At 45.8% G+C, this 138,926-nt stretch overlaps 9 protein-coding genes across 19 annotated transcripts in view; 5 read left to right on the forward strand and 4 right to left on the reverse strand.

Annotated features, from left to right (window-relative positions):
- NUF2 (NUF2 component of NDC80 kinetochore complex) overlaps positions 1-8,400 on the reverse strand; it is a gene marked incomplete at its 5' end in the record, with an annotated part of 16,956 nt that extends 8,556 nt beyond the window's left edge. Inside the window, 7 exons of the mRNA XM_080623473.1 lie at positions 238-334; positions 2,636-2,709; positions 3,308-3,405; positions 4,320-4,381; positions 5,046-5,122; positions 6,444-6,518; positions 8,278-8,400. Of these exons, the coding sequence (XP_080479599.1) occupies positions 238-334; positions 2,636-2,709; positions 3,308-3,405; positions 4,320-4,381; positions 5,046-5,122; positions 6,444-6,518; positions 8,278-8,400 (606 nt within the window). The remainder of the gene's footprint in view (positions 1-237; positions 335-2,635; positions 2,710-3,307; positions 3,406-4,319; positions 4,382-5,045; positions 5,123-6,443; positions 6,519-8,277) is intronic.
- A 1,003-nt stretch (positions 8,401-9,403) lies between these two features.
- LRRC52 (leucine rich repeat containing 52) lies at positions 9,404-13,376 on the forward strand (the record flags this gene model as incomplete). The annotated part of the gene is made up of 2 exons (XM_080623414.1): positions 9,404-10,028; positions 13,126-13,376. The coding sequence occupies 2 exons, from the start codon at positions 9,404-9,406 to the stop codon at positions 13,374-13,376; spliced, it is 876 nt and encodes a 291-aa protein (XP_080479540.1).
- A 1,279-nt stretch (positions 13,377-14,655) lies between these two features.
- MGST3 (microsomal glutathione S-transferase 3) lies at positions 14,656-21,119 on the forward strand. Of its 2 annotated transcripts, none has more exons than XM_080623736.1 (6): positions 14,656-14,747; positions 17,425-17,548; positions 18,617-18,690; positions 19,303-19,360; positions 20,459-20,531; positions 20,893-21,119. In XM_080623736.1, exons 2-6 carry the CDS (start codon positions 17,432-17,434, stop codon positions 21,000-21,002), a joined length of 432 nt encoding a protein of 143 aa, XP_080479862.1. In that variant the 5' UTR covers positions 14,656-14,747; positions 17,425-17,431; the 3' UTR covers positions 21,003-21,119. The 2 variants fall into 2 exon arrangements, with proteins under 2 accessions (XP_080479862.1, XP_080479863.1); XM_080623737.1 differs by lacking the exon at positions 14,656-14,747 and adding an exon at positions 14,758-14,821.
- A 259-nt stretch (positions 21,120-21,378) lies between these two features.
- Positions 21,379-31,470, reverse strand: ALDH9A1 (aldehyde dehydrogenase 9 family member A1). 3 transcript variants are annotated; one of them, XM_080622953.1, is made up of 11 exons: positions 31,033-31,470; positions 30,185-30,330; positions 28,984-29,113; positions 28,532-28,666; positions 27,832-28,028; positions 26,075-26,215; positions 25,185-25,373; positions 23,472-23,559; positions 22,974-23,115; positions 22,304-22,416; positions 21,379-22,192 (listed from the first exon to the last, which is right to left on the reverse strand). In XM_080622953.1, the coding sequence occupies exons 1-11, from the start codon at positions 31,145-31,147 to the stop codon at positions 22,098-22,100; spliced, it is 1,491 nt and encodes a 496-aa protein (XP_080479079.1). In that variant the 5' UTR covers positions 31,148-31,470; the 3' UTR covers positions 21,379-22,097. The 3 variants fall into 3 exon arrangements, with proteins under 3 accessions (XP_080479079.1, XP_080479081.1, XP_080479080.1); XM_080622955.1 differs by lacking the exon at positions 30,185-30,330; XM_080622954.1 differs by lacking the exon at positions 26,075-26,215.
- On the reverse strand, positions 31,471-53,626 carry TMCO1 (transmembrane and coiled-coil domains 1). 3 transcript variants are annotated; one of them, XR_013957391.1, is made up of 8 exons: positions 53,488-53,626; positions 51,951-52,028; positions 48,512-48,571; positions 42,397-42,443; positions 41,749-41,816; positions 37,931-38,075; positions 32,616-32,772; positions 31,471-31,513 (listed from the first exon to the last, which is right to left on the reverse strand). XR_013957391.1 is itself a non-coding variant. In XM_080622956.1 (7 exons), exons 1-7 carry the CDS (start codon positions 53,555-53,557, stop codon positions 32,674-32,676), a joined length of 567 nt encoding a protein of 188 aa, XP_080479082.1. In that variant the 5' UTR covers positions 53,558-53,626; the 3' UTR covers positions 32,299-32,673. The 3 variants fall into 3 exon arrangements, 2 of the variants coding, with proteins under 2 accessions (XP_080479082.1, XP_080479083.1); XM_080622956.1 differs by lacking the exon at positions 31,471-31,513 and having other exon boundaries at positions 32,299-32,772; XM_080622957.1 differs by lacking the exon at positions 31,471-31,513 and having other exon boundaries at positions 32,299-32,772; positions 48,512-48,654; positions 53,488-53,499.
- A 4,685-nt stretch (positions 53,627-58,311) lies between these two features.
- Positions 58,312-79,052, forward strand: UCK2 (uridine-cytidine kinase 2; the record flags this gene model as incomplete). The annotated part of the gene is made up of 7 exons (XM_080623184.1): positions 58,312-58,410; positions 68,648-68,807; positions 69,748-69,844; positions 70,709-70,851; positions 76,096-76,193; positions 78,213-78,261; positions 78,775-79,052. 7 exons carry the CDS (start codon positions 58,312-58,314, stop codon positions 78,912-78,914), a joined length of 786 nt encoding a protein of 261 aa, XP_080479310.1. The 3' UTR covers positions 78,915-79,052.
- An 11,919-nt stretch (positions 79,053-90,971) lies between these two features.
- KLHL20 (kelch like family member 20) lies at positions 90,972-115,404 on the forward strand. Its single transcript, XM_080622288.1, has 11 exons — positions 90,972-91,926; positions 99,938-100,511; positions 104,832-104,990; positions 106,157-106,251; positions 106,860-106,975; positions 107,349-107,532; positions 108,709-108,852; positions 109,049-109,182; positions 109,577-109,785; positions 111,677-111,783; positions 113,773-115,404. Exons 1-11 carry the CDS (start codon positions 91,904-91,906, stop codon positions 113,855-113,857), a joined length of 1,830 nt encoding a protein of 609 aa, XP_080478414.1. The 5' UTR covers positions 90,972-91,903; the 3' UTR covers positions 113,858-115,404.
- Positions 115,402-121,960, reverse strand: CENPL (centromere protein L). The gene is made up of 4 exons (XM_080622285.1): positions 121,731-121,960; positions 121,187-121,438; positions 119,887-120,429; positions 115,402-118,520 (listed from the first exon to the last, which is right to left on the reverse strand). Exons 1-4 carry the CDS (start codon positions 121,851-121,853, stop codon positions 118,449-118,451), a joined length of 990 nt encoding a protein of 329 aa, XP_080478411.1. The 5' UTR covers positions 121,854-121,960; the 3' UTR covers positions 115,402-118,448.
- DARS2 (aspartyl-tRNA synthetase 2, mitochondrial) overlaps positions 121,881-138,926 on the forward strand; it is a 29,298-nt gene continuing 12,252 nt past the window's right edge. For 5 of the 6 annotated variants that reach the window (XR_013957279.1, XR_013957280.1, XM_080622282.1 and 2 more), the window contains exons 1-17: positions 121,881-122,025; positions 122,284-122,420; positions 123,398-123,497; positions 126,476-126,542; positions 126,837-126,938; positions 128,089-128,184; positions 129,192-129,315; positions 129,955-130,001; positions 130,722-130,828; positions 131,656-131,725; positions 132,322-132,501; positions 133,290-133,397; positions 134,618-134,680; positions 134,857-135,009; positions 135,908-136,126; positions 136,567-136,677; positions 136,890-136,965. Coding sequence is in view for 4 of the 6 variants with exons in the window: in XM_080622282.1 (XP_080478408.1) it covers positions 122,297-122,420; positions 123,398-123,497; positions 126,476-126,542; positions 126,837-126,938; positions 128,089-128,184; positions 129,192-129,315; positions 129,955-130,001; positions 130,722-130,828; positions 131,656-131,725; positions 132,322-132,501; positions 133,290-133,397; positions 134,618-134,680; positions 134,857-135,009; positions 135,908-136,126; positions 136,567-136,677; positions 136,890-136,965 (1,747 nt within the window). In the remaining 2 variants the exon portion in view is untranslated. The remainder of the gene's footprint in view (positions 122,026-122,283; positions 122,421-123,397; positions 123,498-126,475; positions 126,543-126,836; positions 126,939-128,088; positions 128,185-129,191; positions 129,316-129,954; positions 130,002-130,721; positions 130,829-131,655; positions 131,726-132,321; positions 132,502-133,289; positions 133,398-134,617; positions 134,681-134,856; positions 135,010-135,907; positions 136,127-136,566; positions 136,678-136,889; positions 136,966-138,926) is intronic. The other variant, XM_080622283.1, reaches the window with a different exon arrangement.

Raw genomic sequence — 138,926 nt, forward strand, 5'->3', positions numbered from 1 at the left:
TATTCAGCTCTAACTCCAATTTTCAGTAAGTTTCACATTCCTTAAAACAAAATGAAGGGCTGGTGCTAGGTGTTAGAAAAGACATTGAGTTGCAATGACATTTGTTTTAAATCAGAAAAGTCCTCTTTATTCTTTGTAAGAGTAAAGGGCAGGAAACAAAAAAATCAACAGAAATAAGGAACACCCATGATCAGAAGCCATAGCAGCACTTGAGAGAAATGTATAACAAGATCATACTTGTTTTCGACGATAGTCTTGCCTTAGTAGTTGTTCCAGTTCTCGAATGTTATCTGTCAGTTGCTTGACCTCTGCTTGATGTTCAACTGGAACAGTGCTACGCAAAAAAGGAAGATATTGGACAGTTTCAGCATAATTATAGTCAGGTCAACAGAGCACAGTAGATAAAACGATCACTCTCTCCAAATAGTTTACAACCAGTAACTTTAGTAAACAGGTCAAGACAGTCTCCAAGTAACACATTTTATTCTCCTTTACTTGTAAGATTTTGTAGTTCAAGCATAATCTAAAGAGCTATTTTGGCAAGAAGTGGTACATACTGTCCTGGGTTCAGCAGTAGCAGTTATTTTTCTCTTTCTTAGTAGCTGGTGCAGTGCTGTATTTTCAACTTCAGTTTGGGAACAACGCTGATAACACACCGATGTTTTTAGTTGTTGCTAAGTAATGTTTACTCTAATCAAGGACATTTTCAGTTTCATGCTCTGCCAGCAAGAAGGGAGCTGTGAGAAGCAGAGACAGGACACCTGACCCAAACTAGCCAAAGGGATATTCCATACCACAGCACGTCATGCCTAGTATATAAACTGAGGGGAATTACCCAGAAGGGCCAGATCACTGCTCGTGTCAGGCTGGGTATCAGTCGGCAGGTGGCGAGCAATTGTATTGTGCATCACTTGTGTGTATTTTTTTCCTTTTCTCCTTTTAGTTTTATTCTCTCCCCTTGTTATTTCCCTTATCATTATTATTGGTAGTAGTAGTAGTAGTTTTGTATTATACCTTAGTTACTGGACTGTTCTTATCTCAACCACTGGGATTTACATTCTTTCAATTCTCCTCCCCATCACTCTGAGAGCTGAGTGGAAGAAAGTGGGGAGTGAATGAGCAGCTGTGTGGTTCTGAGTTACCAGCTGGGCTTAAACCACAAAAAAGTGTAACAGAAAACTAAGTTTAAAGATCATGTTTAGCAAAGCACAAGAACACAAAGCACTTTGACCAATTTCATGGTGATTTTCATTTATAAAATTTGCATATTACTTGCCATTGAAACAGCTTGTATTAGAGTAGACCTACAGCTAGCTAGAGAACCTCCTGTTTAGCACGTACCAAGAACAGCTATAAGAGGAAAAAACTCATTTTTTTGAAAGTTATCTTGGACACTAGCCATCTCTTCATCCTATTATCCACAAGCAAAACCAAAATTTAATGCAAATACACAGGCAGAAGAACTAAATGGCCTGAAATGAAAAATGGGGCAAACATGTCAAATAACTAAGGAAGACAACTTCATGCATCTATTAGAGATGGGCTTCCTACAGCTATTGCAGATAGACATCTCACCAAAAACTAACTATAACAGCAAAAGGCTTCACCGTAGTCCCCCAAAAACAGTAACCTCTTAAAGAAACCATATACTCCCAAAGTCATATTTTTATTCTCTGCCAGCAACTCATCTAGCCTAACGCCAGTAGAGCTACTTCCGTTAACCCTGAAACTAACCCAAGAGCAACACCTCTATATTTTCTAGCTTATTTCCCAGGCAGGCTAACCACCACCAGAGTCAGACAAGGGCCAACAGAGAAATCAAGGTTGCTCAAACTAAACATTCCTACAGTAGTTATCAAACAATTCTGTCAAATCACACAGCTTAACTACTCAGTTGCTTTTTAGGCACCCCATATAGAATCATTTAGGTTGGAAGAGATAGAATCCAACTGTAAACCTAGCACTGCCAAGTCCACCACTAAGCCACATCCCTAAACCCCACATCTACACATCTTTTAAAAACTCCTAATCTAAACCTCCCCTGGCGCAACTCAAGGCCATTTCCCCCACCTTGCTATAGTCTCCTTTCAGGTAGCTGTGGAGAGCAATAAGGTCTCCCCTAGCCTCCTTTTCTTCAGGCTAAACAAACCCAGCTCCCTCAGCTGCTCCTCATAAGACTTGTTCTCTAGATATTTCATCAGCTTTGTTGCCTTTCTCTGGACCCGCTCCAGTACAAGACAGCACCTCAATGTCTGTCTTGCACTTGAGGGGCCCAAAACTGAACACAGTATTCAGAGTGCACCCTCACCAGTGTCGAGTACGGGGAGACAATCACTTCCCTAGTCCTGTTGGCCACACTGTTTCTGATACACGTAGAGATGCTACTGGCTTTCTTGGCTAGCGGAACAGACTGCCAGCTGTCGACCAACACCCCCAGGTCCTTTTCCACCAGCCACTCTTCCCCAAGCCTATAGCATTGCACGGGGTTGCTAGGACCCAAGTGCAAGCATCAGCACTTAGCCTTATTGAACCTCATACAATTGGTCTGAGCCCATCTACCCAGCATGTCCAGATTGTGTGAACTGAACAAGAAAGTCACATAGTGCATCTCACAGTGCTTACTCCTCCTACTCACTTCAGTTTCTCCAGCTTTGCTGCTGCCTCTCGATTTGCAGTCTCCAGTTGTTGGTGTTTCTCCATAGCTGCTTTCTGCAAATTAAATATTCAGAGATATTTTTTTATTTCAGAGGAATATAGTTTCTCTCTGGACTTCTATTAGAGCCCTGCTCATCATTATTTCACATGAAATGCACCATCTATGAACTTCTGAGATATTCAGAAGAGGAGGCACCGGCAACTCAGTCCACTAACTGTACATCTATCTTTTCTCAAAATAACGCAGGGTGTAAGACCTTTGCTTATCAGACTAAGCTATCAAATAAGTTACTGGAAAAAAAAACCAAACCAGGTAATAGCTCAAGAAATAACTTAGCCATGGTCACAAAGAAATCTTTACAACATTGACAAGCTCATCCACTCTTCTAAACTGACAAGTTTCCTTAGGAGCTTTGCAAAGGCTCTTCTTTAACCATTTACAATAGCTGCATATGCTCATAACATGCAATATAGTTGTACAAATTTCACATAACATTAAACTGGTGCCTTCCTGTATTACTTGGCTATATTTAAGATTCCAATGTGTTACATAAACATGCAGTTAAAAAGCACAGCCTTTATGCTCCCAGTTCTAGGTTAACATTAATTATCCTTAAGTAGGTATCTAGAGCAACATGGCACCCAATCTTACATAGTTCTGTTGTAACTCCAAGTAGACCTCACGTCGGGATTCTCTGAAATGCATGAAGTTGAGAATACCACTCAAGAAGCGAACTGTCCTCTTTGTTTCTGAAATAGAAATTGCAAGCCATCACTATGCTGGTTTTCACATGCACTGCAACTGCTCAGGAAAAGTTGGAAAAACTTAATTCACAGAGGCAAAAATGATAAAACAATAAAATCCAAATTAGTTCTTCTCCTGCTCACCTTGCAAAGGTTTCACAAACTACACAAAACCTAGCACCAAATTACGAACTTACAGTGTCCTAGCAATTCTATGCAATTTAACAAATAGAAATGGCACCTTAGAAACTACCTATTAAAGTACAGCCCCCCACTGAAACAGAAGTCAGGGAGAAAGACTGCCAATCTTCAACTACAACTCTGAAGACAGAACCTCACTGTAATCTCAGGCTAACCGAAGACAGCAGTTTGAATTGCAGGAACTCTTTGGCTCTATTCCAAGCAAACTTTGTAGAATATTATTACAAAGGCCTAGGATGTCTTAAACAAGACAGAGCCAAAAGTTCCTCAGGATAGCCTTTTCTATTTCATTTGCATTGTACCTGAATTACCACAGCTGGTTATTGAAAAGGGCGAAACAAAAATTCAATCGCTTCTTACACAAGCATCAGCATAATAAATCCTATGGCATTCCATAGCTGCAAGGGTAATTTTAATTACCATCTATTCTTACAGGATTTCAAGTATGTCACAGTCCACTCTCTAGGCCAGCAGTTCAACAGACTTCTAGCATTCAAAACTCCCCTCAATTACTTAACTGGATTAGCATACATAAGGAGGAGAACTGCTCATTAGAACCAGCTTGTCCACAAGGGCCACAGCAACCATCAGAAGATAGAAGCCATGGACAGTTCCCCATACTAGATGCCCATCTGGCTATACCATACAGATAAAGCACCTGGATATCAAGCAACACCTAACACAACAGGAAACACAAGGATTACAGTGTTCTTGCTTACTTGGGTTTAACACATCAGCAATTTGAAAATCATTAATCTGGCACACTGGAAGTAACCGCTCCCTGCAAGGAAAACAAAATACAACTTTATCTGCAATAACCATTATTTTGCTTTTGTGCTATATCCATTTACTACAAAATGGATCTTGTCCCTCTAACCCCAGAGAATACATACAGGAAGCACAGACCACATTAAGTCTCACAAGAATGGCACAGTAGGACTCCACACATTGATCAGCATTAAAAATTTGTATATCATCTCACAAAGTTTTCTATAGACAAAATACTTACCTCTAGAACTTCTTACCTTAATCAGGAATTCCTACACTTAACTGTTAGTCAATTCTCCCTTTACAACTGAAACTAAGCTTCAAGTCTAACGTTCACCTCATTCCAACAAAGAATCTACACAGGATTCAGGCAGCAAGTTTAAACAACAGGTACTTAAGATCCCTCTTCTAGGCGTAATGATGACCTTCTAGCCAAAGTATATCCATCTTGGCAAGGCTGGATTATTTGGTTAACACATTCATTTTCACAAGATAGCTGCCTGCTGAGAATTTTAGTCTATTAAATACTGCTATCCCCTTTTCATCTGCAAATTTCACATTGCTCAGAACCAACAGTGGAACCAGCATCAGCAAAAAGGCATAAAGCCCCACTACTTTTGGTAAATTGGACCTTTACAAGGAATTGCAACTGAACAGATGCAGCATCTTCTACTTACATGTGAATATACAAGTTACAAACGGGTAGAAAGCCTTCAAATATCTGTGGATACATTACACCCGTGTTGAGTGGCATCTAAAAAATGAAGAGTCAATGTATAAGTATAGAATATTTAAACAAGAGCTACACAGGTCTGTTTCCAAAACATAAGATAATTCAAAGAGGTTAAACACCAAGGATGGTCTCCCCATCTCCATATGGAACACATGTTAGAGGCTTAAGACTGCCACCAAGTTAATTAGCAGACTATTTTAAGTGTCAATTTTGGCTGGTCAAATTGTAAGATGACAATAGTAACTAAGGCAGCCACATTACGAACTCTGGAATTCAACTGAAACCCTCCATTTTATTTTGTTCAAAACTGGCGCAGGAGGACAATCTCAGCATTACACACCTAACACTAAAAAGCTCTTCCCTTACACATCCTGAAATTCACACATTCAACTGTTTTATTAAGAAATCAGAAGGCAGCAGGAGTGGTATACTGGCACCCATTTCTGATATTTTAAGCCTCATACTGTATTAGTATCCCAGTTAATAACTTGATTCTTTAGAGGCAATGACATCTTGTGCATATATTATCTTCTCTTTCAGTTTATTCAAAAATGGCATAAGACATTACTATTTATCCTCACTTAGGAATCAGTTCTTGTTTAACACAGACAGAAGATAAATTGTTAATCAACAAGGTAAGTTAATGTCCAGATGCACTTCTCCTTATTTTCCTCTCAGTTAATGGAAAAGTGGAGATGGTAAAACATTAAAAGCAATATTTACTTTCCTTGTATACCTAACACCTAAGCAGAGATCTCCCTCCAGCCAGAACCAAAGGCAGATGCCTAAGGAGCAAGTATATGTTTTCAAGGCCAGAGATGGTGTTCCTTCATAAGCTTGTCCAATCCCTCCTGGACCTTACAGACATTTCCAGCACCCACTTCGCAGCTTAACTGCAGAAGGAGAGGGGTCCCCACAAAGCCTGTCCTTACAGCCTACAGTGTAAGTGAGCTCCTTTACATGCCCACTAGTCTCTCTAGTGGAAAAGGGAGTCTCCTCTCCATGAATAATAAATAAACAAACAAACAACCCAGAGGCAGCACACCCACAAAACCACTATTTCTACAAGTATGTTGAGCTGAAGCCAACTTCTACACCATGAAAATGATCAAAGCAACTTCTCAGACATGATCAGTAAGGCCCCAGCAACAGCCCACAAGTGATGCTCCCAGGTTTGTTTACCTCTGATAAACGACCTGTGCCAAGATCCCACTCATGCAATGACAATATACAGAACAGTAAGCTACTTCCAATTTGATAGTGAGAAGATGAAACCAACATTTAATTTATTATGTGCAATTATTTCTTTCACATGTCATTACACCTTCCACTACAGACATACCATGTAAAAATGCTCCAGGCGGATTCCACATACTTTCTGCAGGACTCTCATGTAAATCATGTGTAAAACTTCAAGCTGCAAGAAGACAAGACATGAATCAGTATTCCATATGATTGATTATTTAGGGCTTCCAGACCAGGCCATGAAGACTGACAAGTCTTCATGACAACAGCCAGCAAGACTAACAAGTTTTACCTTCCAATAGGTTGCAGTTCAAGCATAACTATCTCATAATACAGTTATAAGAGACAGCAAGCAGCCTGGACAACTACAGCCCTACCTACCACAGCTGTGCATTGTTTTTCATTACATTGCTGCCCACTGAGCAATTTTCAAAACAGGTGACACCAAAATGTGAAAAAGGTCACAGCACATATAAATCCCATAGCAAGGGCACCCTTCATCATGTTATTAAAATGGAGTGGCAGAAAATACCTAGAAGCCAGTTATTCATTTACAGCACTAAACCATGATCAGTTCAAATCAATCTTACTTCTTAAAAACAATCATCCTATCATTCCCTAACCAAGCAGGGCCAGCCTTCTCCTCCAGCAGGCACAAGCGCTCACCTAACAGCAGAAGGAATCACACAGTGAATCAATTCAACTTTAAAGTCACTTCGCTTTTGCCGAGGACACTACAAGTCTGTTCTAACACAGTCAGACAGGTAAAAGAAAAAAAAAAAAAAAGTGGGTGGAGCAGGAAGGGGCTGCAGTTTTGGTTTGTTTTTTTTGTTGTTTTTTTTACAGCATTGGTTTAAAAGCACTAGGTGATCAACTAAGCTGTTGAAACTATGACACTGTACTAAACAATGGCTATTTCAACCTAGTTCCCACAGAACCGAGAAAGACAGGCTATTTACTTCCATGTATGTCCATGTTCAAACCCTCACTCCCTTCCTGCTGAGACTTGAGCAGGCTTCTCTCAAGCTGAAGAGAGAGGCTGTAGGTTTAACCCTGTAACTCCTACAAGATTAACCTGCCGCATCAGAAAAACAAATCACCTCACTTAAAAAGCATTGCTGCACGCCAAAAATCATGCAAGCTGGGGAAACACCTGATACCAAATTGAACAAGTATTTCATTGCATATAGGCTGTATGGGCAAGGCTGTAAGGACTCTCAAAATAAGGAGGTCATGGAACAAGAGGACCAGATGTTTTCTTTCGAATCAATGTGGGTGTTTCTCCTTTTGATAAGGCCTGAGAAATAGATAAAAAGCTGCCAAAGAAAACAGCTAAAGGAGCCTCACAGGGTGGTAAAAACACCCAAACAAGAACATGTAGTTAACTGGCAAAACTAAACAAACATTCCAATGTTCTTAACTAACAGGTTTCCATAATAAAGATAAAATGAGTGGGGATATTTCTCCCCAGTCGACTACCATAATCCTCAGAGACCACTCCTCAAATTCACAGCACCTGCACCATGGCCTTATCTACCCAAACTACCATATGCAATGAGTAACAAGAATTGGATGGGCATTTCATGGAATTATGATTAACACGTGAGTAATACAGGTACATAAACTGTAATCTGTCCCTTCTTGGTGTGCATGACAGGCAGAGCAAACCTCCATGCACCCGGTACCGTAACAAAGTAATCTCAGCTTTCTAGCCTATCATCCAGGTTAGAGCGTTTATTTAGAATCATAGAATAGTTTGTGTTGGAAAGGACCCTGACGATCATCTAGTTCCAACCCCCCTGCCACAGGCAGAAACACCTTCCACTAGACCAGGTTGCTCCAAAGCCTCGTCCAACCTGACCCTGAACACTGCCAAGGATGGGCTCCCCCTGCCACTCCCGCCCCATCACCGCAGGCCGCAGCCTCCGCACCTTGGGGTTGCCGAACACGTCGCCCTTGACCAGGTTCCGGGCCTCGGCGCCGGTTAGGATGAGGCCGCGGAGGTAAGTGATGATATCATCGGGGCTGTATTGAGGGAAGGTGAGCACCTCCATCCCGGAGCAGGGCAATCACCACAGCGCCAACGGTCCCTCAGCTTGAATCTGGCGGGCAAGTCCCCCGCCACAGCGCCGCGTCACGCGCAACACGCCGATGGCCAATCCGCGACCGCGCCGGCGGGAGGGGGCGGGCCTTGGTTAGGCCCCGGCGCGCGGCGGCCGTTGGCGGCTTGGGGTGGGGCCGTCTGAGATGGTTGGTGGGAGCGGAGCTGCTGGGTTCCTGCAGCTGCAGAGCCGCTGTCATGGCTGTGGCAGCCGAGGGAGCGGCGGTGGGCTCTCACCTCTCTGGCTGTGGGATTTGGAAGGCCGCCAGCAGCCGGCTTGCGGCGCTAAGCGCTGCAGGGGCACCTACCTCCGGCTGCCTTCTCTCAGGGGCAGGGCAGGTCCTCCTGCGTAAGGGTGGGCAGGCGGAGGAGCAGCATGGCCAGTCAGAGGGAACTGAAGCACCTGTGGAAAACTTGTTCTTGGTAAAAATGCGTCTGGAAAAACCTTAGTTGCCTTCTCCCGACTCCTGAGAGGAGCCAAGGCCAATCCAGTGCAGTATTGCACAGGGCTCTCGCTTAATTAGTACCAGTCATCACCTCTTGCAGTTTGACACAATTTGTGACAAAATTTGCACTGTTCATGCTTGTTTTGTGCAGTTTTTGATGCTCTCATCCAATGCACGTGTCCTCTGCACCTGCTGAAAGCAGCACCCACTCAGCCAGCAAGGTCACAGCACTGCTTCTGAAGCTAGGCAGCTTTTGCAAGCCGTTGATACAGAGGTGTCATCTGGCACCAAGTGTGATACGGAGAAGCTCCAGCCACTGTTCTGCACCAGAAACCCGGCTCAGTTTCCAGCTGGGCGCTCTGCCAAGGAGTCAGGTGAGACACGGACACAAAGTGCTTCCTGACAGCCTTGCAGCCAGACACCTCCTTGGCATGGCTGTGACAGTAACGCAGCTTCCATAGGGCTCCTCGCAGTCCCCGAAAGGCTGAGCAGTCTGCCAGGTCTTAGACCATGTCTCCTTCAGGTAGACCATGGCCTCTGAGCCTCACGTTTCTTTTAGGGATGGGGATGGCATCAGAGAGGATCAACTGCCCGAGAAGTTGTAGCTGTCAGTACCTGGAAGTGAACTGCACAGGGAAGCAGTTGCAGGAGTTCCCTGAGGCCATACCGCTGGATACCAGGCAGCTGATTCTGGCAGCAAACAACGTCTCATACCTGCCGGCAGTGGAATTGAGCTTCCTGGCTGATTTGGTCTATCTGGATTGCAAGAAGAACCTCTTAGGGCATGACCTGGATTTCACTTTCATTGGTGTGGCCAAACTTGTCTATCTGGACCTCAGCTTCAACAGTCTCACACAGGTCACTTTCAGCACCTTCTCACACCTCCTCAGCCTGGTGGTACTGAAGATCTCAGACAATCCCAGCCTTGTGGCCATTGAGAAGGATGCTTTTGCCAACAACACCTGGCTGAGGCACCTGGATGTGAGCCGGACAGGCTTAACATTCCTAGACACCAGCACTGTCCAAGACCTGCCCAACCTGAGGTTTCTGGGGCTCAGTAACAACCTGTGGCACTGCAACTGTTCCTTTCTGGACTTCGTCACTTGGATGACAGAGAGCAACATTTATTTTCCAGGTGAGGGCTCTGTGAACAGGACCTCTCTTCTCCCTATTGCAGATCTGTGTGGAACGGAGAGGGCGCTCTGTTCTCTTTCTCAAAACTTCAGCTCAGGTGTGTGCCACTGCATCTCCCATCCTCTGGTGTTGCACAAAACACAAATAAGAGCAGCTGGGTTACATGTGCTCCACCCACAGAGTCACACTTGCTCACACCCTCAGGGCAGACGGGAAAGTGTACCCTTTAGCTAGAACATTGTTGTTGCTCTAAAATGGCTGGTTTCAGCTTCAGAAGGTGCCTGCAAGTCACAGCACCTTGTGATTGCAGTGCCAAGAATGAGAAACCCAACACTGCTCTGGGGAATAAACACTGGGAAAACTGTTGCTGAATTTTCTGCCTCATCTCCTGCTCTGATCGCTTAGTGCTGCCACAGTACCAGTGTGCATATAACGATCAGTTAAGCCCCCTCCCTCTGTGGAAATGTTGCCTCTGTTCTGACCTACTAAGGGCAGCCTCTCCAGCCCTGAGCTCTCACCATCCACCAGTGTTCCTTATACCTTGAACACCTTCTGCTAGCCTCTTCCCACACAATGTCCCTGGCAGGCAGACCTCATCCACACAACCTCTACAAGCAGCAATTCCACTCAATGCTGAAAACAAAGCCAGGCTGAAAGCCAGTCAGCAATTCTGCTGTCATCTTTCACTGACATAATCTCTGGGAAAAGTTTGGGTAGTGTGGCAGCCAGTGAGAATTTTGCTGCTGACTTCTTACAGTGCTGCAATCACACCTTGATCCCTGATGGCCCTTTACCGTACATGAAGAGTGTACACGATGCACTTGCCTTAATAGCATAGCAGCTGTTATGCTAAGACAGATAAAAATTACAAATACTGCAACCTCCAGCTGTGAATGTGCTCCTCAGCCCTCAGAGCAGGTACATTTGACTGATTCTCTGTACCAAATGTGACCCAATGCTCAGAAGTCAGAGAAGGACATTTTGCTGTTCCCATGGGAGCTCTGGTTTGGGTCCCAGCTGACATTCCATGGTCAGAGCGAAAAAGAACACAAATTGTGCTCAGAAAAACGTCTGTATCCTTATGGCTGGGAGGCTCCATATGGTTTCCACTACTCCTCCAGGACCTCAAAGGAAATTTGCACTCTTTTATCTTTTCCAAAATAAGAAATGTATGCATAATGCAGGTAAGCATTGAGTCCCATGAGCTGCAGCAGCACAGTGCAGTTTGCTGCTGAATAAAAGCCATTTCTTGAAAAGAGTCTCCAAGTCTTCTCTGCATCACCTGGGATCCCAAAATCAGCTGTTTCCCATCATACTGAGAGATTCTACAACTGGGCCATAGACACTGAGTGTTCACAAGGCAGGATAATTGCCAGTTCCCTTTTCCAGGAAAACACTGGTCCCAAGGGCAAAGCTTTGTTCTGCAGCTGCAGCACATGAACTCAATTCTTCCAAACCGCCAAGGAACACAGCAAAGCACATACTGATGAAGAAAGCTTGGCTTTCAGTAATGCAGGACACAATAGAGTAGCAAAAGAGAAATTGTTTGAGAAAGTCTGTCCATCAAGTAAGAAAGGGCCACAAAAGAGCCCAAGGAGAAAAAACGAAAGGGCAAATGGAAGCTGATGTTAGGACAGAACCAAATTAAGGACATCTCTGTGTCTTATTAGATGTAGTAAGCTCCCTATAGACAGTAAGGTTTTTTATTTTCCACATGCCAGTTACAGGCAGTTATGGAACAGTATAAAGTACTGTTACTGATCTTAGCAGTAAGATCAGAGATAACACACTGAACTCTCCTCCTCTCCACTCCTCCCTTTCCCTCAGGCCCATCTACCCCATGCATCAAGCAGTGACCAGCCTGTGTCTGCTCTGGGGAACATAAAACCTGCCCAGCAAGGAGAGAGCTACAGCCGAGAGCACCCTGTGCTTCCACAGGCACCAGAAGGAGATAGTCGTTTTACCATGCTCAGCCTTAGAATCATAGAATCATAGAACAGTTAGGGTCGGAAAGGACCTTAAGATCATCTAGTTCCAATCCCCCTGCCATGGGCAGGGACACCTCACACCATGTCACCTAAGGCTTTGTCCAACCTGGCCTTGAACACTGCCAGGGATGGAGCATTCGCAACTTCCTTGGGCAACCCATTCCAATGCCTCATCACCCTCTCAGTAACGAACTTCCACCTTATATCCAATCTAAACTTCCCCTGTTTAAGTTTGAACCCGTTACCCCTTGTCCTATCACTACAGTCCCTAATGAAGAGTCTCTCCCCAGCATCCCTATAGCCCCCCTTCAGTTACTGGAAGGCTGCTATGAGGTCTCCACGCAGCCTTCTCTTCTCCAGGCTGAACAGCCCCAACTTTCTCAGCCTGTCTTCATACGGGAGGTGCTCCAGTCCTCTGATCATCCTCGTGGCCCTCCTCTGAACTTGTTCCAACAGTTCCATGTCCTTCTTATGTTGAGGACACCAGAACTGCACACAATACTGCAAGTGAGGTCTCAGGAGAGCAGAGTAGAGGTGCAGGATCACCTCCTTCGACCTGCTGGCCACGCTCTTTTTGATGCTGCCCAGGATACGGCTGGCTTTCTGGGCTGCAAGCACACACTGCTGGCTCATGTTAAGTTTCTCATGCAAACCACTAACCACTAGTTTCTCATGCGCAACTGCAAACCACTATAATCGTCAAATGCACACAAGCCTCGTTATTCCAGCATAATTTAGACTGTATCCCTTCAGAAGGTGTTTGAGATTAAAAAAACCCACACAAGTTCTCTTATATTAAAATAAAAGTGCTTAATCAGCAGAGATGAGCAATGCAGGGATAGCAGTCTGCCACAGTGGCACAATCCAACAGGCACTATTTTCCTATGTATGGAGGCAACACCACAAAAATCATTAAGGCAATCTGGCAGTTGTGGTTGGGCAAGGGTTTGGCAAGGGTCTGCCTGTCTGGTTTTACCTCAGCCATGGAGAGAGAGCGGTGTGAAATCTGTAAACACTTTTCACTCTCCTCCATCCTTTTTCTGGCAGGACTCCTGTTCACTAACACTTAAGACACAGGCAAGAGTCTTGCTTCTGCTTTTCCCTCTGCAGATGCTGACAATGTCACCTGCTATACCCCAGAAAGCTTGCATACCCTGAAAATGCCTGCAGTGGAAGCACAGCTCCATTTCAACTGTCTGACCCAGCTGTACAAGCAAGACTACATCTTTCTGTGTCTCGCTGGCTTCTGCATATTCTTTGCCGGCACCGTGGCAGCCTGGCTGGCTGGCGTCTGTGCTGTCATCTATGAAGTCCACGTTTCAAAGGGAGAGGAGGAGGAGGAAGAAGACACAGTCACTTAGGATCACCCTACAAATCCTTCTGAACTCATGGGAACTGAAGGCAGGCCCTTCCTGCCTCATTTCTCACATGATGTCCCACTTCAGTTGTTTTTTTGGTTTTTTGTGGGTTTTTTCCTGAAGTGAAATAAAACTGCAAGAGAAGAAAGCCTGCCTCAGTTTCACTTACTGTGCTACCTCTATTTGTCTTCTTCTACTCGGACCCAGGACACTGGCAAAATACTCATTTGGGTGGAGTGCTTGAGAGGTGTGGACAGTGCCAGGCATTTACACTTCTGCTTTAACATGAGGCCAAAGAAAAGCAGGGCCATACGATCTGAAACATGGGAAAGGCCCCAGCACTGTGCTCTAGCCATGGGGTTCACCAAGCCCTCCCTGGCCAGAAAGCCCAGCAGAGATTACTGAGACCAGCCTAGATAGCTTACTGGAACCCCAGGGAATCCAAGAACTTTCTGCTGTGGAAAGGCAGGTACGTGAGCAAAGAGGTTAAATCCAGGACTTTTAGGGGCCCAGGATCCCACTGGCTCCTGCTTGCTTCCTCATTACACTGGTGACAGTGACAGCCATCATCTGTCCCCCTGCAGCCACACCCCTTGTACCTCCACCAGTTATGTTGTTATGAACATTGACAGAACTGCAAAGTTCAGCTTCAGTTTTGTATCACGTATCTCAAAAAGTAATGTAAAAAACATGACTAACACTCCAAGTATTCTTGGAAATGGCTTGTGTTTCGATGCCAAAGTCCCATATACAGACCAGAAAAAAAATGGAGAGGTAAATATCTCCTTATATCCTTCATATCTCTTAACGTTGGCAATTGCCAAGAAAAGTATCTATTTACATGACCACATACGTCAACTTAACATGTGAAACACTGCTTCTTCGTCCAGTACTAGCAGGATCTGGTGAAACAGAAAGGAAAAGCTGAAGGTTTCAGGAAGCATGGTATACTCTCTTAGGGACGTTAAACTGTAAACTGCGAATCAAAGCTGCAATCTTTGTCTTAGGTATAATCGGTATGTCAAAAATGGTTAGGAACGGACACAGCAGTGCATTCCATGAAGGAATCTGTGTGCTGGGGACGCATATGCAGAACTAACGGGTAGAACAGATACTCCCCTCAGCAAACTTCATGGCGGCTTTCTGCACGGCAAAACCCTCCCCAGAGCCACGTGAATCCGCGTTAAATTCACCTCAAACTACAATCGAAAGCCCCACGAAGTCGGTGGCACCGCCCCGCGCCGCCTGCAGCGACGGGTCGGGCACTGCGGGGTCCCGCCTGCAGGCGGTGCCGCGGGCAGACCCGGCCCTGAGCGTGATCCCGTTTCCGCCTCCGAACGTGCCTTGCTCGGGTCCTTTGCGTGGCGCTCCAGGGTGAGTGCGGGCCGTCGATCCCCAGCTCGGCCTTCCAGCATCGGGGAACGCGGTGGGGAGGGAGCTCAGGCGGAGTGAGTGCTCCGAATGCATGCTTATTATGTGACTGTCCTGATAGATGGCACAAAAAAATACAGCGGGCGCCGTGACCCTCCTCCCTGACTTCCCCTTCCCCCCGGGAACAGTCTTCGGGGAGAAGCGTCTGCAGGGTGAACAGGGTGCGGCGGGGCCTTGTCTGCACCGCGGCATGGTCAGCTTGCTTAGAGCCTGACCCTAGCCGCGGGGCTTGCAGACTGCCTGTGGAGCTAAGCCTGCGCGCTCGCCTGCTGACAGAGAGGTCGAAAGGCTCTCCTGGGTTGAGAGAAAGCCTGAGCTTTTGTCGGGTAGTCCAGGCAGAACCCAGGCGCTGGTCTGCACGGTGCGACTTGCTGAGGTTTGCTGACTCACAGTAACTGTAGTGTTATGGCAAACTTGATCTCCTTGATCTGCAGTAAAAGCATCCCCTGGAGCAGTTCTGCTACAGCTCCTCGTCAGTGCTGTGTCATGCTCCAGAATATCCTGGTCGTGTGGCCCTGGCCTGAAGCATCCCTGCATGGAAGATACAAATTCAGTCTTGTGCACCATGCAGCAGAGTCCTTGCAGCTGCAGACAAAGGCTGCTGAGATGTTCGAGGGAACAGAATCCAGAAATAGGCACTAGGCATGCAGTCAGAGGGTGAAAGTCCTGTTGACTTTGGAGTGCTTAATGCAGCTTCAAATTACTAGAGCAAAAGTTTCAGGTGTGGTTTTATACCAACAGGGTAAGAGTAGCAACTTTATAATATACCTGGCTTAATGCTTGCTATGGCGTTTGCTGTGAAGATGAAACTTTATACTATAATTTAGAACTGTGAAGATAAAGTGCCTGGTTCTTGCTGGCTGGCAGGTGTTCTCCACCAGCTTTGTAATTTGAAAGGAGAAATGTGACCATCAACTTACTCTATTGAGTGGGAATATGTGCTGTTTCCAGTGTGCCATCTGTCAGGTGCTAACCTCTATTACATGTCGGTTCAGCTGACTTTTCTTCATTACTTTAGGATTTCAATGTTCTTATTGATAATTGTATATCAGACTTCATGTGGACAAAGCTAGCTGTTGTCTTCATCTTGCTCTATTGATAATAATCCCTTTGCAAATGAGAAATAAAACCTGCTGATTCCTAAGATCCCTTGGAGGGGAGGGGGGCCAGTGCTGCTGCACTAGGAAGGCTGTTTGCACCGGTTCCATGAGGTGGCCCATTTTCCCCCGCACTGACAGTTTGTGCTGTTGGGATAGTGCAGGAGACACCAAAACCTCATTATATCATGGAGGTACTGGATGAAGATAGGCATCAGCTGGGTTTGGCTTGGAGAGGGAATCATTTCCATGCTGAAGAGAGGTCTCTGCTGTTTTCTGCTGTGCTCATCATGCAGCACTGTCTTGGGTCACACAGACAAGATCTGAGGTTTGGGATTGTGCAAAAGGACCCATGGCAGATGGGTATGGGGAAGGACCCTTGTGCTCACTTGCAGCCAGGGAGGGTGGCAGGGCGCTTGGTGTTGAGCAGCTCCCAGCAGTGCAGGCTGGACCAGCAGAATGGGCAGCAGGAAGGAGGGGTAAGCATGCAACAAAGCCTTGCTGCAGGGCAGTGTGGCAGGGCTGCTGGATGCACCTTGTGCTTCATGCTTCTGTCTAAGGCTTGCACAAGGAAGTGCAGAACCATTAAAGGAAAACCACATGGGCCCTGGCATCTCCTGGCTGGCAGACTTGCTTGTGCAGATGTGGGTAAATGCTAGCAGCTGCATGTTGTTGCAGGCTGTTCACTGACTTGTGACCCTGAGAGGGTCCCTCGAAGCCATGGGGCTGAGCATCACTCATCTGGCCAGTGCCTCTTTACCAAAAAGGTTTGGTGGATATTGCTATTGTGGTGGGGTTTATTATTGTTTTATTATTGACCTTAGCAGTACAAACTAACTATTCATGTAGCCCAGGTTCTTTCAGCTCAGGGGATTTCTGAGCTAGTGTGTGTTTGTTTGTATTATAATTCCCAACTTACCTCTTATTCCCAGAGCTTGCCTAGTTTCTCCTTGAGTTTATGAAAACTGCCTGCATTGGCAGCATCCCTCAGCAGAGAGTTCCGCAGGTCTGCTTTTCACTGCATGAAACAACACCTCTTTTGGTTTTTTTCAGATCTGTTTCCTGACTTCATTTGGTAGCCCCTAGCCCTGGTGTTGAAGTGGTTATGAACAATCAGTTCCTGTCCACCTCTCCAGAGCATCTGGGCAGGCACAGCACAGTCAGTGTCAGTGAGTTAATAGGACTTAGCCAGCCACAGCCAGAGCTGATAGAACCTACTGTTGGCTGTAGTCATGCTTTGAGCCAGAGGCAAAACTAGGGTGCTCCATACACCACCTCCCACCAACACGCCATTTTAAGGCTTACTTGACAGGAATTGTTCAGAGAGCCCTTGGTTTGTGCTGCTTAATAGCCAGCAGGCACCAAGAAAAAATTCTTCAACTCTGTTTTCCTTCAGCCAGTCTCTGTGCTGGGAGGTCTTGGGTCCATATTCAGCAAGTCATCCACATACATACCTGCATGTGTTGAGCTGACACTTCTCCAGTCACACCCTGAAGTAGTAACAAGCTCTCTTTCTCTGACAGCACCAGCATGGCTGTTCTCTCCAAGGAGTATGGCTACGTCATCCTGACAGGGGCTGCCAGCTTCGTCTTGGTCATGCACCTTGCGGTGAAAGTGGCCAAGGCTCGCAAGAAGTACAACGTGGAGGTGAGTGCTCAGGCTGAGGGAACGGGAAGGTTGGAGCCAGTCTGCAGGAGATGTTGCAGACAAGCTAGGTGACACCTTGCTTATTTTGGGTGATTTGCCAACATTTCCTGCCCCACCACATGGATGTAGAACGAGAGCTGCCATTCTGGCTTTCCAGACTGGAGCAGATGGCATGACAGAGCTTGGGGTTTGAGACATGAGGTGATTGGCACCAAGCTGATACAGCTGGAAGCACAAGGCTTTGAGCTTAGAATCAATGATGAACAAGAAACTGCACATCCCTTTTTCCCCTGCAAAGAAGGCTGATGCAGCATTTGGGCAAAGGGATAATAGTGGAAAAAAAGTGACTGGAGGGTTTCTGAAACTCAGGGGCATGTGAGCCCTATCATAAGAAGACTTCCAAAGTGATCTTCCCTCAGCATCCCTTGAGGAGCCTTTGAGCTTGGCAGGGCTGTGAGATAGGTGGGGGCAGCCAGTCCTGTCCATGAGTCAGGATGATGGCATGCAGAGGCTTCTGCACCACTTGGCTCCAGCACAAATGCTTCTTTATGGGGATTCACAAGCAGGGGTGGGCACAAGGTCAGCCCTGGGCATGAGCTGCAGGCCACGGGACCTCTTGGGGTGACACCTCTCCTACTGCATGAAGTCAGGGTTACAGCAAACATGTCCTCCCAGGGCTGTTCCTGGGTGATGGGCTGTTGCCAGCTCCTCAGCAGAGATGTGGGGGCACGTCTTTGGTAAGGGTGCTTTGTTCTCCTCTCCAGAGATAGGATCTAAACAGGGAGGTCACACAGTGCCTGGCTATCTTCTGTTCAAAGCAGGGGACTGTTATTTTGCTCAGGGAGCTCAAGAGCAGCCTGGGGCAAGCAATTTCAACAAAGCATTTGCGGGATGCAGGGCAGGAGACAGGCTCTAACTTGCCAGTACAAGTCAGTTCTGCAAGCAGTCAGGGGGCACTGGAGTTTCCAGGGGGAGGTGCGGCAGGGCTTGTTCCATTGCTAGAGAACAGGCTTCTGAGCCCAGACTGCATTTGCTCATATTTTGCTGCTACTTTATTCTTGTTGGCAGTATCCAACCATGTACAGCACAGACCCTGAACATGGGCGTATGTTCAACTGCATCCAGCGTGCACACCAGAACACGTAAGTAACATGTATGCATGCAGGCCTTGGAGACAGACCAGATTGTGTAGCAGGCCCTACAGCTAGAGACTCACTGCTGCCAAATGCTTAGGCTCATCCTCAGTGCTTGAGGAAGACACACTGCTGTGTAACACTTAGCAGTAAGGCCATGCTGGCTCTTTACCATGCCTTAAACCATGAGACAGGGCTGTGAAGCAGCCTCCTCTTCCCAGTGTCTGGCTTTTTGCCTCCACAGGTGGATCTAGACACTAAAAATCTTGTTTCTGGAGAGTCCATCTGGGGGCTGCTGAAGGTCTCCCTGGGAGTAGGCTGAAGTCCACCCAGCTATGCTAGACCAGGCTGCAAAAACACATCAGAGGAGTGCTGGAAGTAACAACTCCTAGGTTAGCTGATGGTAAGTAGTATTTAGCAGGGGCTTAGGGCACAGAAAATCTGTGCATGCTCAGATTTCTTCTTTCCTCCATCTGTGGCCGCAGCATCAAGCATGGAGAATTGTAACAGTCAGGCCCAACAAAGACCTTGGCAGGTGATGCTCACAGCTTGTGCATTTCTGGAGTTTGCTCTTTGTAAGCAACTTGAGCACAAACATAACCTCCTTGCTTTTATTTTCAGGTTGGAAGTTTACCCTGTCTTCCTGTTCTTTTTAGCCACCGATGGAGTCTTTCACCCAGTAAGTGACACTGCAGTGCCCATCTGTATGACTTGTTCCCTGACTTGGGAAGGGTGTGATGCAGCAGGCAGCTTCACTAGCCACATCATGCTTCACAGCTGTGCCCCTTTTGAAAATGCAGTTGTAGAGGTCTTGTGCAGAGAAATCACAAGTATTTAATAAACTTGTTCCTGCTACTTCAGGTATTAGACCTCTTTCCTACACCCAAGGCTGCCTTGTTGGACAAAGAGAAGCATTCACAGCCTCCAGTCCGTGAGTGGAAGGGCCCCTCCAATCCTGCCTGTTTTTCCAAGGCCTGCAGGGTCCTGCTGGGCTTACATTAGTGCTACTCAGCAGCTGGTTGTGTGGATGACAAGAATGCTTTTTCCCCTTATCTAAACACACTTTCATGAGGAGTTTTATCTGATAAGAATAGATGGGGAACACTGTGATCTTTCCACTCACTGCCCCCACCAAAGGAGGTGTGTGAAGGCTCAAAAAAAGCCTGGATTATTTTCCACTGAAAGATGTAGACAACTCAGGAGGAGGCAGGCATGTGGGAGAGGCCAAAATCAGTAGCTCTTTCTTTGCCACCAAGAGACAAATCAGGTCCTTCTTGAATTTCTTTTCAAAGAGGGAAAAGTAGCATAGACAAATCTGACAAACTGGAGTCACATTGCAGCAAGCTCCAAGTGGGAACTTGTAACACCCAAACCAGAAAAATGTGTGCATCTCCTATAGGCTCTGAAGCAGGGCTTGGGACAACAGCTGCCTCCAAGATCCTGGCACTTGGTGTTGCTCATTAATTGGACAGTGCTGCTGCCTGTACGACTTACCCATGTCTTGCTTGGGAGGAGCTGTACTGCAAGAGCAAGGCTCAGCAGCACATTGCATGCTCTCTGCCTAAAGGTGTCATGAAAGTGACTCCTCCTATACAAAACTCAGTCTAGCGCACTGTATCAGTCACCCACCTCCCCCTTGCTGACTCTCAGGTGTCCTAGCAAGGTCAGGACCCTTGCTGTAATTGGTGCTTGCTTCTTTGAAGCAGAGCTGCTAGAATACCTAAGCACATGCAGGCAGCATGTCTCCAAAACCTTAATGCTTCTCCTTTCTCTCTAGCGGATTGCCACAGGGCTTGGCCTCACCTGGATCGTTGGAAGACTCCTTTATGCCTACGGTTATTACACAGGAGGTAGGTCTTTAGTCTGCAGCACGCAGCAGATGCTTGGAAACTCAAGTCTCCTGCAGTGGCCTCAGAGGTTTTTACTCCAGCTCACACTAAAGAGGCAGCATAAAGCTTCCAGTCAGGGTATAGAGAAAAGGGTGCAGGTCCACAGGCTGCTAATGCTGCAGTATGCTCTTCCTACTGATGGGAAGAGCACTAGAGTCTAACAATAGTACAGACTGACAGTAGGTACATGGCCTGAGCTGGTGCCTGCTGGTTTGCCTTGTGATTTATCTTGAGTTCCTGCTTCCTCTTTAATTTTCAGTATGGGCTCTTCCTCCAGTGATGGGCTGCTGAACTGACCAAACATGTTGTCTTCTTTTTTCAGAACCGAAAAACCGAAGCAGAGGGGCCATTGGTTCACTTGCACTCGTTGGGATGGTGGGCACAGGTGTGTATTCAGCTTTCGAGCACCTCGGCTGGATCGGCAAGAACTAACTGACATCATAATGGCTACCTGGGAAATTAAAGGGATTTTTAGTTTGTTTTCTTGTAGAACATTTCCTGTTTCTTGTTAGGGTTCTTTTTGCCTTTCCTCATTCAATAAAATGAAGTTGTCAATTCTGTATTTTCATTCTAAAGATACAGAGGGTTTTCTTAAGAAGTTTGCAGAATGCCAGAACAACTCTGGTTTTGTAGACTCATAGAAGTCTGCCTGTCACACAGAGATGTTCTAGCTTTTATGATTTCAGTGACTGAAAAGCCATCTTACAACTTGTTTAACCCATACAGCAACAACCCTATTTCTGGACCTCTCAATTCATGTCACAATACAAGAATATGTTCCAAACAGAGTTAATATTTATTTGATTGCTACAAAAAGAAAAAAAAAGTCTGTTGGCAAGCATTTAAAGTTGTTGCTTGATCATCTTTATAAAGAAGAGTAGGCCTATAGGAAGGAAGTCAAACAGCATTTGTTTAAGAGCAGCAGGACTCTGACCTATGCTGGACCCTGGTTGTGCTCCCTGCTCTGTGGGGATGATTCTCAGGGCCATGCCTGTCCCAGGTGGCATTAGCTTGTTCCACCTTAGACGTGAGGCACGGACAGAAAAAGCAAAACTTGTGTTACGGGAGCTAGAGGAAATGAACAATCCTACCTTTAAGATTTATGTAGTCAAGAGGGCAGATGGAACCTGTAGCTATACAGGGTATCAATGTCCAAGAGTTTATACATGCATTGAGTAGGGACATACCTTTTAAAAAGTTGACTGATGGTGGAAGGTGCATGCTGCACTAGAAAGAGCCTGTGCAAGACCTCTGCTACTGATAAACTTCTGGTAACACCTACTTAGCTGCAATGAGCTGCTGCTGAAAGCCACACTGCTACCTCCTACTCAGAGGATCCCATCCTGAACCAGGCAGGCCCTTATATTGCAGGGGGAGGGTGGATAAATGATGCTCCAGCACTGTCTCCCCTCCCAGGCACTTCACTTACTTACAATTTTAGAGCACTTTATTGCTGTGTACATGATCTGTATCTCTGCCTAACAAGCAAGAACTAGTTGATGCTCCCTTGAGCCAACCCCAGAGGCATTAAAACACTGATTCCACGTCACCCATCTCCACACAGACAGTCTTCAGCTGCGAGTAGTACTCAATGGCTGCCCGTCCGTTCTCTCTGCCAAATCCTGCAGGGACAAGCCAGAAGTGAGAATACAGCTCCATGCAGTACCAGGTACCACTCACACCCCCATCTAACTGGCATGTAGTCATACCAGGGAAGGTCAAACAGAGCTCACCTGATGCCTTGTATCCTCCAAAAGGCAGCTCCACAGGGCTGAGGTTGTAGTTATTAATGAAGCACATCCCAGCCTTGAGAGCAGCCACTACCCTGTGAGCCTTCTGGATATCCCTGCAGGAAAAGGGCAGTTTAGCTGTATCCCTTCCCATTCACCCCCTCCTTCCCTGCCAGCTAACACACCACTAGAGAAAGGTCAGCAGGTCACAGCGGTTTTCAGAGTCTGACCTGCCCTACTCTGTCTTTTCCAGCTCAAAGGACACATCACCTATTCCCAAGTACATTCAAAACTGATCTGAAAAGGCAGGACAAGGACACCAGCAAAGCAGACTACGGCAAACAGCCAACAGCTGTCTTTGCATGCTTTCAGCAGCATAGCAGGCTCCTGCTGCATGTCACCTGGAGGTGCAGGAAGCCAGGCAGCAGGCCAAGCACAGGCTGGAAGGAGTCTAAAGGACAGCTGGCTCCACTTAGCCCTTCAGAAAAAAACAGGAGGAGATGCATAGTCATTTATAAAGTTCCCTTTCACCAATCCCTTGCTCCAGCTTTTCTGGAAGAGGATATCCATTTGTATGCCAGGCACTGCAAGACAAACATCAAGTTGTCACAGTATTTCCCTTCTTCTCCCCTCCCTAGACTGCTTCCACACCAGCCACACTTTCCAGTCATACCTGGTGAAGACTCCACCTGCCAGGCCAAATTTGGTGGTGTTAGCTCTTTCCACAGCCTCCTCCTCAGTGTCAAATGGCAGAATGGACATGACAGGCCCAAAGATCTCTTCCTTAACACATGTCATGTCATCTGTACAATTCCCTGGAAGCATGGCAGAGCACATGTGCTTTAAGAGGAAGTTCTAGTTGCACAGCCTGTGCATTCAGCAACCCACACAGCCTTCAATCTAGCACTCAGCACTGCACAGCCCCCCCTCCCCCTCAGCTTGGCTAGCAAAGGAGCAAGTCCCATCCTGCATGTCAAGGCAGCAAAGGCACAAACTGCACAATTCCTGTTGGACCCTTCAACAGCAGAGACTTCTCTGGATACCCATATGAGTGTCTGCCCCCATTGTGGACATGCACAGAGACAGGTTACACTGAACACAGCTTTCTCTAGAAGAAACTCAGCAACATCCACGTAGAAGACTGCACTGCCGTGAATAGGAAGGATCATACCTAACACACAGGGTCTCATGTAGTAGCCATTCTTCAGCTTCGGGTCATCTGGCACATATAGGTCCCCACCACACAGAACCTCTGCCCCCTGAAAAAGAGCCAAGCAGAGGAGCATCCTGCACAGCTGACATAGCTCAGAGCTCCACCCAACCTGACCTTGAATGTTTCCAAGGACGGGGTATCTACCACCTCTCTGGGAAACCCATTCCAGTGTTTCACCACCCTCATAGTGAATAATTCATTCTATATATGTAGTCTAAATCTACCCTCTTTTGCTTTAAAACCATTATCCCTTGTCCTGTTGCAACGGGCCCTGCTAAAGTTTGTCCCCATTTTTCTTATAGCCCCCTTTAGGTACTGGAAGACTGTAACAAGGTCTCCCTGGAGTCTTTTCTTCTCCAGGCTGAAGAAGCTCAACTCCCTCAGCCTGTCTCCATAGCAGAGGTGCTCCAGCCCTCTGACCCTCTTTGTGGCCTTCCTCCATGCTCACTCCAAAGGTCCACACCCTTCTTAGGCTGGGGAGCCCAGAGCTGAACACAGTACTGCAGGCAGGGTCTCAAGAGAGTGGAGTAGAGGGGCAGAATTCTCTTCCCTCAACCTGCTGGTCACACTTTGACGCAGCCCAGGATACAGTCAGCTTTCTGGGCCTCAAGTGCACACTGTGGGTTCACATCCAACTCTTCATCCACCAGTACCCCCAAGTCCTTCTCCTCAAGGCTGCTCTCAATCCCTTCATCTCCAAGACTGTCCTGATACCAGGGTGTGCCCCAACACATATGGAGCACCTTGCACTTGGCCTTGCTGAGCCTCCTGACGTTCACATGGGCTCACTTCTCAAGTTTGTCCAAGTCCCTCTGGATGACATCCCATCTCTCAGGCATGTAAACTGCACTCCTCAGCTTGGTGTCATCAGCAAACTTACTGAGGGTGCACTCAATCCCACTGCCTGTGTCACTGATGAAGATAACAAACAGTACTAGTCTCATTACAGACCCCTGAGGCACACCCCTATTACCAATCTGCATCTGGTCATTGAGCCATTGACCACTACCCTCTGATGCAACTATCCAATTCCTCATCCGCAAAACAGTCCAACCATCAAATCCATCTCTCTCCAATTTAGAAAGAAGGATGTTGTGGGGGACTGTGTCAAAGGCGTTAGAGAAGTCCAGATACACAACATCCATACTTCTTCCTTTGTCTATTAATGTAGTCACTCCATCATTGAAGGCCATTAGGTTGGTCAGGCAGGACTTGCCTGACTTTGGTGAAGCCATGCCGGCTGTCTTGAATCACTGCTCTGCCCTCCATATGCCTTCACATAGCTTCTAGGAGGATCCGTTCCATGATCTTCCCAGGCACAGAGGTGAGGCTGACAGGTCAGTAGTCCCCAGGGTCCTCCTTTATAACCTTCTTAAAAATGGGTGCAATGTTTCCCTTTTTCCAGTCACTTGACTGCCGTGACTTTTCAGGTATCATGGAGAGTGGTTTGGCAACTACATCAGCCAGTTACCTGAGGATGCTGCAATGCATCTCATCAGGTCCCAGTCTTATTTATCTAGTGGCCCAAGACACTTACCGAGTAATTCAACCGCAACAGAGAAATAAAACCAGCTGAACTGGAAGGCATGGGGCAGGAAAGCAGCTCTGGACTGTTTGTCTAACAAGACAGTGATATTTCAGGGCAGTCACAAGGCAGCATCACAATCTCACCTGTTCCTTCGCCTGCTTGATAAAGCCCTGGACACGATCCAGGTGGGGTCGGTTGATGAGGGCTCCCATCCGCGTGTCTTCCAGAAGCGGGTCTCCAATTTTGATTTTCTGTGTGCGTTTCACCACCTCCTTTGTAAAGACATCCAGTATCTTCCTCTCCACAAATACCCGCGTGCCATTGCAGCACACCTGAGATACAGGACAGGTGGTTCAGTACACGACACACAACAAGCACTCCACAATCCTTCTTTGTTTGGCTCCTGCTACAAAGGTTCTCAGGAAAGCACCTCCACAGCTACTAAATCAGGTAACTTGTCCCTGGAAACAAAGAAGACTATATTACCCTGCTGCTCATGACTGTACTGAACAGTCCACGCTGGACATAATAGTCCTGATGCCACCAGGTGGCAAAACTGCATCAAGTCACAAGCAGAAGAGAACTTTAGCTGACTTTTCAGCTCCCAGAGATGAACCTGGTAAGCCCATTTGCCAGCAGGATTTCAAAAAACCTGCAGTACATGTGGAGATCCCAAATTTGGGACAGAGAGAGTCCCATAGGGCCATGGCTTAGCACACGAGACTGGAACCTGCTGCCCCTCCAGAGGACACCAGCACAGGAACAGCTGCTCTGAGCTGGGTACTGGCTGTTAGAGAAGTTCCACTTCTGGGAAGGACAGGGCATCAGCTAAGACACTCTGCTGGGACAATATATACTACCTTTTGCAAGGACATCCCTTCTGATCCTTTGTGACACTGCACAGGGAAATGCATGACAAGATAGGGGCATCAGGGCATCCCTCAATACAAAAGGCCACAGCCTGGCTCTGCTGCCCCATTCTCAAACCCTCCACCTCACTGGGGAGAATTGTTCCTGCCGCATGGACACACACCTCACCCTGTGTAAGGAAGTTGGCCATGAGGGCTCCACTCACAGCATTCTCCAGAGCACAGTCCGAAAATATGATAAGGGGGGATTTGCCCCCCAGCTCCAAGGTGACTGGCTTGATGCCTTTAGCTGCCATCTCCATAATCTGAGGGAAACAAGGACAGAAGAGACAACTGACCCACTGGCAAAGGGAAGGCTTGTGGAGGGAGGGAAGAGAGACCCAAAAGGTTTAGTTCCTGCAGGGCCCTTCACCAACAGAAGCAGCACAAAGGGCAAGCTGAGTTTCCTAGATGTGTGTAGTTCAAACTAGGGATGGTTTCAGAGGGTTTGATTCTTGTTATTTTCTGAAGATAAAACCAACAAAACCTGAGGACTCATTTACAGGAAGTCTCGTGCTCAGTGTAAGCTAAGGACAGCTGTAACTGCACCTGTGTCACTGCACCCCACAGGTACACACATATAGTGTGTTCAAGGGCAACATTTCACAGAATAGTTTGAGTTGGAAGGGACCTTAAAGATCATTCAGTTCCAACTCCCTACCACAGGCAGGGACACCTTCCACTAGAGCAGGTTGCTCTAAGCGCCATCCAACCTGGCCTTGAACACCGTCGGGGATGGGGCGGCCACAGCTTCTCTGGGCAACCTGTGCCACTGCCTCACCAGCCTCCCAGTAAAGAATTTCTTCCTAGTATCTCATCTAAGTCTACCCTCTTTCAGCTTAAAGCCATTTCCCCTTGTCCTGTCACTATATGCTCTTGTAAAAAAACCCTCTTCAGATTTTTTTGTAAGCCCCCTTTAGGCACTAGAAGCTGTTCTAAAGTCTCCCTGGAGCCTTCTCCAGGCTGAACAAACCAAACTCTCTCAGCACCTCTCCATAGCAGAGGTGCTCCAGCTCTCTGACCATCTCTGTGGCCCTCCTCTAGGCTCATTCCAACAGGTCCACATCCTTCTTATGTTAGGGAGCCCAGAGCAGTACTCCAGATGGGGTCTCACCAGAGTAGAGGGGGAGAATCCCCTCCCTCAACCTGCTGGTCACCTGGTCACGCTCCTTTTGATGCAGCTCAGGATACAGTTGGCTTTCTGGGCTGTGAGCGCACACTGCCGGCTCATGTTGAGCTTCTCATTTAACCAATACCCCCAAGTCCTTCTCAGGGTTGCTCTCAATCCAGTCTCTGCTCATCCTGTAGCTGTGTTTAGGATTGCCCCAACCCATATGCAGGACCTCGCACTTGCACTTGTTAATCTTCACGAGGTTCCCCTCTTTCAAATCAGAATTTATTTCTAGAAGTCTTTCTAGGGACTTTTAATTTTTGAAGAATAAACTGAGCTTAAGAAATTCACAGAAACTAACCTGCTTAAAACCCGCAGACTCTAAGCAGCTAAAGTGAACTATTACTGCCAGAAACATTCATATAATTTCCTAGCACTGCTGTTTTACATACCCTCTTCCCCACATAGATAGCCACTGTAGCAGCTCAGAGACTTCACTGCAACCAGTGTCTACATAAGGGAAGATGACCATGGGGTTCTCTAAAAAGATTTGAGCGCCCAAGCCAGTGCCCAGTGGGCTAATGGGAGCCCCAGAGTAACTCTGTGTCATTTGTACGTGCAAGCTCCTTGCTCAGACTGAAATGTGCTGACTCCCACCCCATCTTTACAAGCCTCATGCACAAAAGCTCAAGAAGGTATTGGCATCTGCAACACACCACAAAGGCCAGCACTACAGACCTCTTGCATCCCTGACTGCAAAGGTGCCCTTACCTTCATGCCAGTTGGCACACTGCCAGTAAAAGAGATTTTGGCCACATCTGGGTGATGACAGAGGAACTGGCCTGTGGCTGCCCCACCCTGCACCACGTTAAAGAGCCCTTTGGGCACACCAGCCTCTGTGAAGATCTCTGCCAACTTCACCACTGAAATGGGGGTGAAGGGAGAAGGCTTGAAGACCATCGCATTGCCTAGGGGAATGCAGACAGAGACAAGGTGGGGTTAACACTTGAACTGCTTTAAAAGGCGGAAAAAAAACCCCAAACGAACAAAAAACCTCACCCCACACAATGAGTTTGTCTCAACATATCCCCAAAGATCCCCCCGAAGAGAATGGGAAACAGTTTCAGATGAACACTGCAACCAGCAAAACAGACTAACTGCACTTTCCTGCTGGGAAAGTCTGGGGAAGATGGTGCTGCTGACCCTGAACTGCAGACATTTCCAGAGACCTTCTTTATATGGTACAAAGCCATGCAATCAGCCTTTCTCCTTATGCACTCCCACCCTATTGGCATCTGCCATGTTTTCACTTCCATTTCTTTTCTCTTCCTGCCAGAGCAGCAGCTTGAATGTTCTGCTAATCCTTTAACACCTCCTTCAAGGTAATCCTAGACTTCATCCCCCAAAACACTCTTTCCCACAGGATGATTTGGCTTCAAGGAGAAGCTTGTGTAGGCAGAGTCTCTATTACCACAAGCCAAGGCCGGGGCAGACTTCCAGCAGGCAATTTGGAAAGGGTAATTCCAGGCTCCAATCCCAACACACACCCCGAGGGGCTCTCTCCGAGTGTACCCAAAGGATCCCCCTGGAAGCTGGATGTGTTCACCTGCAAAGAAAAGAAACAGCCAGAAGTAAAATAAAGCCCCTACCTGTCTCATCAGAGCTTCAAGGGCCAGAACTCACTTTAATTTGGAACAGAGACGCGGCTTTTACCCCAGCAAGTTCACAGAAGGTGTGTAATTTGCAACAGAACACAGCAGCATTAGGTAGAGAGCTCTGAAAATCCCTCCAAGATCTTCAGAAAAAAGCAACAGTCCATCTCTTAGAGAAATCAGCAGCAAAGACGGTTTTGTGCCATGAAGTTACCAGAGAATGTGAGTTGCAGGACAGAGAGTAAAGAGCAAACTCTGCTAACGTTCTCACCAGCTAGAGATCCTGCCAGTCCTGCATAGTACTCCAGGCACTGCCAGGATATGTCGATGTCCACTCTGGCTTCAAAGATGGATTTCCCATTGTTGATGGTTTCCATGGTGGCAATTTCTTCTCTCTGCTCCTGTGAGAGGCATAGAGCAGTGACACATTAGAGAAGCCTGTAGCAGAACTCCACAATGAGATAGCTGCTTCCCAAGCACATAAGTCCCAAACAAGACTCTGCAACCAGTAAGTCAGGCTTTGCTGTGAGAAACTGTCATCTCTGAAATGTACATTCCCAACTGCTATTTATCAATTTCCCTGGGGCAATTGACCATAGGGGAATGTCAGACAAACACTGAGGTTCCCTGCTTGTCCAGTCTTGCTTAACATCCCTGTTTATCTAAAAGATGAGCAAACCTGAACTTAGAAGCCACCTGGCAAACAACAGACTGGGAAGAAGAGCAAACAGCAAGATCAAAATGGAACCAGAGGACTTAGTGAAGGACAAACGAAGCAATACAGCTGTGAATTGTCCTTTAACAGACCATATCCCAGGCAGAAATAGTATCCTGCAGTGGAAGTCTGGCAAAAACAGAAGTTCGGCTAAAAAAAAAAAAAGTTCTCTCATCACATACACATACCAGGGAAAGAAAGTCTGGTTTCTTACAAATCTGTGCCTTAATGTTAACATCTAAGAACATGTTATCTCACAAAGGAGTTTGTGATAAAGCTAGCTTTCTTGTATCCTCTCCCATGTGTGTTATCTGCTATCTAAAAGTCAGCATTCCAATATTTTTAGTGCTAAAACAAGGCCTACTCCAGTCACATGACAGCAGGGTCTTGACAAGCTGAAAAGTTCAACAATGCAACAGTTACACAATTTCAACTTTAAAACTGCATGCAGTGAAGCTTTATTTTTGAAGCTATGAAAAGACGTTAAGAGCCCTGAAAGATGTCAACTGGATGGCTTTAGTTTTGTGTCTTTTAACAGAATTAAACATAGGAGGTACACACTGGTCTTCAATACAGCGACAGACTAAAGCCCTGCCAAAGCCAGCCTACTGTCTTCTGGTCACAGGTGGGTTTTAATTCTTGTGTTCCTTCTGGACCTCAGGAAGTCCTGCTGGAAGCCCCCAGCAGCCACATTAACCCACATGAAAGCTCAGAGACAGAACTTCTCTAAAAGAAGAGGTGAGCTCCCAGAACATACCCGAATAATTCTGGCAGCCTCCAGCAGCACCCTGCTTCTCTCCATGCCAGACATCTGACTCCATATTTTAAAGGCAGCCTTTGCACTCTGCACAGCCAGATCAACTTCCTTCTCCCCAGAGCAGAGCACCTTGCATATCACACGACCTGGGAACATTTTAAACATGCAATAAATATGACAGAAGTCTCAGAAAAAGGGCACTGAAGAATGTAGTTTATCTTGCATCAAAACACAAAGACTTCAGTCATCTCTACCAGGCTACACAACTTCACGCTGTGATTCCACTGGTTTTTAATTGACTATAGAAGAGGCACTGCAATTCAGCTGCTCTGATTTAAACATCAGTAATTCTCCACAGTCGTGTTCTTGTTACTAATTAGCTCCAACTCATTACAAAATTCCTCTGTTCCCCACTGGAGCTTGTTATACTTCTACCACCAGCCTCAGGGCTCTGTTACATATTGCTCTGCATAGTTAAAAAGCTATCTTTCTTGAAATGATTCTGCTGAAACCTACATACCTCCAGTTTAAAAAAAAAAAAAAAAAATTTAGAAATATTTAAATCGTGTTATTTGCCAAGATCAGGCACCACTCGATTATTTGTTTGACAGCAAGTCATAGCTGATTTATGCTGAGAAGTCTGACAATGGACCTGCACTGCAGGAGGCTAAAATGCAGCCATCAGACCACCACGGCGTTACGGACGCCTTCACAGGCAGCATCTGACGGCGGGAGAAGTCGAAAGCGTCTGACCCTTGCAGGCAAATACAAGGAGGCAACTCCGGGCACAGACCCCGCGTCTCAGCGCAGGGTCAAACCCCCCCCAAGCAGACAGAGCAGGGCTGTACCTGTGGCAGGCTCATACACCTCCTCAGCCTGCCCGCCGTCGGCCGGATGAACGCGGGCGCCCGCCCGGTAGTTGAGGGGCTGGTGGATGGTGACGGTGCCGGTAGCGCTGCTCATGGCGAGTCTGGACCGGATCACGAAGAGAGAAGGAATGAAGGGCTACAACCGGGTCCACGCCAGCATCGGCTGGGCCGTCGGGTGAATGCGGTGGGTTGGGGAAACCCCACGGGAGAAGAACCGACAGGCTCCAGAACACCGCTTCCGCTATCGCCGCTTCCGCCGCCACCTTTTACCACTGCGTCCCGGGTTCCACACCACCCCTACCCGCACGACTGCTTGCGCGCCGCGGTGTGGCAGAGCCCGCAGCCCTGCCCAGCGCTCGGGCTCCCTCTGGCGGCTCGGAGGTATTACGGAGTACCGTGTGCAACTAGCTCCCCTCCCCAAGCGACCGTGTGGTGTGGTGTGATGCGATGTGTGCGTACTCTATAAAACAGCGAGAATTAACTCAATATTCACTATTTAACATGGTATTGCACCTGCTGCACGCTGTGTAAGGTGTTTCAGATTTATCCCCTTGCCATGCATCTAGTAAAAAACTTCCCAGTAAGTACCCCATGATAAATCTCTGGTCATCGAAGCAAGAAAATCAATAGCCCCTCAGGTTACAGCCTAACTTGAGTCGCACTAAGATTTATTCACCCTTTTTAAACAAGGTGAGCAGGTTCCAGCCAACAAGATTGATACAGACAGTTAATTGGTGAAGCAGGAGACAGTGTGGAGAGTTTCCTGGCCCAAGAGTGAAGCTTTTTAAGAGATGTACTGATGATCATCAGTCTGTTTAGCAATAAAGTCAAGGAGCACGAGCAAAAACACTGCTGTGATAACCACTCAGGCAATAAAGAGCTGAGTAGCAGTGGATGATACTGACATAATTTAACAGTTTGCTCAAGTCTGCAGGTCAGGTTTGTTTCTGTAATTCAGCAGATTCTGCCTAAGTAAGCAACTTTTACAGAAGCCACCTAACACCACAAAAAACACTGGGGGGCTGTACTCTGCCAGGAAGACACATGCTGACAGTACATGCAGAAACACCTGCAGTCTCCGAGAGCAGCTGGCACTGGGGCAGGTTCTGCTGCCTACAGTCACCTGAGCCAACAAAAAATCTCACCCTCCACGATGGAAGCTTCGTGAAGGGCACACCTACTTGCTCAGGACTATAGCCAGTATGGCTAAGATAAGAGAGTCACTTCACAGCATGATCATTCTGAATTTTCCAAACTGTCTACTTTGCAACCAAGTCACTCTTGCCAACCAAGTTGACTTCCATGCTGTAAACTAAATCAACTGCACTAAATCAATGTATTTCTACTTGTCCTACCACACAATTAGGAGACATCTAAATAAACATGCCCATGCCATTTATTTCTCAGAAACAAAAGGTCATCTTCTGAGAACTTTCTTGGTTTGATAAGCAAACAACTGCTGGTAGAATACTCCAAATGGAAGATGTTTCCAAGACTGTGGCCAATACTGCATAGGCTGGTTTTGGAGCTGTGAAGCCTGGTGCAGGATCCCATCTTGTTACCTCCCAAAGGCAGTCTTGTGCACCGGTCAGACCTTCTATGAAGGTTGTTAACTGTGCTTTAGGAGAACTTTCCTGCCTGAGGTGGTGGGCCAAGGAAGCCCCCTGCTTGCTTGGTGGCAGCCCGGGAAGGAGCAAGACCGAGCATCTTCTGGATGTTCTGCAAAAACAAGAGCAGAAGAACAGGATGGTGTCAGACCGTGACAAAGCAGAAATCCCAACTCTCACAAATACAGCTTGCCACTAGTTTCAAGAGATTCAGGTTCTCACTCACACAGCCTTACCAAGCTGGCTAATATATATTGGACCTCTATCCCTATGTATGCAAAAAAACTTAGCACAGAGTCAGACAGCCATCATCCACAACAGCTACAGTTAGAGCTGGGCCACTCTTCCCCACCTCAACAAGTGCTTTCTGATCATTAAATCCATATTTTGGATGACAGTTCTTTCCTACCTTCAGCTACGCACCACAGTCAGTTGGTAGATACCTTGTTAATGTCTCTGCATATGGGTTGGTTTAAGATGAACCTACAACAGTTATCTTTGCAACTTAACTACAGTGTATACACAGGAACAGGCTCCCAACATCTGCTCACAGACAGAACCAAATCAGCCCTCAGTTTTCACAAGTTCCAGAAAACACTGTTGATAGCAGCCATCAGAGCCTGAGGGTCTGCAAGCTGGTGAGGAAGGCTCTCTCCTAATGCAGCCAGAATGTGGGTCAGCAACATGGCAACCAGAACATGTGCCAAATTCGAGTCAGGAGCTTAGGCACAGAATTAACATGAATGCTAGTGATGCAAACTGAACAATGGTTCAGTGGAGACATGCAGCATAACAAGGCATATGTAGCAAAACCCAAAACCTGACTATTAAGATGACCTCATCTGCATCTGAGCAGGGTGTTTCAGTGGAAAACAACAAGGAAAGAACTAAGCAGCAGACATCAACTAAAAATTCACAAGAGATTTAAATTTGATGTTTTTCTCCCTTTTTGTGAAATTCCTTTTGTAGTTCCACTGTTGCAAAATATAAAGAGCTAGAAGTTTTTTCAGTATCATCCTTAATGTAAATAACTACAGCTCAAGATGCTGCTCATGCAGTGCTAGCAAGATGGGGACATCTCATGAAAGAGAAAGAAGAAAACACCCATGCCCTCCTCATGTCACCAGCTGAGTCCTGGCTAGTGTCATCTCAAAAATAACTGTCAGGATAAGTCAGATAGCAGGGTCATAGAGTCTTGAGCTTTTCAGTCATGGAAGGAGAACAAACTAAATAAACCAAGTAACCAACCAAAACCGGGAATTGTTCCAGGTGGAGACTATGGAAAGGAAGGTTTCAGTCCACACACAAGCATGAAAGTAAAGGAAGGGATGGGAACACTTACAAAAGAATTACATCAGGTCCAGTCCATGGCATACATCAGTCAGCTACTGGTTGATATTCAGCAACTGAATATATATTACAGCATTTAGCTTTGGGAGACTCCTTCGTGTGGTTCCTCTACTTGGTGCTAACTTAGTCAAGAGATGGACAGAAAGGAGAAACCAAAAGCAGCTGACAGAGTCAGCAACACCAGAGGGTGCTGCTGAGTCAGCAGCAGGCAGGACCAGGATCCTATCAGGTCTGTACTGCCTCACTTGTGGAGAACGCTAATGATCCTAGAAGAGCATCCATGGAAGAAAGTAAGCGTGCACTGCCTCCTCCCTGTTCCTTTAAGTATCAAGAGAGAGGAGAACTGCAGTGCTAAAAAGTTTAATACATCTGCTTGAACAGTTCCATGAGGAAGAGAAACGACAGCTTCTCTGTCCACAAGATTCAAGACCACAGTCTCCAGCATCATCCTTCCATACTCGTCTCCCTCCTTGCTGTGGAAGACAGCTAGGCTCCTGCACCAGTTGCAAAGCAAGTTTTACAAGTCAGCAGTCCTGAAGTCTACACAACTGGAAACACCAGGGCTGAGCCAAGGTCCAGCAGAAATCTGTGGGCCATGTTGCACAAGGCAGTTTGTAGAGTCTGTTTTCAACACAAACAAGGCCATCACCTTCAGGAGTAAGGAGGGAAGACTGCAAGACTTAAGGATCCAAATTCCTCATCTAAGTTCTTCTGATCTTTCCTCAAATGACTGCAAGGACAGGAGCTGCTTCTGCTTTTGTTTCAAAACCAATGCAGCAACAGTCTTCCTGCCCCAAGATCAGACCATGTGGGAAAGTGCACTCCTGGCAGTAGGGGTAATTGCTGGCTCCCTTTCCCACTGGCAACACATTCAGAGAGAAGCAGCCTAATCTACAGTTCAGGCATGTGTGAAAAGGAAATGAAGACCAGCAAATGCCTAAGGAATAGCAACATATCCCTCTCCACAAACAGCACAGGTGAAAGCTGGGAGCTCAGAAACAGGAGGAGGGACAGAGGATGTAACCCTGACATTATGCGTCTCACCCAGCCAAGCCACAGCCTTTCCCAGCTGAAACCTAACAGCTCAAGGACCCTTGGAGGACCTCTCCCAGCAACCCTCCTCTCCAAACAGGAAGGCAGGAGGAACTAGGGGACAGGATTTACGTGGCAGGGAGAGCTGGGAACAGCGCAAAGGAAGTTACTCACTGCAAGTTGACTATTTCAGGAGATGCTGGCCAGGTCACAGGCAGCAAGCTTCCCAGTCAGTGTTTGAAGAGTTTATCACTCCCACATGCCTGAGGACTGCATGAAGAGACTGCCTGATGCTGCTACTGTCCATCCCACTAATGTAATTTTAATCACCGTCCAGTTAATCTCTCTACCCTCATGTACGCCCCTGAACTTTCCTCCAGGTCACTTTTTTTCCCCATACACGAGTTCCTCTGCTTCTGAGCGATAAAGGTACATCTCTCTTCTCTGCCCTTAATCTTTTCACAGGCAGCTCCAAGAATTAAGGAAAGCCTGAAGAATATATGGTCTTCTTAGCTTGTTCACAACCTGTTCCCTGACATGTCCACTCCTTCTCTTGTGTCAGCAGCATCCAGCCAGACACTAGCTCCCACATCAGTTCTCCTCCCCTGGGCTAACAGCTGTTTCAAAGCTGAGCACTTGCAATTTCTCCTTTTCCACACAGTGAAACACAAAGGGTCACAAAGCTTTCAACCTTAAGGTCATCAAAAACATCAAAAGCAAGTCTTTGGAACCATTTTAAGCCCTTGATTACTTTCTTCCCCTCTCCCCTGGCCTCTCACACCCCTTTAAAGTCCTCTTCCCAATGCTGTTATCACCCAAGTTTTTTCAAATAGTAATTAAGACAAGAGCAGATGCCAGCTATCACAGCTTCAGTTCTTCCCTTTTGCACAAAGTGTGGCTGGTCTCTGCCGTTCCTCCATGTAGCAGGAAGAAACCCAGTTGCCCTACCAGCTGGAGAAGGGTAGGTTTGTTAGCCATGATCACATAGATAAGGCAGCACTACTAAGACTGCAATCTAACACTTCAGAGCAAAAACACCCTTCTCCAAACCAATAAAGTAACTTCTATCCTCTGCAGGACCAGGCACATGAACTCTAAAGCACAAGGGCAATTTTTTCCTGGAATTTCTCTTGAAAGCTCAACCCACTGCAAACAGCTTGGCATTTCTGCCCAGAGCCAGACTGGATCCCCACTCAGTTCATGCCACCTACAGATTTCACAATAGGAAACATCAAGAAATGCCCAGGACTAGAACTAACCACAGTAATTATATTTTTGGACAAAAAAAAAAAAAAAAAAAAAATCCATGGGGGATTTCAGCAAGGGAGTTCCCCGATCAACCCAGTGGGTGCAGAAAAATCTTGCTGACAGTGCTAGTTTCATATAATAATCTGCAACATTGCAAAAAAGGGTCTTCCCATTAACAAGTAACACAGAGCAGTACCAGACTAGATTGCCTGAAGGAGCAGCATCAGACCACAGCATCCCAGGAATTCAGGAAGATAATCCCATGAGCTAAAAAAGGTCTGATTACTTTCAAAGCAGCAAACGCTGCTCCCTTCACTCCCACTCACACTGGGAAGTGAAACAATATTTGTCTTGCAGCAACCAGATGAGGAAGCTCCTGGCCTTTAGTACTCTGAAGCTGGTCCCTGTTTGGAGTGAGGGGTGAGCCAGATGACCTCTAGGTGACTCTTCCAACATCAACTATTCTATAATTCGTTATCTGCTTTTGCACAGGATCGGGCAGAGATTAATTTCAAAACAACCACCCCATACCAATGTTCACTAGCACACACTCTGTGACTAAAGGAACTCTCTACTATCAAGCTCCTCCATCAAGCTCATCCAAACTTCTCTTCGCAGCCAGCATAACATGTCACTTCCCCCTACGTATCTCCTTTAAGCTTCTCTAAGTCCCTTGGCACCTTCTGAGGAAAAGCAACAAGTCAGTCAATGAGAAAAGCAGCAAGAATTCAGGAAGTGAATCAAAGAAAAAGAAAATATAAATACAGAAAACCAGATAATTTTCAGCTGGTTTCACCAGCATTCTCCAGTCTCCAGAGCCTAGTAGCACTCTGGGGAAGTTTGGAAAACATCTGGTTGCAATGAGAAGATCCACTTGTCCTCACTGGCCATTATGCCACTTAAGCTGCTCAGGAAGGTTCCTGAGCAGGCACCTCCTTTACCTCACTGATGCTGCTCTTTTGAAAAGATAGGACTAACTAGCTTTGCTGGAGAGCTATGTGTAGCCTGCTCTTGGCTTATCATACCAGACTCCCCTTCTGTATCACATCCCTAGTACTGGGAAAGACTTGACACCAAAGGTAAAGTTCTTAAGACTCTGGAGGGAGAAAAAAAAAATAATAAATAGGCAATCAGCAAGAACAGGAAGGACAAACCCAAAACAACAGGTTTAACTTTACTCACTTTCCCAGCAACTTTGTGGATTGATTTAACCTTTACAGAACCTCAAGTCACAAAGGAAGTTTCCCCTAAAGATGCTACACTTCTCTTTTCCCATATTACTGTAAAAGTCATCATTACTAAGAAGCAGTTCTTAGATTGTCTGCTCATGGAGACAATCTCTTGGTATGGCAATCTGCAAAGGTATCTTACAAACACACACAAGGAAGGAACCCATTTCTGCCAACTATATCCTAGCGACCTAGTGTAAACCTCCAGTCAGGTCTTCCACACCAGTCCATGATAGTGGCTGGTTTTGATTCCAACCTAAAATTGCTTTGGATATGAAGCATAAGAATAAACAAACAGAAATCCAAAACAGACCAAAAGTTATAATGCAAAACTGCACAGTAGTAATAGACTCCTCTTTATGGACTGAGGTATGCTTTCCCTGCAAGCAACAGATACAGCAATGTACTCACCTGTCTGATTGACATTGTACAAAGAATGTACAGGAAGATGAAGGAACAGTCAGTGTAATCTTCACCCAGAAGGTTGCGGTGGGAGAGACCTTGGATGTACGAGAGAGGAATAAATGGAAGCTTTGCCACCACTCGGCCATCAAATCTGGAAAAAAAGAGCACTGGATCAAAACTGGGGACAGTAGAAGAGCCTTTGGCTATAGAAAGAGTAAGCTTCTTCAACAGGCCACCAGAGCAGATAAGACCACATGGAAGGCTAAAAAGCCATGCTACCTTCTCCTGAACTCCTTTATATACACCATGAAGAAGTGTATAAATAAGTTAAAAAAGCTTCTCTCGCAAAGCCCCCCACACCCGTTCATCCACAGGCTAAGCAGGCTTCACTCAGTAACAGTTTTGCCATACCCAGTGTTTCAAAGTGATTTAAGTGATCAGCTGGACAAGACTGTTTGTAAACTCTTACTGGGTGTTCTGCAGTTTACTGGTGCATTTTATTATCACTCCAGATCACTTCCCAGAACTTGAATAAAAGATGGATGACTATCACCCTGCTGTATTGCACTTACTGCAAGCCAACAGATTCTTTGCTTTAAGCAAGAGCACTTTTTATACGCAGACTGCAAGACAAAGACACCTTTTCCTTTCCGAGAGCAACTATGCTTCTTAGCACAAGAAGGATGCTTAAGAGAGCCATCAACAGAACGATTTTTAACACCAATAGTTTTCTCTGCATTAGCTCTGAAGATACAGGCAGTGCAGAGGCAGGATGATACTGCATACTCCAAGCGGCCTGTCCTGTTCCTGGAACTCCTCCAGGTCCACATTCCAGGACATAAGACAGAATATGAATTCTGGCCAGTTCCAAAAATTTCTCCCAACCCGGACCCAATCTTTTGAAGTAAATGCGTATGATGCCCCATCAGCATGTGCATATTTGGATGTTATTTCCTCTGCATGTGCTGATTTTCTAACAGGTGTTTCTTGTTTCAAGATATCCTAAATGAGCCTTCTTTCCTGTGGAGACGCAGTCACACAGCTACAGCTCAAACACACACACCAACTTTGTTTACATCTCACAGGCAGTTTGGCAGAAGAGCCAGGAACGGATGTTTATCTCCCTGTAACATCCCCCCAGTGGCTTAAAATTCTGCGTTATTCCTGCTGTGAGCATGACAAGTATTTCAGCAGCAGCACCCAAGGTACCTGCTTTCAATTCCAGCAGGTTTCCACAGTTATGAAATGCACAACTCCTAGAGTAAGACAGAGAATTGACTGCATTAAGAAGTTTCTGACAAGAAAAAACTGAAACACACAGAAGCTAATTTCTTTTCCAGAAGAAATCCTACTTGCTTGGAGGCCACCACCACTACAGCTCTCGCTGCCCTAATATACCTTTTAAGCCACAACAATTATTCAGCTGCTCATCTTCAGTATCCTGCACTTCAGGTTTAAACCAGCCTTTTTGACATTTACATATCCTTCCAGCATGGTCCCCTCTGCTGCCCTATTACTACTGGCACTCTAAGAAAGAGAGGCAGTCATCACAGTAATTTCCATTTTGGCTAAGCTGGCACTTGGCAAAGGTGAGGTGCCTAGCCACAGAGTAGCAGCATCTGCATAGTACTTGTCCAAAGGGCAGCACACCATGCTACTTCCATGTGATTCCAACCCCTTTTGTCCCCCAGAGAAATGAACTCATTCAAGAACAGGAGAGGCAAGCAAATCAGGCTACAGCCACTGCAGGTGTCAGCCACCCTTTTCCTCTTTTTCATACCACACCCACAGCACCTCCGTGGATGACCTGGCAACAGCAGCTTCCTAGAGGGAAGCTAAGAGCCTACTGAATTCATAACTAAAGTACCGTCCTCCTGAGACAAGCAGCTGCTCTTTAAGCTATGTCAAGAGAATGATAGTATGTGAGAATCAGCTCCATGAAACCATTCTATCAGCTTCAGACAGTGCAGGCACAACCCACCAAAGCTGCCATTCAGAAACAAATATACTACCTTGTACTGAGACCAGGAGCAGAAATTTAACTATCTAGCCCCAAAGGCCAGAGAACCACATATTTAGATTTTAATTCAATGCTTCAGCTGTTAGCAAGAGAGCTATTTCAATCTGAACAATCACTGCTGTCTCTGAATACTCCTGCTGCTCATGTTAGGGTTCCCTCTAAACAGACAGTTTAAAGGAAAGATACACCCAAAAGCTTCATCAATTCTGTGTCTACACTCATGTTCTCTGTAGGTAGGAATCCTCAAAAAGAAGAACAAGTCAAGTAAACTTTGTGGACCTAAAGGAGAAGAAACCAATAAACTGATTTTTAGGTTAGTATCTATAGAAGGAGGAGCCACACAGGATTTAACAAAATTCAATTCCGTTCTAAATTAACTGCTCCTCTTAATGAACTTATAACCCTGTCACACTTGTCAGTCGTAGCATACTCTGAACTGCCTCCTTCTGCTCCAAGAAAGTGTGCAGAGTAGGGTGAGGGTTTTTTTAGGGTTTTTTTTTCAGTTTGTTTCAGGGGCAGAAGCAATGTTGGTGTTTGTATTGCACCCAAATAGTGAGGGAAGCACTTGAAGATCTCAGCTGCCGCATTATAAATCCCTGCACCCCCACATGCTATGTTGCTGGGCATATGACTCACAATGCACCTCCATCCCTGCTTATGGGTGCAGTGCAATGAGACATCAATGACTCAAGACTGTACTCAAATGCTGAAGTCCTTTAGTGCTGTGTTCTCTGCTCAGTTTCACAACATTCCAGAGAATGCTAGATGCTGAAGTCTGACTAAGCCAAACAGAGTCCACAGACCTGAATAGAGTCCACTTTTGTTATTATGTTACCCCCTGTTTGCAATTTACCCACCTGCTGATCTGCAGTAAAATAACAATTGACTGTATCCTGTGGACTGCCAGCACAGAGGCCAAAGATTTTGGTGCCCAAGAACATAAATTCCTGTTGGCAGGACAAGTATACTGCCCAGATATTAAATAGCTTTCCAAAGATTATAATTATTATATTCATGCCACCTTCAGATTTATCAGACAATAGGAAGCCTGCATTTCAAGACCGAATCAAGTTTTGAAAGTCAAGCACAGTCTTTCGGTTTTGCATATCTGAAACAAAGCTGTCTATACCTATGCAAACCAGTTTGGGCATTTTTGTCTTTGTTTAGTTATTTTAGGTTTTGTTCTTGTTTTTTTGCTTGGGTTTTGTTTTTTGGGGGGTTTCTGGTTTTTTTGGGTGGTCAGTGTTATTTTTTGTTGTTGTTGTGGGTTTTTGGGGGTTTGTTTTTATACTAGACCCACCCCAGGTCATTTTTAAAGCAAAGGAAGATTAGAGCCCATGCCTGAACATGTTACTATCTTGACTGATCACCTTAAGTAGGACAACAATGAATTCTACAATTATAGCTCATTTCTGAGTGCAAGGGAGCCAACTCAGTTTTGCTAGCAAGAGCATTCTTCAGTTACACTATTACAGCAAAGCCAAAAAAGCTGACGCCTGTAGCTGCCTACCTGACATTTACCAAAGTTGCCCTAAACAAGATGTTCCCACACAGAAAGGACGTTAAGAGTTTTGTCTATATCTAATGCAATTTGTTCAACTTGATTGCATCCAGCATGCAGTGTTCCCTGTTGAACAGAATGTCTCTGTGGGCGACAAAAGAACTGCATCCTCTTATGAAATACTGATCCATTTTATACAGTTTAGTTATGGTTCTTGGATGGACTCTATCAGTATAAGACTTCAGGTGACAGAGGGAAGGTAGGGAATATATTCACTATAAAATCCAGAAAGCTGATACTTACATGGAATTAAACATTCCCATTAAGGCAGTGAAGCAGAAACCAATGGCAAACATGGATTTCATTCGAACCTGCAAGCAGAAAGGTCAGAAATAATCAAAACAGGCCTACACTGAGGGATTGCGAGCTCACACCCTTAGGAATAGGCTTTGTACAGCACCACTGGAATACAGAAAGAAAACATATGACCCAGAAGGCCAGAGTGATTGTAAAAGTAACTGGAGAACTTCCAAGAGAAGTTTGGTCAACAGCTGGGTACAAAGGCAGCCACAGTGGACCACTGATGTGAAGAGCTGCTTCAGGACAAAAAAAAGTGCTCAAGAATTGTCCTGTAACCTTCCACAGGTTGTTTTTTTTCCTTAAGCCTATACAGCCAATCAGCATGGGATTATTATGAAAACAAAACTTAAAAGAGGAAATTAATTCTACTTCGAAAGCATCATGGAGACTTTTAAAGATGAACATGGCTAAGGCTGGGCATGAGATGAAGGAGTAACTGTTGGAGAACTCAGTGGCTCATATGAGCTATTAGAAAGCAATCCAGAAGAACTTTTCAGGACAAGCTGCTATGTCTGCCAACTGAATAAAGTCTTTCTGTTGGAAAGCTCACTGAAATCTTCAATAGTTGAGAACTTGCTTTAATTGTCTTACCATTGACAAGTCCCTGTTGTTATTCTTCAGTTTTTCTTCTTGTCTCTCTAGAAAAAGAAAACCAACAAATACAATCAATTTTACCAACTTCAAAAACAGAGTGTTTTCATTTCCAGGAAGACTTAACCTTTCTGGTTCTCCAAACACCACTTCCAAAACCAACTCCAGCTTTCTATGTCAGACAGTAGAACTGAAGAACTGTACATAGCCAACTGCTTTTCCACCACAGACACATGCAGCAAAGCAGCCACAAAACACGAGGCGGTGGCTAGAATCATACATTCAGCACTTTTGAAAGAAATGCACTGCGGATCAAATTTGCTAACTCAATCAACACAGCAGCATGAACAGTGTTGCCAGAAAACAGAGACAGTGCTTCTATATCACATTTCTGAAAAAGATCAGTCGCAATTCACTGCACACTGGACTCATCATTATAAATACATTATATAAAGTACTTCATTTTGGAAAATGTACACAGAGCTGGAAGCCACGCCTCAGCAACACTAACATCCTCCTGGTCTTAGTAGTGACTTTTCAACCCTTGTCACACCTAGAAGATTATCAAAAAAGATACTTTCTACATAAATTTCAGTAATGTGTGTATTACTGTGTTTTGCAGAGAATACTTTGAAACACTACTTTGGAAATTTAGTCTGTCCTGAAGTCACCAGAAGCTTCAAAGATGCCCAGTTTTCTGAGAGGGCATTTTCCATGTGCCTCGGTGGAGGACTACTCTGGCTTTGCACATTATCTACTCTCTATCACCTTTCTTGTCCCATGTTCCCATCATCCAAGTGCAAGGTCCTACACCTGGGTCGGAGCAATCCCAGGCACAGCTACAGGTTGGGCAGAGAAGAGATTCAGAGCTGCCCTGCGGAGAAGGACTTGGGGGTGTTGGTTGATGAGAAAATGAACATGAGCCGGATGCAGTGTGTGCTCACAGCCCAGAAAGCCAACCGTATCCTGGGCTGCATCAAGAGGAGCGTGACCAGCAGGTCAAAGGAGGTGATCCTGCCCCTCTACTCTGCTCTCCTGAGACCTCACTTGGAGTATTGTGTGCAGTTCTGGTGTTCTCAACATAAAAAGGACATGGAACTGTTGGAACAAGTCCAGAGGAGGGCCACGAGGATGATCAGGGGACTGGAGCACCTCCTGTATGAAGACAGGCTGAGAAAGTTGGGGCTGTTCAGCCTGGAGAAGAGAAGGCTGCGTGGAGACCTCGTAGCAGCCTTCCAGTATCTGAAGGAGGCCTACAAGGATGCTGGGGATGGACTCTTCATTAGGGACTGTAGTGACAGGACAAGGGATAACAGGTTAAAACTTAAACAGGGGAAGTTTAGATTAGATATAAAGAAGAAATTCTTTACTGTTAGGGTGGTGAGGCACTGGAATGGGTTACCCAGGGTAGCTGTGAATGCTCCATCCCTGGTGGTGTTCAAGGCCAGGTTGGACAGAGCCTTGGGTGGCATAGTTTAGTGTGAGGTGTCCCTGCCCATGGCAGGGGGGTTGGAACTATATGATCTCCAGGTCCTCTCCAACCCTGTTCTATGATTCTATGATCCCTTGTCCCTTGTGCTCCTCTCAAACTGAGGATCCAGAGGGACAGCAGGGCTTGGAAGCAATACCTGGATGAAGTAGGCATGTGGACAATGAAGAACAGTGTGAGCAAAGAGAGGGGGAACGCAGAAGGACTGTCAAGGGCTATCCAGCGTGCAAGTTGTACTGCAACTTCAGCAGGGATCCACAGGACAAGAGGCCCACAGCCCAGTTCAGTTACCTTTTAAGCCCCTGCTAAATACATGGACACCTAGTAAGCATTACAAAAAAACCAACAGCAACACCCCTACTCAATTTCTTAGAATCCTCATTGCTATTTTCAATTACTCCTAACTACATACCATCCACTCTGGCAGGAACTTTCCAGACACCTGCTTCCTGATCCAGGTGAAGAGGTTTGTTCTGGGACACTTCAGCAATTGCAGGCCAGCTCTTTAGGAATCACATTCGGCAACAATACTTGTTCCCCCCCATGCCCCACTACATAACTAGCCATCTGTTTAGATGGGTTAAAGGTTACACAGGGATAAAGAATACAGCCGTGGTCTCCCAATATACCTGATATGTTTCTCACCCATTTCTACAAGTTCTAAACAAACAGGCTCCAGGTATCATATCACCCTCCTCCCCAAGTCATACATAAGCAGCCTTTAAGTACTTTGCTATAGCGATGGGTAGAGGCACAGAGAAAGAAGAGGGGGTCAACAAGCAGCACCCTAGAGTCCAAAGCTGCCTTATTCCGCTCATTGGAACACAACCAACCAGGATACAGGGATTCAGCAATAACCTTATTTGCCAGCTTGGGTTTGTTGGTTTGGGGTTTTTTGAGGTTTTTTTTTTTTGGTTGTTGTTTGGTTTTGGGTGGTGGTGGGTTGGATTTTGTTACTTTGTTTTTGTTTTGCTGTCTACCCAGCACTCCTGGACTCCTCGGAATATCACTGTCTCTTCTTCTAGGGGCACATGGATGCAGGAAAGAGTAGCAAAGTTTAAGCTAATAAACACACTCCTTCAGCTGAAATGACAGAAGGCTGCACCATGTCTGGAACAAGGTGTCATGTTCCAGCAGTGTGAAAGGTGATTTGGACACAACCTGACTGAAGTTGGTTCATTTCACACTTAAAAATAAGTTTGATAAGTAGGGAACACCAAATTAAGCCTTCCCATGTAACTTTCACCCTAGCTCCTTGTCCATATGCATGACTCATCCCTTACGTAACCAAGTAATGTCATACACACACCTCCTGCCATAGTCTGTGCACAGAACAGATGGCAAGTGAGGCTGGTCTGTACATGGCTGTGACTTAGCTGTAAAGCCTCAGCTCTTTTTTACTTTTTTTTACCTAGAATGGTAGAATTTAAAGGAACTCCAGCACAAGTAAATTTGTTGTTACAACAATGCTACATCTTACAGGATGATTTGACATCCACTAAATTACTGGGATCAGGTATTTCCAAAACACTTAACAGCTGTAAGAGTCATTTTCTGAATGTCCAGCTTGACATTTAGTGCCTTATTTTTCAGAAACACCACAGATTCAGCTTTGCCTGAAAACAAATGAGACATTGAAGTTATACAGCATTTGCAAAAAAATCAGCCTCAGTATCTCAGGCTTGGCCAGCAGCATCACAGCAAGCAGAATCAGTGGTCATTTCCTAAGTTCTGTTGTCAGTCCCTTTGTGCTTTGTTTTTCATTTGCAAAACAAGATTATTTCAGTGTAGGAAAAAAAAAATAATGGTGGAGTATCTGAATTCCTAAGATTCTGTTTATTAGTTTAGTCCAAGCACAAGTAAAATATTCTCTGCTAGGAACAGAGCTTGGATGGTGCCCTGCAAAAAAAGTCACTGCCACACATTCAAAAGTGACCATACCTAAGAACAGCATATAACATTGTAAAGGTGCATATCCACCAAGTGGTATTCATCTCATGCAGAGATTATTCAAGATTAAGAACTGAAAATGCACAAGAGGAAGAATTTTGGCTCCTGTCCCTTAAGGAGTCTAATGATAACAGGTTTTATACCTAGGAAGAACTGTTTGAAGATATGTTTATAATTATTCCCAAGCTTTGTACAGATCAAATGGCTAATCCAGCTACCTGGTGCTACAGAAGAATGAGAAAACCAACTCCCAGGAGCTCTCAGAAGTGTTCCTACCACAATTTCTGTAATAACTTAACTGAGCTTTGCTGCACGTTTTACTTTAGAGACCTGTAGATTATAGAACTTTCTGAAGCTCACACCCATTAAACATTAGTCTTCACTGGCAAAGGCTCCAACCACACCACCCAAGTCTTGGAAGGCGCACGCAGGGACCGTAAGAATGAAGACCCTAGGCCCACTGTAGGAGAGGATCTGGTTCAAGACCATCTTAAAAACCTGAACATACACAAGTCCATGGGACCTGCTGAAATCCATCCGCAGGTCCTGAAGGAGCTGGTGAATGAAGTTGCTAAGCCACTGTCCATCATATTTGAAAAATCATGGCAGTCAGGTGAAGTTCCCGAAGACTGGAAAAAGGGAAATATAACCCCCATTTTTAAGAAGGGAAAAATGGATGACTCGGGGAATTACAGACCAGTCAGTCTCACCTCTGTGCCTGGCAAAATCTTGGAGCAGATTCTCCTGGAAGGCATGCTAAGGCACATGAAAAACAAGGAGGTGGTTGGTGACAGCCAGCATGGCTTCACTAAGGGGAAATCCTGCCTGACCAATTTGGTGGCCTTCTAAGATGGGGCTGCGGAACTGATGGACAGGGGTAGAGCAGTTGATGTCATCTACCTGGACCTGTGCAAAGCGTTCAACACTGTCCCACACAACATCCTTGTCTCTAAATTGGAGAGACATCAATTTGATGGGTGGACCACTCAATGGATAAAGAACTGGCTGGATGGCCTCACGCAAAGAGTTGTGGTCAATGGCTCGATGTCCAGCTGGAGACCAGTAACGAGTGGTGTCCCTCAGGGATCAGTGTTGAGACCGGTCTTGTTCAACATCTTTGTTGGTGACATGGACAGTGGGATTGAGTGCGCCCTCAGCAAGTTTGCCGATGACACCAAGCTGTGTGGTTCGGTTGATACGCCAGAGGGAAGGGATGCCATCCAGAGGGACCTTGACACGCTTGTGAGGTGGGCTGATGCCAGCCTTATGAAGTTTAACCATGACAAGTGCAAGGTCCTACACCTGGGTCGAAGCAATCCCAGGCACAGATACAGGTTGGGCAGAGAAGAGATTCAGAGCTGCCCTGCAGAGAAGGACTTGGGGGTGTTGGTTGATGAGAAAATGAACATGAGCCGGATGCAGTGTGCGCTCACAGCCCAGAAAGCCAACAGTATCCTGGGCTGCCTCAAGAGGAGCGTGACCAGCAGGTCAAAGGAGGTGATCCTGCCCCTCTACTCTGCTCTCCTGAGACCTCACTTGGAGTATTGTGTGCAGTTCTGGTGTTCTCAACATAAAAAGGACATGGAACTGTTGGAACAAGTCCAGAGGAGGGCCACGAGGATGATCAGGGGACTGGAGCACCTCCTGTATGAAGACAGGCTGAGAAAGTTGGGGCTGTTCAGCCTGGAGAAGAGAAGGCTGCGTGGAGACCTCATAGCAGCCTTCCAGTATCTGAAGGAGGCCTACAAGGATGCTGGGGATGGACTCTTCATTAGGGACTGTAGTGACAGGACAAGGGGTAATGGGTTAAAACTTAAACAGGGGAAGTTTAGATTGGCTATAAGGAAGAAATTCTTTACTGTGAGGGTGGTGAGGCACTGCAATGGGTTGCCCAGGGAGGTTGTGAATGCTCCATCCTTGGCGGTGTTCAAGGCCAGGTTGGATGAGGCCTTGGGTGGCATAGTTTAGTGTGAGGTGTCCCTGCCCATGGCACAAGGGTTGGAACTAGATGATCTTAAGGTCCTTTCCAACCCTAACTATTCTATGATTCTATGATCTACCATGGTATTCTTGTGTAGCTCAGTACTTAAGAGTTACCTTAACCCAAAAAGACTTAGATTTATTTACAATGGGAAAAAAAAAAAACAACAAACCAACAAACAACAACAAAAAAGAAAAATATATCGCTACCTAAAATTAGAGCAAAATTATCAAACTTGCAATAAATCTAGTGCAGTTGCAGGCATCATGCAAACACCTTCAGCTGTGAAGTGCTCAAATGAGAAAAAAAAAAAGATTCAAAAGTCACACTCATACAGTCATGTAGCTGTTGCAAGCTGACAGTGCACTGCAGCAGAGCTCTGACAACAGAAACTAGTAATAATCATGGATATAAGGACTCAAATGGAAGAGAAAGGCAACCAGTTGAGCAAGAAATGCTGCTGCTTTCAGTGATGTTGCCCTTTTCTGCATTTGATTAACACCATCAGGAGTCTAGATGTCTCCTGTCTTGAAAGGGTAAGGCAAAAGTGTTCATATTCCACTCATCAGGCCATGAACTAGCCTCAGTATCACTTTAAATAAACAGTTTTGAAAGGAAGGAAAGGCTAATCACTTCCATCAAGTTTCTCAACTTTCTCCTACTCTTGGGGCACCGCATTCCTCTCCCAGTCTTACCTATTTTCTTTTTCTGCTGTCGGCCTGCTGATTCAGTTATTGTTTCCTTCTTCTTTTCCACTGCCATGTGAGAAGAAAGATACACGGTCATTTCTGTGTAAGGATACCACTCCTCCTTTTCCACACACCAAAGTATTTTATTCCTTTAGAGAACAGTGGCACAAAACAAAGGTGGGCAAGACTAAGAACATATTCATTATCAACAATTTATAAACCTTCAAGGTTGACCCCACAAAACACTTAATAACAACATTTCAAAGTGCTGGATGAGATACCAGAATATTTAAAGGGATAATTATAAACTCTGTCAAGAACCCACTACATTGTTAACTGAGCAGTCTGGAGACAATTTTGGCTCAAATGACCCTTGCTGATTTGTCATTAATACTAGACAGTACTTTTAATTCAGCAAGTCTAATGAAAAGAGCTTTGTGGCAAGCTCTGCTCCCAATTTTCTGCAGTGGGAAGCAGAATACAGACTGTGTTCTCATACATCCCTTCTTCACAAGCAGGCATTCTCAGAGGAAATGCTGTCCAAGTAGTCGGAATCAGCCTCGCCATTCTTCAATTAATTAGTACTGAAGCATTTCCGATATTTTAAAGCAGAAGCTTAAGCTCAAAGTTACTAAAACCCTGAAGCAGACACTCACAAAGCATCAGCGAATGACTACCACTGCAGCAAAAAAGCCTAACATAAAGCCAGCATAGTGGACATATAATACAATAAATGAGCTCCTCAGCTGCAAATGCTCTGCTGACAGCAAGAGCTTTTCCAGGAAATAAGAGACATTGTCATTTAAGAGCTATTGTAAGAGTACTACAAGATGTGACGATGATAAAGCATTACTGTGGTCTAGCAACAGATAACAGCCCTTTTTTATTCTGTGTATATGTACCATATCCATTCTACCAAATAGGCCTGGCTCCTTGTCAGCTCACAGAATCAGCTGAGAGACCTCAGCATTAGGACTCTTCTCCCATATGGAGTACTAGCTCGGCACAGATCTGCTAGACTTTATTTCTAAGCACAGGTAAAATAAGACAGCCTTCCAAGTCACACAAGGATTTGTAGCGCTGCCTTCAGAAATGTCTGAGTCAGTCACAACTGCTAAGAAAACCACAGTAGCCCAGACAAGATACCTAAAATCACCTCTTCTGTGGTAATATAGTAAGACACAATTGGTCTTTCCAAAGAACAAGCATATCTCCAATGGACAGACTAGCACAAGTGGAAAAAAACAGGTAAGTCTGCTCAGAGAGAATGCTGAAGAGAGGTGCCAGATGACACAGCACACCCAGTGCTCACAGAATGCTCTCTCCATAACCTTCCTTTTTCCAGATCCTACTGGGTAATCGTGATCAGTCTGTCCCAACCTTAGTCCACATAAACCCATGGTCTCCAACTCTAAACACAACTGGAGAACACTGACTCTTTTCAGGCCTATCTACTCTCAGCCCTAACGAAAGGGCTCCTCTAGACCACAGCTTCACTTCAGACAACCCCGAGGAATTCTACAGCCTTATTCCCTTATGGTTTGAGCACAACAAGTAACTGTCAGGCAGTCTCACAAACCTGTCCCTGGGAACATACACAACACAGCAGCAATTCTAGAGGTAGCCTTCAGCCTTGAAAATTTACTGCATTTACCCCAAAATGCTTACTATGATCTCTGCAGCAGTTTCAGACAATGCTGTGACTCTCAACAGAAGTGAGGGGACAGGAAGAGGTGAAACTAAGAACTGCGATTAATAACCTCTGCTCCAGCACACTACTTGGCCCATTTGTTTTTGCAATCCTAAAGACTGCGGGGACTCTCATGGGAGAGCTTAAAGATCTCAAATGTGTTTTTTCCTGTTTCAGATGTGTTAGGTAACAGTTGAAAGGTGTGGCTCAAGTAGTCTACTTTGCACTTTGTTTGTGGGCCATCAGGTCAGCCAGCTGTCCTTAGCATAGGAGGGGAAGGAAAAAAACCCCAAAACAAACAACGCATTTTTAGTGACTCCTTATACAGGTTTGCCTTTTTTTTATTGGGGGTGGGAATATCAAAGAAGGATGTTAGAAACTAATTGAGATGCATTAATCCCACATCTTTCCCTTCATAGATTATAGCCTAGACACCAGGAGAGCTATAAAAACAAAGCATTAAACTCTTACAGCAACCATTAAGCCCTAGAGAGCAAGCCCTGTTAACAGCTTTCAGAGTTCCACAGCACAAACACACAAGGACATTAACTCAAAGTTTTCAGCTGGGTTTCAATTACTTCTCTAACTTGCTCTTCGGGGTCCAATTCTAACCTACACATTGTCAGCCAAGTGGGAATAAAGTGAGACAGATATGCAATCCCCATTGACACTGCTGTGATGACAAAAGGCCCTAATTTAGCAGCTGTGATACAAGCTTAACTATACTTCAATTCTTTGGTTTATTTTGCCCAGGGGAAGGCTGGATAAGCTAGACTGGAAAAAGCATGCTTTGATGACATTGTTCTCTCATGCACTAAGCACACCGACACCATGGCAAAATATTTTTAAGGTAACCCCAGCCTAGGTTTGGCCCCAGTTGTGTGATGCAACTTGTGTAGGGTGTGTGCAGTTGAGTTTGAAAGGTCAGCTGAATTTCTTCTCTGTTCCTTGGCTTCTGATACAAGCAGGTCGATTGAAACACTCTACGCTCAGACCCTCCTGTTTACCATTACTCTCAATATCAGAGGCATATCTTCTGATTGCTCACCCTCAACTCACTCTGCCCCTTCCTGCCTTCTTTGTTCAACCTCTTCCAGGCCTCTCAGATCTCTTCTCTATGGAAGCAGCCCGAGACTTTCTTCCCATTGAATTCCACCTGTTTCCAGTTTACACTAGAATAACTTATTTTTATATCAGCCGACAGCCCAAACCTGTCTATCATGGCTTTGTCTTTACTCATTCTCCACCATTAATCATCACTTTAAATCTTTACGTACAATGCTTTCCTCTCATGGTTTTCATTATTCAACCCTGGTTCTTTCTTACCTCAGATCTCAAATTCTCGACTGCCCTTGAAAAGCAGAAACTGCATCTTTGAACTGATTTCAAGCTTCTAAAGGAACCTACATACATATACACTGGCTACTTGTTCAGAAAAGAAGATGCCAGTATTGATCTCTTACTCCCTCCTGTCCTCCATTAAGAGGGGCAATTCAGACAGTACCACAGGTCTTTATACTAACCTTCCCTCCAGCAAAAGACAAGAATTAAGTACAGAAATAAGTCCCCTCAGTAGAGATTTGTGTAACTTGTAGAAATAGGCTGCTATGAAAACCAACCTGAAGAAAGTTCTGTCACTCAACAGAAAAAGCAACAGGTATTTCTCAGAGCACATACTCTATTCAACTTTGTATCTTCTAAAGCAAAATGTAACAGGAGCAACAAGACATTCTCTAGTGCCTGAAGAGTACTTACATTTCTTGCTCTGTTTTTCCACTTCAGCCTTTAATCTCTTGTATTTGTCTGTGCGGTACACCAGCACCCAAGTTATACCTGAAACAAATACTCTGCAAGTTACTAAATAAAGACCTCTTGCAATAATAGGAATAAAAGTTTGCAAATATATATGCAAAAAATGTCATATCTACATGACATCTACAAAACTACATTATAATACAGCAAAGGTAGCACAAAGCACCAGCAAGCTGTATCATCACCTTCTTTCAAATCCCCTTCTCAAGTTCCATGTAGCAATGGTGCCCATAAAATAAATGTCCTTAGATGTTAACAGCTATCTTGCCGAGCAGTGTTGTTCCTTGGGACTCGTTCGGTTTCTTTATGCCCATATTTACCAGCTGTTACCTTAAAATCAGGAGCTGATTAAGGCAATAAACATCTTTCTGTTCTGTGTTTTCATAGCACCTAATTAAGGCCTAAGGATTAATTCCCATTCCTACCAGGACCTGCTTGCTAGCAGTATCACCTTTTGAAAAGGCAAATGGATATTAAGCTAAACAGACCTCAAGAGATTCTCCAGTAAAAATCCCTGCACTCAAACATGATCAAAATAAGTTGTACCACAAGTGCAAAAGCAGTGGTAAAAAAAAAAATGCCAACAGGGCTGTGCTGCTGAGTCCAGGGATCACCAGCTGCAGAGAAGCTTCTAAGACACTTGAGGTGGACACATCTTTATGCTGTGAAAAGCAAAGGATGTGTACACCATCTAACCCAAATGCAATGCAGTAGAGTTCCTAAAAAAGCAAGTATCGTATCTCACCTGGGACTCTCCCTGCCCTTGAATGCTTAAAGAGAGTGTCTTGCAGCTCTGGGACGAAGGAGATATGGTGATATAGCTCAGTGCCTGAGAGAGCAGCCTCTGACTTTGATTACCCCAAAAAGTACCTATGCAACACATCCTTAAAAAGCTGCACCTATTTCAATACCCTACCATTTAAAAAGCCTTTTCAAGCAGACTAAGTCACCATCATTCCAAGTTCAGGCAATTTCACATCCTTCCCACGACAGCTACAGAAAATCACCACTGTCCTCCTTCAGGCACAGTAAGAACTGTTAATTCATCCTCTCCTTGCCTTCCTCCTCCTAGGGGAAACAAACCCAACTCCCACTGCTCTGCATCACAGGTCGGTTTTGTTGAAGTTATTCGCTGTCATCTCCTCGGGTGCCTATGCCGCCCTCCAACCACCAAGCCTCCGGTGGTCGTGAATGACCGAACCTCTTGCACACTCTCACGGCTCTGTTCCTTTCCCGACACACGCTCTCCCTTCCTTTCTGTTCCGTTCCGGCCTTTAAGCCGCTCGCTCCCAGTGCTCAGGAGCGGCGCGACTCAAGCGGGAAGCAGCAGCCTCCTCCCAGTTCCCTCCCGGCTGCCCCAAGCCGCTCGGGCCTCCCGCCCGCAGGGCCCTCCGGTCCACCAGAGCCCAGCCAGGACAGGCCCCATCGGCCTGCTGAGGAAGCGAGGCCACAGCCCGCTGCACGGCGGCCCAGCACTCACCCTCGGCCAGCAGCGCGGTACACACAGAGATGAAAACGATGAGGAGGGTGTCAGCAAACATGGTGCTCATGATGATGCCACCACCCCCCTACCCCAATAACGCCACCGCACTCCAGGAAATAGACCCCACCACCCGGAAGCTGCTGGGACATGTCGCCCAGCAACGGCCGGAAGCTAGTGTTCGCGCTTCCGGGAGCCGCCGCCGGTTGAGCGACGCTGCTTTGGGAGGCAAGAGCGGGAAGAGCGAAGGGCGGGGGAAGCGCCAGGAGGCGCTGCTCTGATTGGAAGAGGCGACTTTTAATGGTGATGGCGGGGCCCGGTGCCCCCGCTCTCCTCGATGGAGGCGGCCTCGTGCTGTCATGCCGGGCACGGCGCTTCATGGGGAGCGGCGCCGGGACCAGACGCTATCATCGCAGCCAAGGTAGCCGGTCTCCTGTCCCAGCACCCTCTGGGTCTAGGTGCTGAGGCCCAGCGCTGGGCTTGCAGTGGGGTTCCTGCTGCCAGCACAGCCCTCCCTGTGCCTTGCCGGGCAGTGGTGCCCCATACAGGTACTCCTGAGCTGCTCCAAGGCTGTTTCAAGGGTAAGATGTGTGAAGCACCGGTTTTTCATGAACACGCTCCTCACAGTCACAAAGGGGTTGGCTTAGAGCAGCCTTTCCTGGTTTCTGAAGTTGCACCCTGGGTTAATTTGGCCATGGCATGAATATCCCATTAGCACACAGCAGCAGGAGGTGTTTTCTGGGATCAGATATTTACAAATAGGGTTGCTGCCCTTTTCCAGGATTCGGTGCTGGCTCCTGCGCTCCAACAGTCAGCAGCAGAGTACTGTGTTAATGATTCAAAGGGCTGGAATCAGGGAAGTAAATCTTACGTTGCCGTGCATGTGTAAAATATTCACAGATGGGATGAGACTAAGAAGAACAGTAACAAGGACAATGGAATAATGGCACGGATTTAGCAAAGAGACTAATTGACTTTTGTCAAGGTTCTGGCGGTTGCACCTGGAGCAACAGAACTAAATCCACGAGTTGTAATGGGGCAAGGAGACCTAGAAAGCAGAAATACAGAAAAGGAAACACTGCAGACAGGGAAGGGCAGGTTTGTGCCTGTCCTTGTATAACAGAGAAATTTGCTGCCAATGAAGAGTGATGCAGATATGCAAAGCTGGGTGGAAAATAAGGAAGGTAAAAAGCCCTGCCATTGCCTTTAAATTAAACACTCCATTCAGAAAGAGGATGACAAAACATAGTTCAGAGAAGGCAGCAGCAAGTAATGAGTGAGGATGTCAGATGAGACAGCAAGCAAACCCCGGTGTGATTTGCATACAAGGAAACACAAAAGCCATGTGTGCAGGTGGTTGTGCAATGAGTCAGGCCATCACTGAAAGTGGCAGCTAAGCACCCTCTGTGCCACTAGAAAATCCTGGCACTGCCTCTGAGCCCTGGGGGTTTCCTGCAGCACTGGGGGAGAACTGAGAGCAGAACCTGGTCCTATGCTACAGGAGTCCAGTGGGAGTGGGAGACATCAGGGAGACAGGGACAAAATTAAGGATGGTTATCATAGAATGGTTTGGATTGGAAGGGACCTTAAGATCCTCTAGTTCCAACCCCCCTGCCAAGGGTAGGGACACCTTCCACTAGACCAGGTTGCTCTAGGCTCTGTCCAACCTGGCCTTGAGCACTTCCAGGAATGGAGTATCCACAACTTCTCTGGGAAACCTGTGCCAGTGTCTCACCACCCTCATAATGCAGAATTTCTTCCTAGTATCTAGTCTAAATCTACCCTCTTTCAGCTTAAAGCCATTCCCCCTTTTCAGTTTTTATTTCAGTTTAGTGCATGCAGCAGGAAGATATTAACAACTGATGATGTGGCAGGACCCATGATAATGTTTTGTATCTTGTGGTGCACCACCTCATGCACTTGGCTGTGCTGTACGCCATTTTCTGCCCCCTCTCCCTTTCTTTAGAGCTTGCTGGCTTTCCTGTCTGTGAGATGTATCCATATAAAGGAAGGCAATATTTCATAGAATACTAGACTATGTCCCCCAAGAAAACTTTGGAAATATTTTCTCTTATACCACTATGGCAAATGATTCACACAATAGTTATTGACAGTGAACGTGGTCATTCACAGAACACTTGTGTGGCAGAAACCAGGCTAGGAGGAGACAGTCAGTGACATATACCTCTTTCCTCTCTAGTGTCTGTGCTTTGAACTGGAGGTAGAGGTGACATGGGCTCTTTGTGACTTCATTCTGTCATTTTGAATCACATCAGGTTCCTTTTCAGCTTTTTTTTTCTTTTTTTTTTTTTTTTTGACAACAGAAGGCATAGTGCTCTCAATGGCATTTCCTTTTAAAACAGCATTCTGTGCTTTGATCAATGTGTGACAGACAGATGAAGAGTTGGGTGCAGTATGATTTGATTTAACAAGTCTAGGATATGAGAAAAAGGAAAATATGTGCACAATACATAGCTCTTGAGGTATGAGTTAGGGGCCAAGGCAGTCTACAAACATTCTAGACACAGAAGAGGTAGAATTCATTGAGGTAACCTCAAAACCAGACTAGAAAGAGTCATGTCCAAACAGATTTCATATACTGAAGTCTCCAGCCTATAACTAACAAAAGATTAAGTTGCTTTTCACAGTATATTAATGACTGGCAGCTAGGAAGAAGAGTGTAAAATTCTCAGACAAGTTTTGAGGAAAGATGCCATCTAAAACTAGCTGGGACTTGGATTTGATTCCCTACCAGTTTACAGCCCTGGCCTGGTTTTGAAAGAGCCGCTGATATGATTTTTGCAAGTTCTCCATGTGTTCTGTATAAATAAGCCTTGACTATACCCCTTCAGGGCCTGCCAAGAGGCATTACTTATCCTTCCCTATACGAGTGTGTCTGCTCCTGCCAGGTGTCAAGCATCTGGTTTAGAAGGGGAACTGGAAATAAAATGCCACTATGGCCATCCTACAAAGATGCTCAGCTCTGAGACTGGATGGACAGCACAGTCTGAAACAGCTTCAGCACAGCAGAGGTTTTGATCTTGTCTCCAAGCAGGGCAGCAGAGAGGTTGGCAGCAGTGAGCATAGGCATGAGGAGAACCAAGTAACCTGGAGGTCACCATGTGCTGAGGGGGTTTTGTCGTTCAGACATGGGTTTGTTGCTGTGGGGGTAAGAAAGAAGAGCTGTGAATAGCTTCTGTATGCAGTGGTGTGCACAGGAGCTGTGGCCATGGTCAGTGCTTGGGAACTGGCATGGAGCTGTGCGAATCCACTGGAATTCATCCCTACAGGAAGTTCTTGTCCACGTAAGGCACTTCCTCCCCTGGCACCAGCCGCATGCAGTGCCATGCCCCTATGCCACAAGCTGCAGTCCTCAGGGGTGCAGTTGGAGGGGAATTGGGAGCAGTGGTCAGAAAGGGGTCATGCCTTCCCTAGAGATGCTCTCTCACATCCTGCATGATGAGGGCTAGAATGTGGCACTCTCTGACAAACATTTCCACACCTGTTTCACTGTATTAAAGTGAGAAGTTAAAAACCTCACTGAAACTGATGATCCTATGAAGGGAGGAACCTTAGGGTATTGCTTAGACCATCTCCTGCCCCAACGCAGGATCAACTCAACTGAAAACTTTCTAATCAGAAAGTTTTCCTGGTGCCTCTCAGTGGAGTCCTCACTCTTCCTCAAAAACATATTCTAGGACTCAACCATTCTGACACTTAGAAAATGTCCCTGAATGTCTATCCTGAATTGCCCTTGTTGCAATTTGAGCTGGCAACATTTTGTTCAAATCTCCATGGGTAACAGAAATGTGTTCCCTTCCTGTATGTGGCAGCCTTTCATGTATTTGGAAACAGATGCCCTGTACCTGCAGCCATTTCTTCCCCAGACTGGACACGCAGAGTTCCTGTCATCTTTCTGCAAAGCCAGACCCCAAGCTGTTCCCAAGACCCTGCTGGAGTCTGTCCATAAGGCCTCACCTTTCTCAAAACATGGTCCCTGCCTACATTTCTATGTTCCTGTGGGACATTTGCCATTTTCACAACAGCACAGCATTGACTCTTTGATCCGCTGTACTCCCAGACTTTTATTTGTAAAAGGGCTGGCTAGCCAGCAGGTTCCCATCTTGTATTTTCAAGATGATTACTCCTACCTAAGTACAGTACATCACACTTGCCCATATGCACTTGTACCCTTCATTTTGCTGAGACTTTTTCCATTTCATTTCACCAAGAGCATCTGACTTTGAATCCTGGCCTCCAGAGCACTGGCAGCTCCTCCCAGATGGGTCCCATTTGCCAAAACATAAGCATAATTTTTATTCTTGGTTTGAGTCGTTGATAAGCATTCCTAAGCATTCACAGGACCAGGGCCTATGGGGGGTGGGAGAAGCCAGAGGGGGGACATATAATGGGCGTGCTGCTAAGAACCACTCTGGTGTGGTCCCAGCACTTAATGGAGGCTGATGGTGAGTGGGCAGCAGGACTCATCGGGTGGAAGGGCAAACCAAGCCGGCAGGGAGAGGGAACGAGGGCCAGTGCATCAGGCGGCCGCACCGCCTTTGTCCCCGAGCGGAGGAGGGCGGCGGAGAGGTGTGGGGCCATGTGGCCACCGAACTGTACTGTACTGTATTGTGTCGTGTCGTACCGACCGCCAGCAGGCTGGGCCGGAGCATGTGCAGCTGCGGCAGGGACCTGGCAGGGCGCCGCAGCGCAGGGATGTGAACCAGGCGGGGAGGAAGGCCCTTGACTCATCAGATAAATCCAGCCCCGCACGGGGAGTGAAGGTGGAGGAGGTGGTGGCGCTGCTGCTACTAGCAGGGGAGGATGGCGGGGGACAGCGAGCAGAGGCTGGAGGAGCACGGGCAGCCCAGCGGCGGCGAGCCCTTTCTCATTGGGGTCAGCGGTGGCACAGCCAGCGGCAAGGTGCGGGGCTTCGCGGCGGGCTCTGGGGAGCCCCGGGGGGAAGGAGAGGGGTCCCCACGGCGCAGCCTCCCTCCGCCGGGCGCGGCAGCCACATGGCAGCGCGGCGGGTCCGAGCTGCCGCTCCGCCACGTGCGCTGTCTCGGGACCTGCCGGGCCGTGCGCGGGGAGGCAGCAGGACCGGGAGGGCTCGCCGCTCCGGAGGCGCACGGTGCGGCCTGCGGAAGGACGAGCCGGCGGAGAGAGCAGGGCCGCCGAGGCCTCTGGCCGGGTGGCAGTGCTGTAGTCTCGGGGGCACGTGGAGGGGAGGTTGGGGGTGGTGGTGTTGGTGCAAGCGTTGACCCCCCCCCACCCCGGCCTGGGCCCTGCTCTCGGGGGCTGCCGGAGTTCGGCGGGCAGGGCTGGGGGCTTCGCGGGAAGTGCGTGGCCCTGCCAGGCCGGGGTGGAGGTGCTCCCCCCCGCGCCCCCCCGCAGAATCTCCCCGTCTGTGGCTTTAACCAGCGCCCCTCTCCGTCTCCCCTTCAATCGGAGTGTACCCGAGGGCCACTCGCTCCGCGGCTGACCCGCAGGGCGCGTTGGGTGCCATGCAGTCAATTAATTTATTTTTTAATGGTGTCGGTCGAGCATGGGGGTGCCCTTTTCTAGCTAATTTCGGGGTAGGAGGACTGGAAAATCCGCAGTAAATGCTGACTCACAGCGGCAGAACTACCTCCTGGCTGCACGCAGGAGCGGATGGTCCTTGGCCGCGGCAGGTGGGAGCGGGGCGGTGGGGCCGGGGCTAGCCGCTTCTGCCGAGCTGATGCGGACTTTCTCTGGAGGGCTGCTGCACCCAAACTGCAGCGCTGGGCCCTCCGGCAGCGTCACGGCTTTTATTTCACTTTCACACAGTGGATTTTTCTTTATTTGTTTAACCCGAGGTAGGTTGCTTTCTGTCCTGATATGATTTCCCCCGTCCTATTTAGAGAGCAGAAAAACCAGACCCACAGTTCATGGGCCCCTGTGCAGGGCAGCACAGACATTCTACCTGCATTTTTAAGAGGTATTTCAGATAGCATGGATAAATTTGGGAGTAGCAATACCTTTGCAATATTTCTTGCTAAGAAAACTGAATGTGAGCTGTCACAGGAGGAAGACAGCCTCCTGTCTTCCTGGGTTGAGTTGTATTTGGAAAGGGGCCCTTTTTCTCTTGAAGGATGACATAACCCAACAACTGTACCTCAGTCCATAATAACAGTGTTTTAGGAATCCGTCTCTCAGTACCCAGTTGATTCTTGGACTGCTGTTGCTCTACTGCAAGGGAGAAAAATCCAGATATAACAGGGGAGAGATGGTGAGAGGATGCAGTCCCCTCCACTGGGAGCCAAAGCTGGATTGTTTCTGCACTACAGCTCCTGGTGATTTCAAACATGCTGGGTTTGTCTGTTCTCTGATGCGTGGGTCTGCCTCTCTGTAGCTGTCCCAATAACATCGTGTCTGGCGCTGCTGAACTGTTATGTCTCTGAGTGCTGTGTCTCTGGCCCACAAGGTAAAAGCAGTGATTACAGTACAATATGCCACAGTTATTTTCAACTTCAAAGTGCAAATATTTAGTAGCAGCAGGCTGCCTTAGTAAAAAAAATAAAAATAGGCAAGCGGTTCTTTCTAGCAAGGGTGATGTAGTAACTGGCTTTTCCTGTCTCTCAGCCTAGATTTGCATCCCCCCCTCCAGTGACTGATGCCTGCTAAAACCTCTGTGCAGTGCTGCCAGTTGAAGGGGATCCAGCAGATCGGTACAAAATTTGTGGGAAAAGACAGAAAGAAATATGCTGGGGAAAAAAAAACCATTGCTTGAGGAGAAGCAACAGGAAAAAAGAACCTGGGGCTTGTGCACAGGGACCCTCAAATTCGCACTTGATGCAGCTGTAAGGCAAGGGTGCACTGGGGTTGTCCCACCACTGACTAGTGACAGTGCCATGGGCTGAGTGATGCCGGGTGCACAGCACACTCTGGGAAAGCAATGGGTGGGACTGGTGTGGTTTGCTCAGCTAAGGGCTTCTCTGCAGCTAAAATCTAGCCCAGGGCTGCCATGCCAGTATGCTGGCTCTGGGTGAGAACAAAACGCTCCTAGAAGGAAGGAAAGCAAGCACCTTTCCACTAGAAAAGTGGCAAATACATCCGACTCACGTTCACGCCAGTTGGGGGTTGTTACCATAAAACACCCCTTTGGCAGCACACCAGACAGAGCATAACAGAGGGCATTTGCCTTCCATGGTCCCCCCAGCACCTCTGCTGCTGCTTTTGAGTCTAAGGTGGGGAAGAGGCTCCGTAGTCCTCCGCCATCCCTCTCAATGTACCAGCACAGTCAGGCTGTGGAAGGAAGGGATTCTGTTTGTATCTTGCCACAACTTGTGTCGTGTGGTGCTCTGGGGAAGCTGGCATCCAAAGTGGGCAGCATTCACTGAAAAGCTGGGGGAAATGTTTGGCTGGTATTTCTTAAAGGCAAATTGGTGACAACTCAAATCCAAAGGCTGACTGCTGTTCCCGGGTGAGCAAAAGAGGCTTGAGCAACTTTTGGTACTCAAATAGGAGGTATAAGCCTAAGTGCTGTCCTGTTTTTTTGGCTCTTAGAAGGAAGCTGGACTGTATTGGAAGCAAAACTGGGGAGCCACAGAGGTCCTGGGAAGGCTGTGGTGCTGCAGCCTCTATGAGGGCAGTCTCAGCTGCATGGTGGCTGTTTTGTGTCTGCTCAGCTGGAACAGGCTCTTCACAAGACCTGCTGGGAGGCAGCATTTCTCCCACTGTCCCCTGAAATACAAGCACTGTGCAGCTCAGGCAAAGCTTGCTGCAGTCTCCTGATGTGGAGGAGATGACATAGCATTAAGACCCCCTCCTGTGCCAAAGCTGGAGAGAACTGCAACTGCCTCATTTCCTTAGAGGGATTCCCAAGGTTGATTATAGCATTTTCTTTCATCTTGTGTGCTTTCAAGCGGTCTGCTAAAGTTCTTGTTTCCTTCTTGTACCCATGGTCTTTGTGCTAACACCTTCTTCCCTTCCTCCCACAAGAGATTCCTGACTACCAAAGACTGCAGCATGCAAGGCAGGCAGCCAGGCTGCGGGCTGGAGGGAAAGACAGCAAACTGAGATGTGCTGTAAAGAGTTGGGATACCTTCTTACGTTCTTCCCGTGTCCTCACTTCAGCTTGGCTCCTGGGACCTTGCAGCTCTGCTGGCAGTGCTGGAGTGGCAGTGGAAACGTATAGTGATGGGGTGGTTGCAGAGGTGAAGAGTGCTCTTCAAGCTTGGGCTAACGCATTAATGGCTTGTCCCCACGTGCTGCAAAGCAGGGTGCCAATTGCTACTTTCCAACAGGAAAAGAAGAAAAAGGAGTTTGTAAGAAAAGACAGATTTGCAAATGCTTTTGTTGGCTACCCAGCCCTCAGACTAAGGAGGGCTGAATATTGATGCCACTGTGGCCCAGTGGCTGCATCATTTGGATCTTGAGTTAGAGCATAAAGTTGGAAATGCCTATTGGATCATGCAGCCTGAGAGTTTTCAGGCTGCAGAGCATCAGAATTGCAGCATGTGTTCAGCCAGGTGTATTCTTCACTGTTAATCTGTTAGGTGCTTTTGCTTTAAACACCTAAAATGCTGTCTGAGTCTGAGCTGGCTGCCTAGATGAGAGTTAGAAGGCTGATATCACCCAGCCAGGGTGGAACAGCCAGAGTGTTGGTCCCAAGGGAAGCAGTAGCTCCAGCTGCAGTACATACAGCATGAGGCAATTCCCTCTCCACGTGGGGCTTCTTGCATGACAGAGCTCGCTCCCTTATACTAGCAAGGGCTGAAGTCCCCCACAGAAGCCTGGGGTCCGCTGCCACATTGTCACCACCTGGAATCCAGGCAAAGAAGCCTAAGGGAGACCCTGCAGTGACCCAGGGGGACCCATGGGAGGGGGACTAGCAGGAAATGCAGCAGTCCTGTGTCAGTTCAGCACCATTTCCTGGTGACGTTTGTTTTGTGGCTGGCAGGAGCCCCGCATCACAAGGTCTGACTTGTTAAACACAGGTGTCAATGTGTGCTAGAGACTCGTCAAACTTTCTAGTAGAACATTATTTTGTGCCAGTCCTTGATCAGATTTATACACAGGACATTTGATGGGTCAGCCCTTTCCTGTTACCGAATGAATATGTGTAAGTTTGTTATGGAGCAACTGCTTACCATAGTCCTGTGGACTTGGCCTGCTCAAGGCTTTGGAGTTTGCAGCAGAGGCTCTAGAAAAATACCTGTATCTAAATCCAGTGGATTGGGAGGGATTGTGTTAGGCCTTTTTTTTTATTTCCCTGTGCATAATCTGTGTTCAGATCCTCAGTGTTTGTATGCCTGTTTATGCTCCAGCCCAGGAGTGCTGATCACATGCACAGTATCCCAGGGTGAGTGAACAGAAACTTGGCTATCCCAGTCCTAGACTGGTTGGCCTGCGGCTCACAAAGGGAAAGGCAAGAATAGTGGACCTGCCTGGGAAAGCTCTGGGTGGAGGCCCAGGCTTTTGGTACAAGAATAGCAAGTTTCCAGTCCCAGTGCTGCCATGCAGATGTGCTCCATTAGGACTGGAAAGGATTGTGTGGGTCATGAACCAGTTCTCTACGGTTGCAAGCAGACATTTAATAGATCCTCTGTGACCGTTCCCAATTTGGTATCTATTCTGTGTATCATCCCCATCCACCAAGCACTTCCTAATATTCTATAATTAACATAACCTTACAAGAACAGACCAAAATCTGTAACTACTGTGCTGCAGGAGATAAACTGGAGAGAAGGGTAGCACTACCATGGCTCCTGATTTCAGGCACCCAATTGAGCGAAAGTCCCCTGTGATGCCTGGAAAGGGAACTGTACTATAGGGGACCTCAGAGAAATGCAACAAGTAATCCCAGTAGCCCCTCGTGTGATCTTAGGGAAAATCCTGTCAGATCCCCAAACTGTAGACTGTTATCCACAAGCATGTGATGAGGACATCTCAACCAGGAGAAGAGAAGGCTGTGTGGAGACCTCACAGCAGCCTTCCAGTATCTGAAGGAGGCCTATAAGGATGCTGTGGAGGGACTCTAGGGACTACAGTGATAGGACAAAGGGTAATGGGTTCAAACTTAAACAGGGGAAGTTTAGATTGGATATAAGGAGAAAGTTCTTTACTGTGAGGGTGGTGAGGCACTGGAATGGGTTGCCCAAGGAAGTTGTGAATGCTCTACCCCTGGTGGTGTTCAAGGCCAGGTTGGACAGAGCCTTGGGTGGCATGGTTTAGTGTGAGGTGTCCCTGCCCATGGCAGGGGGGGTTGGAACTAGGTGATCTTAAGGTTCTTTCCAATCCTAACTATTCTATGATTCTACGTGAGAAGAGATGATGGCAGCCCCTGCCAAGCCTGCTGACATGCAGATCCTAAAGGAAAGGGGGTTACAACAGTGGCGTGCGTCCCTTGAGACAACCTCTGAGCTTCTGTCCCTGATGAGAGGTGGGATGTAACTGCTGCAGTCTATCCTTGCTCTTGGCTGTAGCATTTATTGTGGGCCAAGGGCATTACCCTGTTGGAGAGGACTGTCCTCGTGGTGAGCAGCATCTTGGCTCAAGGTGAGCAGCTTGCAGTGATGCTTGTCTTCTTTCCACACTGGAGCACAGCACATGCCTCTCCTGGTAGGTCTGTCTTGTGGCACATCTCTTCTCCCTTTACCTGCTTCTGGGGGTACTGGCAGCTTCAGTCTTCCTTTAGGGCTGGAATCACTTTATCTGGCATAGCGAGGATGTGGGGTCCTCCCTGCTGCTGTATTGGGACCCTAGCAAGCAACTAGGTGTAGACATCCCTCTGCAGTGCCAGGCTCCCTGGGGATAGATGGACTGCTTTGAACAAGTAGGTTTTAGTGTATTCACGTGTATGAGGCATACAGATCCCTCCTAGCCCAGGAAAGGCTTTACCAGCCGGGGCAGAAATACCCATACTGCCCTATCTGCTGCAGCAAACCTGGGGCTGCAAGCATCAGCTGTGTCCTGCCTGGAACCTTCCTGTAGTGGTTACCTATAGCATTGTCCCTCAGCTTTCTCTCTAATACCCATCTGAAGTCCTAATTCTCTGGTTGATAACAGCTACCCAAGAGGAATTGTGGGATAATCTGCATGGGAAATTAGTCAACTCCTGAAGAATATCTGAGCAGCCAGCTGTAGGCCATGAGTAAATATGAATTAAATATGTAATGTAATTAATATCTTTGAAGTAAATGTCAGGGGTAGGGCTCCAAATAACCATCTGTAGAGTTTCTTCCCCTGTGCACCACTTCTCTCCTTCTGGGAAAATATGCTGGAGTTCTTCCACAGGTGCCCTCTGTGTCTTCCAAGCAGAATAATGCTGTACTTCTTCCTTCAACACTAGTTATTTGTGTGCTTGGTTCAGAGAAGGAGTCTTGCAAGAGGAGCTGGAGCTGCTTCTGCTCAGGAATAACATCTCTGAACTTGCTTCTTGTGCTGTGCAGATACCTCCCTATCAACCGTCTGTGGGTGGTGTGGGTTGGTTTGCAGTTTTCCCAGGGAGCAGCTCAAGTGCAGTCTGGGGAAGTGCAGCTCAGTGGGTTGCAGCCAGTTGCCTTAAACCTGGAGCTGAGTTTCCCCTCAGTGCAGCATGTGGAAAGTAATGAATGATGGCGGAGTGGCCAGGGCTGCCTGCCTTCATGCTTGGGAAGTCCTGCATTGGTTTTATGTGGCTAACATGGGGAAGGTCCACTTGGCAACCATGGAGGCTTTGGGGTTCCCGTGTTCTGTCTATATTTAGTTTTAAACAAGCTCTGGAGGAGGGGAAGGCTTTTGCTTAAGAAAGCATCCTGTTGCTGGGAGTGCGCTGCAGCTGAATCGCCATTGGTGTTCACTTTGGGTCATGGTGAGGTGTGCACAGTGTAGATCTGGGGAAGGGGCTGAGCGAGGCTGGTTGCACCCTGGCACATTACTTCACAGTCATGTCTTGGTCTTTCAGGACATCGTAAGGCCTCCCCAGAGCATAACTGCTATCATTTCCAGTTATTAGTGGATTTTTCACACTTCTGATTAACATCGATCATATGTATGTCTGCGTTACTGGTTTGGGAGAAGGTTTAAGCAGGGGGCACACATTATTCATTTGGAGGGATGCTTCCTAAGACTGGAAAGTTTTGTTCCCACTGTGTAGGGGAATTTGTAACCTCCGTGTTTCTGGTTTTATTTCCTCCTTAACATAGGGTGTTTATCAATCAAGGGGAAAAAATGCCTGTCCAGGTGTGGGAGGTATCCAGACTTGCATCAAGGAATACCCTCATGAGCCATTCTTGTTTCCATCACAAATGATTGTGAGGAAAGGAAAAAATACCTTCTTCATATAGGTGTTGCTGAGGTTTGCTGCCCCACTAAGGCAAGCTGAACGCAGCCCTTGGGTTGGAGGAACATGCCATGTCCCCCGCTGTTCCTATGTCCTGCTGCACTTAGTGCCCTGGCCCATACCTTCTGTGGGACCAGGGTGACATACGCTTCTTTCCAGAGCCCAGAGGTGACATCCCTGCCTAGCTGCGCAACACAGTACGACGAACCCGAGCTCAGTCCTGAGAGCAGGATGTCTGTGTGATCATCTTTCTCCACTGCTTCTGATAGGTCACCAAAGACCACCAGAGAAAGGGAAGGATCCATAGCATCTGCCTGGATGCTTTTGCAGGAGTCGCTTGACACCACAGAATGGTAAATGCAGCCAGGACATGCTCCAGTCCTTGTCCTGGGCCCCAGTGGGAGGATGTACTCCTGTCTCCAGCAGCTGGGGGCTACTTTCTGCTTGCGTTTTTCTCACCACTAGGTGTGTTAAGTTGTGGGTTATGAAACAGGAGGGTGATTTTTCAGAGCTGATAGGGACTTTTCTCCTTCCCCTCCCTCCTCCACCTGTTTCCAAGATCAGTATACCAGAGATTAGTGTGCATAAGGCAGAAGAAAGACTGGCAGGAACTGTCTGATGCCCTCAAATGATTTTATTTTCCATCTTTATGCTGAAGTCCAAGGGGAGAGTGAGTGTGCAACTGGTGTATTGCTTTCACTGATCCGAAGTAAAGAGGCCTTGCTTCTTCTGGGCTGGGGAAGGCGATTTCTGCTACAGATACGTATGGAGCCTGCTGATATACAGGCTGGGGATCTGTCTGGGTGCTTTTGCTGGGAGCTGGTCTATTACAATGGCTATGGGAAATTTGGCGTCAGTGGCTGTCGCCAAGGCTGAACCCTGCTGCACTGCATCTCTCTGCTGCACAGGCAGCATCCAAAGGCAGCAGTGCGTGGAGGACAGAGCGGGAAGGAAAAGTGGAGGAGAGGCACTGTGCACTCCCTGTTCCCTGCTTTTGCAAAACCTATGGGATACAGCTGGATAAGCAATAGGGCTAACGCAGGCTGGAGAAGGATGTGGTGAGTGAGAAAACAGAGGAAATGGAGAATGGGCTCTGACTTTGTGTCTGTGCATGCTGAAGGGCGAGTGACTGGCACTGACTTGCAGTGCTTTGTTCTGGGTGGTAGCAGCTTGCTGCAGGGCAGGGCTTCCTGACATGGCTCAGGAAGCATAACTTGCCAGCTGTGAGAGGCAGGAAAAGAAGGTGAGATGCTCAGGAGACCCCGTCCCTGACCAAATTTGTGGCCAGTGCCACAAGGACTGCTGCCAGGCAGCCTGAGCCAGTTCACTCTGCAGCAGTGCTGTGTGTGAAGGCTCTCCAGCCAGGCTGGGGCTGACTCACAGCACAGTGGTCACAGCCAAGTTGGGTCAGCGTGGCCTGGAGGGGAAGAGGCAGTCTCTAGGGACAGGAATGCCGTTAAATCTTCCAGCTTCTCAGGCAAACAGCCTTGCCCTCTGCTTGCTGGGGTGACCTCCTCTGCCAGGCATGCATTCTTCTCCCTGTTCCCTCTCACCACCGTCTTCAGCTCTGCTGAAGGTTGTCAATCTGGAGGTTGTCAGCCAGGTACAAAGCAGAAGGTTAAGCCAGCAGGGAAGTGGGAGCACGGAAGGAGCCACTAACAGGCTGGGGCAAGGAAACTTCTTTTTGCAAATCAAAGGGCTCAGCAGAGAGTATTTGTGGTGATCGAGACCAGGAGCTTCTCAACTGGGCACCTGCAGCAAGTAAAATTCCATGAGGTGAAGTAGCTCAGTTTGGCACCAGAAGCACCCGCTTCTCCCCAAACAGTGGATGCTGTGGGGCAGGAGTGGGGCTGACATGCACGGCTCACACAGGTAAGTGTCGCTGGCCAGGGCAGGCGTGCTGGCTGCCAGTTAGTGATGCAGTCAACACCTGTGTGTTGCACAGTGGCCAAGGACTTGTATGACTAAGGAGAAGGGACTGAAGCAGGCTTTGGGATTTGTCCCACAAGCTCTGCTCTTATTCTTGTTGCGGTGGTGGGGTCCAGCGTGACCTTCAGCTTGTGCCTGCTGCAAGTGCCAGCAGAGCGTAGATGCCACCCCACCGGCACCCAGCCTACTCCATGTGATATGAGAGGTGCCAGTTCCTGTGCCAGCAGTGCTCCTGGGGATCTTGCACCAGCCCTTAGTCTTGTTGTGCCAAGAGGCACCAGGATATACTCGAGACTGGTCCTCCCAGCCCTGGCAGCTGTGGTAGAGATCCCTGATATGGTTTCATGGCTGTCTTTCTGGTGTCTTTTCACCCTGAGCTTTGTTTAGCATCTGGAAACAATCTGGCTTTCCCTCTCTGAGGACTCTTTCCCTCACTGCCCATGCTGTGGTGGGGTTTCTGCCCTGGACCAGCACTGGAGGAACCAAGACACTGAGGCTGCCTCCCAGGGAGGAGGCTCAGCCCTGATACCACATGCAGCTCTGCTCCCTGAGTAGCTGCTGGCCAGGCTGAAGTTGGCCGTGGGGCTCCTGGGGGTGTGGCAGAACCCAAGCAGTAGCTGGCTGGTTTCCTGCTGCCAGTTAGTGATGCCGTCAACACCCCTGTGCCCAGAGTAAGAACTGTGGGCAGGCCATAGGGATGGAGGAGAGGGAGGCAGGGGGCAAACTTAGTGCTGCTTTGACACTGAAGGACCCCATGTTGATGCCTCTGGAGCACTTTCCCTCAGTGGCTTTGGGCTGTGCTTTTGAGGGGACCACAGACTCAGCTGGAGGTCCAGCAAGCAGTGTCTCATGCACCCAGAAATGGCTGTTACCTGGGGACATCCTCCCTGCATGGCTCAGACACCACTTGCCACTGACTTGCCTCCTTTGCTGTTCTTTTTCCAGTCCTCAGTATGCTCCAAGATTGTCCAGCTGCTGGGCCAGAACGAGGTGGACTACCGCCAGAAGCAGGTGGTGATCGTGAGCCAAGACAGCTTCTACCGGGTCCTCACCTCAGAGCAGAAATCCAAAGCACTCAAAGGCCAGTTCAATTTTGACCACCCAGGTGAATGAATGGAGAACAGCACTGTGGCTCTGACATACAGTGGGGGGCGAGGGCTGGAGCGGGACCCCTTGGTTCACCAGCAAAGAGTCTTGTGTGGACACTGGGACCCTGTCTCCACATGGGTCATGAGCGGGAGACTTAGTTGAGCTGTTGTGGAGGGTTCACCCCTGGCAGGGTGGCTGAGGACCACTTGTGTTCCCTACAGTACAATCTCTGTCTCTCCTAGAAAGGAAACTGCCTGTGGGGTGGAGGGTTTGGGATGAGAAAGAGCAGGTTGCGAACCCTCCAAATTCCTTGAGATGCTCCTCTTCTCCCTGCAAAAACATCCTCCAGTTTGAAAACCTTTCTGGTGCATCTGGGTTGGGACCAGGGAGATAGGGTCTGGCACAGCCCCCTGGAGCCAGGTGCTGTGTCCCTCCTTCAGGGAGGGAACAGTCTTGTGCAGCTGCTCTGCAAACCGCTCCACTGAGAGGGCTGTGCCCTCTTACAACAACAGGAGCTCTTTGAACCATCTCTGGGCTTGGTGGGGGAATTCCAGAGCTGCTGTCCCTGCATCGCCATAGGACAATGGCCAGAGACAGCAAGCACTGAGTAAACAGAGCTCTGTCTGTCCAGTGACTCAAGGCTGAAACACTGCTCCAGTCTCTTTGAGGGCTGGAGCCCTGGAGGAGATGCCTTCCTGAGCCTGGGCAGCCGCATCACCATACAAGGGCGGTATTGATCTCTGCAGGCCAGATCCCAGGCTAGTGCAAAGCAGTGACAGTGAATACCCAGGGTCTCTGGGAGACCTCGGCCTTGCTATGTCCATGAGGATGTGCAGGGCTTTTCTTCCTTGCCTGCACATTTGTCTGTCCTGGTGGCTCTGGCTAGGCTAAGCTCAGTGTCTGGTGGGTGGGAGGGGTTGCAAAGCTGCCTCAGGTAACGTTTCCTCTCTCCTCAGATGCCTTTGACAACGAGCTGATCGTGAAAACGCTCAAAGAAATCACGGAAGGGAAGACGGTCCAGATTCCTGTCTATGACTTTGTCTCCCACTCCAGGTCCAACAGCTGCTCCTGCCTTGCTGTGCTGCTGCTAATACCCTGTGGCACAGCACACAGTCCTGCAAGCCCAAACCACCTGCCCCTCTGCTTGCGCCCACTGTTAGGCATCTAATGTGCCAACACGAAGTTTCAAACCTAACTTCTTTAGACCTCTTGATTAGAGGATCCAGGGCAGATACAGGTGGAGTCTGAGGGTCTGGAAAGCTGTGCAGCCAAGCAGTGGCATCCAGCAACATATAGGTGTCAACAGAGTTGGGGGGGGTATAGTCCCTCTTTTCTTCTTCCACCAACAGTTTCTCTCCCCACAAACTGTGTTTGCAGCTTTAACAAGTATTCCATGCTCAAACAGCCTGGCACTTCCAGGAAGGGAGGAGAGCAACAGTACTTGCTCCTGTAACTCTTTCCTTGCATGTGTTCAGCTTGTTTTTGCATGCCTGTATTGGTTGTGGACAGTGTGACTCTGTTCCATTTCACACAGAAGCGCTTTGGTGTCAGGGGAGTGCTGCCTGGCTGCCAGAGGAGCAGAGCTGGCTCTTGCAGGTTCCCATGGGTCAAGCCCCATGTGTAGGCTTTCTGGACTTCATGGTTTGGCACATAGCGCTTGCAAGCAGCACCTGGCCAAGGTAGGGGGAGAAGGGCTGGTCTGCTTCCTGCTCTGCTATTTGTCCTTTTAGGAAGTGTACATATGCCTTGGACTCCCTTCACTGCGGTGGGATAGGTCTGCCCTCTCCTTGGTCACCCCCCTGGTGCAGCAGTGATGTCCCAGGGTTGGAGCAGTGCCTAGGAGCACTGCTGTTTCCCCCACCTCTCTTGCCTTGTTTCCCCCCACCAGCATATTTTGACTCTCCCTCCTCCTGTTAGGAAAGAGGAAACGGTGACTGTCTACCCTGCTGATGTGGTGCTCTTCGAAGGCATCCTCGCCTTCTACAGCCAGGAGGTGCGGGATCTGTTCCGCATGAAGCTTTTTGTGGACACGGATGCAGACACCCGGCTGTCCCGCAGAGGTGAGGCCCAAACATGCCTTGTGGAGCAGGGACAGAAAAGTCACTTAATTGATCTCGGCAGCTGCTCACAGAGGCAGATTACAGTGACCAGAGCAGATCTGGAATTGGCACAACGCTGTGCTGCTGCTAGCAAAGAGCCAGGGAGCTTTTCCTCCCCAGTGCAGAATATCACATAGGGCAGCTTATGGCAGTGGAGAACACCTTGCTCCATGTCTCTTAGGATTCAGTGCAGTTTTTGCTTCCTAGCCTGGGATTCCTCCTTTGATGCGTCTAGCAGTGTGACTACTGAGCATGCTGTGTCCTTGTATGGCCCTGTGGCACCAGCTCTGTGTCATCATCGGCTGAATAGCAGCTGCCGTCAGCACGTACCAGCAGGGAGGAGTGCAATGGGCAAGGCAGAGTATCTCGGCAGTTCAGTCAGAAGGCAGTGCCTGATAGATCTGCTCAGGACCTGGGATATGGATGTGCTCCAAAGATGCATTTGGGTGTGAAGTTGTCCATTATACATGATGATGCAAACAGGGAGTCTGGTTGTTAATTTTTTTAGTCTCTGCAAGCACAACCAGCGCAGCGTGGAGCCTCTTTGTGGGAGGCACTGGGATGATGGCTTTGTGAGCAAAGAGCTCTAGAAACCAGAATATCCCTCTCTGAGACACTCCATGTCCAGCTTGGCTTGGCTATGGATTGCAGTTGACATAGGAGGGACTCCAGCTCTTCAGGATCTGTGTGCCTTGAGATGCTGTTCATTTCAAAGCAGTCTTTATGAGTGGGCTCACTGATGTAGCCATCCGAGTCTCCCTAGATGACTAAGAAAGCATTTGGGGATTCTTGGGGCAGAATTTGGTTTTCTTTGAACTATCCCTGCCCCTGCCTGGCTCTGACAGCCTCCATAGGGTGTCTAGGGATGCAGAAGATTACTTAGGAGAGGTCCAGTCTAGACCTCTGTGCTGTGATGAGAGGAGCATGTCTCAGTGTGTTAGCCTGGAACTGCTTGTGTGCTTGGGACTGTTCCACTCTGCTACAGAACTAGTCTTAGAATTATAGAATCAACTAGGTTGGAAAAGACTTTTAAGATCATAAAGACCAACTGTTACCCCAGGACTGGCAAGACCACCACTAAACCATGTCACTAATGGCCTCAGGTACACTTTTTGAACACTTCCAGGGATGGTGATTCCACCATTGCCCTGAGCAGCCTGTTCCAATGGCTGACTACCCTTTCAGTGAAGAATTTTTTTCCTAACATCCAGTCTAAACCTCCCCTGGCACAGCTTGAGGCTGTTTCTTCTTGTTCTGTCACTTGCTACTTGAGAGAAGAGACCAGCCACCTCCTTCCTCCCTCTGCCTCCTCCTGCCTGCCTGCCTGCCCTTGTCTGTGAGACAGATACACAGCCCGCTGCTGGATGTAATCAGTGCTGATTAGAAGCTCCTTTTTACGCATCCTTCTTGACCCTGCCCAGTGTTCTTGCATGACTCATCCAGGGAGGTGACAGCACAGTCATTGCAGGGAGATGTGTTAGGAGATAGACATTTGCAAGATCCTGCAGTGTGAGCCTTATCCGTTAAGCAGACTGTGCTGTAGAAGAACAAGAACTTGGGTTCACACGCAGCCACAGGGTAGCACACTACTCTGGTTTACCTCCAGCCGGCAACTAATCATCATGCAGCCGCTTGCTATCTCTGCCCTCTCAGCAGGATAGGGAAGAAAACTGGAAGAGTAACAGTGAGAAAACTCATGGGCTGAGATAAAGACAATTTAATAAGTAAAAAGCTGTGTGTGCAAGCAAAGCAAACCAGGGAATTCACTCACTACTTCCCATCGGCAGGCAAGTGTTCAGCCATCCTCAGGAAAGGAGTGCTCCTTCACACTTAAGTTACTTGGGAAGACAAATGCCATAATTCTGAATGCCGTGTCCTGTCATCTCTCATCCTTTCCCCCCCTGCCCTCCTTGGTTTCTTCCTTTTTCCCTAGCTTTATGTGCTGAGTGAACATGATGTCATATGGTATGGAGTATCCCTTGGCTCAGTTGGGATCTGATGTCTTGGCTGTGCTCCCTCCCAACTTCTTGTGCACTCCCAGCCTACTCACTGATGGGGTGGTGTGAGAAGCAGAAAAAGCCTTGACTCTGTGTAAGCACTGCTCAGCAATAACAAAAATATCCCTGTGTTATCAACTCTGCTTTCAGCACAAATCCAAAATATAGCCTCACACTATCTACTCTGAAGAAAATTAACTCTATCCCAGCCAAAGCCAGCACATTCTCCACCCCTTATTTCATACCATTTATGTCATGCTCAGGTCCTACATTATCCAATGCATTCTGATTGCCCGCCATGCCTCTTCCCATCCTTTCATATAATGCACAGATATAATTCCCTTTGGTTATGGACCGCCCTTATAAAATAGCTGCAAATGTCCATTGAGTTCATTTAGGCCATGACTTTGGGCTCCATCTGTTACAGTGATCACCTGGGACAAGAGAGGTGGTGTGTTGCATGGAATTACTGGGCACTAAAGTCAACTCAGGTCAGGTCACTGCTGCACTTGCACTGCTTCTTGTAAGGCTTGTCCTCCATTGATTCAGGTGCCTCCTGCTATAGTAATTCCTGTAACATGCAACTTAAATTATGTGTTACAATGATTTAAAGGTCTATTCATTACATTCTTCACCCCTGCTCCCTTTGGGCCAGGTTATAGGGTTTAATATTGCAATGAACTTTTTCCCTTGCTCCCAGCCTGGCTAGCAACAAGACCACCCTGCTATAGCAATTCCTGTAACATACAACTCAAATCTCAAGTTACAACAATTTTGGCAGTGCCCTGGATCAGCTGTCTGAAGGAAAGGTGTTGTATGTGCATTTGCAGTGCAACATGACTGTGTGCATCCCAGCTACACTCTGGAGTGCATGGTTCAGTCACTTTGGACTTGATACAGAAGGGTGAGCTCAGTGCGTGAAAACTGGTTGAGATCCCATCCAAGATCTGAGAACTGAGATTATCCAGCTGTTGACCACAATACAGAGGTAAACCCAGTTGTGCTGCAGCTGTTGGAGGGGGTCTACCTGGGCCCAGGCTATTAGGTATTTCTCTTACCCACCACCAATTGCTAAAGCCTTGCAAAGGGGCAACTAGCCTGGTTGAGGTGCTGGTATCTCCCAGTTAGGGCAACTCATTGGCCTGGTAGGGAATTGACCTGGCTTGCTGTTAGCAGTTGGTAGGACCATTGCAGCAGTAAATCTGTTTACTGTATCTCCCTAATATTTCAGAGAAAGGAGAACCTGCATGTGAGGTGCTGGAGTTATAACTGCGTCCCTGGAATGTAGCTGGAGGTAGTTTGTAGCAAAAGCCAGGATCTTGTGTTGTGACATGGCCCTGAGTCATCTTGCTCTCTTGGAAGTCCTGAAGAGTTGCAGCAATGGGCTTTTCAACTAGGCAGCAGCACATGAGGTTCCTGCAAATGTAGCTTACAGCTTGGTTAATCAGTAGTGCTGTGGTTCTGTACCTGTAACTTGCGCGATCCCCATATCTGCGCCTCTCCCAGGAAAAACACTACTACCATAGAACAAAGGGCTAGGTCTGTTGAGTGCCTCAAACAGGCTGAGCCATGCAAAGCTGATTCTGGCTAAGGTCCCTTCACTGCTCTGTCCTCAATCAGCTTCTGTAAAACAAAGACAAGTCATTGTACATGTTTTGGACCCATTTTGAGAGATGTCTGCCTGCTGGTTCTACATGCTGCCAGTCTGTCCTTGGGACATTTGCCTGCCCTGTAAGTAGAGGGTGATACTTCCAAATAGGTTGGGTGGTCTTAGCCTGGGTTGCTGGGACCTGTTGCTTTGGGTCAGACACAAGACAATAGGTGCTTGACTTGTGTTTGTGTGTGAGGGTGATTTGCCCTGCTGTGGTCTGCCTGGGAGCAGGCAGGAGAGCTTTGCCTGTCAGGACCAGTCCCTGCAAGGTGGACACTCACCCTTACGCAGTTCACAGACCTCGAGCATGCCATGCCAGGCTGGGTGTGCTGTAAATATGCCCTCACTGTGCGCCTTCCCTGCCTCAGAGCAGCCAACAAACAGGGTGTGGGACCTGGGAAACAAAAGTCTTTCTGGTTTATTTTTTTTGCCTGTTTTTCTGTATTGTTTGAGCTGAGGCTTGTTTCCACTCTCTGGAGAAGGCGAGGAGCTGTCTAGAGCAGCCTGGGCTGAGCTGAGCCATTCCTGGAGCTGGCATACATCCTGCTGCCAGTCCTTTCTTTTCTTCGTCACCTCCCCCGCTAGGGGCTGCAAAAGAGCACACTGCAAAGCTGCTGGCTGAGGACAAACACCCACAGGAATGGTGCCAAACCAGCACTGTCCTGGCCCTCCAAGCACATAGGCAATGGCTGCCGAGCAAGTCACACAGGCTAGTAGTGCTGTGGTTGGCTCTGCCTTGGCATGTGGAAAAGGTTCACTCCAAACCCAGTGCCAGGCGTGCTGGGGAGAAGCCAGCCCCCTCGGGGGGAACCAAGAGCCATCTGCTTTGCCACAGCACAGTAGTTTTGGGCTCTTACCCATGGACTGAATTCCCACTGAACTGGGGAGCTTGTTCATGTTGAAGTGGCTTCAAGACTGGGGATGGCAATGGCCCAAATACCTTATGCAAGCAGGGTGTAAGGCGCAAATGGCAGAACAAGCAGGAGGCTGGCTTACTCTCCTGGCTTCCTCCAAGCACCACCCCCAGCCTCTTGCTGTGGGAGCCTGCTTTGCCTTCCCATCCTACTCAGCTGGGAGCAGCACAAGGAGCCTGGCAGAGCTGGGTAGGTGGGCGAGTTTTACTATGCACACCTGAGTTAAACTGTGCCTTAATATGTGTACGGGTGAACTCCACTGCTTTTTTATTCTTTGGGCACCTCTGTACCAGGTTGACTTGGGGAAATGGCCCTAAATGCCTTTTGGCCAAAGGAGTGATAGGAGGGTTGCAGGGACTGTGAGGCTGGGAATAGTCAAGACTGGGGTATCACCGGTTACAGTTGAAATGTGCTTGCAGAGCTAAGAAGAGAGGGAGGACAAGAAAAGCCCTTAGGTCAGCCAGCTCTTGGCTCCCAGGAAAGCCTGGAAGCATACAGCAGGAGTGAGGTGTGCTTGAACATGTGGGCAGCAGCTTCCAGGAACAAAGACCTCTTGCAAAATACATGGGTGGCTGGCCAAAGGGAAGGGGGATGGAGTAATTCATGTCTCAGCTCCTGACTATGCCTTACATCTTCCCTGCAGTGCTACGAGATATCAGTGAGCGAGGCAGGGACCTGGAGCAGATCTTATCTCAGTACATCACTTTCGTCAAGCCTGCCTTTGAAGAGTTCTGTTTGCCAGTAAGTAAGGGGAGTGACACCCACAGGAGTCTCCCAGAAATGCCTTATACCATGGCCAGCTCTTCAGACAGGAGCATTTTGTGTCCCAGAGCTCAGGTCAGCCTGTCTCACTTTCATCCCTCCCTGCTGGCACTGGCAAAAATAGGGGTGCTAGTGCTGGCTGAGACAAGGCGAGATGGGGACTATTTATACAGACACTGCCTTCCTGGTAAGCTCACACTTCCCTGTGGGGACGCCTGTATGGCAAAATAAACCCCTCCCTGCACAGGGTCCAATAAACCAACACCAGGCAGCCCAGCAGATGCCAGCCAGGAGGGAAGATCCTTGGCTGCATCTAGCCAGGGGAGATTCCTGCCACAGGCAGTGTCTGCCTTCTGTTTTGGACTCTCCTGCCTGCCCTTTTCACCTTGGAGTCTTGCTGGCTGGATGCTTGGGAGAGCAAGGGAGCTTCTTCTTGGGCTCTGTGCTGCAGGATGTGGCCTTGCAGGTTGCATTTCCTGGCTATTGAGAGGCCAAGGTATAGAACAATCAGACCTTGCTCTGGGCTAGCATTGCAAGGTCTGCCTGGAGAAAGGAAGCTACTTTGGGAACTGAAAACTGAGGCAAGGCTAGCAGACAGGGACTTTGCATGTGGGACACCACTGCAGTCGTGCAGAACTTGCAGGTGAAATAGCATGTTTGCAGGACTAGCCATTGCACACTTCTCTTGGCTCTCATGCAGAGGAGCCTGTGCCTTGGTTCTCAAGGGTTTTGAAGCAGATATGGTAGTTATATGAGGATTTTCTTCTTATTCTGAAGGCAGAATAAGAAGGAACAGAGTCCTGCAGCCTGAGAACTGCTGGCCAGCACTATAGGCAAGAATGGAACCTGGGTTGTCAGCCTCAGGAGCATCTCTGTGCCTGTCTAGGTGGCCAGCTCTGCCCTTTTCTGTAAGAGAGGCTGATTTGCTCTGTGCTTGTTACAAGATCTTTTCCTGCCCCCTCAGCAGCACCCTTTTCTCTGTCTTGCTCGATTGTGGCTCTGGGGACCAACATCCAAATCCTGGTAATCCCAGAAAAGTTTCCTGAAAGGCAGGTCCAGTTAGGTGGATCCCTTCCTTGCAAGTCTCCAGCCAGGTAAATCTGCAGCTTTGCAAAGCAGCAGATGCTGCATCAGTTTCTTCTGTTGAAGAGTCTGTAGGAGGATGGGATATGAAACAAGCAGGGTAGAAAGCATCTGCTTTGTCCCTACCCACCAGCTTTGCAGTGGCCTGTACCTGCTTCTAACCTGGTGGTGCACTCAGCTGCAGAGCAATTGCATGCGGATGTTAAGCAGGCTCAGCCCCCACTGTTGCTCTCGTATGGCTCCTAACCCAGCCCTGAGCCAGGTGGTCCAGCACTGAAATGGTCCAGCATGTGCTGATGAGTTTTGATATGAAGGTGTCAGATGGAACCCTTCATCCATGGAGCTGGCTTCTTTAGTGGCGGTAGAGCTTGGTTGTCAGGAGCTGGTCAGCTGTAAAAGCTGACAGAAATAGGGGAGGAGACTGAGACTGGCACCTACAGGTGAAGATAGATCAGAACTGGTGTCCTGAATCAGACCTTTTTTGCAAGTGATGCTGGTAGAACATTCTTCCCTCATCCCAAGCAGACCACAGGGCTGTGCCCAGGCATGCCAGCTCTTGCACCAAGTCTGGCTGGATTCAGCAGAGAGGTTGTTCCCAAAAGCATCAACTGCTGGAGTCTTGTGATCGTGAGGCTTTTTTGTTTCAGGTTTGTTAGGGTGACTCTTGCTAGCTCTTACTGCAGTCTGTATAAGCTCATGAAAGTGGAGTCAAGGCACAAAGCGTGGCCCTTGAAACACAGAGCAAAAAACAAACAAACAAAAAGCATCCAAAATGTGTTATCAGCAATGACATACCTCCCAGGGGGTTTGGGTTTGGCAAGGGGAGGGGAAGGACCTGCCCCAGGAAGCAGGGACAATGCTGCAGCCTGGCGGGTCTCCACTTTTGCCATAACACAGTGCTCTCTTTCCTCCCAGACCAAGAAGTATGCTGATGTGATCATTCCCAGAGGAGCAGATAACGAAGGTAGGTGGACCCAGAGCCTGCTGTTATGTCCTGGCAGCCAGCTTTGGGCTGTGCTGTTGCAGTGAAGCCTTCCACAGAGGTAACTTAAATTACTGTCACCCAAGAGAGTGCTTTTACCACCCATGCACTCCCCAAGATGAGCTTCTCCCTTTGCTCCTTCCTGGCTGGAAGTTTGTGCTCCTCTGATCAAGCATGGGTGCCCATCTACGTGCAGTACCTCTAGGCAAACTCCTGGTTTATCCCACACAAAGGGAAATAAATGTGCTTCTCCCAAGGCAAGATGTGCAACTGGGACAGCCAGTTGCTGGCTTGAGTGCTGGGCTTAGCTGGGGCAGAGGGATGCAGTCCCAGCGGGCAGCTCCTCCTGGCAGGGTTGCAGCTCCTTACCATGGAATAGGAGGGGATGGGAACAAGGGAGACATCAGGGTCATAATCTCTGGACTGGCTCTAGTTTATTTGCAGTGATCCTAATGCAATCTCTCCCTCGTGTCTTTTCCTCCTTTTTGTTCACAGTGGCCATAAACCTCATTGTGCAGCACATCCAGGACATTCTTAATGGAGGACTCAGCAAACGCCAGAGCAACGGCTACCTGAATGGCTACACTCCTCCCCGCCAGCGGCAGCCCTCAGAGTCCAGCAGCCGGCCTCACTGACCCAAGTGGCAGCGTGAGGCTGGGGCAGAGGGTGCTTGGGCCCTGACGTAGGGCCCTCTGTACATACTGTTTATTGCCCCTCTGTACATACTGTTTATTCATTCCCCCCTTATCTATTTAAGAAACCAGATGGAGATGAATGCCTTTAATTTTTTATGTTTGAAATGCTGACTGAAAATCAGCCAGCTACTTGGGAGCCTGGACTGTCCACAGCTCCTGGCCTTGCTCAACAACTCCTCTAGCACAGAACCGGCTATAAGTATCTATAAATATAGAATTGCTCTATTTTTGTGTAAATGCAGAATAATGTAAAATTACTTGCCATAAGGTATTCGCCAGGCTGACTGTTGCTGGGAGGGCACTGGGAAGAGGGTCATAGGAGATGTTGCTGTCAGGATCTTCACCTCAAAGGCATGAAGGAAGAGCAACAGGTGCTTTAGTATCGCAGTGGTCTCCGTTCCGGGGAAGGATTTTGGCATGGATTTTGCAACTGGGCTGGCATTGCCTCCTCCTGCTGTTGCTGTTCAGGCCTGAGCAGCCTGGGTTTGGCTGGCAGGCACTGCACTATGCCACTGGGAGAATGATGTGTAATACCTCCCCTGACTGTCTCTGCACTACCGGGTCTCAGTCTCTCAACAGCATCCCTTTATGTGTCTGACACCCCCTCCCACCGCAGTGTGGGTCAGCTGTCACACTTTCAGCAATGACCTGGTAGGGGATGCTGGGTATGTGATCATATGAATATGGCAGCTCATGTCTTTAGCAGTCTCAGTGCTTGGCTTGGGTGGGGACGGCACCTTCTGATGCTCGGTGGCCAGGTGTGTGGTGGGACTCCTAGCACAGCCCTAGGATCAGCCCTAAGCCTGGAGAATGGCTTGCAGAAGGTCAGAAGTGTGTCTGTCATTCCTCACTGGGAACGGTTTTGCTCTAGATGGGGGATTTGGGGTCTGTAAGATATGGTTAAGGGAGAACCAGCCTCTACTGAACAAAAGGAGCAATAGATGATGAAAGGCGGCTGCTGAGCAGGCTGTCTCAGCAGGGGCAGCAGCGTGTCCCTGGGCTGCCCAATATCCCCATATGGGACATCCACAGGTCCCAGCTGGGTAGCATGAACCTGGATGCCCAGAAATTTTCTGTTTCCGTTTTTCAAAGCATGCTCTCACCTAGTCTGTGTCCCTTTCATTGCATCCTGGTGGAGGACAGTGTCCCTGCAGTCATCCCCAGGGTTGCCCAGGAAGTGCCCTCCCTTGCACAGGGTGACAACGAATCTCCCTTAACCTGGTAGTGCTGCAGCACCCGTGTCTCAGTAGAGGCTGGTGGGATCAGACTGCATGTAAGGGGATGCCTGGAGAGCAAGGGCAGCAGGGCTGGGCCAGAGGCTTGGTGACAGCCAGGGAAGGAGACATAGGATGGCAGCCTTTGGCCCATGCTACTGGGTCTGACTTGCCCCATTGAAAACAAACTTTCATAGGCATCCCATGAAGCCTGGAGCAGGGGCCATTAGCCTTGCTCTCTCCAGTGATTCCCAACTTTTCCAGAGCATTGTTTTTGTTCTGCATGGTTAACAGCTTAAGACCTTAGATGCTCAATGCTCCATTGCTCTCCAGCTCCATGTGAAATAAAATTTGATTTTTAATGAAGAGAACAAGAAAGGAAACACACACCCCACACACTCCCTGCCATGACCTCTGCTGGGACAACCTCATTCCCTCTTTATCTGTGATGTGGGTACGCGGCAGCCTTTTATCCCCTTTCCTGTCTTTATCCCCTTTATCCCCTTATCCCAGACGCTTCCCAAGGCATGCTAGCTTTGCCACAATCAGGGGCTGCACTGGGTAATTCTAGCCATAGTGTCACAGAACCGATAAATTGAAGCTGAACAAAATTTATTCGAACTCAATTAAAACTCCACCAACATGAACTAAAGATTTGGAATATCACATGAATTCATCACTATGCTGCTGAATCTTAAACTTCATGGCCAATGATCCAAAATGCGCCATCACTCACATGAAATGGGAGGGCTCTCAACCTCAAGGAGTTCCCCTGAATGGTGTCCTGACCCAAGGGGAGAGTCCCTGACTGCAGACCTGCTGCTCTGAGGAGGACTGAAACCACATGCCCTCTGGTGCGGCTCCTTTTATACCCTGGTCGAGTCTGAGCTGTGGTTAGACATGGTCATATAGGCCCCCATGGTCTCAGGACCCAACTTCCTCACCCCTGCACCCACGGACCACCACCATGTGGGTGGAACAAGAGCTGTGCATGCGGGAAGCTCTATTGGGCTCTTGTCTGTGGTGGGAAGCTTTCCTGGGCTTTTCTCAGTTCTTTGCCAGGGCTTTTGTCAGGGTGGGTGTACCTGCCACATATAGATAAGAAGGCCCAAAGCCCTGCAGAGCTGGTGAGGCATCGTGGTGCTTAAGCAGCCAAGACAGCTCTCAAGATAAAATGCTGGCCTCCTTCTCCCCTGTAAAAAAAGACAGAACAAATGGTTGCTGGTGTTTCTTGTTTCCTGTTTGGTACTGAGTGTTGCTGGCTGTGTTCCCAGTGTGAAAGCAGACTTGGGCAATGTTGTCTTAGTTCTGCAAGTCAAAGCCAGACCTGGAGCAAAGTTCCTGGCACAGACTGCTTGGGTGAAGAGGGAGGTGCTGAAGGCAATGGCTCCGGCTTTTGGCTGGCCAGGCTAGCTGTCACCAAGACCTGTCCACATATGGCTTTTGGTGTTTTTCTGAAACCCCTCTGTGCTTTCAGGATAGCAGAGAGACAGAGAAGTTGAACCTTTCCCATTAAATCTCTTGAAGAGATGACAGCCAAATGAATTTCATCAAAAGAGCTTACAGGCAGGGTGGCATTAGCGATAGTGGGGTGGGCACTAGGCAAGAGTGAGACTGCTTTTAGCACAGGGGTAGATCACTGTGTGGCAAATCACTTTATGTCGGCATGGATCACAAAGGGGAAGGCATGCTTAAACAAAGTGATAACCCTCTATAAAGAAATGACTGGCTTGGCAGATGAGGGAAGATCAGAGCATATTGTCTATATTGATTTCTCTCAGGCTATTGACAAAGACTCCCATAAGATCCTCAGGTGAAGCTCTTGATGTATGGGCTGGCTGAGCAGACAGTGAGATAGACTGAAAACTGGCTGAATGGCTGACACAAAGAGTGTGTTGATCAGTGAGGACCAGAAACTAGTGGTGTAGCCAGGAGTCAGTGCACTGACAAGGGACAAGAGCACCCTCTGGGAAAAATGCTCTCTGCGATTGACCCAAATTAAGTTCCACCCTGTAGAGGCCTGCTGCTTTCTCCCTTGCATAACTGCTGGGTATGGAGACACAAACAAGTCGTTTGCGCCACCAGGCAGGAATCTTAAAAGGAAGCCCAGCACCTTCATTCCCCATGTTGTGCTGGGGTCTCTTGGAGGGTTTTGGCCCTGCGCTTTGGCATGTCCTTCATGAAGAGGCAGAGGACCTCTTGGGGCCTACTGAAGCTTCCTTGTCCAATACGGATTTTGTTCGTTCATAGCAAACCTTCTTGGCCAAGGCTGTGGCAGTTTTCTGCTCCCCACAACTAAGCCCATTCTTCTGCTCACTTGTCTCTTGGGACTCTCTACATTTCTCCAGAGGTCAAGTGCAATCCTAGCCACAGAGAGCAGTCACACAGTTATCCAGGGATTGAAAAGCAGCCAGGTCTTCCCCTGCTTGCCAAGCGGTAGGGCAAGAAAGAGGCCATGGTGTTCAGGCCCTCAGAAATGATGGCCATCCTGACTAGGACACAACTGTGAGGGTTGCAAAGACCAGAGCTGATGCACCAGCCACAGGCGTCAATCTCTGCAACAATGGGCGACAGCTTCAGGCCTTTAGGAAAGACGTCCATCCTAACCCGGATCCAGCTGCGGGGGTTGCACAGACCAATGCTGCTGCTCCATTCAGCAACCATGCTCTCTGCAATGACTGGTTGCTTTTGGCCCTCAGAAATGATGCTTATCCTGAGCCAGTGAGGATGCGCTGGCTGGCCGTGGGGGCCTGGGGTGGCTGAGTGAGCAGCGAAGTGGTGAGACAGGGGTGCGTGGCTGTCTTCAGGCATACTGTAGGCTCAGGTCTCCACAGCCACTGGTCTGTGGACAGACAGGAGTTTGTCTGAGGGAGCTGCTGCTCCTCCACGGAGGTGGTGAACTGCTGCAGCATGCCTTAAGGGTGGACTCTGAGATGAGAGGTGAGGGCCATTGCTAGGGCCAAGTTTGGGGGTGTACAGGAGGTCTGTGGGAGCCGGCTCTGATGCTGATGCACTCTGCCCAATACTGTGGTGATCTTGCGGTTCCCCTCAGCAGTTGTCACTGCCACACATGAGCACATGGGTCTCTTGTGCCAAGCAGAGGTATCTGTGCAAGAGATGGTGGTGATGAATGGATGCATTACGGGTCCTGCGTCTGGGGAGCTGCTACAGCATTATAGACTGCAGCAGTCAGGCACGCTTTCAGGAGAGACTGCTGCGGCCTTCCCTCAAGCTAACTGGAGTAACGGGTGTCCCAGGCTGAATGCAGTTCCTTTCCTCAAAATCTGCATTTTCCTTCATGGCTACAGAAGAGAGGCGCATCAGGCCCTGGTTGGTCCCTCTTCTCCTGATCGTGCTGCAGTTCCGCTCTGGCAAAGAACTTGCCTGCAGCCTCTGTGAGCGCAGCTAGGACCAGCACCCCACCACAACTGAGCCTCACAGTCTTATTGCATCCTTGTGAGCTACTGCTGCCTCTCTTTGAGAAAAGAGACGGATGCTGTTATATCTGGGACAGGTATTATCTGTTGTTCATCTCTGAGGAGGAATACAGAAATGCTCCTCAGATCTGACCACTGCAGGGGATTAAAGCCGAGGCCAGCATCCACAGGGGTCCTTAGTAGGCTGGCTTTCTTCCCTGGCTGCCATCCAGCTACTACATTAGAGGTTCACGTACATCTGCAGCCACAGTCACTTCTGCTCCAGAGAGGGAACTGGATGTGCCAAAAGCCTTGCTTTGCAACAGGCATTTCACTACGTCTCTTTCATGACTGACTCAAATTTCACCCTGTAAAGTCCTGCTGCTTTCTCCGTTGCATTACTGCTACCAAGACAGAAATGGCCGTGTGCCCCACCAGGCAGGAATCATACAAGAAAGCCCAGCACTTTCCTTCCCCAGAGATGGGCAGTACGTGAGTCAAGAGGAAAATGTCTCACTTTTCATATGACACATGCCTGCATTTTGTTGATCTGGAGCGTGCTAGAAGATGAAGAGGGTAGTGTGCTCTTAGTGATACACAGATTGACTCCACAAACTCGTTAAAGTTGTAAAGTAGGTTTGCTTTTATTCAGCGCTGAGGTGCATGAGGATAGCTCCTCCAAAGTATGCACACATCAGTGTCGTTTTCCCTCTACATTTATCCTCTAAAGTTACACGCCTATACATATTCATGACCTATCCCCGCTTCGTATTATAATGAGCTAAAAGGGCCTTTGTAGTTCTTTTATTGTCTGAGGCCTTGGGGTCTGGCATATTGCCTCTTTACGGTTCTGTCCCAAAGTTCGTTGTCCGGCACTTATCTCATAGCCCAAGTAAATTACTTTTTGTTTCACTATTTGGGCCTTTTTCTTGGATACTCTGAATCCCTGAAGTCCTAAAAAATTTAAAATTCCAGGCCACACAAGATTCTTTTGTCTGGGTAGCGATTAAGATGTCATCTACGTACTGCAATAGTTTTCCTTCTTCAGGTGGGGCCTCCCAGGATTCTAAATCTTTTGCCAGTTGTCCTCCAAACAGGGTGGGACTGTTTTGAATCCCTGAGGCAGCACTGTCCATGTGGACAAGTTCTGTGTCCACTCCTAGGGTTTTCCCATTCAAATGCAAAGATTTTCTGGCTGGCTTCGTGGAGAGGGAGGCAAAAGAAGGCATCTTTCAAATCTAAAACAGTAAACCAAGTTAGCTCTGGTGTCAGGCATGTTAACAGGGTATATGGATTTACTACCACAGGGTAAAGATCTTCAGTTACTTTGTTGACAGCTTGTAAGTCCTGTACTATCCGATATGTCCCGTCAGGTTTACGGACGGGCAAAATATGAGTATTAAAATATTCTCTTAATAACCCTAGTTGCAGAGAGTTTTCAATCATTGGTCTAATTCCTTCCTTATCTTCCTTTTTCAAGGGGTACTGTTTGACCCTGACTGCCTGTTTTCCTTCCTTGAGCTTAATCTGTATCGGGGGTGCATTTTTGGCTTTTCCAGGTACGTTTGTAGCCCATATTCCTGGGAATACCTGATCCAGTATATCTTCCCTGACTTCTTCCTCAACGTGATTAGTGATCAAAACTAAACTTAACATCTCTATATACTGTTGGTCATTTACTTCTAAAGTGATCTCGCCTCCTTTGAAAGTAATAGTCGCTCCCAAATGTTCTAGTAAGTCTCTCTCTAGGAGAGCTTTTGGGGAGTTAGGCATATATAAGAATTTATGAATGCCCCATTGCTTTCCCAATTGATATTTCAATGGTTTACAAAAATAAGCCTTTTCACTTTGGTCAGTCGCTCCTTTTACCATAATATAATCATTCCCCAAAGGCATTAAAGCTTTGTTTAAAACTGAATACGTTGCACCCTTATCAACTAAAAATTCCACTTCCTTTTCTTTGTCCCCTAGCTTCATTATAACCAGTGGATCTGCTAGGAAAGATTCCCCTGGTCCCCGTCGGTCTAGTTCCAATTCAGTCACCGGAGCCACCCCCATGGCACTCCCCCCAGGGCAGTCTCACTTCCAACGTCGGAACTCCCCATAGCACGCACACCGACTCGGTTCCACAGAAAAAGAGCCCGCTCCTCCACCTCCGCCTGATCCAGCACGCATCCTAGGCTTAAACACAGGAGCTCCCCGAGCTCCCCTCTCTTCCCCCTTTGTTTTCTTCTTTTTTTTTTTCTTTCTCACGGTTGCTCACCCTGCTTTGCAGGTGCTCCAGATGCCTGCCTCTGCAGCAGCACTTCTGGTTTAACCCTTTCTTAACTCTGAATGTGATTCTGCTTCTTGTTGCCAGTGACAGCAATCTCTTCCTCCTTTTCAATATCTGATAGGACAGATATAGAGGCTGCTCCTCTTGGAGGTACTTGTGATACATAATTTTCCTACCTATCTTCCTGATTACTTTTTTTTTTTAACTTTAAACATCATTCCCCCAGTATCACAACCTGAACAACATCTCTCCATCTTAACTTTCCGTTTCTCCCTGTCCTTTTCCAAAGCCAAATTCAAGGGATCTGGGGGAGCTATATTAATTTTGCATTGCATCTGTCACTCCGGGTGGTTTCTTACAGTAAAAACATATCTGCATAATTCAATACTTCATCCCACTTCCCTTCCCTTCTTAAAAATAACATTAGTTGTAACATAGTATTATAATCCAAGGTCCCATTAAGTGGCCACTTCGCCCCGTCTTCTAATTTATAGAGACCACCATTGATTACAGTACTTAATCAGGGTTCTCTTATTTTCCATGCCCCCGGGTTCTGTAATTTCTTTCCAATGTACCAAAATACACCGTAAGGGGCTCGTTCTTAATATTTCTTTACTTTGGCTCGTTCCCATTTTATTTTCTTCTTTGTAACCACGTCTCCTCAAATTTTCTTTGATACTTTTTACAAACCCTTTCCCAGTTTTCCTTTCTAACTTCCTGGAGGTCCTCTGGGACTTTGTGGCTTTCTCCACAAGGTAATCCTTTTATTTCTGGTGCCAGAGAATAACCAATTGGGAAACTATAATTTCCTGCCTGCCAGTGTTTTGTAAGACCCCCAGAGCAGTATCTGCCCCCCAGTGGTACACTGAGTGGCTGAAAAAGTGGAATCTACACCGACAGCACTGCCACAATTTCCACCCGAAATGTCACCCGTAACATACAGTTACACTTCCACAGAGCACACAGGGAATTCCCTCGTCCTTGTATCTAGATGCACATTCTGCATGTCTTATTAAGGACTCGAGTTCTGCTATTTGGTGTAAAGCTATCCACTGCGGGAGGGGTAGCCGGACCCTCCCCCACTTTCTATGCTGCTTAATGATTATACACAGACAAGACACACAGGACAGAAAAACATAGACCCTTCGTCCGTCTCCGGCCGCTCTCCTCGCGGAGACACGGAACCGCGGATTAGGACTCCACACTCGCTTCGGAGCTATGCTACGTCTCAATCACACACAAACACTTACACACGGGATCCCACACACTCACACTGTGGTTCCGCTTACCCTTCTCCCGCTTCTACTATGGTAGCAGGTCCGTCCTGGCTCCCAGAATTTGAGATGCAGCGGAGACCTGGTGGATTCGCCTACCCTTCACCTGCTTCCCTTAGCAGGTCCGTCCTGGCTCCCAAAACTTGGGATGCAGTGAAAACCCGGACTCGCCCGATCCGCTCTCAGGATCGCTAGCAGCCGCTCTATCGGTCGACGAGCCCCTTGCTTGCAAGCTCTACCTGCCAAGGGGAACTTTGCTGTGCGCCAGACATCTCTGCACGCCTTACCAGCAGCCCTGGGCCACGCGTACGACTTATAGGCCACCAAATTACGACCTATAGGCCCCAAAATTACAGATTCTAAGCATACCATTTTCCGCAGCCTGCACAGGTTGTTGTCTGTCTCCGCAGTGAGCGTGCAAGAAGCGGAGCTCCTCCAGGCAAGTGGCCTGGGGCGCCTAGGATATCCGCCCCTCAGCCGATCCTGCAGTCGAACAGACGATCTCCTGGCTGGCTCGCCAAATTGATACGCGGATTGACTCCACAACTCGTTAAAGTTGTAAAGTAGGTTTGCTTTTATTCAGCGCTGAGGTGCATGGGGATAGCTCCTCCAAAGTATGCACACATCAGTGTCGTTTTCCTCTACATTTATTCTCTAAAGTTACACGCCTATACATATTCATGACCTATCCCCGCTTCGTATTATAATGAGCTAAAAGGGCCTTTGCGCGTGCGCAGTGCCCCCCCGTGGTCATGGGCGAGTGTCTCAGGATGAAGTAGATGAGTCCTCCTCTTGTGAGTAGGGGTCTTCGAGATGAAGTAAATGAGTCTTCTTAAACTTTTCACGTTTTAGTCTTTCACGCATGCGCCTTAGGGTTTGGTCGGTGTCCAAGCCATGAACCTGACTCTCACTGGAACCGGGCATCTGCTTCTTCCCTTATCAGTGGTTAGTGTCTTGGTACTGCTTGGTAGGCATGATAGGTATTTACAACAGGCAATACTTTTGTTTAAGCAAGCGAAATTCCTTTAACCCCCTTGTACAACTCCCCTGTACAACCCCTCTGTACTACCTCCCTGTACATTAGTTGGACTCCCCTGTACTACCTTGGCTAAGACCCCCTGCATCATTAGCAGGAGTTTTGCTGTTTCCCAGCCAGTACCGCTACACTCAGTGCTGTGGACCACTGAGAATGAGGAGTGCGATTAGTGCCATTATTCCCAGAGGGAAGTGACCCACAGGATCCTGGGCATGCAGCGGCCACTGCCACCTCACTGGGACAAAGGCACTCACCAGGCATCTCACTGGGACATGGGCACCCCCCTGGGAAGCTCAGCAGGACATGGGCATGGGCACCTTGCTTGATGAGGGGCTCTCCTCCTGGATTATGAGAGCCTTTGCAGCATCTCACAGCCACGGATGCCTGTTCTCTCCCACGCCAGCTCTCCCACTAGTCCCGCAGCGCACGTTGCGCAAGCTTGCATGCAGCAGCCTGGCTCGCACCACTGCCCTTCATGTTGCTGCTTCCCTGGACCCCCTCGGTAGAGCAGGGACACGAGCTACAGGGACAATAAAATTTATTGATGTGAAAAGTGCTAGAAGCCTGAGAAAGTAGGCTGCTCCTAGCAAGAGCTTTTGCTGAGTTTCCCAGGTGTCTCTGCTGCATGGGCATTGTCATTGTCTGGCTGTCCCCTGCGGAGGGGTGGCTGGGGCCGCCCCGCAGTCTCCTCACGGGGACTTCCCGCACACCTGCCCGTGAAGTTTCAACTTAGACGGAGCTTGAAGTGTTCAACGTGGCGCCAAAAGGGTTTGGGAGCAGGGGCGGGGGAGGTCGTGCTGCGAGGCAGCGTGAACCAGAGGGAGCTCCAAAGCGGCTGCCGCCGGCACGCGCATCGGGGAACTGTCCCTCCCCAGCAGGCGGCGCGGTGGCTGGCCGTGGAGGGGCTGAGGGAGCAGTAAGCGGCGAAGCGAAGTCACTGGTGCGTGGATGAATTTACTGCATCTGGAGGTGCTATCGTCCTACTTCCTAACACCTGCTCTTGTCCTCGTGTGATGTTTGCCGTCACACTACCTCTGGAGGTCGATTAGTCTGTAACTACTCCTGGAGGGAAACGGCCTGTGGTAGCCTGGCATGTATCGTTTGCTGCCGCCTCACCGGTACATGGGCTTGTATTTATAACCTCCAGGGTGTGGGTGCGTCTCTGGGGCATCGGTTACTCGGCGCGATAGGGATAGCCACCTGGGCCCTCTGCACAGTCGGTGCCGCATGACGCCGGCAGGCACACCCTGCCGCCACGGACACACCGGCTAGCACGGACCCTGCCGACACAGGACCAGCTCTGGCGGAAATCGCATCCAGTGACTGGCTGAGCCAGACCCCGCCTTTACGGGGCCGACGCCGGGGCGCGGGCCGGGGCAGCAGCCGCTGCCGCGGGTGGGGACGGAAGGGGCGGGCACCGCCCGTCGCGCGGCAGCAGCGGTTGGCGGGGCCGTCGCGCGTGGTCCGATCATTTCCTGCCGGTGGGTGAGGGGCCCGCTGGGTGCGCTGTGTTCGGCGCGGCTGTTGCGGGGCTGTGGGCCGGCGGTGGATCCCGCGCCCAGCGTGAGTGAGCGCGGCTCGGGCCGTCCGGCAGTGTTGAGCTGGGGGCTGCTTCTCGCTGCAGCCCGCGGCTGCTGAGGGCCTCTTTGCTGCCGCTGTGCGGTGCCGGGCGCGCTGCCTTCTCCTGGTGCTGTTGGCGTGGCGGGGCAAGGCTGGCAGCGGTGTGTGTCGCGCTGTCTCGGCAGGCCGCCGTTGCAGCGCGACCTGGGCCATTCGTTCCCGGGCCGGTGAGGAAGCGGCGGCCTGGAGGAGCGCTGCCGCCTTCTCGGCTCGGGTCGGCTTCTTCTGAAGGGCTGGGGTCCGCGCCCCTGCCCGCCGCTTGCTGTCATTTGCCGGCTTGACCTGTCGCAGCGAGCTGTTGCCGTGAGGTCTGCGGGGGAAGGGGCAGGAGGGAGGAGCAGCCGCACGTCCCGGGAAACCTAGTTGCGCCTGCGGGCGATCGAAAGCCGGGGCTACGCGTTACTGAGGAGGTTCTCATTTCGTCTGGTTGCTGCCCCGCGGAGAGCACTAAATCGAGAATTCCGGACTAAAACGTGTTTGGTTTTTTTTTTTTTTTTTTTTTTTTCTTCTCTCTCGTGACTTTTAATGTGTGTTTTAAGGAGTTTAAATTTGATGCACTCGGGTCTAAGAATAGCATCGTCCGCGCTTCCTAGCATGTGCAGAATGCTCTGAACAGCCTTTGAATATGTTACAGCACGCGGGCAGTTGTGGAGATGCTACTTTGCAGTGGGGCAGCGATGTTCCCTGTTGGTGCATGCAGTGAGGCTCGCTTTTCCGGGAAGCCCCTCGATGCTGGCGAGAGGAGGTGTAGCAGAGTCTGGTCGAAGTGAGGTCGAGCAGTCATTGTTTGGATTTATAATGGGTATGCAGTGCCCTAACCAGGAGAAATTGGCTGGCTTTATTTGCAGGAAACGATGAACCTGAGTAATTTTCAACTGTGGAAGATAGCAAGTCTGAACTCATTCTTCGTTAACTGGCAAACTGCTGTATTTGTGTTTCTGTGATAATGTACCTACAGAATGCTGCATATAAAATAGTGTGCTTCTTCATGTAGCCAAATATTTATTTTGTAGTTAAATTGTGCCAAAAAAAAATTTGTTACTGTTGGATGCAGGGCTCCAATGAGACAATTTCAATCTTCCAAAAATTATTTTATTCTTCCAGAATTTAAGTTTTTCTATTTGAATTGTTACTTCTGTTTATTGTCAGAGTTATTCAGTTTTGTTCTGTCATTGCTTTTGCTATAGTTTCACTAGGTTCTGATTTCTCACCTCAGTTATGGATGAGAGGAAGTCAGTATGGAAGCAAAACACCCTTCTGGTTTTTTTAATATATGACTTAAGTTAGCATTATTGCTTTAAATAGTGATTGAATTAAACGTACTGCTAATTGAGTCGACATTAAAAAGAAAATTTAGATGATTGATACCTTTGTAAAAAGGGTTAATCTACATTAGAATTGAAGTTAGTGGTTGAACATGGAAGACTTGTGCAGTTTGCAACTGTTATTCCCCTCAGAAAATGGATATTTGGAGTGTGTGTAGTGAGCATTAGGCAGCATCATTAATCTTTGCAGATGTAGTACCATTATCAGCATCTCTTTTACCTCTGGTGAGCACAGTTATCTTCAGTTTCCAGACACAAGTTTTATCTTGCATCAAATACTGTTTCCTCAGTGTAGCTGTTGAGTAGCACAGTGCTGTTTATTAGGTGCCAGCCTGCCTTAAATCTGGTAAATGTATGAAGGAGAGATACCTCCTCGCTCTGGGGAAGGAGTGAGAGTAAACACTCTGTTACATGAGATATTTTTTCCTTTGGTAGAACAGTTTTAAGGATTCAGGGAGGCAGACAGTTTATTGACTTTATGATGTGTGTGTTCCATTTGCCTAAAGAATCATTATGCAGCTGTGATGAAATTTAATGTTGATGACATTTTCTCCTGTTTTATTCTCTGCAGTCCAAGACATCATTAATCTAGGCTGTGAATTATAGCTGGAAGGCGTATTAGTCTGTGGATGTGGTCAGTTCTGTTGTCCTAGAGCCAGGATGAAGAGAGGAAAGAAGATTCTCTTCCTTCAGTATATGACCCTTTTTTTTTTTTTTTTCTTTTGGATCAGGTCTTGAAGAATAGAGTGAAGGTTTCTCTGCACGGTGCATGGACGGAAAGCCAATGCGCAGGTAAGAGTATGAAGAACAATTGTCCTTCTCTTACGCAGATATGATAAATCTCACAAGATGGTTTCTTACATGACTAGACAATTTCTTTCTTTTTTTGTTTCTTTTTTTGGTTTTTTTTTTTTTTTTTAAGCTCTGGCTAAGAGAATTATAAAGTGTTCACTCTTAGTCCTTACTTAAATGTATTTAGCTTTCTATATTTACAACACCAGAAGTCTCTAAATGTATGTGCTGTTAGAAAGAGTACAGCAGACAAGTTATCATGGTTCTCCGTTCTCCGTTTACTATCCTGTTTAAAATTCAGTATTTAACTACTAATTTAATTATGTGAAATAATTTGCCTGGGAATAAATTTAAACTTAAGGGGCATTGTTTTTCCCCTTAACTATAGAAGTTTAGTTGCTTTGCTGGGGTAAGGTCTTGGGTGAAAAGGAGATTTTTGTTTTCAAATTGTGAATGCCCGCTGCCTCAGTTTGAATGAGTTCAGCATGAAGCTGAAGTTTAATTCAGGGGAGTTCTTGCAGTGATTATGTTAAAAACATATCTGTTATGTACAGAAACAATTACCACAGTAAATCAGCTTGATGACAGGTTGGCAAACAGGGTTGTCTGCTGGTTCTAGTTGCATTTCACTATCCAGTGGCAATCCCATGGAGAAACTTAACAGCAGATATATTTCTGTATTTGTGTGTGATTCAAGCTGTGTGGAAGCGAAGTTTCCTGAAGTTCTATACCTCTAAATGAAGTAAAGACAACTCACACAAATTGCTTGGTCTGTCAGCGCTCTTCAGGATGTTGAAAGCAGGGAAACTTTTATTAACAATAATTCTGTAAACAGTCATGTAAAAGTAGAAAAGGAATTTTAATCATAGATGAATACATAGAGCATTTCTATCTACAGCATTTGCGGAAACCATTAGCCCAGGTTCTATGTAAGAAGGCAATAAATAAATAGTCATTTAAACCCTGAAAGAGTGACACTGTATTGTTTAATTAAATGAACCTGTCAAGCACAACAAAAAAAGGCTGTGCTGCTGCAGTTAAGCTAATGAGTAAACCTTGGGACATCACTGCTGTGAGGTTGTGTATTATTCAGTATTTTTGCCAAGATAAAAAAATGTGGTTTAGAAAATGAGCTGTATGTGACTTTTACAGTGAGTTCCTTCTTTAAGACACATTAAGTAGCAGGTGAGCTTTCTTCCATCTTAGTCTTCTACAATGTAGACTGTTTAAACATTAACCAATGTAAAACCACAACTTTTCAGGTTCTTGTGTTGTACTTCATTTATCAAAATCTTTTTGCAAGATTACATAAAATGGGTGACTGGCTTGGCTTGTTTTCTTGTTTTCTCTCTATTTTTCACATCCCTAATGGAAAAATGGAAGTTCTCAATTTTAATTTTTTTTTTTTGGTCTGCTGTTTTCTGCATGTTGCATTGAGGCAGAGAATTGAAGTGCTGAAGTTCATGTCTTTTGTGGCCTTGGGCTTGCTAGCATGGAAGTTGTGTCTGCTACTCAGGCTGGGTAGTTTTAGTGGTGAGCAACAGCTGGGTGCTAATGTAATAGAAGATTTCTATTGTGGTGCTGATCCTGGCACTTCAGGCTTTGGGGGATTTTTTAAATTTTATTTGGATAATGGGCGCAGACCAGACCTTTGAGTACTTTTTGTTTTCTCTCCCTCTCTGGCAAAACAGGGTAAAGCATGGATAACAAGTCTGACATATTTACATGCTTTTACTTTTGACCTAACTGGCTGATTACTGTGCCTTGACATATTGTACTGCTGCAGTCTAGGCGTATCAAGCAGGGCTCTATCATAAGCTGTGAACTTCAGTTCTTGAATATGCTTGCATGTTTTAAGGGCCTCTGTGTTGATTGTTAAAATTTGTTATTCTCCTGCATGTCCTAGCAGAAAATGATAAAAGATTCCTGATTGAATTTTAAGCTCCCAGATCTTCTGTAAAGTTCAGCTAAGCAAATGGTGGAGCACTTCCTTTTATCCTTCTATTCAGAGCTTTGCAGCCATTTAATATCACATGCAAGAGTCCTTTTAGGTACTACAAGAAGAGGGAAGTGAGACTTGGTCTGTACTCTATTAGTAAGCATGGTGACTTGGTATCAAATGTGTACAGCATTCAGAGGATGGGAAGTACAATTTGAACAGAAAAGGAATTGCAGATGCTTCTGTCAAAGGTATAGTAGAGAAAATGCATTGATGTTGAAAGGGGATTTATCTTGCTGTCCTGGTTTCAGCTGGGACACAGTTAATTTTCTTCCTAATAGCTGGTGCAGTGCTGTGTTTCCGCTTTAGTGTGAGAATAATGCTGATAACACACTGATGTTCTAGCTGTTGCTATGTAGTGCTTACCCTGAGCAAGGACTTTTCAGTTTCCCTTGCCCTGCCAGTGCGGAGGAGCACAAGAAGGCAGGAGGGAGCAGAGATGGAACACCTGACCCAAACTAGCCAAGGGGTATTCCATACCACAGCATATCATGCCCAGTATATAATATGGGGGAGTTTGCTGGAAGGGTCTGATTGCTGCTTGGGGATGGGCTGGGTATCAGTCAGTGAGTGGTGAGCAATTGTATTGTGAATTGCTTGTGTTTGCTGTTTTGGGGGTGGGGTCCCCCTTTTAGTTTTATATCTCTCTCCTTGTTATTTCCCTTATTATTATGAGTTTGTACTTTATTTTAGTTATTAAACTGTTCTTATCTTAACCTGCAGGTTTTGCGTTCTTTTCATTCTCTTCACCATCTTGCCTAGGGAGGGAGAAGTGGAGTGTGTGAGCGGGTAGTACCTGGTGCTGCGTTTCCGGCTGGTCTGAACAATGACACTTGCATTAAGAATGCCGTGACAGTTGGGGCAGGCTATACTTTCTCACTGTCGGGGAGCTGCAAGAGAACATTGTTCTGCTGAAGGAAAAAGCAAGGCAGAGGGGACTCTCAGTGAAGGGCGTAGTCCCATAGTACCTGAGTAAGGAGGGCAGGGCAAATCCGATGATCAGGGTCAGTCAGGAGTCTGATGCTCATCAGGCAAGTCTGCAGTGATGAAGAAGGGCTGAGATCAAGCCAGGAAGCCAACTCAGCAGGTCAGTATCAGTGGAGTTCAAGGTCAGGTACAGATGTGCTCAGGCCAAGCACAAGGGCTTGAGCAGCTCCCAAGCAAAGTGGGGAGGTCCTTGTACCTCTTTCCTCTTCCCTGCAGCCTGATTCCAGGTTGCAGCAGTGCTGTACTGGAGGGGGCTTGAGCGCTGGCAGCCAGACGATCCTGAGGGGGAGTCTTCAGACCCCAGCAGTGCGTTTGGGGCCCTTGTATGCACTTGAAGTTAACCAGTAGCTTGGACATAGCTCTTGCCCAAGATAAAATACAGAAGTCTTAGGAAGGTTTGGAAAGACTCCAGTAATAACTTCATCTGTCAGAGTATGGACATCCTCATTCTTGGTGAAACTGAGTTTTCTAGGTTTAGTAAGTGGAAATCAAACTAAACAATGGAATAGGGGCATATCATAGAAGCATAGAATGGTTTGATTTGGGTTGAAAGGGACCTTAAAGCTCATGTAGTTCCAATCCTCCCTGCCTTGGGCAGAGACACCTTCCAGTAGACCAGGTTTCTCAAAGTCCCATCCAACGTTGCCTTGAACACTTTTAGGTATGGGACATCCACAACTTTTCTGGGCAACGTGTTCCAGTGCTTCACCACCCTCATAGTAAGTATGCAGCAGATCTTTGCTGCTCTCCTGTTGAGTAATGTAAAATACTGTTGCAGTCAGGTTTATCTGCTTGTTTGCGTGACTTGGTCTCGTTGGTAATGTGTATCTAGATTTTGTCACCAAAGGTATTGCCTTTGGCTAGGCCAAATCAAAGGTCTTTGTTTTGGCAGTATTGTAACCAGTATAGGAAATAATATATTCTTTGTGTATGTGTTAAATTCAAATCAAAGCATTGACAGAAATTGCTACTGGTTTGGTTTGAATTTTCATTTGCTACTAAAATCTGTTGCTACTGAAATCCAGTAGTGATGCATGATTTTGGATTTCAGTTGATGTTTTCAGCCTGAGACTTGTTCTGTTGCATAGGCCAGGCTATTTTTTTTTTTTTTCTGATGAGTGTTAAAGCTTGCTTATAATCTTATGCTAAAACAAAAACATATATTACCCTAACCAAAAAAAACCCAACAACAAAAAAGACAGTCCACTGACTTAGCAGTTAAGGAGAGAGGTATTAGAGAGAATTTTTTTAGGTACGTTATTAGATATTTTTCTGAACTTTGGAAGGATCTGCTATAAGCTCCTAGGACAGATGTTTTATAGATGTCTGTGTTAGTAAATAAAGTTTTGGCAAGTGGTGTAGCCTAGTAAAATGAAGGCAGAGCAGTGTATTTACCTAGCTCACTTAGTGCTGCACACTGCCTGTGTTCCCATTTGTACTTTGCAGCAGTGTGCTACAAAAACTGATCCTTTGTCAGTTAATCCCATTGTATTTGCTGATTTCCCGAGCCCTGCATTTTGATGGAAGCTAATCCCAGAATATCTGCATATCTGGGTGTGAATCTTTTATCCTTGCATACACATTTCTTTTCTGATACTCAACACTTCTTAATCACCCTGAGTGTTCAGAAGCAGCTCTTAGCTTTGTGTGTGTGTGTGTGTGTGTGAGGCAGCTAGCCTGCCATGTGAGAATCAAATGTTGCCTTCTGTCTTTCACACCTCTAAGCTACTGACTCATCATTTAATTCTCTATGCATATATATGCATAATGCAGTTAAATTATTATAGCTGTGGAGGTGCTTGCTGTCAGTGTCCTTCTAATTCATGCTTCCATGCCTGTGTAAGCCGCAACCCACAGTGCTTAACATCAGCTGTCTGGTTTGATCCATTATGAAAATTCCCAAGCTGTTGCATTACCCAGAGATAAGTTATGGATGAATGTGCTTATTTGTTTATTACTCTTTTTTTCCATCCTTTCAGTTTTCTTTAGTCATTAACCAGGACTTTCCTGAAGGAAGGAGGCTGGATGCAATGCAGGCAACTCAGAGGAATGCTGATGGGAACAATGCAGGAACGCCTCCAGATCTTACTAACCAGATTCCCTTTCAGTCAGTTTATTTAAAGACTTGTTAAGCAGTCTCATTTGGGCAGAAGAATCCTGTTCTGCCCAGTCTTGGCTAGGAAGGACTACTGCCTAAATCTGGTCAGTTACGTGGCATAAGATGGTCCAGCCCATTGCTCTATGTCAACAAAGAGTCTTGAGTGGTGGGATTGACAAGGTGCACTGTATTCCTTGTGGCAGCATAGCCTTAATCTAATCTTTCTGTACTTAAAATCTGTGCCAGTCTAGAAAGTTCTGAGTTCTACTTTAGGGCTGTTTGTAGTGGGAGTTGTCTTTGAGGAAAGCCTACAGGTGTAGTAGAGTGATTCTGTTTCTAGAAGCAGGTATTATCTTGGACATAGGTCATCTCTTGTGGTATGTTAGTTACGTGGAATGTTTTTTTATTTGAAGAATGCTTGTTCTGTACTATTGTGATTTGACTGACCAAAAATTATTATAGTAAGTGTGTGTCTTAATAGGGCTTGTATTTTTCTTTTTTTCTCCCAGGGGTTGGTTTGACATAGCTTGAAGGCCCTAATGCACTGTAAAAATCTGTTTGGCTTGTTTGGCAAGAGCTAGATTCTACAGGTGGATTTTTGTCACTAACTTTCTCCATCTCTTGGTAGAGGGATTGAATTACTTGCCCTCTGGCCTTAGCTGCTGAGGACCATGAAAGTAAGCTAATTAGGTAAATTGATCTGTAGTCAAGGTCTTGGTGTTCGGGGGGTGGGGGTGTAGGAGTACCATTAAACTTATTTTGTCTATGTTGCTGTGAGGAGAGCTTAGCACATTTTTCATGAGGAACTTGGCAGAGCTTTGAAAATGATTGTCAAACCCTAAGAGGTGAATTTGGGTTGTGAGGGACAAGAGTGGGTGGAGGAGAGTGAGAAGCATATAACAGCAGAAGGATTTGTCGGAGGTGTCAGAAAAGGAGAGTGGTGATGGATATAAAAAGATGGAATAGGGGTAAAACCCAAGGCATTTAAGGTGCAGAGGCTGAACAAGAACAAGCAACAAAACTGAGAGGGGAGATCCAGCTGGTAATGGTCTGAAACATCTGAATATGATGATGGAGTATATGGGGGGAATGAGAAAACAGGCTAAGATGCAAGTGAATAATTTGAACTGCTGCAAAGAGACTGGTTTCCCTGTGGTTAGAAAGTGCATTTGACATAATAATGAGAGGAAAAGATGTGAGTTACTTATTTTTAATTCTATCCTTCAGGCATGCTGCAAAATACATTGAGCAATTGCAATGCGAAGTTAGATTTCTTTTTAACTCTTAATATGAACCAAGTGAGGTAGTGACAGCTCACAGATGACAGTGTACCAAAGGAGGTGGTAATGGGTAGCATGTATTGAGTCTTTCAGCATATCTTCAACAGCTAGTGTGCTAACTGTATAATTCATAACTATCAGTATTCTCATATTTTCTGCAGTATGCTTTAATTGATCTAAGTGGTGGTTTTCCTTTGAAGTGGGAAGAGGAAGTAGTTTCCTTTATTTTCTTTATTTTCATAGTAATTGATATGTTACTGGTGCTGATGCATCTTTTTTAATAATTATGCATATGATATGTGGCAGAAATTCACATATGGTATGCTTGGAACATGCAAAATGCCACCTCAGTTTTGTGTGTACCGATCTGATTATTTAGAATGATTGCTGAAAATAGAGTTGGGTTTAATTCTTGTTTAGCACTGGTTTCAGTGATAATGCGTTGTGAAGCCTGGGCTGCAGGCATATGTCCCTGCAAAGTGAGCTTTGAGGTGTGTCATCTTGGTTCATCCCTGCAGAACTGCAGAAGGGTTTGGGGCAATACTACATTCCCATTTGCTTGGGTTAGTAGTATATGTGGTGTGCAGTGTGATCTGTCAATGTTGTCATGCTGCTGTGCAGAGGGGTACTGTACCTGGGATGTGGCAGAGCTGACATCTGCTCAGGGATGTGAGGGATAAAGGAAAGGTACCTGAACTTTCATAAAGAAGAACATCAACTAGTTAACACATTGCATGTGGAACTTGTAAGATAGTATGTTGTTCCTACTCTCTGCCAGAAACTTGGTTTATATATTCTCAAGTCATTGCTCATCTCTAAAGTTATCATCTTGACTTTATTTTCTTCCTTTTTCACTAGACCGATAGTTGTAGATACTTTGATTGTTTTGACTTTTTCCTGATCAGTCTGATAATCCTGATTGCCTTCTGCAGTTCTTAGTATACCATTCTTGGGAAAGATTAACCTTCTTTTGAAATGTGTCAGGGAACGTGGATTGAGTCAGAAGCCTCCATAATTCAAAAATAACTGAAGAGGTGATGATTAAATGGGTATTCTGTGAACCCAAGACACTCATGGTAGGCTGCAGGCTATGTAAGTTACTGAAGTTTGTGTGACAGTTTAGTGTGTTCAGATATCATTGATGAGTGACCCTCTAAAAAACTGTAGGTAGAAGAACAGAAAAGTTTGGTTAAATCATGCAGCTGGAGTTCTTCGAACTGGAAATCCATCTTCAGCTCTGTTAAAGAAAACTCAAGTGACAATGGGCAAGTGGGCTAATCTATTCTGCTTTGAGTCACTCTCTCTGAAATGGGGATATTGCTTCTCTACCGCCCAAGGCTATTATGAGGTTCAGTTAGTGAATATGTATGTGTAGTTGGGTATTACAGCCATGTGTCATAGAAAGCATATAAAAACAGGTATAAATATAAGCCTGTTGCAAGTTGACATTTGTTTACTTCTAGGTATGCTTTGGTTAGAGACAGATTCCTCTTTCATGTGATCATGTGCTTGTTTCCGTGTTACGGCATGAAGCTACAGGCACTGCTGGTTTTGTGCTTGTAATCAATGCGAGCTGTAGAGCTTTGGCTTACAGTTGGTGGTAGGTTAGTTGACGATGGTCCTGTCTTATGACTTCCTCCGCTGCAGGTGTAGCAGTACTCGACCAGGAGAGACCGGAATGGATGTGACTAGCCGTTGCACACTTGGAGATCCTAACAAACTGCCAGAAGGGGTGCCGCAGCCTGCTCGCATGCCCTACATCTCTGACAAACACCCTCGACAAACCTTGGAAGTCATCAATCTTCTGAGGAAGCACCGGGAGTTGTGTGATGTGGTGCTAGTAGTTGGTGCAAAGAAGATCTACGCCCACAGAGTGATTCTGTCAGCCTGCAGCCCTTACTTCCGAGCCATGTTCACTGGGGAGCTGGCAGAGTCTCGGCAGACAGAGGTAGTAATTAGAGACATTGACGAAAGGGCCATGGAACTGCTGATTGACTTTGCATACACCTCTCAGATCACTGTAGAAGAGGGAAATGTCCAGACCTTGTTGCCAGCTGCTTGCCTTCTCCAGTTGGCTGAGATCCAGGAGGCCTGCTGCGAATTCCTTAAGAGACAGTTGGACCCTTCCAATTGCCTGGGCATCCGAGCTTTTGCTGACACCCACTCGTGCCGTGAACTGTTGAGGATTGCTGACAAGTTCACACAGCATAACTTCCAGGAGGTAAGAAGCTAGTGTGTTGGAGTTAGGGTGTAAAATGTGTGAATGTGTCCTGTGACAGCTTTGAGCAGCTCTCATCTTGTGCTTCTTTCTAAATTCTGCCTTTACATTTGCTGTGTGCCCTCATAGTGGTGAGTACCAGTCATTAGGTAGGGAAGAAAGAGGAAAGAAGTACTTGTAGGACTGTGTTGTACTGATGGTTTGCATATGATCCATAGCATTTCTTAAAGTTGGGTGGCAAGTGCTATGTGGAAGGCAAGGTTGCAGGTGTAGCTGGAGTTTGGCAGTGAACCTGACAGGACTGCATAATGGTATGACATTTCATTCACCTTTCAAAAATGTTGTGGATTCTACGTGATTGGAGGGGAGCCAGGTGTTAAAGGGAAGACAATACATCAACAGAACCAAAAAAGTTTGATGTCGAGTTTAGGGATTGGGAAGGTGGGTGTATGGGAGAGCATACACCTGCTTCAGTGGAGTCTTTAACTCCCTTGCTGTGGCAGAACTGGGGATTTGCATCTGTTATTCAGCAGAAGCTGTTTAATTTTGTAGCTTACCTTTTTAAACTCAAGTCTCTCTTCCTGTGTTAATTCTGCCTAGGTGATTTTTTTTTTTATTTTTTTTTTTTTATTTTATTTTTCTTTTGGGTTGGGGAATTGCTAGCAACTGATTTGGGGAAGGATCAGCATAGTAATTAAGAATTTTGTGAGCAGTAGTCTGGAAGAGTGGGTCTTTATTTTACTATTACACCCAGATGCAGAAAGGAGCCTAGTGCTTTTAAGCGGTGTCTTTCCTGAGCCCTGATTGGAAGGGTAAAAATATGTGCGTGTTTAGGAACGAGCTGCTCTCTAGGAGTGCGCTTAGCATGGATGTCTGTTCCCCTGCTAAAAGAGATTAGCCTCTTGCCTCTTCTAGGAACTGCACTCTTACATGCCTTGTAACATGTAGCCTGCTGTGGAGAAATCTCCTCTTTCTACGTGCTTCACAGGTAGATCTTTTCTGAAGGGACTAACTTTGGTATCAACTCCTGATGCTCATTTAGTGTCCCCAGAGAAGCTGCAGTATGTAAATGCTGTAATTGATAGCAGCTTGCTGACTTTTTTTCCCCTGCAGGAAACAGATTGGAATTGTATTAATTTCAGTCAGTACTTAAGAAAAATGAGCAGAAGCAAACACAATTGAACTTGACTGTTTGACACATTGAGGACAATACTTGATATTAACTGTAGACACATGACATCAATTTACTCTAAAAGTTGCAGTTAAATACATCTTTCCTATCTGTAAAGACTAGAAAGTGGAGTTTGCTGCTTAAGATGAGAGCTTGTGTTCTGCAGAACTTGGTGATTTCCCAAAAGCCCTGCATGTTAGCTCCATTTCATGTGCTCGGTGCTTGCTTTGCATTTCATTTCTTACACATTTTTTCAGGGGGGAAGAGCAGGATGGTATAGCTATTTTTTTGCCGTGCTTGGTTGTTTTAGTGGTTAGATCTGTGCTGCTTTTTTATTACATGAGTAGGGCATGCTTACAAGTCTCTAAATAACTTTGTAACGGCATAACAAATTTTGTTTAAAATGTTTTAGCATTAGTACATATAGCTGGCTATTAAGGGCTGCTTGCTATGGGATTCTTTTCTGTTGCAGTCCCTCAAAAACAGCTTTCTGTCTTTCTTACCCCTGTTAAAACACACAAAGCAAAAGTTTTGGACTCAAAACCACTCCTACTCAAAGATGATGCAAATTAAAATTGACTTAACTGAATCACGGCCTCTGGAAAACAATTGCTCAGATTAGAGCACTATTTTTTTTTGGCCTGGGCAGGTTTTGTTGTCCTTTTCAGTGCCTTGGGAATTTTGCAGCTCTTCATCCTTAATGATCGTTTCTTTGCTCCCACTGTTTCTCTGCAGACAATCTTAGTGATGCTGCTTGTTTGAATTATGTTATATTCTGCCATTATTTTCCTTCTGGAGAGTGGATTGGTAATCTCTGCTGGAAGCCAGTGATCTAGCTACTTAATCATCCTCTGCTGTGGAGGCTGAGAAAGGATAAAAATGTGCCTTTCTCCACAGAGGCTGTACGCTCATCATTCCTCTGAGCTGGGCAGAAATGCAAGATGGGAATTTCCTGAATGACAGTGTAAAATATTAAGCACTAGGCATCAGGCCAATGCATGCAGTTACCTTGAATGCAGTTTGTATTGCTTTGTGTCCTCTGCTGCACTGACCTCTAGTTCTATTAATTTTTATGTGTATGTATCTGCATTACCTCATTAACTTCTTGGTAAAATATTTTTCCAAGTTTTCCATTCCCCTTAATTTAATTTGTTGCCTAAACCCCCTAGTTAATCTTGTGGATATAATGTGAAATGGTTCTGTTAACAACTCTACTGTATAGGAAAAACTTTTGTATTTTTTGTTTGGTCTCTGACATCTTTGTGAAGGGAAAAATATACTTGGGGATGAACAACGTGCACTTTGTATCAACAAACAAAAAATGCGCTCTATGTTGTATACTTTGACGTTTGTTCTACTTGTAAAAGCAGCAGTGCACATGAATACTGTAGAGGAAATGAAGCCCATCCTATTCTTGTTTAATAAGAAGTTAGTCTAGTAGACCACTAGTATTAATCAGGTAATTATTGGTGTCCTGATAAGCTAAAATAAGCCAAAGCATTTAAAGTAATTTACTGTATAAACTAATAAGTTGCATAGTAAGTAATGATTTGGTTTGCAGAAGTGCTTCCAGTACTTTGAGTTTTGTGAGGTTATCAATGGAACTGGGTTTTCTGAGGGTGGAAGCGAGAGTCTGGATGACCATCCTTAAGTCCTATATTTCCAGAGCCTCTGTTTTCAGACTCTGAGGCTGCATTTGCAAACTGTCAGAGTAAAGTTTAGACATAAGCTAGTCGATGTAGAAAGGAGGGAGACTATGGAAAAATGCTGATAAAGGTCCTTAATGACCAACCCAGTTCTTGCTCTAAGGCTGAAGGAGTGTGGGTTAACCTGTCACTGAAAACCCATGGAATCCAAGAACAGTCTGGTAACTGATCTCATTGTTGTGGCCTTTTTTTTAACTGTATTTTCTGTTGTCACTAACTTGCCAATTTTTATATATCTGTTTAGTGCTTTTAAGTAATTTTTTAGGTAGTTAAAAGGATTACACAGCTGACTCCTGTTGAGATGGTTGTGTCAAGATATTTTTCTTTAATTTGTGCTGCAAACCATAAAATAAGTCATGGAATTCTAATGTGCTCACAAATGATAAGAACAAGCCAATATTAAGTTACTTTTTATCACTGAACCTCTTAGAGATTACAGTCTACAGACTGGGAATGCTTGTAGGGAAGCCAAGCTGGCAATTGTCAATCAAACCATTTCTGTAGTTCTCTTTATTTTGATTCTTGCATCTTTCCCATGCTACCTGGGTGGAAGACATGGCTGTGCATGAGCTCTGTAACTTCTCAAGGCAGTCACAGACTGACTCACGTGTGCTCTGCAGTGTGTTGTGTGAGCAGTCCTTGGTGACAGATAAAACATCCTGAGAAACTTGGTTGCTATCTTGCAAGCTGAGGGAATTATGTGTTTGGAGATTGTCAGTGGCTTGAATTTCACAAAAGATCAGTCTTTAGAGCCTTAGGAGGCTCTGATTCTCTCTTTGGTGCATCTGGACTTGTGCATACATATATATTAAGAACGAATGAAAGAGGCAGGATCAAATGAGTTCATCTCCTTTTCCTGAAATACTTTTGTTCTGACACAAATTGGCATTGAGGAAGACTTTCCATGTTTTCTACAATGCCTCTGGTAACTTTTTTCTGAGGCTTCTATTTTGTTCTCTGATTTGAATTTATTGTGAATAGAGCCTCTCTATTCTGATAGTGCTTTTCAGTCACATATTTATCACCTATGCAACATTTTTATTTCTGCTTTGGGTTAGACATGCCAAAAAAGGAGGCTGATTTTAAAGAAGGGGTTTGTTTTTTTTCCTATATTTTGAAATCCGATCAGTGCGTTCTGTGGTTTAAAGTGTCTTACAAAAAAGAAAAAAAAATTGTGTAAAGGTCCCTTTCACTTGCATTCCCATCTAAAAGTGTCTTTGTTGTGTTGCAAGGGGCTGCATTCTGCTCTGTATAGCAAACCCATTACATGTGTTGATGTCAAAACTGACGGGTATTTGGACCTGTCTATTAGACTCTAATTCAGGTGGACTGTATCTTCTTTGGAGTTGCACTGAAGTGCTGATGTGGTGAATGCTCTGGTGCTTTGGCCGTTGTCCTTACTTTTTTTTTTTTTTTTCCCCTCCCCTTCCTTTTCTGTTTAACCAGGTAATGGAAAGTGAGGAGTTCATGCTGCTTCCTGCCAATCAGCTCATAGACATTATATCCAGTGATGAGTTAAATGTTCGCAGTGAAGAGCAGGTGTTCAATGCAGTGATGGCCTGGGTGAAATACAGCATTCAGGAAAGAAGGCCCCAGCTGCCACAGGTAATCTCGAGCACAGTAGCATTCGAGGCTGCTTTACCCAGAAGAAGAGTAATGAGGGCTGATGTGGTGGTGCCACAGCAGTGTCAGTTCTGAATGTATGCAAAGCTCTAGTAAATCTTTCTGACTTCCACCTATGTTAGGTGTCTTGCACTCTCTGTTCATCTAGGTTGGAAGGTGCACTGTCTGGAGCCATCAATAGGGGCTTTGTTGAATTGTTTCTAGGTAGGACTTGCTAAAGTAGATCACTCCAGTGATCTGTCCAGACAAACCTGTCTGCATTGCTTTGAGTGTTGTATAAAAAACATAGTGGATAAAAGAAAAAAAAGCTTGTATTCATTTATGATGTATCTTTAAGCTCTGCCGCTTGATGCCTTGGCCCTCATGATCCTATACTGGAGCTTGTCAGAATGGTTTTGTTGAAATACGATGCTTCGTCTAAGCCAAGCCATTTCACAGAGAATTAGCCATTCTGACGAAGCTTGTCAGCCAGAAAGTCTCTAAAGTCTCAGGCTTTCTGATCAAAAGAGGTGAGAGTCTGCCTGCCTCAGTGTTTCTGCTTTGGAGATAGACCTTAAGTGCAACTTTATTTAGTTGAAAGCTTTGGAAAACAATTTCCAAGCATAAAATATTAACTAAACCAAGCCAGAAAAACCTACTGTTCTCTTGGTAGCTCTTAATACTCATAAAAATGTTTGCCTTTTTAGGCCTCTCTGTCTATACCAGCTTTTACCTCTAAATTCTAAACCATTGTGAAAGGCATGTTGCTTGTTATTGTTCCTTTACTATGCAATACCGCTCACATTTAAGAGAGCTAAATGCTTGATAAAACTTCTAAGTAAACTAGTGTTTCAGGCAAATGTATTGACATCTGTAGTTTTGTAAAGGTTTTTAATTGTGACTTTGTTTTCAGCTGTTAATAGATTGAGTGGGTTGTTCCCTTTCAAAGACTGATATTTTGCTGGGTATATAAATGGGTATATTGAAAAGGTAAAGGTGCTGTAAGAGGAGCTAAAATGTCAGGGTTAGGCTGTGTAAATGACTGTGCATGTTTGCCAGAGAAATTATTAACTCTTTATCAAAATCTGTTAGCCACTATTTTCTATTTGGCTTCTTGTATCTCTGTGGGTGTGTGTGGTTTACCATATATGTTCTGTTTTGTGTTTTAGGTCCTGCAGCATGTCCGTCTACCACTGCTGAGTCCCAAGTTTCTTGTGGGTACTGTGGGTTCTGATCCACTTATTAAGAGTGATGAGGAATGCCGGTAAATCTCCTCACTGATTTACACAGTGGGATTTCATTGCATTGCATCTGTTCTCTAAAATTGTGCTGATTTGTCAGTGGTAAATGGGTAATATCTCATAATTTCCTCTCTTGCAACTGGGAGGAGAAGAGAGGCAAGAAAAAGTGTTTTCTGTTTGCGTAATAGTCAGCGGTGTGCCCTAGAAATGTTTTTGTTCTCTCAGGTTTCCAGTGAAGTAGTAAACTTTAAGTGTGCAGTTTTACTGTTGGTAAAATACCTTTCAGTATACTGTTTTCCACTTTGTTTTTTGTTTTTCTAGTTATGGCCTTTCATTACAGCTTACGACTTGCATGACATTCACAATCTCATTATGACTTAAAGTAGCTTTTCTGTATAAAAAGTCTGCTATTTGTGAACTTAATTGGATTCTGGGATTCGTCTGTTATTTCCCACAATGGCAGTGAAGTGATGAGTTTGTTTTGACTTGACCTATTCGTGCACTTACATAACTTGTGAATACATGAAGTGCGTGACTATTGCTGGCTTCTATTGTCATCAGTTTTGATTTGTATCTTCTGAGACTGGTATCAGGTGAATTTTGGGGATTAATATTTTACTATCTTGCTCAGGGATCTAGTAGATGAAGCTAAGAACTATCTCCTGTTGCCCCAAGAGCGGCCACTGATGCAAGGACCAAGAACTAGGCCACGCAAACCCATCCGCTGCGGAGAAGTGCTCTTTGCAGGTACGTATATCTCCTCCTGTCTTAGGTCAGGAGAATCTGTTCTGGGTTTTCCGGTGGCAGTGTTCCTGGAAGGCCAGTCCTCACAACATATTTCTGAAGTGACCTGTGCATTAATGTTTGGAGGTTTGAGTTAATTTTCACATTCTTAATTGTTTCTTTGGTGCTATGAACACCACAGTACTTCCAAACTTACATTAATACTCTTGAAAATCACATTCTGTCTTCTAATTGTAGTCCTTAGAATGAGTAACTCGGGGGTGGTAAGTGGGTTAAGACTCACAAAGTCCAGAGGGATAATTTGTACCAGGCACGCACAGAGTACATGAGCTCAGTGCATTGTTATGATGCTATTTCTTGTGCTTGGTTCTTACAGTGGGGGGCTGGTGTAGCGGGGATGCAATTTCCAGTGTCGAGCGCTACGACCCTCAAACCAATGAGTGGCGGATGGTGGCTTCCATGAGCAAAAGACGCTGTGGTGTTGGAGTCAGTGTTTTGGATGATCTTCTTTATGCTGTGGGAGGCCATGATGGTTCCTCTTATCTTAACAGTGTAGAAAGGTAGGTCTCCAAGAAGGCGAACGAGATGTTAACTCTGAATGCTTAAATCTGGGTGAAGCCTCTTAAAAATTAATTCATTTTGCCTGCTCTGTTGTTGTTCTGTTGAAAACCTGAAATTTATATTGTGTTATATACGTTTCCTCCTCCCTTGCGTACCCTTTCAATATTGTGTTGGTTTACTGCTGAACTGGGACTTAATGCATAACAGCTTGTGTCATGTTATTCCCAGCTTAATGAGACAATACATAGCCTTTGGTATAAGGAAGGTATATATAAGAGGTTGATCTGGGTATAATTGGTGGGAGGAGTGCTGATCCTGGTTAACCTTCTTTGCAATTGTGGCTTTATTTTTAGCATTATTGAGGAAGGTGAGGTTACAGTAAGCATTTCTTAGATGTTGAGGGAAAGATCCTGGAATTTATTGTAGAGTAGACACTAAAGATTTAAGGAACCTTGGCACTTACACAGAAGAAGGAAAATAGGTCAGGTTTAGACCTGTGAAAGACTTAAGTCAGAAAAGCTTTACCAGGCTTCATATGGCAATCCCCATACCTAAAAGCTGTAAGACTCATGCACTCCTAGTACTATAAATCTTGGTCCTGTAACAAATACAGTGAACTATACTATGCAGATATGAATCTGTTTTCTCCTCGAGCCTTTGCTTCCCCCATATCTCCTTGCATACTCCCAGGTTCCCAAATCATAACCCTAGCCTTACATCTCCTGTGTCCTGCACATTTCTTCTATGCACCGTATTGTCTCTGGATTCCCAAGTCCATCTGGCTCTTTCATCCTTTTATCTTGAAATGCAGGTCCTAGTGCTAGCTGAGTTTCTTGTGTGAACCTCAGAAAATGTACAGCAGAGTAACTCAGGCTGCTGCTCTTTGCATAGAAGCAAGTTACCACATGTCAGCCAGTCTCTGGTAACCTGCTCTCTTATGAACCTGAACCTTTGATCTTCAGTTTGAATCATCTCACGCAGCAGTTTGAACATCCCTGGAATAACATGTATTGGATGCATTATATGACTCAGAGGTTTTGTCTAACTTACAAATAGCTGCACTGCAGTCTAAGCTCAAGATAGGCAAGTTTCATTGGCTTAGTAGTTCCCAAGCATGAGAGAGTCTGAAACATACCTAGACAAGCAATTTATGCTATTTGGTATGTTTTCTCTAGGTATGATCCGAAGACCAATCAGTGGAGCAGTGATGTGGCCCCCACCAGTACCTGCAGGACCAGCGTTGGAGTAGCAGTTCTTGGAGGCTACCTCTATGCTGTCGGTGGCCAGGATGGTGTCTCTTGTCTAAACATTGTAGAAAGGTACTTTCTGATTAAAAAAAAGTGGGGCTCGGGGAGAAGAAGGTCTCTTAGAAGGTGCAATTGATGCAGATGAGCTGGAGAGAGAGCAATTGCTGTACAGATCTCACAGGGATTTTTGTTTGAACAGAATAAGGTTCCTGCCCCTTTGTGAAGATGTAGACACTTAGCTAAGCTTTGTTGTTTATTCTTTTGCCAGGTATGATCCCAAAGAAAACAAGTGGACTCGAGTGGCTTCTATGAGCACCAGGCGCCTGGGAGTTGCAGTGGCTGTGCTAGGGGGCTTCCTTTATGCTGTGGGAGGCTCTGATGGAACTTCTCCTCTCAATACTGGTATGCCTATTGCTGTCCCTTAACTGCAGTCAGCACTTGTCGTGGTCCTGTTTTGTTTTTTGTTTTTTGTTTTTTTTTTTTCCCCTGCAGTAAACCTTTTCTGCTGTAGGAAGGAAATTGCTAAAGGTACAACTACTGCAAGATGGTTATGCAGGTCAGTTTGCAGCATTGCCAGCTCCCTCTTCAGTGAAGATGCTGAATGTGATTGACTGTAGGGCTGGAGACAGGAGAGATAATAGCAAGAGTTCTGTAGAACAAAAGCATTAGAGTGAGAGATAACAAACTGGTTCATCATATTTTTGGTGTGTGGAAATTGTAGCATCTTTAAAGATTGAACAATGCTTTGAATGCAGGTTCAAAAGTGCTAACCCCCACTGTGTCATTTCCTGTGCAGTGGAACGCTACAATCCCCAGGAAAACCGCTGGCACACAATTGCACCTATGGGGACAAGGAGGAAGCACCTGGGCTGTGCAGTATACCAAGACATGATATATGCTGTGGGAGGCAGAGATGATACAACAGAGCTCAGTAGTGCTGAAAGATACAACCCTCGAACCAACCAGTGGTCTCCTGTTGTGGCCATGACATCCCGCCGGAGTGGAGTGAGTTTGGCTTGGTTTTCTTGTCTATATTATACATAATCACGTAGTGAGAACATAGTATAGTGTCATCTTGTGAGGTTTTTCTCTTGCTTTCTCTGTACCTTCATCTCTCTTCTGTGAGAGGAAAGGGGGAAAGCTTTTAAAAAGTCAAAGTTCTTTAGCAAGACTGGAGAATGAAGTGGTAGTCGTATCATTCCATAAACAGCTGTTTAACATGCCTGAGGATGGGGAAATGGAATAATTTAAGGATCTTTTTAGTAGTTTTGGTCTCTTGTATGGAGTCAACTACTTAGGTCTGAAACAGAAGAGTTCTTCAGGTTTTTACTTGGTGATGTAGCCATACTTGGTATGAGATACTTTTAGAGAGCAGTATCAAAATGAGTACCCAACTCTCTTTAGGTGAATTAGGAAATGAATGTATGTGCATAGAAGAGCAAGCTAGGAAGTTAGGCAAGCAGGTATTTAGATATAGACTTCATCAAAGTCTTTTACGTGCCTTGAGATGTGTGTGGGAAGAAGGTTTCTGGGCTTTCAGTTGGTAAGTTGCCTTTCTTCACTGAATCCTGTGAATATTAGGAGTTGCAGCATCTCATCAACTGCTAATCTTAGTGCTTTCTGTAGATTTATTAAAAAAAAAAAAAAAAAGTGGTTTAAGTAGTCATTGTGTTTAGGCAGATGCAAATGCCATGAATATTTATCATTGGATAGAATCATAGGATGGTTTGGGTTGCAAAGGACCTCGAGATCATCTTATTTCCAGCCCCCCTGCCATGGGCAGGGACACCTTCCATTAGACCAGGTCACTGAAGGCTCTGACCAGCCTGGCCTTCAGCACTGTCAGGGATGGAACATCCAAAACTTGGGCAGCCTGTTCCAGTGCTTCGCCACCCTCACAGTAAACAATTTCTTCTTTATATCTAAGCTATATCTCCCCTGTTTAAATTTGAGCCCATTGCCCCTGGTTGTATCACTACAGTCCCTCATGAAGAGTACTGAATTCTGTAGCAAAGAGTGGACTAATTCTTTCTGTAAGTTAGCATTTCTTTGTCTGATGAGGCAAGTATGAATCATAATTTGAGCAGCTACTGGTTTTGGAGGCAGAAACACGTATTTATTTCCATCAAGACATACAGTTTGCTGTCCAGTGCTGTCCCTTTTAGTTAATGATCAGGCATTGACTTTTCATTAGCTGCTTCTCTGTTTGCTTTCTGTAAGCTGCTAAAGAGATGCATCTGTATCTGCAGCCCTCCTGAGTTTTCTGACTTTCTCAGAGCCAAAACAAGCACTTTATATTGTGTTCTTGTATTTTCTCTGTTATGCCACAAGATGTTTTCACTGAAGTGATCTTCCTAAACCACAGAACTATTGGAGATTTCAGTGATTTTTTTTGTGCTTCGGCAGAAAAAAGAGAAATGCTGGAATCCAAGATGCTTACAGATGGTCCAAGCCCCAGCCTGAGAGGAGCAAACCGGGGGCTTACATATGGGTCCCTAGTTCAAGCAAGTGTTCCAGGCAGTAGGCTGGTAGATATTCTGGTGCATGCATGTCACACTTGAAGAATTTCAGTCCAGGACATAGTAAGTTTTGTCTGACAAAGGCTTAGATTCTCATGTATCTGTTATAATTCTGGCAGTTCTAGTTCTTTTAGCTGGTAATAAGGGGAACCTTCTGCTTCTTCTCTAAGAGACTCTCTGTTTTGAGATAACTTTTCATGTCTCATTATTTTTAGGCTATTTTATTTGTCCTTCCCCCAACCAAAAAACCTCTACTGCGGACTGCCTTTCACCAAACATGATTATTAAATCCTTTTAATTCTAACCCTGCTTTTCAGGACCTGTCTTTCCAGGACATCCCAGCTAAGTAGCTGCTATCTGTGGTGCTTGTTTTGCAGGTTGGCCTTGCCGTGGTGAATGGACAGCTGATGGCAGTAGGGGGTTTTGATGGCACAACATACTTGAAGACCATTGAGGTGTTTGATCCAGATGCTAACACATGGAGGTAACTGTTAAGTTTGTGAAACAATCAAAAAGCAATCTCCAGCTGTACCTGCTGCCACCCAGCTGGAGGCGTCCCAGACAAATTAGAAGTGTGATGTACACTGTAGTGAAGAACTCATGTGTGGTAGCCAGCATAACATTGATGTTGTGTCTTGTTGGCTTGCATGGAAGTGTAAGAAAAAGAATTACACTTCGAAAAATATCACAGTATGTCATTTACCTACAGCATCCCCATGTCTATGACTGTGGCAGTTGAGAAACATTTTCTTGCAGATTTCTGCTTGAATTCCAGTCATTGACAGCATTTTAAATAAAACTGGAGTGAGATTTTGACAGTTTTCCCATCTAAGTATCCACCAGATTTAACCAACACCTGATGAATAAAGTTGCATTGCATCTTTTGCAGGTGGGAACATGTACAGGTTATTGAGACCCAGAGAAAATAAATGATTTGGCAGGCTTGTTGGGTAGCAAGCAAAAGGTCATACTAAAACCTAGTTTGTTTTTAAGTGCTGCTTTTGAATATAACGCAAATGGACCACACTGAGAGATGCCCCTTCTGTTTATTTTGGGCCAAATCTCTTCTGCTTCTCAATAAAACTAAGCTTGCCCTTAACAAAAAGAATTCAGTCATGATGCAAAATTAAGCCTACTCATTTTTTTCCTTCAAGCTGATTTCCAAATCCTTTTGGAGGAGCTGAAACCGAACACTTCAAGCATATGATGCTCTTGCCCTTTAAATCTGCAAGACAGCAATTAGAAGAATGTCATCAGATTTATAAGCTGAGAGAAATAATACGCAATTGCTGATCAAAAATACATACTGAGCAGAAAAGAAACAGGAAAGATAGCCTTTTTAGTAATAACTACGCTTGAAAGCAATTGCTTGTGTATTTATTCCCAAATCTAATTAGTACAAAATTTCAAGCTCCCATGGGTATTCTTGGTGCTTTAGTAATTTAGCAGGAGTGGGGAATAGAAGTTAATGTCTTTATTCCTTCCAGCCTAGTAATACTAGTAGATTAACTCTTTCCTGTTGAGGTAAGCTGTCATAAGAAGCAGTGGAGAAATTTCCCCTTGTTTGTTGAGATATGGACACTGCTTTTTGAACTCCTGAGAAAACCAGTTGAGTAGAGAGTAATACATACTTCATATTCCTTAGCTTGAATGGCTTCAGCTCCTTCCCAGTGACAGTAATAACATGTCTAGAGTGAGGAGTTACAGCTTGGGCTAGCATTCACAGAAAGTTAGGAGGTTGTTCAATGTATTTGCTTGTGGTTTTCTCCTACTAAATTTAGTATAGCTGATAACATCTGCATATGAACTTCTTGCTCTATGAAGGTTATTTTTTGTGTCACCCAACTGAGAAATGCTTCTGAATCAATCTGGATTTAGCGAATTGAATTGGTAGGAGTTGCTTAAAAACTTGCTTCTCCCACTTCTGCCAGCAGACTTCAGTGGCACAGAGGGGAATATGCAGCTGAAGTGAGTAGGGATCAGATTTCCATATGAAACACAGGCATCATTCTGGTAACATATTTCAGAGAAACAGATGGTGCTTCAGATGTGTTGTACCTGAATCAGCTGAATTTATGGTATTAGAAGTATAAAAAAAAAAAATTAGTTGAATTGTGAATAGCAAACCTATTCTTGCTCCTGTGTTACCCAAAATGTAGCCCAAGGTCAGCTATAGTCTACAGAGTTCTCTTCTATCTTGTACATTAGCAGATGGGGAAAGCAAGTGATTATTAGAGAAAACTGCAGTGTCAAAATGAGAAGCAGTTTCTGCTTTGAGAAAGGAATGAGCAAATACAGCTGTTTACCTTGGAAGTATGTAAGTTGACTGCTACCCAACTTCTTACTTGTCATGGTCCACTTTAACCAGAGATTAACAATGGTGTAATTGTGCTCACAATGGATGGTTCAGTCTTTCCCATGGTAGCTGTGTGAAGGAGATAAACCAGTGACCACTGAAACCTTGTCTTTGCAGGTTGTATGGTGGTATGAATTATCGGCGGCTGGGAGGAGGAGTAGGTGTTATCAAAATGACACACTGTGAATCCCATATATGGTAAGCATCAAGAGGGAGGGAGACCCCATGGTTCTCATTCCTAGAAAAACTGAAGAGACTTGTTGACACTGGACCTCTTCGCAGCTCTAGTATGCACAGTCTAGATCCCATATAACTCTTTGCCAGTGACTCTTTCTATGGAATCGTAAAAATGACTTCTGTGAGAGCGTGCCTGATGGGAGACCATGTTGTCAGACCCCAGGGAACCACTGGACAAAAGTAGAAGTGTTGCTTATGTCCATATTTTTTTCTATATAGTCTACATTTTTGAATAAACCAAACTGTAAAAGTTACTGTAATGTAAACAGTGCTGATGTAGAAACTATATGCTACACTGGGAGTCTGGCAAGGAGGAGGGTTTCCTGCCTTCCCTCCTGCTGTGTGAGCAGTGGATGTGGCAGCTGTGTGGTGGGCGAAAGAGGAAAGTGATACAGAAAACTTTGCTTTTGCCTTATTTACGGAGAGCTTCAAAAAAGTACTTGACCTGCAAGGTGCCACCTTTGCACAGAAGCTTTTCTGTGCACAGAGTATATTTATTTTTTCATTTAATTTGTATCCTGTTTTTTCTTTGTACTGCTCACAGTGATAATTCCAGCTTTTTATATACATATGTGCATATATATATGTATTTTATATATATGTATATGTATGTGTGCAATTTGAGTTCTGATAAACTGGCGGTTAGGGCAGGGCTATGTCCTGCCAGCTGTTGTGGTTCCAGCCCTTGTGGTATGTTTTAGGGTCTCTTAGAAGAGTACAGGAGAGCTGTGAGGATGGGTGCCCTGAGTATCTTTTCAGTCTTGCTGGAGGCAAGAAGTAGAACTGGAACTCTCATCTATCGACTGAATCAGTGAAGTGCCCAAAAAGGGTGAGAGTGAAAAGGATTTCAAATTAATGCCTTTTTACTGTACAGTGTATGGTACAAAAGTTCAGTTTTTGTCTCTCCCCTCCCCTGTGTAAACCTAGAAACAACTAGTTGTTGCTTACTTATAAAAAACATTTTCTCACATTGGCTGCTAGATATCAGTTCTTGTCTGAAGCTGGGATGCAGGTGTCATCTGTTAATTCTGACTAGCTTAGATCAATGCTCACCTCTCAGGTTCTTGCTAGAATGCCAGACACACAGTCAACTCCTGCTGAAAAAAGTTTAGACCAGCATCTTAGCTGCCCTCCTGCCTCTTATCTGTGTCTTTAGAATTCCTGTTGTAAAACACTGACCATGATGAGATGGTACCCTCCCTTTTAGTGATTTTTATTATTTTTATGCACTTTGCCTGTGTGTATTTAGAGCAGGAAAAGGTAGGAGACTCATTAAAGAGTTTGGAGGGGACGGAATGTTTGCTGGCACTACAAGTAACTCATGTTTCGGTGACTGAAGGCATTTGGGAGGAGAGGAGGAGGAAGGAGAAACTCTATAGACTCAAAGGTTCTGATACATTTGTACTGTAATTTCTGTCTAGTATGAAAGAATGACTTTCTGCACCTGATAAAAATTTGGATCTTACTAAATCTCATTTTCAAAGAGTAAGAGGACTGCAAATTTTTGAGATGAAAAAGGCAGTGTTGACATCTTAAGTTCTTTAACTTCACAGTTTGATTCATGAAACTCAAATTTTAATGTGCTTGAATATAGTAAAAATTACACTACAGTAATAAATGGGCCATTTAAAACTTTTTTAAAAGTCCCTCTTCCCTTAACGGTTGGCATTCTTGTGTTTACATATGAAGATCATTTGCACCTTTACAAGGAAAACAAGTATTCTGTAAACAAATGTTTACATGTATCATTTATGCTTTTTTCTAGCATGAGTAACTTGTATAAATAGTGCTATCTTAATAAATTTCTTCTATGCTGTTCTTGGTTTGTTCCCTTGGGTGAAAGCAGTGGACTATGCTTTTGTATAGTTTGTGTGAACACAGATGCTGGTTTATTTTTGGTGTTTTTTGTTTTTTCAAGGTACCAGTCCAAGTAAAACTGGCTTAAAACTCTGCTGTTTATTCCTAACCTCAATTGCTTAGAAGCACATCATTCAGAAACAGCTTTTTCTCGAAGAAAGCAGCTGTACTACCTGGATGAATCTAGCTCTGGTCATTTTACTGCAGTGTCGTGGTTTAAGCCCCGGCTGTAAATTAGAACCACGCAGTCTACTTCCCCCCCCCACTCCCCAGAGGGATGGGGAGGAGAATCGAAAGAATGTAACTCCCACGGGTTGAGATAAAAACAGTCCAGTAACTCAGGTATAACACAAATCACTACTGCTACCACCAATAATAATAATGGTAAGAGAAATAACAAGGCAAGAAAATATGATACCGCTCGCCGGAAAAGAGCCCGACTGAAAAGAGGACGTGCCCTTCCGGGTAGCTCCCAGTTACATCCTCGGGCATGACGTGCTGTGGTATGGAATACCTCTTTGGCTAGTTTGGGTCAGGCGTCCTGTCCCTGCTTCCTCCTGGCTTCTCCTCCTCCCTGGCAGAGCATGAGACTCACAAAGTCCTTGGTCAGCCTAAACATCAGTGTTATCAGCTGTTCCCAGGCCAAAAGTCAGAAACACAGTGCTGCAACAGCTACTAAGAAGGAGAAAAACTGACTGCTGCTGCTGCTGAACCCAGGACATGCAGTTATCAATGAGGGCTATACTCCAATTTGTAGATGTTAAATCGGAGAAAGTAGCTTTTCATTTTAGCAGTACCTTACAGCTAGGCTGTAGTAGATGTAGGTATACATAATAAAGCATCAGTTTTGAAAGCTGAGTATGGCCATAGTTGATATATGCCCTCCGCTGGAGTTTCACTATTAGAACTATTTGCTATTAGACTGTGTTCTTAAGGCAAAGAACTAGTTAAAAGAGGCTATATGGAATTTAGGTTTTTAGAGATTTATGCAAATTTGCATTTTCAGCTGAGCATTAGATTTAAAACTAAGCCATGAGTGTAACAGTCATGTTTTCAAATCAAATACAGGTGCCAGTTATATCAGACCTCCTACTGCTTTACCCAGTGTTTCTCTGAATCCAGATAGCAAACTTTGTCTAAGATGTTTCATAAAAGGAAATTAAAAGCACCAGAAGTGATAGTTTAAATAGCTGCTGTGCTGTCAAGACCTTCAGGAAATTGCTTAGCTGCTTTTCTCAGGGTAAGAGTTAAAACTTTAGAGGCTGCAACCTCTACAAACAGAAATAATCCATCTTCAACTAGTAAACAAAAACTAAAACCAAGTGCACGTTTGTTTTAATAATCTATTTCCAGAATTAGCTAAAGTAGGTTAGGAACTAGGTGTGCAGTTATGTCACATTAGGTAGTTAAATATTTGCATGGCTGGTTCATCTCCCTGTGTGGGGAGAAAAAGGAAGAATGTTTTTAGTGACAGCTGACAAATCCTAAAATTACGTGGTTGGGCAAAGAAGGGAAACTTGTCCCTGTTTAGGGGGAACATCACAGCACAAACTCATCAGACCTCAGAGATGATGCACAAGTGTGAAGGTATTACAAGTGAGTTGTATAAGAAACTAGACTTTAAATTTTGCTGCTCACAGAATTACTTAATAGGTAGCAATGAGTAGTTAAATCAGGTAAGCACCATACAAGTATGTATTTAAGCAGGCATATTTGGTCTTAGCTCAAGACCAATGTGTTGGTAAAAAATGGCAAATAATATTTAGTACTGTAATACAAAATTATAACACTCGACATGCATTTACTCTACTTACTTTCTGCTTGTTTAAGCTATGATTAGGGCACTGTCCACTAGCTGTCTGAAATCCTACTTATTGTAGTAGATCTAGTATAAAATTTTAGCACCTATAGCTCCAACCCCAAGAGCTCTGGAGCCCACAAGATTACATCCAAGATAACAACCGTCAGGCAAAGTACAGTAAATATCTAGCTTATCCACAGCCCTTAATTTCTGATGTATTAACTAACTCATCTAAGACAGCCAACAGGCTGGACATAAAAGGCAGTTGTCAGTCTCATGCTGTTCAACTTAGCCCAACAGGACACAGATGAATACTCTAACTATTACCAACTGGCCTTAGCAAGCTAGAAAGGAAGTTAGAAACCTGGATTTTTCTGTCCTGGGTTGTAGAGCATGGAACCTGTCTCAGGGGTGTTTGTGTTTAGATTGGTCCAAGAGTAGTCGCAGTTGAGCCTAAGCTATACCGACCTTAATCTTAGTTTTCACTTAAGTAGATAGCTAACTTGCTATTTGAAACAACAGAAGTACCTGACAGCAAGCTGCATCCAAGAATTTGCAAAGTTTATCTCCTAGCCCCTGGCTGATACCTGTATATTTGAATGTAATACACATAATCTGATATAATACACATAAATGAACAGAATGACTATGATAAAAACAAGGGTGCTTAAGAAGCTACCAGTAGTTTGTAATGTAGCCCTTTAGGGCAAAAATGTCTGCTTGTCTTTACTGTGCATGACACTGAAATACAGCTAGAGTCGAGTGCAGGAGTTAAGAGTCCAATTTCGGACAGTCAGCATGAAAGCAAAGAAGATGCTGCAGGAGTGACTTTTCACTTGATTTCTCAGCATGTATCTTCCAGCAGTAGCCTCTTTAGCATGATTTGCTGAAATGATTCTCACTGTATCTGAGAGATTGCTAGTTCTGTCACTAGCATCAGCACTTCAATTACATATTGGCTTTGTAGAAACTGCAAGAAAGAAAGAAAAAAAGCATGTAAAAAAATTAGTTGCCAGATTTCCACACCTTTAAATGGCTGAAAACCAACTACCACATGTTCCATGTGTCTAGTCACCTTCTCTGTTGTTTGCACAGTACCTTTGTTACTGTTTTGACCCTGGATATGGAGAAGATACACATGCCTACATGCTCTCCTTTCAGAGCCCTCCATCTTCTGCTCCTGTCCCATGTGAAGCAGGGTATTTAAGAAATGTCCTGCTCCTACTCCAACTTTTTTGGAAGCTGAGAATCCTAGCACTTCTCCTTCAGCTACCTCCCTTCTTTAGGAAGGCCAGGAAGGAGATTGCCTGTTCCCTTGAACACCCCTATTTTCCTATACCACATCTATTCCTGTTATGGAAGAGCCATAACTGAGTTTACACCACAGACATTCCAGAAGAGATTTTTCTTTTCTTCAGAAAGCTTATTCAGTTGAATACCATTTGTGTTTATTTAACTGCAAAAGGTATTTCAGCCAGTTTTAAACTGCTGCAGATAAAAAGAAGCAATGTAACACTAACATTTAGCATTTGCAGTTCTGCTAAAGGCCAAAATTGGTAAGAGATGCTTCCCAGCAAAGTTTATTATCTTTCATTTGATGAACACATGCTCCAGGAAAGAGGTGCATGAGGGGGGTCCCAGTTGTAGCCTCTTAACATTCCCTCTATACCCAGAACAAAAAAGGACAGTGTGTCATAGACTAAATTTAAGCAATTGCATTTACACAAACTGCTCTTTAACTCAGATTGAAGAAACTTCAGGAAGGATTAATCCTCCATGATTTTAGAAGACATTGTAGATACCTCTATAAGAAGACCAGTGCACCTTTATGAAAAGAGTTATAAATGAAGTAGTTTTAAGCAAAATATTTCGACTCTTAAAATTATCTTGTCTTTTGGTTCACACACACCCCAGTTACTTTTATGTAGCAGGTTAATTATATTTGTCTTCTGCCTGTCTTAATAACTGCAGTACTAGAAAGCTAATAATTTTTTTTTCTTAAGTTTTTTTTATTAAGTCTGGGATCTCTTTAAGCTTCAGTACTGGGCAATGGGCAAAGAAATTTTCCTGTTCATACCACAGCTAATACACGTATTTCTGGCCCAAGACTAGGGTTAGTAGTTTCTGTTGCAGTACAGTGATAAAATACTGTATTGATAGCCCCAACTCCAGAACCAGTTATGACTAATAAAACCTGAGGGCTTAACAATTTCTTAAAGGAAATAATGCATAAGAAGCATGAAACCTTCATTTTTAAGAGTAAGGCATTTCTAGAGAGGTACAACTATTTTATTTGTTGTACATTAGTTAGGACAATGTGCTACTTTAAACCTCACCTTTATAATCCCATCACAGTGTGCTGAGGCAACTGCTGTAGAAACTTTCACCAGTTTTGTAGCTGACAAGTGGATCTTAAAGTGTCTGTGGAAGTGAGAGTAAAGGCAATCCATAAAGACATCCACCTCTTCTTGCGTTATCTCTCCTGGAGTTTTTTGGACTGTGTCCCACAGAGCTTTTGCATCCTCTGGATGAATGGCATATGAAATATCCAGAGACTGGGGGAGATTGGGGACAGAGAAAACAAGTTCCATGGCAGATGCATTTTCTTCCAACTTGCATCCAGTCCACATAGCTGCCATCCAACTGAGATTGAGAGGGCTAATGGCTAAACGATGGAAGCAGCAGTCAAAAGTCTTCTGAAACCAACTTCCAACAATGGACGTGTAACTCTCTGTCCCATTAGCAAGAAATACAGGTAAACAAGTGAAGTCTGCTGGCATGTTCTTGGAAAGATCATCTCCACACACAGAGCAGAACCAGCCCGACCATACCAGTTTCTCTTCTGACTTTTTTTGGGAAGCTTGTGATCGCAAAGAAAGCTGGGATAGGGAAGAGAAGCAGTTGAAAGCTACAGAACAAGTTAGACTTTTTTTAGCTATTTTTTTTGTTTGTTTGTTTTATAATCTCAGGCAGTTGGTACAACATTTTTTTTTCTCAGGAACCTCACATACAACATTATTTTCTGCAAAGCTCATATGGTTATTCAGTCTGTTACATCCCTAAAAGACATGTGCAATTCTGTTGAAAACAGCAGGAAAAGCACTTAATTAGGAACGGTACTGAGATCCAAGCTTACGTTGCTTAATTCAGAAGAGCCAACCCATGGTACACACTGATCAGTGCCATACTGAACTGGGCATTTCAACAGCATCTTTCACTTGAGGCAAGGCATTTCAGAAATGCTAATTAGACTTGAGCTATGGCCACAAAGTAGGATTATGCCAACTTTATCCAGAAGGCTAAATAACCATAGTTCTTGCAGTTAATTGACTGCTCATTAAAAAAACAGACGAGGATTGCTTCTTGTAGTCTTACTCTGATCTTATAAAAAAGTTTGAACTCAAAATTGCATTACTTGTGTTCCAGTTAAAAATAGACCAGGCTCACTTATATTAAATTTCAAGAAACACTACAGTAGCTACCACACACAGCTAGGGTTTAATTGTGAGTTGTTTTATTTATTTATTTATTTTTTATTTTTTTTTGGAAGAGATAGAGCATTTTATGACACCAAAAGCAACTTGTAAAATGCAAATCTCAATTACAGTTATCAATACTGCCAGGAAGACTCCTTACCTGCACGAGAACTGCAGCCTCGTCTTGGTCACTACCTTTCAGGTCTGGAAGGCTGGAGATAGCCACTTTGATGTCCAGCTCAACCCCTACTTCCACCGCCAGCCCCTTCTGCTTCTCGGCAGCGATATATGCACTCAGCAGCTTAGCGTAAGCCTTCAGATGAGCACTAGAGAACTTATACAGAGGGGTCACGCTGTATAAGGCCCACCGCTTGCGCAGTAGAAACGCTGTTGCCTGGGAATTTAAGTTCCTCTAAAGAAAAAAAAAAAAAAAAGTTAAAATATGAACACACACACACACACACACGCTCCCTCCAGCAGGGAGGAACAGCTTCCTCAGTCTGGGCCTGCAGGAGGAACCCCAGCCGGCACGGCTCGACCCGCTCGCAGTCTCTCTGCCCGAACACGCGGATTTCCCGCTTGGCAGCACCGCGGGAGCGGTGCCAAGCAGGAGACGGCAGCACTGAGACGAGTCCCACATACGCGGGAAACAGCGGAGGAGGAAAGGACAAGTAGGACCCACCGCATCCACTACCCAGCCCTACCTGCAGGAGCAGACGACCGCTGGGGCTGAGCCCGCACCGCCCGTGCGCTCTCCCAAATGGCAGCCCCCACGACAGCCGCCCCATGCTGGGCAGCGTCCGCGCCGCCCCGTCCACCGACTCCATGTCTAGCAACGATCCACAGCACCGCCCCCGCTCAGGCACCGTTTGAACTCTCTTCCCGTCAGCCCCGCGGCGCGCTAGGTCGCCATATTTGTGGCGGCCGGAAGTGAGGAAGGACCCGGTCGTCTTCGATCCAGTTGCTCTGCCGCGCCTGAGGGCGAGAAGGCCTTCTCTGGTGAGTTGGGGATAGTAGGCCTTATCATGAGGTGACCTGCCTGCTGCAGCAGGGTCCCGCCCGGCCCTGCCTGGAGGAGCTCTGTTCCCCGCCGGTGCCCCAGACTCCTTCCCGGGAAATGGGGCCCTGGCGCAGGGCTCCCTTGGGAGGGAGAGGTTGAAGTTGAAGTTGAAGTTGGTGGGCTGGAGATTTGCCTCCTGTGTCTGTATTTGTAACGACTCGCAGGTTTGTGACTGTCCGCTCTTGTCTGCGGTTCAGGTGCAGCTGTAGAATGGCACTGTCCTGGCTGCTGCCGAGGGCGCTGTCCGAGCTGGCCCGAGGGCTGACCCGGTCGGGCTGCGGGCGGGCTCTGCGCAGAGCGGCCTCGGCCTCTGCCTCTGCTTCGCCGGCTCCAGGTGAGACAGAAGCGCTTGTTTTATTTCTACTCTTCTCTGGGCTTTAGTTATCGCTTTGTCCGTGGGACCAAGGTCAGGGTAGTCTGCACACACAGTTAAAGGCGCGCTTATGACAAATTGTCTTCCTTGGCTCACTTTTTAAATGTAATTTCTAAATCATATTTTTATTTAACTTTTGGTTTCTCTTAATGAATTGTGATTTAAAGTATACCAAGACGAGTTTGGTTTTTTTTTCTTTGAGCTTTTACTTTATTTTTTGATCCTGTTTCTTACATAGCGCACTATCTGTAAACAGGGGTAGCGGAAGGCCTAATGGAATAGTTGGAAACCAAACCTTTGTGCCCTTTACTTTAATCTTTGAACTGTAAAGCCTGTGATGTAGCAAGGAAGAGCAGTTCATGTAATTACATGCATGTTTAGGTAATAGTTTCTTTCAAATTTTTCCACGTGAGCAGAATCTCTTGAACATTCTGTAAATTGTGTGCTTGGTTTTATAAGTTGTGATGCCAGGCACATGGGTCTGTGGAAAGGCTTCTGTAGTAATGGTTCAGGCCTTTTACCAGTAGTTGCAGGCAGGAAACTTCAGCTTGCACCCACAGGGTTGGTGTATGTATGTTTCTGTCTTGGCTTGTCTGTTGTATTTTCTAGATTTGAATTTGGAATTGTCAGTATGCCTCAGGACTGATCTGTAGCTTTCCTTTTTTTTGCCACTGAAATATTTAGGGCAACAGTTTGCAGCAAGACCGTGTTCAGATTTCTTTGTGAAAGTTTGATTGAGACATATAAATAATTCCTTTAAAAAACTTGATTAGAATAATTTAGTATCATATGTCCTGATGCCTTATAGTAGTCCTGTTGGGGATATATGAAATAATTTGTGTACATCTAAACTGTATTTGGATTGGGGAGCAAAGCTATCACTGCTTTGTCTTGCTTGTCTGCAAAAGCCACAAAAGGTTTTATTATTTTTATTCAAGACTTCAATAGTTTTGTCACTCGGACAAATACTTGTGGAGAGCTGCGTTCTGCTCATGTGGGACAAGAGGTCACACTCTATGGATGGATTCAGTATCAAAGGTAAATGCAAACGAAGGTAAAAATGAAAATGCTTGTTTGCTAGATTCAGTATGTGCTGTAGGCCTGGATTCAAGCACTTCTTTTTATGCTTCAGGCTGTAGAATCATGAAATGGTTTGGGTTGGAAGTAACCTTAAAGGTCATCTATTTCAAACACCCTTGCCATGGACACGAACACCTTCCACTAGACCATATTCCTCAAAGCCCCGTCCAACCTGGCCTTGAACACTGCCAGGAATGGAGCATCAACAGCTTCTCTGGGCAACCTGTTCCAGTGTCTCACTGCTCCCATAGTGAATAACTTCTTCCTAATGTCTCATCTGAATACCCGCTTTTTCATCTTAAAGCCATTCCCCCTTGTCCTATCACTACATGCCCTTGTAAAAAGCCCTTCTCCAGTTTTCTGTATACCCCCTTTAGGTACTGAAAGGCTGTTACAAAGTCTCCCCTGAGCCTTCTCTTCTCCAGGCTGAACAAGACCAACTCTCAGCTTGTCTTCATAGCGAGCATACCATCCCTCTGACCATTTTTTGGCCCTCCTCTGGACCCTCTCCAGCAGGTCCCTATCTTTCCTGTACTAAGGACTCCAGAGCTGGATGGAATACTGCAGGAGAGGTCTTATGAGAGCAAAGTATAGGGGCAGAATCCCCTCCCTCGACCTGCTGGTCACAGTCCTTTTGATACAGCCCAACACATGGTTGGTTTCTGGGCTATGAGCGCACACTGCTGGCTCATGTTGAGCTGCTTTGTCAACCAACACCCCTGGGAAGGTCTCCCATTTCCTTCTGGAGAGGACCCATGTTTTCCCTTGTCTTCCTTTTATCCCCAGGTGTACCTGTAGAAGTTTTTCTTGTTGCCCTTAATGTCCTTGGACAGATTCAGTTGTGTCATGGTTTTAGCTTTCCTAAGCTGATCCCTGGCTGCTCTGACTATATTCTGCCCAGGTTACCCGTTCTTGCTTCTACCCTCTGTAAGCCTCCTTTTTTTTTTTTTTTCTCCTGGAATTTGTTCAGGAGCAACTTCATCCACACAGGCCTCCTGGTGATCTTGCCTGGCATCTTTGTTGGGTTGCATCACTTCTGTGCTTGAAGGAGGTGATCCCTGAATATTAACCAGCTTTCCTGGACCCCTTTTCCCTCCAGGGCTATATCCCATGGTACTCCTCCAAGCAGATCCCTCAAGAGGCTGAAGTCTGCTCTCCTGAAGTCTAGGGTAGTGAGCTTGCTGTGTGTCCTCCTCGCCATCCTAAGGATCTCAAACTCCACCATTTCGTAGTCAGTGCAGCCAAGGCTGCCCTCAAGCTTCACGTTCCCCATCAGCCCCTCCCTGTTGGTGAGGATAAGGTCCAGCATTGTCACTTTCCTTGTTGGTTCCCTCCATTGGTTGGAGAAGGAAGTTATTGTCAAGATGTTCCAGAAACCTCCTGGGCTGATTGTGCCCTGCTGTGTTGTCCCTTCAAGGGATACTGAGGTGGTTGAAGTCCCTCATGAGAACCAGGGCTGGTGAACATGAGGTGACACCTGTCTGACTATAGAGGGCCTCATCCACTTTGTCTTCCTGGTTGGGTGGCCTGTTGCAGACACTGTACTGTCCTGTCCCTGGCCTCCCTTTAATCCTGACTGATAAGCTCTCAGTCGGCTTCTCATCCATACCCAGACAGAGCTCTGTGCGCTCCAGCTGGGCATCGACTGTCACTGGCGGTCACTGATGTGACTCTCCCTCCTCGTCTCCCCAGTCTGCTTTTCCTGAAGGGCCTGTATCCTTCCATTCCAACACTCCCATCTCCATGATGCCAGTGAGATTGTAACCCTTCAGGTGTATGCACACTTCTAACTCCTCTTGCTTGTTCCCCATGAGACGTGCATTGGCATAGAGGTGTTTAAATTGGGCCCCTGATGATGCTAGCTTATTGGCTGGAGTGGCTGGAAGTCCTGTCTTTTCATGTCCTGCAGTAGTTGCTTCTGAAGTGAGTAAACCAATTGAGAACTGTGCCAGATCAGTATTTAAGATTTCAGAGCTTTATACAAATCATAATTAATCGTCATTACAGCACTTTAAAGCAGTTAAATATTATTACCCTTGTTGTATAGGAGAAAAAACAAGTAATAGCATATTTATAGCAATTCTAACAGCTGTGAGCAAATAACGTCTTTTATATAACATCCTTAAATTTTAAGCAAGTGATGTTTGTCTCTTCAACTACAGCATCTAGTCACGCATATTTAAAGAATGCAAGTTTTGCTTAAAAAAAGGAAATATTAAGGTAATGAAGCTTTTAAGAAGACCAGCTGGTGAAATGTTAGTTCCAATAGTTTGCTATAGGTGGCATGATATAATCCCTGCTGTTGAAGTTGAATGTTTTGTAAATGCTGGGTGAAATGCATGTCTGCATACAACATGGAGTTTCAGGAAGCAGTTAGGATTATTGCAACACAATTGTTGCACTCTTTTAAAGACAGGCAGTGCATGTTTGATTTGACAGCTTCTTGATGGATTAAGTACAGTGGTGCTTGTCTACTGCAGCTGAAGAGGTCAAGATTTATGTTTCTGGATCTAGGACTGTGGATTGTTCTTCTGAAACTTTTAACGGGACCAGTGTTCTTATTTTGTAGTTGGAGATTTTTTTTTGTTTTTGTATCCATGTGAACTTTAGTTTTATTGCTCATCTAAATGTGATGTTTCCTAGCAGGAAATCACACATGTTCAGAATTCCTGCTCTACATGGATTAATGTTCAGGTTAAAATCCTGCCTCTCCTGGTTATTTGCACATGTTTGTGGCTGGGCAGAATCTGAAATAAATTGTTCAGTTTAGATTCAGGTGTGGAAAAAGTATCTGTATGTACATTGCTTGGAAGTGCTTTGAGATTAGTCAAGAGCTACAGAAAATAGCTAGTTGCCATGTGCTTTGGCTTAAAAAGCAGAAGACTGCTGCATTCTTGGAAAAACCTGGTTTTCCTTTTGTGTTTTTCATGGATCAGACAAGGCCTGTTTCTGGTTTTGAGGGATTTTCAGGGACTGACACAGATCATCATTCCACAAGATGAGGTAAGTGCTACCAAAATATGAGTGTCTCTCTTATTTTTACTTTTCCTTTGATAGCATGGGTCCAGCAGACACAGAGTACAGAATGAAGTACTTTGTCAGACTGAGTGCTCTGACTCACAAGTAGGTTTAAGTGTTATGAGAGCCCTGATCTGAGCTAGTAACGAAAACATCAGTGCTCTCCTCTGGCTTATGAGGAGTGATCCTGGAATCAAATGGGCTGTTAAGAAAAGAGACTCTTGAACATGGTGTATTTTCCTGTTTGAATTTCTGTGAGACATTGTCATCTTCTTGCAGGCACATTCCCATGTGAAAAATCTTTTGTCTAATGCCCCAGTGGAGTCTGTTGTTCGAGTGACTGGAATTGTGTCACCTCGACCCCCAGGGCAGGAGAATCCGGTGAGGATGCTGGCAACACTGAGGGGTTTTGTTGCTTGGGGAAAAGAGCACTGGACAACAGAATTATGGTGGATTTTGTGTCATAGCTTTGCCACAGTTTCTGGGTGTGTGACAGCCTATCCTCAGATAACGTGAGGTGAGATAACTGCTATGACATGTAACTTAGGAGAACTTCAAAGCACACTACAGATATTGACAAATTCTGTTTCAGCCCTTTGGAAGAATAATGGCTAGACTCTTCAGGCTTTCGAAGTGTGGTTGAGAATTTCTTTTTCTTGAAAATAAGTGTTGTCATCACAAGTTCCGCAGCATGCAGTGACCTGTTTTTCGCTCAGAATAGATTTTGCTTTTCTCATTGTGCAGGAAACAGAGGTTAAATACTTTTTAAAATGTTATGCATTCCTCAACTCTCACTGTAATCAGCTGTAGATTAACCTGTCAGGATTGTACGTATCCTATCACTGGCAGGCTTAAAAAGAGAAGCTCGATTTACGACTATAATTTCTTTTTTTGCTCTGACCACTTCCAGATGTATGTAAAGAATTCAGTCTTCAAACAATGCTTTTATTTCTTTAAATCATTTATCGTTTTATTGGAAGGTTATATATACTTTCTCCTGGTAAACAGAGTTCTGTAGGATCAAGTGAACTTTGATGTGGCACAGTGCTAAGTGGGGGAAGCTGTCTGTTCTCCCATGGTATCTAAGAAAAAGAAGACTAGTTCTGAGAACTGGTGTTCAGAACTAGAAGTTCCTTACAAGTTATCTTTTTGGACTTGTATTAAGGTCTGATGGTGATGCTGCTAATGCATTCTAAAATATATACTGCGTGGTTTCACGGAAGCAAAATGTCCTTCAAGAAGGTGAAGTAAATATATTTCTTGTAGAGATCAGTATGCTACTGAGAAAGAGCGTGCTATCTTTGGTGAGGCGACTTGTGTTTTTCTCAACAGTTGGGAAATCTAGGAGAAATCTCTCCTTGAGAGAAGTTCTCTGAGTTAACACTGTGTTAGAAGGCAGGGAGGATAATCGCATCACATGGGTATTTTGGTGTCCCTGCCATCTCCCCCCCACCCCATCTGTGAAACACCTTTGTCCAGTTGTTTTCCTTAAGTTTTGAATCTAATTTTTTTGCTTGTCTTTTTGCTTCAGAAAATGCCAACGGGGGATATTGAAGTGAAGGCGGAGACTGCAGAGATCCTAAACTCCTGCAAGAAGCTGCCTTTTGAAATCAAAGATTTCGTCAAGGTGCCCATGTTTGTTTCTTTGTTTGTTTTGTTTGTTTGTTTGTTTGTTTGCTTTTCTCCAAAGTAGTGGCTTTTCAGTAAATTGGGAATTTGCCCAGCATGATGGCAAAACTTCTGAGCTGCATCTGATTCTCACAGCTCTGCCGTGGGGGAAGGATAGTATTTAAAATAGGGGTTCTTCTTGTTAGCTGTGAGGATGTGTTTCTAATTAAAGTTAAGCAGAAAACAAGGCTTGAATGATTCCAATGCATAGGGTGTTCAGATATCACTGTAGGAACAGATGATAAAGGGAGGGTAAACCAAATCAGACTGTGCTAGCTTTTTTGAGCATGAAACAGAACCTGCCAGTGCACTGCTGTGTTTTAAGGCAAGGGTGCTTAGTCTTGCCTGGACAAGTAGGTAGTCTGGCAGACTTTCTTTGTAAGTACAGTCTTACAAGAGGTTAGTTTTAGTACAGGCTACATGGTGAAGGAGTGGCATCGCTGTTAACTTTGCTATTGAAACTATGGCTGATGCCCAGGTGTTGGAATTGGGAGAACTGGGTCTTGTTCCTTCCAGTTATGGGTTCTGGACAATTCCTATCATCTGCACTACTTTAGATTTCCTGTCTGTAATAAGGATGTTTCACAACATTTAGTTGTTCCTTTAGATCTGTGCGTGATACCACTCCTCTGCTTAAAAACTGTAAGGAGGTGCTACATGCTGTTGCAGTGGACTAAGAATAAGGAGGGCTGAAATTCTCAACTTACTGAAGCAGCTTTTGTCACAGTAAATGTCTTTTTTCCTTTGTTTGTTTTACTTTTTTAATTATTTTTTTCAGATTATGTCTTTTTTTAGTAATTGTCATGCATGGAAACACTCTTAGTTTCATATTTGTAGGTTGGTGGGCTCTGGTAGTAGAGCAGCATTGTTTTCTTGCTTACTCCTTTTGTTCTATGGCTTCAGGAGCGGCTTCATTTGAGGTGTAATTTGAATTTTGTCTCTTAATCCTAATTATCTCATCCTCAGAAATCAGAGGCCTTACGGATGCAGTATCGCTACTTGGACTTGCGTAGCTTCCAGTTACAGTATAACCTGAGGCTGAGATCACGCATCGTGATGAAGATGCGAGAATATCTATGTAACCTCCATGGTAAGGAAAGTGCTTGAAGAACAATGTGTAGCAAACAACATTTTGGCTCTCTCTTCTTCTGTTTACTGTTGCTGAGAGAGATTGCCAATCAGCTTGCTACTCCAACTGGTCCTACTTAGTAAGGAAGAAGGATATGTCTACTGGTAGTGTAGTCTTTAGAGATGTTGTCAGACCTAAAGAACAAGTATGTTGAAATCTTATGGTGTGTTACAGACCAGTTATTTCAAATGAGCTATATCCAGTGAGAAAAGGCCTTTTGCAGATTTCCCCTTTTGGTCAGTCAGCCTGAGGCATATCAAAGGGATGAGTTTCTTGTAGGGCTTCTGTTTGTCTTAAAATCAGGAAGTGCTTTGTGGAAAATCAAAGCCTAGTTCAAAATAGAGAACTAGTAATTTTTCAGTCTGTATGGAGTCCTGTCGTTAACAGTTCTGGCAGGCCATCAGGGTAGCTCAGAGCCTTTAAATCTCTTATTACACAAGTTATTCTTGGAAGCAGTGAAATCTGTACATTTTGGAGAGGCTGTGTGGTGTGCTAGATTACCTGGTTTGCCGACTGACCCTACTCTATCCTAGTCTGTGTCATGCTAGTGCTCCCTGATTTCTGCATATTCTGTGTCTGAAGTATGTGTTTATTCCTCAGGGTTTGTGGATGTAGAAACTCCAACACTCTTTAAAAGAACTCCAGGGGTATGTATTCTCTTAGTAAAGCATTTTAGCCTCCTGCAATTCCATAGGCAGTTCAGTTGAATTATCGTCAATTTCCACTTGGCCTTCATTGCTGTTTCCTCACTAAGTAACAGCTTGTGCAAATTTCTGATATGATACATGGATCCTTTTAAAAGTAGAGGGGGTGAAAAGGAAGAGGTGATATCATGGGTCTTGCTTTATTCATTTGAAGGTTCAAAATTATCTGTCTTGTAGAGCGCATGTTGAATGCAAGTCCTGTCTTGGGACAGGCAGATTATTATTTGGCAAAACCAAAAAAATTCCTCTAAGCACTGTTTCCCCAGCATTTTTCTTTTAATGAGTAGGTTACTGCAGTAGTTTCAGTTTTAATTTCTGAGTCTATATTCCTTTCATTTAAAAAATCATCACAGAGAACTGTAGTCCAGGAATTGTTGATGCAGCTAATACTTGGAATTCTTGCATTTAACCCCCTGCCTTGGATGGTGTATTGCTACACATTAGTCTCTCAGAGCAAAAGATGGAGAAATCCTCCTTTGGGATATTTTGGACCAAGCTGGTTAACAGATTTGAGTGTAATGTACAAACAGCCATTTCCTCACAAGTGAGATTTTATTACTGGGAAAATAGGTCCTTTCCTCTTGCGCTTTTGGTCTGTGCTCTCTGTCAGGAATTGATGCCACTTGTTTGCCGAACTGTGTAAGCTTTTCTTTCTGATGTTAGGGAGCAAAAGAATTCCTTGTACCCTCAAGGGAAGCGGGCAAGTTCTACTCTCTCCCACAGAGTCCTCAGCAGTTCAAGCAGCTCCTCATGGTTGGAGGCCTGGACAGGTAATTGTTTCTTGGATTCCTGTTCTCCATATGTCCCATCCAGGGTGTGCTTGCTGTGGTCTGAGGTTTTAAATACTTACCCAAAAACGTACAGCCAAGGGTTTTGTGTTTTGAAGAGGAATCCGTGATTACTTCAGATTTTTCAGGCAGACCATGCCCTTTGCCTCCCCACCCAGGAAGAGCAGCTCCCAGTAAGAGGAAATGTATCCTGTTTGAAGGTTGAAACCTTCTGGGTTGTTCTAAATGGAAATCTGATCTGAAGCACAGTCTGCCTGAAGAGCAGAAAAACTAGTGTGTGATAAAAGCCTCTCCACAAGTAACCTGTAGAACTAATTGAGATGAGGCTGGGCAGCTGAGCATGACTGAGACAAGGAACGTATGCTTTCAGGGTGCACAAGTACAAAGCTTTTAATTTGGCTTGTTCTCCAAATAGAATTGAAGGAGAGGGAGACAATTGTTCACACAGTGAACTGCAGGCCAGGTCTGAACATGAGTGAATTTTGCATGGCTGTTAGTAGAGTCCAGATTTGGAGCGAAACCTGGGAAAAGGGATTGTGTATGTCCCTGTTGGGAGGCAGCCTCCACATGCCTCTGGAAGATATGGCTGGAGGTGGATACAGCTGCTGGTACAGTTGCTTTCACACACAATTTCATGCCTTTGAGGGGATGGGAACAATCAGGGCTATGATCCTTGGCTGCAAGGGAAACAGAGGAGCAGAGCTCGCTCTCTGCCACTACTCGCTTCTTCTTTACATTATGATCAATTCTATAGCCACAGTTTAATTCAGGGTACTTAAATTGTTATCTGAGTAAAAGTACTATTGCAGGTACTTTCAGGTTGCTCGCTGCTACCGAGATGAAGGTTCACGGCCTGACAGGCAGCCTGAATTCACTCAGGTAACCAACTCACACTGCCTTTCACCTCCCTCCTCAATCCAAATAGCTTGTAGCTATTTTCCCTTCGAAAGGCTTAATTTCTCTTTGCTCTTGTGCTTCTTAGGGGGGGTGGTGGTGGTGTGTACTATGTTGCTTGATGCATGCTTCAGAGACGTCCCATACTAGCTTCAAAGGGCTGTGCGCAGACTGGCTACTGTCCTTGGCTGACTGGTCCCATGTACATTAGATGATCAGATGTGGGAATTGTGTTGCAGCAGTGATTGTGCTTGATGATGCAATCTTTTCCTGTCCTGCTGGGTCAGGCGTCTCATTCCTCAGCCTTGAGATCCCAGGCAGATTTAGCCTAGTTCATTCAAGGCTTCTCCTTATGTCCTTGTCATCATTACCTCATTCAGTTCTCTGAGGAGAATGTTGCTTGAGTCATCATGCTGTAGGGAGACCATAGCATGTCCTCAGCCTAATGCAGTCATGCTATAATTTCATGTAGCGTATTGGTTCTTGTTATGCTAGCTTCATAGTCAAGAGCTTCTGCAAGTAGCAGTGGAAAGGCAAAATCTATCTAATGTGGAATCCACCCTCTTGTTTTCTGTTTTAAGATAGATATAGAGATGTCTTTTGTAGATAAAGCTGGGATTCAAAAACTGGTGGAAGGCCTCCTGCAATATTCCTGGCCTGAGGAAAGAGGCTCCATTTCAACTCCTTTCCCTTCCATGACTTACGAGGAGGCACTGGCTGACTATGGAACTGATAAACCAGACACTCGTTTTGGGATGAAGGTGAGGGCTTGCCCATTGGAAACTTGCATCTTTTCCTTTCTGTTAGTTTTGTGTTTGGCTCACATGTGCATGATTGGTTGAGGTTCTTAATGCTGTACTTTTCCCAAGGTGTTTGTCTCATCATTGCTGCTTTTTACAGGTAATCGCTTGGAGAAGAGAGGGTTTGATTAGCTGGCTGTGGAAAATGTATGTTCTAAGAAAATTTTATGTTGAAGATAATGTAGTGTTAGGAACTGAAGCCCATAAGGAGTTCACAGGTAACCATAAATGCTTTTACCTGCTGTACTCCAAGGCATACTCCTGGTGAGCATGCTTCATGAGACAGGCTTCTCCAGCCTTTTAATGACCTGAAGGTTTTTTCAAGATAACCAACTGTGGTTGTGTGTATACACTTTCTATATGAAATAAGAGTATGAAAGTATAAAGTTAGAATATTGACAGATGTGTTGAGAGAATAGTGCTGAAAAGCAAGAAAGCATCTTATGTTTCCCCAGGAATTAATTTTGGGGGTTTCTTTCTCAGTCTGCAGCTCCCTTCTCTGTGGTAAGATGTCACCATCTCAACCTTTGGTTTTTTTGCCTGCCTTGCATTTCTGTTTGTGCAGTGTTCAGCCTCCTATTGGTTATTCCAACTTGGCCCCGTTAATTTCTTTCTGTGAACCATTTGGTTTCTCTGAGAAAAGAAATGATATCCCAGGGAGTGGTGTTGAAGGCTTTGACATAGGTGCTGGATTTTTGTTTCATGTTCCTGAAGCAAACTGCTTTTTCCTGTTCTCTCTCCTTTCTTAGATAGTGGATATCAGTGATTTTTTACGAAGATCGGACATTCAGTTTGTACAGAATGCACTCAGTTACCCACATGGCACTGTCAAAGCCATTTGTATCCCTCAGGGAGTGGTAAGTGATGCATTTACATACTGCTTATGGTTTATATGAAATAAATAAAATGTCAGTTTGAATTCCTTTACTGATATGGAAATGTTCCTTGCTATTACTGGGGTGTTGGTATCCTTTGGGATTGGTTGTAATTGATGTCAGGTTGGGCTGAGAGGTGTTGGAATGGAGGTGATCAGCTGACAGGAAGAATATATTATCTTTAGGAAGGGGAGGAAAATAATAGAGCTGCAAGATCCCTTGAGGATAGGGAAGCTTCCCAGGGCTTCAGCTTGCTTTTGTCAATGGTTGCTTCTGATGTGCCCCTCAATAATAAATCTTGCTCTGTGGCAAGAGATTGAAATAGAGTCAGATATGGCACAGCTCTGTTCTGGACTAGTGAGAGAAAGTTCAGATAGTTACATGCCCGTATGTTTGCTTTTGCTGCATTTGTGGGCACAGCTCATCTTGTGTAATGAGAATGTCACAGACCAAATCCAAGGCTCACAATAGATGTCAATGATTATTTGGCACAGCCATATATTTTGGAAGGGAAGCAGATTTAATTCTGGCTGTGGTTATATTTTAAGCTTGGACAGTATGGGAGAAAAAAATCCACTAAACCCTGAGTTTTATTTGGGAAATAGGACTTTCTGACCATGATTTCTCTTGGGATTCTTTTAATTTTGGTACAAAGTGCAAGTTACTGGCTTCCCATGAGAGGGCACTAGGGTGTGCTTTTGAGCTGAACAAAACTGGAATCTTGAGCCTCTCTAAACGTTAGAGTAGATGAAAAAGTCAAGATCCTGACACAGGTCCTCACTGTATTTCTTCATGTGTGAGAATGAGCACAGTTGTTTTCCCTCTGTTGTTACTCTGAATTGAGCTATGCCTTCTCCTTCAACAGTGTAGTGCTATAACCTTGTTTGTGTGGTGGAGGCAATTAGTTGTCATGATCTGACTCTGGTGACCAGCTGTATCTGATTTGTGAGCCAGAAGAGAAAACTGCAGCTAGATGTAAAACCTAGAGAGGTCTCTTCCTGAAAGGAGCCCTTGAAGAAGATTTCCAGCTGCTGCCTAGTGCTGTGGGCCCTGTCCTGTTCCACAGCCCTCATAAGAACTTGTATTAGAAACAAAAGAGCTTGGGAAGTTTGGGAGCAGCTCAGCCAGTAGATTTGAATCCTGGTCAGGTTTTCCGTAGGCTTTTCCAATGTTTAATGTGTTTTGTCTTGCTCTTTCCCCAGAGATACCTGAAAAATAAAAATTTGGAGTCACTAAAGGAGTCTGCAAAATCTCAGTTTAATCAGGTGAGACCAAAACACTGCTGAGGCATTGGAAATGGTGAATGAAAAAGTACGTATAAGGGCAATTCAAGGCAGAGGAAGATAGAAGAGCAGTTTTTAATAGCAGTCAGTGCCTGAGCGTGTGATGCTTCAAGACAAGAGGGGGCAGCACTGAACTGAACATACTCATTTTTCTTTAGGAAATCGTGGAAATTATCTGCAGGCCTGATGGAAGCTTGAAGTCTCTGCTTACAAGGTTTCTTGGTGAGAAGCAGCAGTCACAACTTGTCCAAGCACTGAACATGCAGGCAGATGATGTGGTACTGCTGGCTGCTGGTGAAGAAAAGCAAGTGGTAGGAAGCATTTCTTGGGTGGCTATGTGAGTTGAATGTTGCTGATGATAAATTTGTTATCTAATCCTAGTCTAAATCTATTATGTTATTTAAATCCAGTCTAATTCTTCTCACTGTTAAAATAGATAATAATCTAATTCTAGGTTTCTTTGGAGCTGAGCTATAGCAACAGCAAATAATGCATGTAACGTACCTATTGCTTTTATTTCCGTTAGTCACATTCTGGTTAGAACTTGTACCTGTAATGAAAGCTGGATTATAAAACAGGATCAAATTAGTGCCTTCTTTTCTCTCAACTTAATTTTTAAAGCATCAAATAAAGATTGGAAAACAAGGTCAACTAAGTAATTTCATCTCCCATAAGCAGATGACAAAGTGAAGGACAGCTGTTTATTAGCAGTGGTGATAGGAGATTCTGTCCATACTCTTCTCTGTATTCTTGCCAGCAGCTACTGCTTTCCAGGCATTGGTTTATGACAAGATGTTATGCTTTGCATGATTGTCAAAATTTTGTCATATTCTTCCTATGTCTTCATTTGTCTGTCTGCAAAAATCTTATGAGTGCTTCCTCAGTTAGTCCACATTTGTTGTGTGGAGCTTGTGGTTAGTCTAGACAAGTTCTATGAAGATGGAGCAGTTGGAAGAAAATGGACTTTCTAGCTCCTTACTTGGTCTTTGTCAAACCCTGGAGTAGATGCTGCCTCAGCAGGAAGGTGGTATATTTCAGGATACAAGGCAGAAGTGTTTAAGGCAATAGTGCATTACAGCTGATGCTGTCTGTGGTATAGAATCCTTCTATGGAACACACTTTCCCTGGTCCACTCTTTCCCTGGTCGGTGCTTGAGTCACTTCCCTATAGTAGATTGCCTTGTCTCATTTGCTCCATTCTGTTTTGCAGTGCTCTGCATTAGGAAGCCTCCGGTTGGAGAGTGCTGACCTCCTTGAGGCGGCTGGGCTGGTAGTCCGTGATCCTGCAGCTTTTCACTTTCTGTGGGTGGTGGATTTTCCACTTTTCCTCTCCAAAGAAGAAAATCCCACTGAACTGGAATCTGCTCATCACCCTTTCACTGCCCCTCATCCTTCAGATACCAGTCTCCTCTGTTCTGATCCCACAAAGGTAACTAAAGTATAGCTGTGTGTTATGGAAAGCTAGGCAAGAAAAAGAGATGTTGTTTCATGGAACTGACTGCATATTGTATGTGTCTGTCTGGAAGAGATGACTTTGAGATTATTCCGAGTGGCAAATATCCATGTGTGCCCCTGACAAAAGGGACTTATGGGAAACAGTTGCTTAAGGTGGAGTCTTGTATTCTGACACATCTCATTTTCCTTCGTGTTTTGATAGACTTCGCAAAAAGATTTGTACTGTTCTCATATCTGTCAGCAGCAGTCCATGCCTTGGATAGGACTGTTAGCTGAACTGCAAGATACTTTTGAGGGCAGTGTTGCAGTATGTCATAGCTTTGTTCCCAGTGTCTTTGCCATCTGGGTGCAGGTGGCTGTTACATCCAGCTGTGCCCCAGCCTTGCTAAGGTGCTTGTTCATGTCTTTCTGCAGGTCCGTAGCCAGCACTATGACCTTGTGCTAAACGGTAATGAAATTGGAGGTGGCTCCATCAGAATTCATAGTGCAGAACAACAGCGTTTTGTGCTGGAGAAGGTGCTGAAGGTAACACCAACCTAGACATGTCTCTAACATTCTCTTGAAGTTTTAAAGGGCTAATTAAATATCCATTTCAAATTCTGAAAGAAACACTTGTGTGTTTCTCAGATAAAGAAATGTAACTCGTAGCCCTGAGTGGATGACTTCATCATACCTTCCTCTTACATTGCTGATAGGAAGAGCATTCCTTGTCCAGTGACACTTACATAATTTTGCAGGAGGATTCTGAGGTGCTTTCCCATCTACTTGAGGCTTTGGAGCTTGGAGCTCCACCTCATGGAGGAATTGCTTTAGGTAAGTGCTCTGTAGTTTACTAGATGTGGGTGTCTTGTGACTTTCTGGCATATTAGATTTCAGGAACAAGCTTCATGCTGGTTAGCAAAAGCCATATCTCCTTCTGACAGAGATAGCTGTCCTGGTGTTACTGTTTGGTACACCAATACAGTAACACTGTGTGGGGTTACATGGTGCTTCCATCTCTGTAGCTGTTTTGTAGAAGGAAATGGGTCTCATCACCATGTGCAGAATGTTTTGGTGTTCCTGGCCAGCATCAGTAGGATTTAGTTCTTATGCAACGACCAAATCATATGTTGATGTGTCTAAGAGTGATCCTTATCTGCTGTTCTACAGTGTATTCATTAAGATGAGGCCACCTTTATTCTCACTCCTGTGCAGCCAGAGCAGGATTCCTCTACTGCATGCCTAGAGGCCTAGGACACCATGATACTTTGTTTTCCATGAGCTGGTTCATTGCCTCAGTCTTGCCATCTCCATCAGTCTTGCTTCCATTCTTCCTTATCTGTTTTGCGTACTAATTTGGTGTCAGACTTTTTTTGTAGTTTTAAATAAGGAAAAAACAAACAAAATACCTGCACACCAACCAAAACAAAACTAAAGAAAACGTCAAAACTAGCAACCCCCTCCCCAAACACCTACAAATAATAAAGGTAGCACTTTAACCTGTGTCCTTCCAGTGTGATATTTTTTTTTTATAGAATCATAGAATAGTTAGGGTTGGAAAGGACCTTAAGATCATCTAGTTCCAACCCCGCTGCCATGGGCAGGGACACCCCACACTAAACCATGCCACCCAAGGCCTCATCCAACCTGGCCTTGAACACTGCCAGGGATGGAGCATTCACAACCTCCCTGCGCAACCCATTCCAGTGCCTCACCACTCTTACAGTAAAGAATTTCTTTCTTATATCCAATCTCAACTTCCCCTGTTTAAGTTTTAACCCATTACCCCTTGTCCTGTCAACTACAGTCCCTAATGAATAGTCCATCCTAAGCATCCCTATAGCCCCCCTTCAGATACTGGAAGGCTGCTATGAGGTCTCCATGCAGCCTTCTCTTCTCCAGGCTGAACAGCCCCAACTTTCTCAGCCTGTCTTCATATGAGAGGTGTTCCAGTCCCCTGATCATCCTCATGGCCCTCCTCTGGACTTGTTCCAACAGTTCCATGTCCTTTTTATGTTGAGGACACCAGAACTGCACACAATAATGCAAGTGAGGCCTCACAAGAGCAGAGTAGAGGGACAGGATCACCTCCTTTGACCTGCTGGTCACGCTCCTCTTGATGCAGCCCAGGATACGGTTGGCTTTCTGGGCTGCGAGCGCACACTGTAGCCGGCTCATGTTCATTTTCTCATCAACCAACACCCCGAAGTCCTTCTCCATAGGGCTGCTCTGAATCTCTTCTTTGCCTAACCTGTATCTGTGCCTGGTATTACTCCAACCCAGGTGTAGGACCTTGCACTTGTCATGGTTAAACTTCATAAGGTTGGCATCAGCCCACCTCACAAGCATGTTGAGGTCCCTCTGGATGGCATCCCTTCCCTCTGGCGTATCAACCGAACCACACAGCTTGGTGTCATCGGCAAACTTGCTGAGGGCGCACTCAATCCCACTGTCCATGTCACCAACAAAGATGTTGAACAAGACCGGTCCCAACACTGATCCCTGAGGGACACCACTCGTTACTGGTCTCCAGCTGGACATGAGCCATTGACCACAACTCTTTGCGTGAGGCCATCCAGCCAGTTCTTTATCCACTGAGTGGTCCACCCATCAAATTGATGTCTCTCCAATTTAGAGACAAGGATGTTGTGTGGGACAGTGTTGAACGCTTTGCACAAGTCCAGGTAGATGACATCAACTGCTCTGCCCCTGTCCATCAGTTCCGTAGCCCCATCATAGAAGGCCACCAAATTGGTCAGGCAGGATTTCCTCTTAGTGAAGCCATGCTGGCTGTC

Source organism: Psittacula echo (assembly GCF_963264785.1).
Source record: "Psittacula echo genome assembly, chromosome: 7".
NCBI lineage: Eukaryota > Metazoa > Chordata > Aves > Psittaciformes > Psittacidae > Psittacula > Psittacula echo.

Excerpts from the sequence above, each read along its gene's own strand:
- MGST3 (XM_080623736.1), top strand. The coding sequence starts at position 17,432 with ATGGCTGTTCTCTCCAAGGAGTATGGCTACGTCATCCTGACAGGGGCT. Across the intron at positions 17,549-18,616 it reads GCAAGAAGTACAACGTGGAG|TATCCAACCATGTACAGCAC; the intron begins GTGAGTGCTCAG and ends TCTTGTTGGCAG. Across the intron at positions 19,361-20,458 it reads CCGATGGAGTCTTTCACCCA|CGGATTGCCACAGGGCTTGG; the intron begins GTAAGTGACACT and ends CTTTCTCTCTAG.
- ALDH9A1 (XM_080622953.1), bottom strand. The coding sequence starts at position 31,147 with ATGAGCAGCGCTACCGGCACCGTCACCATCCACCAGCCCCTCAACTAC. Across the intron at positions 28,029-28,531 it reads TGCCCCGGCCTTGGCTTGTG|GCAATGCGATGGTCTTCAAG; the intron begins GTAATAGAGACT and ends GCATTCCCCTAG. Across the intron at positions 26,216-27,831 it reads GTGTGCCAACTGGCATGAAG|ATTATGGAGATGGCAGCTAA; the intron begins GTAAGGGCACCT and ends TGTTTCCCTCAG.
- TMCO1 (XM_080622956.1), bottom strand. The coding sequence starts at position 53,557 with ATGAGCACCATGTTTGCTGACACCCTCCTCATCGTTTTCATCTCTGTG. Across the intron at positions 48,572-51,950 it reads GGAAAAACAGAGCAAGAAAT|TGGAAAAGAAGAAGGAAACA; the intron begins GTAAGTACTCTT and ends CTCACATGGCAG. Across the intron at positions 38,076-41,748 it reads ATGGGAATGTTTAATTCCAT|ATTTGATGGCCGAGTGGTGG; the intron begins GTAAGTATCAGC and ends CTTTTTTTCCAG.
- KLHL20 (XM_080622288.1), top strand. The coding sequence starts at position 91,904 with ATGGACGGAAAGCCAATGCGCAG. Across the intron at positions 106,976-107,348 it reads CGGAGAAGTGCTCTTTGCAG|TGGGGGGCTGGTGTAGCGGG; the intron begins GTACGTATATCT and ends TGGTTCTTACAG. Across the intron at positions 107,533-108,708 it reads TATCTTAACAGTGTAGAAAG|GTATGATCCGAAGACCAATC; the intron begins GTAGGTCTCCAA and ends TGTTTTCTCTAG.
- CENPL (XM_080622285.1), bottom strand. The coding sequence starts at position 121,853 with ATGGAGTCGGTGGACGGGGCGGCGCGGACGCTGCCCAGCATGGGGCGG. Across the intron at positions 121,439-121,730 it reads GCGGTCGTCTGCTCCTGCAG|AGGAACTTAAATTCCCAGGC; the intron begins GTAGGGCTGGGT and ends TTTTTTCTTTAG. Across the intron at positions 120,430-121,186 it reads AGGCTGCAGTTCTCGTGCAG|CTTTCTTTGCGATCACAAGC; the intron begins GTAAGGAGTCTT and ends TCCCTATCCCAG.